Source organism: Thermobia domestica, chromosome 10 (genome assembly GCF_964235325.1).
Source record: "Thermobia domestica chromosome 10, izTheDome1.hap1.1, whole genome shotgun sequence".
In the NCBI taxonomy this organism is placed as follows: domain Eukaryota; kingdom Metazoa; phylum Arthropoda; class Insecta; order Zygentoma; family Lepismatidae; genus Thermobia; species Thermobia domestica.
The window spans coordinates 29320929-29465107 of record NC_137463.1 but is presented as its reverse complement, the minus strand read 5'-3'; the positions used below and the strand labels follow the sequence as shown (position 1 = coordinate 29465107).

Genomic DNA, 144179 nt, shown 5'->3' with positions numbered 1-144179 from the left:
GGCTTCATTGTGTCTGATGAAGCCAATATGTTCAGTCAGTTGGTGATTGGCTTCACAGTGTCTGATGAAGCCAATATATTCAGTTAGTTGGCGATTGGCTTCACAGTGTCTGATGAAGCGAATATGTTCAGTTAATTGGCGATTGGTTTCACAGTGTCTGATAAAGCCAATATGTTCAGCTAGTTGGCGATTGGCTTCACAGTGTCTGATGAAGCTAATATGTTCAGTTCTTCATAGTGTCTGCTGAAGCCAATATGTTCAGTCAGTTGGCGATTGGCTTCACAGTGTCTGATGAAGCCAATATGTTCAGTTAGTTAGCGATTGGTTTCATAGTGTCTGATGAAGCCAATATGCTCAGTTAGTTAGCGATTGGTTTCATAGTGTCTGATCAAGCCAATATGTTCAGTTAGTTAGCGATTGGTTTCATAGTGTCTGATGAAGCCAATATGTTCAGTTAGTTAGCGATTGGCTTCACAGTGTCTGATGAAGCCAATATGTTCAGTCAGTTGGCGATTGGCTTCACAGTGTCTGATGAAGCCAATATGTTCAGTCAGTTGGCGATTGGCTTCAGTGTCTGATGAAGCCAATATGTTCAGTTAGTTGGCGATTGGTTTCATAGTGTCTGATGAAGCCAATATGTTCAGTTAGTTGGCGATTGGTTTCATAGTGTCTGATGAAGCCAATATGTTCAGTCAATTAGCGATTAACTTCACAGTGTCTGATGAAGCCAATATGTTTAGTTAGTTGGCGATTGGCTTCATAGTGTCTGATGAAGCCAATATGTTCAGTCAGTTGGCGATTGGCTTCACAATGTCTGATGAAGCCAATATGTTCAGTTAGTTGGCGATTGGTTTCATAGTGTCTGATGAAGCCAATATGTTCAGTTAGTTAGCGAAACTGTTACAGTTATTATTTTAAAATAAAAACAAACGTTGCTTTGTTCAGAGATTTGTTTTTCTAGTTCATGTAACAGTATGTTTTATTACATGAGACATTATGTTTCAGAATCAAAAAAATAATATATATTCAGGTTTCTTAGGTAATAATAATAAAAACTGTTCTTTTCATTGCACGTATAGTAAGTGATGTGAAATTATTTTATATTCCGTGAGACAGTCTTTAATATACAGTCTAGGAGGCCAAGTACATTGAGCTTATTAACGATCATTAACAATAACAGTACTATTAGGAAATGAAGGTGTGTAAGTATTGTTTGATTAACTACCCATTAATGAACTTAAACTATACAATAGTACGCAAATTTTTACCCAATACGCTATGTAAACACTGGAGAAACAAAATTGAACTGCATCGTTCAGGCACTACATCAGAACATGGGTTGTAGGAAATGTGTTGCCAGTACGAATGAATATGAGTGAATTAAATATTCAGTGATTCAGGCATTAGTTACCTGAACTTGAATATATATATATATATATATATATATATATATATATATATATATATATATATATTGTTGCAGTATGCGCTTCACGACACTTCAAAATTATAGAAAAGGTAAAGATTTAAAAAATTTATTAATTTCATTAATTGGTTTAAAGAGAGAATTATGACAATGTTTTGTTTATTATTCTAAAATGCTGTAATCAAGTGGCAGACATGTTATATCATCAGTAGGCATTGCTGATGCCTGTTGTTTCATCAAGAAGAAAGACACTAGTCTGCAGTGTCACAATAATAACAAAACAAATATGAAATACATAAATGTCAAACGTTGTGAAAATTTTGTAAACACAGACACATAACTGAAATTAGGTAAAAGTGGAAATATCGCAAACATAGGCTGTCTACAGAATTTGGTCAATGAAAGAAAATGCAGAAATTGTGAATAAGCACAATTTCGGCTCAGAGATGGGAAACGTTAGAATAAGCAATCAACAACAAGAGAATTCGTCATCATGAGAATGACGATAAAAACCTAATGTTTGAGGGAATCAGGATCAGTTCTGAGAGACCTGTTGAGGATCAGTTCTGGGAGACCCGTAGAGGAGCAGTTGTTAGCAGTATCCATAGAACAGTCTCCAAGGAGTTTCATTCTTGGAATAGTCTCAATGAGCCATTATTGAGATCAACATCGAACCACGTTCCAGTGGACATCCATCCACTGGGCGACGAACCTCGAAGTCTGCAGTTCAAACCTCGTTCATCAAAGGTATGCTAGAATCACATCTCTGATATTCATTCTTTGACCAATTCATAGATAGTTCTATGCAATGCAAATTGACTATTTTACTTAATAACACAGACAAACATCCTACTACTCAATCTCTACTATAAAACAATAAGTGAATAAATGAGTTCTCTAAAGATTAACTTTATCATGTGTTAATTCAATCTCCTTTCGCATTATAATTAGTGATTAAGTCGAGATACGCTCCCGCAAGGAGGTTGAAATGGTGGAGGCGACCTTTGGTTCGATTTCCGGGAGGTCTACTGTTTAATAAGTTTAGTAACCCAATAGTGATAAAGTGAAGGTGACTCTAGGTTCGATCCCTGGATCAGTATATGTTGTCATGGTCGAGATGCTGTGAGGCGTATGCCGCGTAGCGGTCTCAGTACAGTATTAGATAGTTCTAATAATGCGATTTAATACTTGGACTTAATATTCTGACATAACAAACATCTAACTCTCTACTATTAACTTAATAAATGCCCATTTAAAATTTAAACGCTTGTACTCGAAGTAATCGAATCTCCTTACGTATAATTAATCAGTATTTTGTTGTCATGGTGCAGATGCTCAGGAGTTCGATTCCCAGTAATAGTAATTACCTGTCGCAAGCCAGGAGTAATCAGAAAAAAAAAATAACATGTGTGAGGTTGATTATGTTTAAAGAAGTTAAGGCTAAAATTCCGTTACAATGTTAAGGAACATAGTATAGTCACTAGGCTATAATCATGGCTTCAGGCCATAAGGGTAAATTAACCCGCACCACCCACCCTCACTGGGTGCTAACATTAGGCATAACATTTGTAGAAATGTCGTTATCAAGACAACAGTGCTGTCATCATTGTTATTCATCCAGCGACATGCTTGGATGCTATGATAAGTATTCATACTTAGATATGTAAATAGAGAACAATAGGCTAGTTAGTATGTAGATAGTATTAGTATTAATTATAGTTGTAAGGTTATAATATAGGAGTCGGGTATATATAGATATAAGTAGTTAATTAAATTTATAGTTAGTGTAAGTATAAGTAGTTTAAGAATAAGAATTACATTTAGTTTAGTCAGTAAGAATTATTATTATGATTATATAGATAATAAGGTTGAGGATTTGTATATTATTGTAGTTTTAGGAAAATTTAAATAAGTAATTTTGAGTAAGATTAAAATAAAATGAAGTTAAAATAAGGAAGTAAACATTAGAAGTTAAAATAAAAGTAAATAAACAGAAATGTCTTCAAGACATAGTAAATAATACATTACTAAGGTAATAAGAATTTTTTTTTTTAAAAAGAGTAATAAATAGGATTAAATAACTAGGTCATGAAGGATAATTTTAAGTAGCTATCTGAAAAAAAAATAGAAGAATAAGAACATATTATATTAGTAAATAAGTAAATAAAGGCAAGAAAGAATGAAAAAAAAATGGATTGATGAAATTTAAATGTATAGTGAGTAAGTTAAAAGTCATAGTAAATAGATTCAATGTAATTAGGACATTCTTTATAGGAAAACCTAGGTAGGTTAGAAATCACATTTTCGTGACGTTGAACTGGGAGTGCGCCAAACCTCTCACGAAAATTAGTAGGAACACATAAGTCTTCGGCGACATTAAGGCGGTACAGAAAGGAATTGGATACTCACTTGTCGTTCCGTAAAGCGGTGAATTTTTTTTTTAGTGAGTCTTACCTATTTAGTCGAGTACTAGGAAGATCAAAATTTTGGATTTTTGTTTAGTTTTTTGTAATTGGATTGTAGGATTAGACATAAGTTAGATGTTAAGAACATAAGTGTTAAGAAAATTAAGAATAGAAAATAGACTTGCTATCTAGCAATTGGGTTAGAATAGTTAAGTTCCTAGGATAAGGAAAGGTAAAAAAAAAAAAAAAAATTATACTGATCACATGCATTTAAATTAAGGAATGAGAAAATGAGATGGAAAGATCTGGAAAGAGGAAAAAGAGAAGGAAAATAATTAAAATAAAGAAATAGATAGCTAATTTAATAGTATATAGATTAATAAACAGAATATTATGGATTTGACAAGGCAAGATTTTAATTAATCTTGAAATATTTTATTATTATCAATGGATTTGACGATTATTATTATGATTATTGATTATTATGATTATTATGAGTATTAAGTATTATTATGATTATTATCTTTTAGTAATGTTAATGAAAAAAAAAAGCTAGCTAGATAAATATATGAGTAAGCATTAAAGATAAATACTAGTTAAGATATAGAGCTCTAGAGATAGCTATGATAAAGAAATAAGCTTACTAAATAAGATTTTAGGGGATAGAGGACTACGCTATATGCAGTCGATTTAGATACCCTTAAGAGATATAGCACACTATGAGACGAAGTATAGTATCATGTTTATAAACTGATCAAAGCGTTCGTTTCAACGTTTAGGCCATTTGGCAAGAAATGATTTAATTAATTATTATTATTTAGCGCTAGTTAACATTACTGTATTATTATATTATTATTGATTATTATTAAGATTATTATGATTAATTATTATCAAAATTATTATGATTGATTTATTATTATATTAATTATACCTGAATGTGACAATGGCTTAGATAGTTTTTGGGTTACAAGGCCAGTAACTAAAGACGTTTGAGTCAAGATCTAGAAATAGACAAGTATGAAGTACAATTAATGTACTATTTAGTATCAATATAATATCGAGATATCGATTGAAGTTGATTATTATACCGATTTTGACGAATTTTAATAGGTAAATAAATAAATAAGATTTTTGAGTATGGAGAAGAAGGGAGTTTTAAAGTAAATAATTTTTTTTTAAAATAAATAATAGTAGTAAAAGAAGTAAATAAATAGAGAAAGTAACTGTATATAAAACGGATTTATATGATGGCTTGCGAGAAAGGCCGCAAGGCAACAACAAAGGCCTAGATCCCAGATTCATGGAAATATGAGTCTGCTTCAGTATAATTTCCCCGAATCTGTAAATACGTTTTATGTGCAGTGAATTGTGATAAACAAGTAATTTACTAATAGGAATAAATAAAGATAATCGGTTACGGAACATAATTAATAATAGAAATTAAAATATTTGTAAAATGTAACATGTAGAGTATTATAAACAATGTTTAAATTTGATAAAGTAATTAATAAAATAGTAGAGTACTCACCATTAAAAGTAGAGATGATTTATAACACAATAAAGGATGTTGGAAAAAAAAATATATAATATATATAAATAACGCGTTCACACACGAAATTAAACATCACGTAATTTACACACTTCATTGAAAAAAAAAAAAGGGTAATATATTTAGATTTACACTTAATTTGCATTTGAACTATGAATTGGTTGAGCGTAGTATCAGGATGATATTTTATCATACAATAGAACTGTAATAGTGAGTGCACGTAGACAATTCTGTATCAGAAAGACGCTTTACACGTAGAGTGAATATGTAATTGAGTCAAGGTCGAGCGGAAATTGCAGAAGGAGGAGAGAGAGAGATGAAGTTTTGCTGAGTTCAACAGTTTTTGCATAAAAGCGTTGACTCGAGGTTGACATTGTGTTGCCAACCATGGTAATCAATTTGTGTCAAGGTTGCGGAAAACAGAATGATGTTTATGTTTGTGTTTTAGTGTTGTGATGAAGTTAAATGAAAATCCATAGTGAAAGTGTATAAACAAATACTATAGTGTGTGTATATATATAGTGTGAATATGAATAGAGCTGTTTCAATTTTCCTAAGAAAGGACTTAGGTTAGAAACATTCATTATTGTGTCGACAACGAACAAAGTTCAAATAGTGTTGTGTTTTGTCAATAGATGGCAGACACATGCTGTTATCAAGCAGATGAGTATGCTCTCATCAAACAGATGTGAATTTGTAAGTGAAAAAAAAAAAAAAAAAAACTAAATGAACTTTTGGAAAAGAAATCAGGAAAAAGAAAATTCATCAAAATTAATATCATTAATTCTTGTTGTTGTGTGTTAACAATAATTTGGCTTTCGATTTCAAAATAATTATTTTTAAAATTTTCATACTAACAATGTTGAAATTTCATATACAGGGAGTTCTCCGAAAGCCGATCTTTTACAAAGATCTAGTCGGCATCGGAGATGCCTTAGTTTAAAGTAGGGGCGTGTTGCAGTATGCGCTTCACGACACTTCAAAATTATAGAAAAGGTAAAGATTTAAAAAATTTATTAATTTCATTAATTGGTTTAAAGAGAGAATTATGACAATGTTTTGTTTATTATTCTAAAATGCTGTAATCAAGTGGCAGACATGTTATATCATCAGTAGGCATTGCTGATGCCTGTTGTTTCATCAAGAAGAAAGACACTAGTCTGCAGTGTCACAATAATAACAAAACAAATATGAAATACATAAATGTCAAACGTTGTGAAAATTTTGTAAACACAGACACATAACTGAAATTAGGTAAAAGTGGAAATATCGCAAACATAGGCTGTCTACAGAATTTGGTCAATGAAAGAAAATGCAGAAATTGTGAATAAGCACAATTTCGGCTCAGAGATGGGAAACGTTAGAATAAGCAATCAACAACAAGAGAATTCGTCATCATGAGAATGACGATAAAAACCTAATGTTTGAGGGAATCAGGATCAGTTCTGAGAGACCTGTTGAGGATCAGTTCTGGGAGACCCGTAGAGGAGCAGTTGTTAGCAGTATCCATAGAACAGTCTCCAAGGAGTTTCATTCTTGGAATAGTCTCAATGAGCCATTATTGAGATCAACATCGAACCACGTTCCAGTGGACATCCATCCACTGGGCGACGAACCTCGAAGTCTGCAGTTCAAACCTCGTTCATCAAAGGTATGCTAGAATCACATCTCTGATATTCATTCTTTGACCAATTCATAGATAGTTCTATGCAATGCAAATTGACTATTTTACTTAATAACACAGACAAACATCCTACTACTCAATCTCTACTATAAAACAATAAGTGAATAAATGAGTTCTCTAAAGATTAACTTTATCATGTTTTAATTATATCGCTTTGCATGTCATGTCAATATAAAATCCTAAGTTTCTTAGGTTGGTGGAGATAAAAGAAGTTTTTAGTTCCTACTTACTTTTTATAGTGAGTAGAAGCAACAACTACTGTGCACTTAGTTTACATCCCTGGCTTCATAGGCACAAGCACAGTGTTTTGTTGTCAATATATATATATACACTTTTAGCAGATCAGCCTAGGTAACCAATTTTCACTAAATAGTTACTGATGGACGAAAATTATAAATGATAATATTGCGTATGAAACTATTTATTATTGTGAAATAAATCAGTGAATAAAAGAAAACAAGTGTGTAATTCTCAAAATAGCAAATATGCATGTTGCAAACATAATTTAACAGTTTAGCTTCACTATTAATATCAACTGATAACCTCGAAAATAAAGCCAGGCTTCTTGCTGTCACATCCCTTGAAAACAGAGCATGGCTTCAAGCCTTGTCTTCACATTCTTAGAGCTTACATCTATGTAACGAAAATTTTCGAATAGTCACTGCTCTACGCTTAGGAATAGATACCTACGAGCCACACCGTTACTCCACTTGTAACGACCATGTCGATAGTAGAGAATTGCTTATCATGTAAAAAGGTTTTCACGACATACCAGTGTAAATGGTATCGTTCTGAGAGGTCTCATTTCAGCAGGCGTTCCATCAGTGAGAGAACCAAATGCATGCAGCCGCAATGACACAAAAAAGGCCTGACGGAATGACGTTAGTGCCATGGAAAAAAAGGGAAGGAGCTTGTTTAATATTTCACCTGTGCAAACACTTATGCTCCTTTAAATGTACCAGATACTTTGACTCGAGCAGGACTCGTAGCAGCTCGAAGAGAGGTCGAGAAAAGAAATAAATTTATCAATCTATTGGACAAATATTTATTTGTTACAATAGCAATTGAATCAAGTGGTTTATGGGGCCAAGAGGAGTTTAATTTTATCAATGAAGTTGGCTAACACGTTTCGCTAAAATCGGAAGATACCTGAGCTAGAACATTTCTCATATAACGCATTAGTGTAGCCATTCAACGAGGAAATGTATCAGCCATTTTGGGAACTTTGCCAACCGAAAAGAATTAAAAGAGGTCTTCAATTTGTAGGCAATTTGTAAACTATTCGGGATAAAATTTTCGCCAATTAACATTAATAATAATAATAATAATAATAATAATAATAATAATAATAATAATAATAATAATAATAATAATAATACGAAGAAGAATATTGTTAATAAATATAAATTTGAATCTTACAAATTTGAATGAAGCCGTAAGTTATAACAATATTTGATTGTTAAATTTGAAATGTAAAATAATTAGGCAAAATAAATAAATATATAAATAAATAAATAAAAATAATGATAACTAATAAGGATTTGGCACGCTATACTTGTACGTAACAGTTAATACTTTATAATGTTACAATAGTCATTATTGTTTTGTCATATATATATATCTATTTTTGTCAATATATTTATTTTCACTTATATCTATCTACCTTATAATAAAATAAATATTCTTATTTGTTTATGATACTGTCCTGAAAACTGGCCTTGAATCAATTCTGAACTGCTCCTTAAACGACACCTCTTGGACACAAGGATGTTTACCTGTTGGTTTGGGCGGTTTTGGTATTCGACGAGGTGTGGATATGGCGATTCCTACATTCTTAGCGTTATACCACGGATCTCTGCGTTTAATCGAAGCTCTCCTTCCACAGGGTTATTGTTTGCACCCAGATGGTTCAGTTCAAAAAGGATCTAATAAGTGGGCAAACTTGGCAGATACAAGCCTTCCGGAGATTAACAAAAAGTGTTATCAGTCATCTTGGTATACACCAATTGCATGTCAATTACATAATCATTTGTTACAATCTGTTGTTGTTCCGGAAGATAAAGCCAGGCTTCTTGCTGCCTCGTCTCCCGAAGCGGGTGCATGGTTGATGGCGATACCTTCTCCGCCTTTAGGCCTTCATTTGTCAAATGAAAGCTTTCGAATTGCTGCAGCCTTACGTTTAGGCTTAGCAGTTTGTGAGCCTCATCGCTGTCCAGCTTGTGGGGATGAGGTTAACCAACGTGGCCTGCATGGCCTTTCATGCATGAAGAGCGCTGGTAGATTCGCCCGACATTCCACTGTAAATGGTATAATACTACGAGCCCTCAACACAGCTGGATTTCCTTCAATACGGGAACCTTCTGGTTGCTGTCGTTCGGATGGAAAGCGACCGGATGGGATGACACTGGTTCCATGGATGAGAGGTAAATGTTTATTGTGGGACTTCACATGCGCTGATACATACGCTCATTCAAGTCTCCCTCTGTCAGTATTGAATGCTGGAGCTGTTGCTAATCGCAGAGAAGCTGAAAAGCAAAGAAAATACAACAACCTTCTCGAAAAGGTTGTTTTCACTCCAATCGCTATTGAAACAAGTGGTGCTTGGGGTGCAAGAAGTCTTGAATTCATTAGGGAGGTAGGAAGGCGCATTTCTTGTGTTTCCGGCGAAGTTCGCTCCACATCTTATTTAATACAGCGGATATCCGTTTCTATCCAACGTGGTAACGTCTCGTCGGTCCTGGGCACTTTACCACCTGGCAAGGAACTGGATGAAGTGTTTATACTCTGAGGGACTGTAGTTTTTCTTTTGACGTTATAATTACATAATTATTTCTGATTTAATATTTCTTGTTTCCGACCATGAATCGACAATACAATAATTATTACAAGGGTGAATCAAAAAGTAAGGTGAATTGTTGATTTACAGAAAAGCGTACAGATGAAGCTTTACTATGTTTGAAGTATGGTATCACACTATTATTCGAAGAAGGAACCGTAGTTGCCTAAACATTTATTCCAATGTGGCACCAAATCATCCATGCCCTGTGCAAAGAAATGTGGTTCCAGATTTCCTAACCAGGTACGTGTAGCCTGTTGTGCCTCTGTCAGTGTCTGGAAACAATGCCCACGGAGATATTGCTTCAGGGGGCCGAACAAATGGTAATCCGACGGGGCTAAATCAGGGCTATACGGAGGGTGATCGAGAATTTCCCACTTGAACCAGCGGAGGTGTGTACGGGTCCGTTCGGCTGTATGTGGACGTGCGTTATCATGCAATAACAACACGCCCTCTCGGAGTGCCCCCCACCGTTTTTGCCGTATGGCTGCTTTCAGCCTGTCCAGGGTTTGGCAGTAGGGGTCTGCATTAATGGTCGTACCCTTTTCCAGAAATTCAACATGAATAACACCGAGACGGTCCCAAAAGACAGTAACCATTTTTTTCTGGGCAGATGCTATTGTCTTGCATTTCTTGGCCTGTGGTGACGATGGATGTTTCCATGTCATGCTCTGACGTTTGGATTCAGGTGTCCATAGAGGTATCGGAGTTTCATCGCCCGTTATGATGCGATGAAGGAATGAATTTCCTTCGTCGGCATAACGTGTGAGGTGGCTCAGGGAAATGCCCATTCGCTGTTTTTTGTGTTCGTTACTCAGAAGCTTGGGTACCCAGCGCGCACACACTTTTGTGAAGCCCAGTTGGTCATGGACGATACTGTTTACGGAACCATAAGAGATATTCAATTCATTGGCAATGTCCTGCAACCGCACTCTTCTGTCTTCACGAATCATGGCATCGACGACAGCCACATTCGTGTCGGTGATGGACGTTGATGGTCTGCCACTTCTTCTATCATCTGTGACAGTACTCCTACCACTTGCAAATGCGTTACACCACACGTACACTTGTTTCAGCGACATAACACTATCTCCGTAGACCTGCACCCATTCTCGATGAATATCACATGGTTTTGTTCTCTTGGCCCAGAAAAAACGAATGACACCGCGCACTTCCTCCTTGGTGTAATGTTCCAGTCGTTGCGCCATCTTTGAGTTGCTCTCAGCACCAGACAGGTGGACATAGAATGTTGTACAAGCCGTCACATTTCTATTACCAGATTACCTGTAACATGGAAAAGAATTAATTAGCTACACACAATACTATGGGTTTGACGCAATTTCACCTTACTTTTTGATTTATCCTTGTATATTTATTCTCGATCACACAATAATTAGTTACGGACAATAATTAATATTCTGTTATTTTGATTTTGTCAGTAGATTTATATTTTAATATTCTTATGATGAAAAATAACCGTTTGCTTTTTTTTTTTTTTTTTAAATCAGCAACATATTGGTTGAAAGTTGGTTAGCTAAAGCAACATGGCAACAGTGCATACACCCAAACTTAAAATAAAAGTATAACAAGAAATTAGATCCATTAGCGTCTAGCAAGCAAAACTAAAACTAACTACACTCCTAGGCCGTCCTAGTATTGACTCTGAAGAAGAACATGTAGCAGTTGAAAATTTAACCCTTTCTCTCTATATTGGATATTTGTACTGATGTAAGAATATATTTTTATCGCAAATGCGTCCATTGTATTGTATTACGAAATTAATATATCATTATTCCTACTCTTCTACGTCTGTTAAATTTTCAAACGTCTTAATATATTCTATTGTTTTGAATTTTCAGGGAAAATGTTTAAATGTGTGGAATTACCATGGCTCATACAGTTTTTCCTAATGTTTTACAATGATAAACCAGTGGACTGGTTGCTCGAACATCTTATTTCTACAAAAATATGTAGCCTTGATAAGGACGCTGTAAGTATCGCTCTTACGTGAAATTGAGGACAAATTAATGATTTTTGAATTTCAGCTGATCTTGCTTGTTTTCAAGGATTTAAAAGCACTTCTAATGGAATTCATGTAGTACTTTTAATTACTTTTATTGATGATTAATTAAATTATACTTTTGGTATTTCATCAGTGTATTATTTATTTAAACTGATGTTTCAAAGCTAACTTACTGATTTTATCATCAGTTACAATATTCAAGTGTCATTCTAACTTCATTGATAAAGGCATTAGAAAATCGTCCTTGAAACTTCAGCTCAAATAAAAAAAACGCTCATAAATGGAACCAAAAGTTTAATTTAATTAATTATAAACATTTCCTTAAAAATTATGTGGAATATATACATAGATAATATCAAAATACCATTTTGACACAGAAATGGTACAGATAGTTATTTACCAATATGTAGTTATTTTTTCTAAATTCATTCTTTAAAAGGTCCAGCATGTAGTTTAAAGTGGCTTGATCAGTGTAGCATCCTATCGAAATTAATAGTTTTGATAAGCTGCGCTACAATGAAAGAACTGGAGATTTGAACCATTACTAAAGTATATATTTTTTCTTTCTCTCTTTTTTTAAAAAGCTTAACCATAACTAAAGGTGAAGTAGGTTTTCCATTTTATTATGAACCTTCTTTATCATCTACGAGAGCCTAAAGGAGGGTTTTGTAGAATGTAAGCGAGAGAGAAGTAAAACTACCAGTAAAACTTCATAAAATGAACAGAGCCACTGAAGAGATCGTGATGATCACTCTTCAAATTAACGTGTGAGAAATATTAAACATAGCACTCCTATCAATAAATAACATGCATTGAATTTCATGGAGAAAAAAAAAAAAAAAAAATGACAAAATTTTGTGTAGGTTGAATGATACGTTTGCTTGCAGATGGGTAAAAATAAATTCGAATGAGCAGTTTAAACACTTACAAGTACATAAACAATACTTTCCATGGTGCATCATAACTGTAAATGAAATATTATACTTCTAAAACGAGAGAACAATCGAAATAATGAAAGCAAATATATTTTTGACCAAGTATATGTGTTACTGTATAAAAGTCGCTAGTTCAGCTGAAAGGAAAATCTATTGAAAACTCAAAATACGTGAGAAATTCAGAAAGTAATGTCTTCAGGTTCACTACTCGGCCAATAGTATTGCAAACACTCTGAACCGTTTATCATTAATGCACTGATGTTTATTAGTTGTAGAATGTTTCTTGTTTCACCTTCCTATCTCTACTCGTTCCAGAATAATGGAGCAATCTATGACATCCAGTGGTGACGTCCAGTTGAAACAGCTGGCTGTCATTGAATTTCTTACTGCTGAAGGTTGTGCGCCCAGGAACATTCATCGCGGGCAGTGAGTTGTGGATACACCATTACGACCCGGAAACGAAGCGTCGGTCGATGGAGTACCGCTACATGTCCCTCCTCCACCAACAAAATCCAAAGTTGTTCCATCTGCTGGCAAAGTATTGTTGATATTCTGCCTCATTCTGCCTATAGTGCGGATCTTGCGCCCTGCAACTTTTGGCTCTTCCCCAAACTTAAGGTTCACCTTAATGGCCAGAGGTACAATTGTGATGCGGAGGTGAAAGCATCACTTCGGCAACGGTGTCGTCACTAGCCACCACAATTCTTCGCCGACGGCGTGGAAAGCCTTGTTTCACGTTGCACAAATGTCTTACCCGTAATGGACTACGTTGAAAAATGATGCTATCATTTGTAGCTGACGATGCAAGCTTTCCACTGATATCTGTATCGGTGCTATCTGTCGAACACAAATAAAGATATCACCTTGGAGGCATTACTTTCTGAATCACCCTCGTAATTTTAAACTAAAACTATTAAACTTTCTGTACCAGAACTGGAGTTTCTGGATCTACTGCACATGAAAACCATCATGGAAAGTATGATTTGTTTAATATGTTTAAATAACTAAGCTCATTTTTCGGTTTTATTTGTTTAATATATATATATAAATTCACATATCATATTTTTAAGAGTTCCAGTATATGATATCTGAAACTTGCTGTTGAGTTAATTTTTCCATTTCCAGAAACATTGCAAAAAAGCAAAAGCTCAACTGTGGGTTCACTATAAACCTTCTCTTTTCCAACATATTGGAACACATTCCTCGTTAAAGGGAAAAGTACAGAAGCTTAAGGTATGTATTTTCTTAATAATTACAATTTAAGCCAACACAACTTGTAATAAATTGTATACAATCAATAATTACGTATTGATTTCTTTCAAGCAGCTTTAATTTAGAAATATATAGTACAAGAACATGTTGAAGACTATTTTCGTTGCCTTAGTGTTAGCGTTTTTAATATACGTAATCGGTAAATGTAAATGTTACTGACAGTTTAAAATGTTCTTTATGCACTGAAATAATTACTTTTCCTATTCTGCACCTACACTTGTGTGCCACAGAAGGCAGTTTGTGCAAATCCGTCTTAAATCCGAAAATAACATGAATAGACCATTGGTTACTCATTCTTCAAGTTTAATTCAGTGGGGATCTAGTCTTTCACATTTCGTACCCATCTCTTAGCCTATTTAATCTGTCTATGGCACTGAATTATCGTTCAATATCAACCGAAATCTCACACACTGCAATAAGAAATTTGAAAACATCTCTTTTTGTTTTAACAGCACATTTACGTATTCGCTTTTTGCAGTGTTGCACGGAGCTGAGAATTGTCACTTGGGGAACTTGTGTATTATGAGTTCACAAGCAAATTTTAAAATATTTTGATCTAGTTTTTTCCTCATTATAAAAAATTATGGTCATGGCCTCTAAGACGTATTATAGATGTCGATGAGTTAGCGAATGTAATTTAACAGTAAAATTAATTTATTTTAAGTATTTGAATTTCTAAATTATCTGTCATAGAATAATCATGTAGTAGAATTTTTTAAAAGGGTAAAAAAAGAATATTTATGATTCGTAAATTCAACCAAATGTTACTGACCACTTATGTCAGAACTGTGCTTCATACAATTTTTCATTTGTGGTAATATTTTTTTTTTCTTTTTAATTGAAATAATTGAAATAATGCTCTAGCTGTCAGAAGTGTACATGGAGGACAGGGTATGGGAGATATTAAGAATAATATCTGTTGTATCTCCAACTGTCTTAAGTAAACCCTTATCTCAATATATTCCCTCTTTTGGAAGGGTTTCCTGAGCAATATTTCAAAAAAGTAATTCTGGTTTTCACTCATGGAATGGGAGAAATCTGTACATTTACATTTGCAATGATTTCAGTTAATTGAATTAAATTATACAATTCTATTGGCAGAACTATAACATTATAATAAACGACCAAATCAGTATAAAATACATAAGAAGTACATTCAAACACAAAGCCGGAAAATTGTTACAGGGTCACTTTTTCTTATAGTGCAGAGCTCCTGTATGAAAAATGAAAGAGTTCATGTATCTTGGAAAGATCTTATATGTTAAATAGATATACAGGTATATACAGCATGATGAAGCCGTAGTATACTATACTTATTAGTGTTAACAATGACGTGTCATTCAGTCTTCCTGTGTGTTCAGTGAGTGAGTTTCTGGATTTGCTTTGGAATATATGTATATATCTATATTAGATGACAAAGGATCATATGATAAATTTTGCTGGTCGATTAAACGAAATAGGTATCAATATAAAATTAAAAAATGTTGATTTTACTTTCTCATCCAAGTTTACTACATGAGCATCCTTATTAGTAATTAAAAAAAAAGGTATCTGTATGCCAGTTATTTCGTACTACCATTTTGCAGAAACATATAATTTACTTAAGTACGAGTAAATAAATTGGCTTGTGTATCTTGTGTGTAACTTTTTTTAATTCATGTCCGATAATTTCGATACCCTCATAATACCTGGCATCTTCTTCATGAGAATGTTGTTATTGAGCATCTAAATCGAATAGATTACTTTACATAATGCTTTTCATTATTGGACAAAATAATATCTCTCAGATGCTCTGTAGAAATTAAAACTCTCAAAGTAAAATACATTTGATAACTTTTACAAAAATAACCGTTTTCTTTACACTTGTTACCACAGTCACTAGCACTTAAATTCAGCGTTGCCACTTACTAGCAAACCTTTATCTTAGTGGCGCTTACTATGTAGGATTTTAAAAATCTCAAATTAAAATACAGTTGATGAATATTATAAAAGTGACAGATTTTCTTGCACATATCACCACAGAATCACTACTACTTAAATTCAGTGTTTCCAATCATTGTGTTGGAACTTTGTTATGTGAAAAATGAATTTTTTTTAATATTGTTACAAAAAATAAACACTGCAATAAATGCAAAAAACACTATCTGAATAGCTCAAAGATATTATATTGCGTATTATTATAGCTTGATGATATGATTCCACTCTTTATCCAAAATTCCCTGGTCAGTATTTAGTTCTGATTCCAAAGTCCTAACGTAGTATGACTCAAAAGTACAAGTAGTATTTTCAATTTGCGATGAGGTCTTATGAGGTAATTTAACCTCATTAATAATATTTTCTATTTTGTGACGCTTGGGACAACTTTCTAGATTTTGTCTCTACTGTTACAATAACTATTGTTTTTAGCATTTAACATTGTTTTCTGCAGCGAGTCTTCAATTGTGTATCATATAATTTTCCATTTGTATTGACATTTGTTTTTCTTTTTAATTGAATAATTAAAATAGTGTTTTAGATACTAGAAGTGTTGTCATTGTACTATGGAGGAGAATAGTGAGGATAATGTCTTTTGTGTCTCCAACTATCTAAGTAAATCTTTATCTCAATATATTCCTTCTTTCGGAAGGGTTTCGTGAGCAATGTTTTAAAAAAAGTAATTCTGATTTTTCACTCATGGAATATGGGAACTGAAAACATATGCTTAGATACGCTCTCGTCTTCGGCGCGAGCAGTCTCGGGTTCGATTCCAGGTAAGGGCACTCGGTTGAAAAAGTATTAAAAAAACGTTTTTCAGGCCGGCCATCGGTAAATATCGGGATAGTACCTAACTTATAGGTCCCAGGCCGCTTCCTTTCTCCCCAATCCTTTCTTCCTTCCCTTTTCCCGGATAGTGTGCTCGCCGAGGGACATCATGCCTCGTACGTGACGGGCTAAATGTCCGTAGATGCGAAAGCTCAGAAATCTAAATCCTAAATCTTAAATGCCTAGATAGTTCTGATATCGTCTGATCTGGATCCTTATCGTCTCTTACTGTTCTTTGATTCTCGTTGATATATTTCTCTGTGTTGTTCTAATAAACTTTTGATTGCATTGAAAAATTGCCGTGTACGTGACTGAGGACCTCAGGTTATGTAATAATTTTTGTATATCGCGAAGTTACTTTCTAAGGTGTTTTTAAAGCAACTTGATACCAAATTTGTTTTCGGCTTTTTGGAGTCTGTAAGAAAGTTTGTTCCGCAAAATGGATGAAAACCAATTAACTGCATTATGGAACTCTTTAAAAATACTTGTGTTGAGTTGTTGGTAAATTACAATTTTCGAGAGTAGGGAGCACGATAATGCAATGGATTTCACTTTTCTTGTAGCTCAAACTTTCTTACAAATTCCGAAAATTTACAATTAAATTTGATTTTAAGATTCACCAATCACCAATGAAATTAAAAAAGTAACTTCACTGGATACAAAAATTATTACGTATCTAAGGTCCTCAGCCACTTAAATGACGCTTGGTCAATATAAACAAAAGTATATTTGAATCACAGAGAGAAATGTATCAACGAGAATCAAAGAACAGTACGAGACGCTAAGAATCCAGATTAGGCGATATCAGAGCTATCCAAGCATTTGTTTTTAGAAAAGAACATTATTAATGAGGTTAAATTACTCCATAAGACTTCATCGCAAATTGAAAATGCTACTTTTATTTTTGAGTCATACTACTTAAGACTTCGGAACCAGAATTAAATACTGACCAGAGAATGTTGGATAAGGAGTGAAATCATATCATCAAACTATGTAATAATACATAAAATAACTAATTCTTAAGTAGACACACAAAATTTGTGTTCATACTTGCCATTTTTTTCAATATACCACAATATAGTATCTCTGAGCTATTCGGAAATCGTAGTTTTTGTATATACGTTTAGTTTTGTAATAGCGTTCAAGAAAAGTTCATTTTGTACATAGCAAAGGTCCAATATAGTGACTGGCAACACTGAATTTAAGTAGTAGTGGTTCTGTGGGTTACATTTAAAAGAAAAACTGTTGTTTTTGTAAAAGTCACCAGCTAAACTCCGCAGATGATGGCCCCGGATAAAACCCACATGAATCTTATGTTCAACGTTGTATTACAACTTACCTGTTCTTACTTTCATATAGCTTACCTACAATTACCCCTGTTTAATTTCTAGCTTTTACTATTCATTATTAATCACAAATGTTTCTTATTTTCATGCGTCTTTTGCTCTCCTACATCCGTATACATCAATATAATATTACTACGCAAAATTAGTATCTTGGACTGGTAAGTGTTGTAAACTGCACACTACCAATGAATGACTAAAACAATATGGCCAATTAAACGTCATATCTTCCCAAAGGGAGAAGTTAAATTTGCATTAAAGTTACACCACCCGAACGTGACATAATTGTAATCGTTATTTACGCCGTGGTTCGGAACAACTTTCATTTCTCATATATCCCCTTTTTGTAATTGTGATTCCCAGTTACACCATGACGTATACGATCACTTGCCCATGCCTGCAGTTCCACCTACGATGACTGGGACATGATAAGCGGAATTGCAAGCAACGTAAAATTTGTTGTTTAGCTACACGTACAAAGAAAATTAAGTACTAAGCATGTAACAAATAATAAAGTCACTTTTCGGTAAAAGAAATATAATGTTACTATAAGAACACAAATACTACATGCTTTTATATTTCCAATATGCTCATCATTAACAATTTAATACTATTGATACGATAGTGGCGTGGCTTTGATTATAGACGACAAGGTGGCATGAAATAATGAACTCACGTGTTTCTTCGGCTAGCCTGTTGATGCTGCGTCTTTGAGGTCCTGCACTACTCCTGAAGCTGAAGTTTTAGGATTGAGTCCCACTCGTGTCTTCTCCACTAATTATTCCGAATGACGCTGTGTGTTTGTTGTCAACTTTATGACCTCAATCAAGTCGTATTTTAAAGCTCCGCTTACGTTCACAATAATAAAGGATTTCACTTGACTAATAATATAACAAACGTTTAATTTTTAACACTGATGTATGAATTATTAAACTGATAGTTCAGGCTTCTTTGTCACAAACAAGCTACAACTCGAAACGAACGGGCTACATTCTAAGCAGCAGGGTACGCTGCTCTTGGGAGGAGGGCGCGCTACGACGCGAAAACCGAGAGTAAGAAGGCTCCCTCAAACTGTCCACTGCAGACTGAGTGCTTTGTCCAGTTCGCTATCATATACATGTTTTCGGGTGTGGAGCTCTACGATGATGACGCATAATAACAAGTTCACACTCTTTGGCTAAAAGAGTGCGGACATTTTAAATAAATCAGCGTTGAGCACCGTCAAGAAGTAAAGTGTCTTTGCGATTTTCCCGTTCCTTTCGGGACTGAGAGCGTTCACAAAGGAAACCACTGTCTCTGCAACGCATGTCCATATAAGGTTACGAAATCTAACGGAAGTCTACTAACACAGATGAAAAGACACACCAAAGTGATGACAAAGAGTTTCTAGAACATTTGGATCTATACGAGGGTTAGTCAATAAAGTTCATAATAAATCTATTTTCTTAATGTCTCTTTTAAATCGCAAAAGAATGAGCAGTAGGACGGTGACATCCTATTGGGGCCCGAGCAGTGTCCGAGCAAATTGCTTCAATTTGTGAAGAGAACCCTGGCCATTGAAGGGTTAATAGTCCATACTGGAATGTCACTTGAGGGTCACTGTATTTTGGAACATCCTGTATATGAATCAACTGTCACTGGAAATTCTCCATAAAAATTCAGTACATCGGGACTACACTGTATATAAGTCACTCCACTAGTGTACTAAAGTGTTATTAAAAGATCACTATATTATGGGACACACTGTATGTGAATCGAAGATCGTTAGGGACTCACTATGAAAATTCGACGGATTGGGACTGCACTGCATATAGCACTTCACTTATTAACTGAGAGGTTATTCACCCTGTATGACAATAAGCCACCTTTGTTAAAGCCACCTTTGATTCATATGAAGCCACCTGTAAGTCCGAATTAAGCCACTTTTAAGTTCTAATTAAGCCACCTTTTGTTTGAATAAAGCCACCTTTATGCCACCATTAATAAATTGTTCATTGTTAATTTATTTATATTTCCAGTTTATAGTCTCTTTTATTTATTTATCTATCTATTTATTTATTTTCAATAACTGGTTTCTCACCATAATTAAATGTACGTTAGTTTGCTTTTCAATTATCTTTCACTAAACACATGATATACTCGAACATGTTAAACCAAACAAACATACAAATGAACATTAATATTGAAAATACTTAACTACTAAATAATAGTAAAATGTGTATACCGATTTCGGAAGTGTAGCCTAACAACGGAGTTAACGATAGTGTTGAAATTCCTAATATGAATATTTAATGTAATGTAGTGTGTGTATATATGCACCTTTTTACAACAAACTTAATTAATACTTGACTTTTCTTCTTATTATTATTCAATTATCAAACATTAAAATCTAATATCACATCAAAATGATTATGCCAACTAATATATTCATACATGTAAAATATTAATAATCCAAAAGAAATTTCAAAACAGAAATTTGTAAAATAAGTATACCATAATTCACATACTAATTATTTAAAATACTGTATTTCAGCTTATTAAACATCAAAAGTAATAAAAGAATGCAAAATCAAATATATATTATCAAGTTTCAGTAATCGTATTGCTCAAACAACAAACAAGAGATTCATCGAATTGTTTCACATAAATTTTGATTCACATATCAACTCACTTTTTTTTTTTTTTTTTTTTTTAATTATCAGCATTACTCATAACGAACGTAAACTTTTATTTTACTTATTTATTTATTGCAATAAGTATGTGGGCATCAACATTAGTGCACGGAACTTATATAACATTGGCGAACATACGACCTTTGGCTGATACAATCATTTCCTAATCTAATTTTCAACAAGCATCTTATTGGCAAAGGCATACTACAACTCTATTTTACGGGCATTAAACGCAAACACATATCACAAGAGGGATATACGATCCACCTCTACACATTAAACACTTAGAACAAATTCTCTGTACTCTTCTAGCATTCCCAAGCTAGATATTCAAGGAATATTCATCTCCGAACGTGAGTCGCCCTTTAATGGCCTTTGACATCACGTCAAAATACGCGTACATAATAGCAATAAATTCATACAAGGATGCCGCTCTATACAGCCTTTGGCATCTCGACAATAGCCCTAACTCATTTATAATGCTCAATTGCCATTCGGTTGAACTCAAACGTATACAGCTCAAAATACGTTGCACACAATCATTTTGTTCGCTTGATGATCATTATTAATATCAACGTGACTAACAGATTTAAACTTGATTTCCTCAACATACTATAAGCAATGGAATCTATTAATTACTGTTAAATTGTACAATAAACCAATTTCTTTCTGTTATTTATTTATCTATTTATTTATTTATTTATTTATTTTTTTTTTTTTCAAATTCTCCATTCTCAAAATTCTCAAATTCAATCTAAAATTTGTTATAGTCATGTGAGTTTATTGACAAGTGCTGATTCGAAACGATATTCTCTCCTTTCGAACTTTTGAACATAAAAATAATCGGTTAACAACAAAATAATTCGTTAATTATAATCATGTTAATCAAATGAAGCATGTAGCGAAAGCTCCAACTAATACTTTTCTCATATTGAAATGAATGAAACTCTAATAAAGTGAATTAAATGAAATTTTTCACCTGTATGAATTATTTAAAACAAACGAAGCATAATTAGGTATTCTCTCCTTTGTGCGAGTCGTTGAGCAATAGATAAACTTCTAAAAAACTATGAAAGCAAACTTTTTTTTTTTTTTTTTTTTTTTGTTTTCCACATTAAAACTAGTTCTTCAATTTTAAATATCTGTTTTCCATAATAATGATTGGAATATACGAACGTAATATATATATATAAGTGATACAATATGTGAATGAAATTCAAATTCTGATTACAGTTTCTCACTAAATATGCAAAATTTATTCATAAACTAAGAAAGTTCAAAACTAAACAAAATTCACCTATATACTAACATTTTTACGGATTATATCATAATATGCAAAATAGTTAAAATATCAATCTATATACTTGCATTACATAACCTAACTAGTAAACTTTAAAACATTTTAATATATACACAAGTTAAACGGCAGTTAGGCCTTTCGAAGCGCCATCCTGCGTGCCATTGATTGACAAAGCAGGTCGTAAGTCGTGAATTAAACAAAAATATAGGTTAATGAGTTGATCCCGAAGATCAATGAGCGCTGACTTACTATTTTCTTACATAACTGGAGCGTGCGGGGTCGTCGAGCTCCCCGACGATTTGGATAAATCGCTCCTGCACAAAATCCTTTGTCCCTCCCAGCTAGATGCTTTACGCATCGTAGCTATGTCATAACCGGGTAAAATTTTCCAACCCCAATTGGACTGTCAGTATCTAGACCTAAAGAAGGTGTTTCAAGAAAATAAATATATGAAAAGGACAATAAGAATACCCTGGGGGGGGGGGGGGAGTTCGATACTACAGTCCCGCATCTCAATATCATCTACCATTCAATAACTATTAATTATTTTAGGCTCGCTCCTACCTACAAAATTAGTAGGTTTACAATTACATTCCTTTAAAGAGCGCTAGCCAAAAAAATGTGCCGGCCTTCTGGCAAAATGCACTTATCACTATCGGTATTACAGTCATATTTAGGAATAGTCACGTCCGGGAGTAACGTCGCAATCAAGTAAATCGTCCACCAATCTAACACCACAATTATCTACAACTCAGAATGACAATTTTCCAGCAGACTAATAGAATTATGCGTGCGTAAGGGAACGCTAATCGGCATCCAGCATAAACGTGTCATGCTTACCTTTCTTTTCTTCCTTTTAAATGAGTAATGAAAAATAAATAACAGAGTTGTACTGGCCTTAACGAAACAAGAGAATAAGGTCAATACTACAAGTCCTACCATGATAATCAGTGGGTTGAAAATTATACAATGTTCACTTAAGAACCAACAGACTCTTTTCATACAAGAAAGATTAAAAGAACTGAAATCAGAAAATTTTCACATCCTGAATTAATCGTTACTTTCAATAAGGATCATTTAAAAATTAGAATGTCATATCCATGGTTTACTTGATTCTACTTTAAACAATTATCATTCACGTTTTATTTCATTTCGTTTCCAAAAACAGATTCATTTTAAAATTTTGAACACCATTTATCGACTTTAATACAAAACTAAACCAATGATGTTAATTATCTAGTTTCCATAATGTTTTATAATTTGTTTGTTAAACATTAATACAATTTAGCATCTGCTGTTACGTAATAAAGTTGATGTATTCTCGTAACATAACTTTAATTCTGGAAAAACATTGCTCCTGATTCAAACTTACACAAATAACGAGAATACTTCAACATTGAATTCTTTACAATGCAAAATATTATTTTTTTTTTTTCCGAGAATAAATTTATTTTCAAAATTAAAACAACACTTATCAAATTTTGTTCAAAATTACCGACATTAATGAATTTCAAGGTTGATAATATTTTTGATTATTCAGTTTCCATAATATTTTATAACCAATTTATATTATGTATATTTTCCATTTTTATAAACCAATTTTACTATAGGTAATCGCTACCTAATTAAAACAAACACTTTACATATCGATACCAAATTGTGTCGATGATCATTGGTAGTTCAATTTTCTCGTAATGTTATTATAAATGTACGTAACATTGCGTGAAAATCGTACTACAGGAAAAAGAAGAGAAAAAGTTATTTACCAGAATCCCAAATGAACGCAATTTATGATCTCTTTTTCGTCAATTAAAATGAATATCTAATAAAATGTGAAATTTTAAGCGTCAAATTAAATATCTTATTATTAAATAAATAGATTTAGAATGTCATAAGCCGAAATAGAATTTAGAAGTGTGTGTGTCTAAAGGCCAAATTCACACACTAGCTGAGGCCCAACCGGATGCCAACCCGATTTCGTCACTGTAATTTTGAAAAAGAATAGTAGCGACGCCTCTAGGGGTTGAATCATATTTTTCAACCTTTTGCCTCTTCTTAACTTGTAAAACAGTTTTTATAATTAAATTCAATTAAGTTTCAAATTTCATTAATGTCGTAACAAATACCCACTGACTTTACATAACGAACATTATACGTGAATAAATTCGTAAACAAATTTCTTAAATTCAACATTATTTCCACTTACTTTCAAAATCATAGTAAATAATATTTAGTTTTCAATGTTTCGACGCCTAACTAATTTTATATTACAAAACTCATTATACTTTTGCACATGCTTCATGACAAAGTCAGATGAAAAGATTCATTAACTGAAAAACACACACTTTTTTTTTTTTTTTTTTTTTTTAAATCCAAGTTTTCATAATCAATTGTAACATTCATTAGTATTTCTCTAATTGAATTTTAAATATCTCTAATTGCCTAACATTTCTCTAAGTGCCTAATGGTATGGGGACAGCTAAATGTTTATATAATCATATAAGGTAAATGAATAAAAACTCAAAAGAAAATGGAATGGTAAAACTTTATTAATGACATTTGGTTCCCAAAACTGGAAGCACCTGAAAAGAAGTGAAACATACGAAACATAAACATCCTAACAAAATTCAATACAGAAGTTCTGTATCCAAAACGGGATAATCATAGTTTTCAAAAGTGGTGGGGCAATTTTAAAATTTCCAAAATCCGAAATCGCGATCTAAGTTGATTACCTATTTAAAATTTCCAATGTTGTCCTTCCTCTGCTTTTCCCATTCATCTTTCATCTCCAAAAGCTGTAAAGAAAGAATAAAACATGATATTTAAATGAACGTACCTGATTATGAATGGATACTGGTGGTTCCTCTGGCTGGGCGCGTCGGTGACCGTGTGCACACACTTGAGACTGAAAAACAAATTCCTAACTTTCGAAATTCGGTGGGGAATAATTGAAGTAAAAGAGTAATAATCTTTATTTTCATTCTCTATAAAAGCTTAAAAGTCATATTCGGTATTTAGTTTTTTGTCTCTTCCGGGATTTAGTCTAAATTCGGGCAAAGTTCACGCTTTGGTTACGCTACAACTTTCATTTTCCACCGATGTCGATTACACTTGTACGCCTGCAATTTCATACGCTTACGAGTACTTTTCCAATTACCTTTTATAATTCGCGGGACTTTTCTCCTTTTTGCCGCGCACCTACTGAACTTCCACATAGTAACGCGTTTTCGTTTACGGCGCTTAAATTTAGGATCATGCACAACTTTTCTTTTAAGTTTACACTTACTACTATTGTATTTACCATGTAACTTGCTGCACGAGACTCGTACGTATTTACACTTGCGCCTTTTAGCATTCTTCGGAGTCGACATACACCTTTTTCGCGTCTTGGCTTTCTCACGAGTTTGTTGATATTCCACTAACTTCGATTTACACTTAAATTTCTTTCTCCCACGATTACTTTGTGCCAACTTTCGTTTTTGAGAACGCTTTTGTTTTACTTTTGCTCTGCTGTTCGCTGCATACCTAATGCGGGATTGTGCGCGCTGTAAATACACTCTGCATTGAAGTTGACGAGCATGAACATAATCACGAACGATCAGCTGTTTTCGAGTAGATCTACATTTGAACCTTCGTTTTCTACGATTTCGCAATGATGACGTACTAGCTTGATAAGAGGTGACCATACTAGAATCTAATTTACGCCCTTTTACAGCATGTTTACTATCGGTACGCATTGGGACCGAATTCAGATAAACTACCGAATTAGCAAAATTCAACTGGTTATTGTGGACTATCTCACTGTTATTCTTGACCTCGGTATTACATTTTAACTTTTTCACTGATGGCCGTTTCCCTTGGTTTGCATGCACTTGGATAGGAATGTTATCTTTAGGCTCGATTACCGTGAACGTTTCTGACAAGTTATTCACAAATAAAGCGCTTAGCACGTAAAACACAATTCGCCGGATAAGCCTACACTTCAAATTATCAATCTGGAGTTGTCTCTTACTACCGTACTCGAAGTTAGTAAAGTCGGAATGGATCTGCAGTATAAAAATGCAATTCACGTTGGCCGTGTATGGTACCAAAGACAAATTTGAATCTGTTAGGTCGCGCAAGGCCACTTGCCCGCGACGTAAAAGCGACAACACTGTAACTACATCTTCACACAAAAACAACAATTCAACTCTCAAGTCTTCCCTGACTTCTTGGAGAGGATGGGTACGCGTATTCCCAACGCTACCATTCGTTGTGTGTGAGCCATCGGCATCCCTAGCCGGTAAATCAATAACGCTAAGTACACTAGAAACGTAGTTGTCTGTACGTACACATAACGATCCTTTGCTTACCGCTACCTCCACACTACATATTTCCCTTTCCTGACAATAACTAACTCTCTGACTTATTAGGCGTTTATCTTCCGCAATGGGAGCCTGCGCGAATTCAAGAGTATTTACGATTTCACTTTCGCCTTGCACTTCTTTGCATTCAAGTCGTGCCGTCTGCATGCATTCATGAAACTCAACGAGACTTTCCTTACATTTTGCTACACTACTTTTAAACTCAACAATTCCTACTTCAACTTGATTGGTCACATCAATTAGTCCAGAATGTACCTCGATAATGGAATTATTGGTAGTTGTAATACCGGTACTTAATTGGTCGAATTTGCAATCAAACTTATTTCCTAGTTCTAACTTATTCTTCGTGCACTCATTTGCCAATTCCTCTATTCGCTCGTTATTAGTATCAATTTTATGCTCTAAGCGTTTACTGTTATTTTCTAGTTTCTCTAAACTTTGCTCTAATTTCTCAGACTGTTTCTCTAATTGTTCTGTTAACATTGCCTGAAATTGTTCTAAAATATTCGCTTCCATATTTACTTAACTTAAAACAAACCAAATCACAATACAAAACATGCAGCAACAAACAGTTGAAGTAAATAACAATGTAAACAAACACCTTTCTCAAACTATTACACATTTCGGTTGCACAAAGTTTTTATTTTATTTCAAATTTTCATTTTGTAAAAATGTTCCGATAGACAATCAACATAAACAAACGAATTATTATTCATTTATCGTGATAAATAATAAAAAAGAAGGTGCATACATACGAATGTATAAACGTGTTTGTGTGTTCGGCTAGTATCAGCTGTTCGACATGTTCGCTCATATGTACTATGAAAAGTTAGCGGAAGAAAAATTCGCGAATGGACAAAACACTTTAATCTCGCATGAAACAAATGATGCTACTAATATTTCTGTGGTAATTGAATTTACTTTCTGTTTTCCTTTTTTCAAATCCTATTTATTATTTTCTTTCCTCTTGCTCTTTACTTTTCACATGTTAAAACAATCTACGCATGATTCTGCGCCCAGTTGGCTGCTTGCAACTACGTAATTCAAATGTTTACTATTTTCGTATTTTAATAAATGAACTCTGAAATAATTAGATGTAGTTCTATCCGAAGATTAAAGTACGTCTTGTCACGGTTGAGCCATTTCGGGTGTAATCGTTATTTACGCCGTGGTTCGGAACAACTTTCATTTCTCATATATCCCCTTTTTGTAATTGTGATTCCCAGTTACACCATGACGTATACGATCACTTGCCCATGCCTGCAGTTCCACCTACGATGACTGGGACATGATAAGCGGAATTGCAAGCAACGTAAAATTTGTTGTTTAGCTACACGTACAAAGAAAATTAAGTACTAAGCATGTAACAAATAATAAAGTCACTTTTCGGTAAAAGAAATATAATGTTACTATAAGAACACAAATACTACATGCTTTTATATTTCCAATATGCTCATCATTAACAATTTAATACTATTGATACGATAGTGGCGTGGCTTTGATTATAGACGACAAGGTGGCATGAAATAATGAACTCACGTGTTTCTTCGGCTAGCCTGTTGATGCTGCGTCTTTGAGGTCCTGCACTACTCCTGAAGCTGAAGTTTTAGGATTGAGTCCCACTCGTGTCTTCTCCACTAATTATTCCGAATGACGCTGTGTGTTTGTTGTCAACTTTATGACCTCAATCAAGTCGTATTTTAAAGCTCCGCTTACGTTCACAATAATAAAGGATTTCACTTGACTAATAATATAACAAACGTTTAATTTTTAACACTGATGTATGAATTATTAAACTGATAGTTCAGGCTTCTTTGTCACAAACAAGCTACAACTCGAAACGAACGGGCTACATTCTAAGCAGCAGGGTACGCTGCTCTTGGGAGGAGGGCGCGCTACGACGCGAAAACCGAGAGTAAGAAGGCTCCCTCAAACTGTCCACTGCAGACTGAGTGCTTTGTCCAGTTCGCTATCATATACATGTTTTCGGGTGTGGAGCTCTACGATGATGACGCATAATAACAAGTTCACACTCTTTGGCTAAAAGAGTGCGGACATTTTAAATAATCAAATCAGCGTTGAGCACCGTCAAGAAGTAAAGTGTCTTTGCGATTTTCCCGTTCCTTTCGGGACTGAGAGCGTTCACAAAGGAAACCACTGTCTCTGCAACGCATGTCCATATAAGGTTACGAAATCTAACGGAAGTCTACTAACACAGATGAAAAGACACACCAAAGTGATGACAAAGAGTTTCTAGAACATTTGGATCTATACGAGGGTTAGTCAATAAAGTTCATAATAAATCTATTTTCTTAATGTCTCTTTTAAATCGCAAAAGAATGAGCAGTAGGACGGTGACATAATGTCACGTGGTATTTAGTCCACTTTGCACATACAATTTTATTGATAAAAAAGTAAGTTAGTTACGTTATGAAACATAACTGAGCAAGCGTCAGCAAGCGAAGAGGGTCAGAAGCTCATTTTGTTCCACTTTGATCTCCATGATTATACAGCAGCATACATATCCTAAGTTAGTTAATAATACAGTGGGTTTGGAACACTGTCAGATTATGCTCTACTGCCATCTCACCTCATATCGCATCAATCCGCAAACACATACAGTCTACAATTTAACTTCCGTTTTCTCCCTCATTAATCACCGTACAGTAATGACTTTTCTGATATTTGTTACTCTCATTATCACATTTAGTCTAATTCTGTTCATTTCTCCGTAAATTTTGTATTTCGAGGACGCCGCAGTTAACCCAAGTCATCAAATGTATTTTACTTTGAGATTTTTAATTTCTGTAGAGTATTTGAGAAATGTTATTTTGTCCAACGGTGAAAAACATTGTATGAAGTAATGTTTGATTTAGACACTCAAGGACAACATTTAGATGAAGACGACGTCAAGTATTATGGGTGCATCGAAATTATCGGACATAAATTACAAAGTATATTACTAATTATATTATACTTCTTATGTAATTTGTTAACATTTACAAAGTTTACTATGTGATACAGGCAGTATTCTCGAGGTATAGTTAAACTGTTGGTATACTTAAACTGTTTGAGAACCTTACCTATTAATTGATTATGACACCAGACCGTTTAAAATTGTATGATCAGAGAGTAAATTATAAGACAGCATAGTACTTAAAATAATGTAGGAAACCAAGACAGTGAGAAAATTTTATAAGCATCCTTTATCTCACATACGTAGATATTGAGCGAGCATGGATGATTAGGTAGTGGTTGTGCTTCCCAATCAAGAAGTCGTGGATTCTAATACAGAAACGACCACACTGACTAGGATTTACCATGGTTTCCTTAATCATCCGAGCGAATATCTTAAACACACAATTTTTGGACGACTTCTAAATTCTCATTCTCCTTAAATTAGCCTAAAGAGCCGACTGCGGGCACTACTTTCATACATCAACAGCCAGTCCATCTACCATTGTATAAGGCCAATATTTGGAAAAATTTCTTTCGTAGGGCATTATTAATTTGTGATCGTCCAAATGATCTTAATGATGAAATACAGTTTTTATATCAAATAGAACAAAGAAACTGGTATATGTTGTGTACCTTACAAAAGTGGTTTAATCAGACACGCAGATCGGTGCAAACCCCTAAAACAGTTCTTTCTACAATTATCGATAAAAATCTAACGTATTCTTGCAAATCGTAACTTATCTGCTTCCACTATCTTCCCGAAAAGCTTAGAAAAACATCTTATCGCATTAAAAAATTATTTTGTTGATCCAATAAACAAATCAGGTATTTATCGTGCTCAATGCGAATGTGACTCCTCATATATAGGTCAAACGAAACGCCCGAACTAAATAACAAAATAGACAATCAAAAATGTCACAAGAAGAGGGCATTTCGCCATTGACACTTCACTTAAAACAATATACTCACAATATAAAGCAGGTTAATGTGATAGGTTCACCAAAAACAAAGAAATAACGGGAGATTAAGGAATCAGCTTTTTCATTCATAAATATAAACCGATAAATTTGGATATTGGCAACATTGATAGAATCTGGTTACCTGCCTTTGATGTTTTTTGGCTCTGGCAAGGGTGACGTAACATAAACATCGCACTTCCTTCAGCTCAGCTCATTCTTTCACACTGTGCTCTACTCGTGGTATTTTGATATCTATCCTTTATGTTGTATCTATTGGTGGTATGTATTCCTTTTCCTTCACCTTTCTTCTCTCATCTGTTTTTATCCTTGTTACCCTACCACTGAGGACGAAACTAGCTTGTTCCGAAACGTGTGGAGAGTGTCTACTTTCCCCACGGGAGGGTTTATTGGTAAGTAACCAATTTTTTGTTAATTTCATTCTCCTTGTTTATGTTGTTAATAGCCTTCCGATACTGAAACGATAATATTAAATTGTATTTACTGTACTGTATGTATATAATATGAAGTGTATGTTGTTTCTTCGCTTATTTTCAGGACAAACAGTTTGGCAAAGTTGCTTTGTTTTTCCCCCACAACAATCCTCCTGCAGCAGTAGAATCAGCTATTAAACCTTACAAACAATATACACTTAATAGAGCCTATCTAGGAGAAACCTTCTTTTGGGGACTTCTGCCTCAGCCAGGGGACTTCCTAGTATTTAAATTCAATACACCAATTATTATCAAACAGTAAGTATTGTGTAACATTGTTTATACTAATATTAATTAACAATTTATGTTATGTAATTTTCACTGTAGCGTACATAATGCTCTGCCTTCATGTTTTGTATTTTATTTCTTCTGTCTTTTTCATCTATTAACTAAGAGAAACTTGAAAGTTCATAGTTGCAAATACAAAAGACCACTATTGAATTTTGTTTCTCTTGCCAACAGGATTGTTAACTCCCTCCCTAAGGTCAAGCTACATTATCCTTCTCCTTACTTAACCTACTCAAGGTCATCTTTCCCAACGCTTCTTACCTAAAACTGTGAGCACCCCGCTCGTATTTCCCTTACAATCTCGTATTTCCCTTAAAATTTCTTATTTCTCTTACAAATTGTTACAAATTCTTATCTCCATTACAAGTTCTTATTTCTCTTACAATCTCATATTTCCCTTACACTCTCGTATTTCCCTTACAATCTCATATTTCCCTAACAAGTACTTATTTCTCTTACAAGCTGTTACAAGTTATTTTTCTTACAATCTTATATTTCCCTTACAATCTCGTATTTCCCTTAAAAGCTCTTATTTCCCTTACAATCTCGCATCTCCCTTATAATCTCATATTTCCCTTGCAAGTTATTGTTTCTCTTACGTACTTTTATTTCCCTTCATAAACGTTCCGATCTTTCCATCTATATAGTATTTGGCGACATGTAGATAGATACTGCTATTTTTAGTATTTAATGCTGTATATAAGTAAGGTTACGTGAATGTGATAACTCATAACGCCATCCACTAGTTCGAGTGTGCACTTCGTATCTTAGTCAAACAAATAAAAATTGATGACCCCCTAAGAAATTGACTGTGAATTTTAAATATCCACACTGATAAAGCTAACAAGGAAAGGTGCATTAATTATAATATAATGGTTCAGTGTCAATGAAAATGCGAAATTTTACCCAACTAAATCGAAAAATTGACAACTGAATTATCATGTCGTAATAGGGTTCAGTGCCTTAGTTCGTAACAGCTATAAAATTTATTAATGCAAACAAAACAGAACAACAACAAATCAATAATATAATAGTCTTCAACCTAATTTAAGTTGGGTACCTAAATTAGCTGTGGATTTATGGTATCTTTTTTTTTATTCGTGTGAAAAGCAAAACTACATTCGTGATATTCCTGTCATGACTTCCCGACATGCAAGCTAACATAACCGATAACTAACACAGACTACCAAATTTCTGTCTGTTCTTCTTCTTCTCTTTACTAATCAGTCAGCCTGTTTACAACTGTTATCAAACAACTTAAATACATCATAAATGCATGTTCTCAAGTACGATGAGCTTATACTTCAACAAATGGGAAATACCATAAAGATATCATAATCCCTGCAACATGTTTTTTCTATTTATATTCAAAGATTTTATTGATATTGTGCTTACGTCATACTGTTAAACTAGTTTACATTGCTTTGCCGTAGTTTTGTATATACGAGGGTGACTAAAAAATTATCCGCAATGTAGCTATAACTTTTCTTACATTGTTCATTTATTGTAATCGTTTATTTTATTGTTATGCTGTTGTGGTTATGCTGTGAAAGTTCGATCCTAATTCCATCGTTTGTCTTCCTTTTGTTGCAGATAGATCATGGCCGCTCTATTAGAAGTTTGCTCCAAAGAGGAACAACGAGCAGTGATTCAGGTTTTGTGATCGAAAGATGCATCAAGGGCAGCAATCCATTCAAGACTTTCGACATAGTACGGAAACAATGTCGTGCCGCAAAGTAGTGTCTATGAATGAATTGAAAAATTCAAAAATGGTCGCGGACCGGACGACCATCTACAGCCACAAATGATGACAACATTGAGCGTTCACGTGACATGGTTCTGTTAGACAGACGAGTGACTAATGATGAAGTGACACATTGTCTGGAAATTAGTCATGATTTTGCGTACCAAATTATCCACAACAGACTTGGGTTTCATAAAGTCTTTGTTCCTCTTTGGTGTAAACTTCTAATGGAGCTGCTATGATCTATCTGCAACAAAAGGAAGACAAATTGAGGAATTAGGATCGAGTTATGTCAACATTGCGGATAAATTTTGACTTACCCTCGTAATTTATGTATATCATTTATATGATAAAAATAAGTTAATAAATTAATATTTAAAGTGCTATACGGCTCGTAGTCAGCAGAAAACTTTAAGAGTAAAGTAAAGGTAAAACCCTATCTTTGGTTCAGCATTTCAACTATTACAGGCATTCTCATCTAGATTTGCCACAATTTACAAGATCAGAAAAGATAATAAAATGTGAAAAGGGATGTTTCTCTAACTACAAGCCAGAGTAACACTGTTCTGAGGAATTGTTTATTTTGTACGAGTTTCAACTTCATTTTCCATCTCTGTATAGTTGAACGTAAAAGCGTTTTGTTTGTTTCAGCTATTTATTCCGAAGTGGGAATGCAGAGCATCCCTCGGATCGTTTCTACAATACTTCCGTAGAAGCTTTGCCTGACGCTAGTCTCAGTATGTACAAATACAGCTTCAATACAACTAACGATGGATATGTAATAGTAGGTAAGGATACCTTATTATTTCCTTACGTGCGGAAGGTGACAGTGACGATAATTTAATTTTTATGTATGAAAGTTATGTTACAAGGGATGTTTCCAAAGTTATAGGTATTTTAGTTTATTAGATTTATTCTATATTAGATTATATTTGTCTCAATATAATGTCCATTTACAGTAATTTTATCCCTTTGTCCCAACGTGAAACTAGCTTCTTAAAGCTATCTTCAAAGTTTTTTTTTTTTTTTTTTTTTTGGGAGGGGGGTGTATTTTATCCACATGTTTACGTTTCCAGGATGATTTTTGACATGTTGTTGTCGAGTTTGAGCCAACAAAAGTTCGAAATATTACTCCGTGTTGTTTCTTCTCCGTATATTATCTGCTTAAAGTTTCCCCATCACAACTTCAAAGAGCAGTAATCATTATCTTGCCCACAGAAGTAGTTGCATAAACTCTCTTCTGGTCTGCACCATTCCTTAGATCCTGGTTTCTCAACCTGGAGGTCGGGAGCCCTACAGGGTTCGCGCGAGGAATACCTGAAGGTAGCGGAGGAAGGTGAATATAACTATGTTCTAGAAGCAGAAAAAATATTTTTAATGATTATTTTGAATGTGATATTTTTATTTCCTTATAAACTGTCAAACTGTTATTCCTGTTCCTTTAGAAAACTTACAAACCTATACAACTATAAGCGATACGCAGCAATAATCGGAAAACATGTTACAAACCTAAACTTGCTTATGAGGGTCGCTGGTAACAGTATGTGGTAAAAGGAATTTGTGATTTCAAATAAGTTGAGATACCCTGCTTTAGATCGACCTTTTGTATTTGAATTAAAGTATGAGATTCAGATATTGTCTGTTTTTGTTAACCTACGCCAAAATTAGTCACCATAAAGTTGCAAAGGTAGTGAAGTTGTCAAGTTTCCATTTCGTTCATCTTTTGTTCTGGCTTCAACAGTCGAGGTACCCAACGAGCTGAGACTTTGCTCACGCCCAAAGGTTGTACAGTTATCTCATAAACTTGACGTGTAGCAATGCCTATACTTGCACCTGTATCACGAATACAGTTTCTTTATCAACAGTATCAAATCAGCAGTAATGTAGATTCTGCAGATTAACAATTTCTGACTATTTTGTAGCAGTGTCATTGACTCAAAATGCCCAGAACTTCCGGAAAGATCTCACGTAGAATATATATTGGACTGGAAGGTCAAGGACATTAATTCTCATAAACAAGAAATACATGATGAGTTATTAGCAAAACAAAATATTAATTTTCCAAGAAAACAAAGTATAGATATGCTAGGAAAACAAATATTAATTTAAAAGAAACTGAGGTAAAAATATTAACGTTCTAACGAAATCAAATATGAATGTAGTTCGAAACAAAATATTAAATTTGTAATGAAACAAAGCGTGAATATATTAGGGAAATTAAATATTAATTTCCTAACGAAACAAAGTTTAATATACTGGAAAAAGAAATGTTAATTTTCGATTCCCCAAAAAAACGTGAATTTAATAGGAAAAACATAATATTACTAATTTTCTAACGAACCATATTGTGAATTTACTAAGGAGTCAAACTATTAACTTTTCAAGAAACCAAAATACGAATTTATTTGGGAAGAAAATATTATTTTTCAATAATAATAATAATAATAATAATAATAATAATAATAATAATAATAATAATAATAATAATAATAATAGTAATAATAGTAAGAGAACAAACTAATAAGTTTTTAAGAAGACAAAGTGTTAATTTTCTAACGAAGCGAAGTATAAATCTACTAAGAGAACAAAATATTAATTTTCCAAGAAAACAAAGAATGTATTAGAAAAATACAATATTAATTTTAAACTATGTATCCATTTAGTGGGAAGACAAAAATATTAACCTTTAAAGGAAAGTGAGAATTGATTGTGAAAACAAAATATTTTCAAAGGAGAGAAATTATGAATTTACTAGGAAAAGAAAATTTGAGTTTTCTAAGGAAACAAAATGTGAATTTACAACAAAACAAAATATCACATTACACTGGCTAACAAAATTTGAACTTTTTTTATGTTATAAGAGAAACAGTGTGTGTTCCTGACTTTTTTGGGTGCTGATTTCAAATATTTTTACAGAACTTTTCCATCACCCAGGGTTTTCGAGTAGTCACATGAAAAACATTTTTCGTGTCTATACACTGTAGTAGTATGATATTTTAGCTGAAACTACATTTACTGACCTAACATTATGTGAATTGGATTTTCGATTGCACTTCGCTTGAGGAACATCTCTCTTCAATGTCCAACAGTAATCTGTCAACATATTTGGACACCATTTACCTTGGTAGCGCCTTTCCATTTCCGCGATGTCCTGGTACAAACGCTCCCCATGTTCGTTGCTCGTAGCTCCTAGGTTTTCAGAAAAGAAATTGATGGGATGGGAGTGAAAAAAATGTATTCTTAAAGACATATTACATCCCATTATCTTGTAGTTCTCAACCATGTCACTGACAAGTTCTCTGTAGTTATCAGACCTGAAGTTTCCTAGGAAGTTTGTGACAACTTTTTTGAAAGATTGCCGTGCAGCTGCTTCTTGCATATTTAAGTGGTTATCAAATTGAGTATCTTTAATCAGTTCCCTTATTTGAGGACCAACAACTATTCCTTCTTTTAGTTTAGCTTCATTGATTCTTGGGACTTTATTTTTCGGGAAGAGAAATACACTACAATCACGATCCAATGCTTTCACAAAATTAACCAGGTTTAGTTTGATATGCAATGCAGGCAATAAGGTTTTTTTTTTTTTTTTTTTTTTTTTTTTTTTTTTTTTTTTTTTTTTTCAGAACGTACAAGTGGTTGGTGAAGAAAATTTTCTTGTCCTGGATTAAGTGACTAATCCAGTTCTTTTTAATGTAATGATCACAGTTATCTTTGCTATTCCACTTGTACAAGAAGCAGCAAAATTTAGTATAGCCAAGCTGTAACCCAAGCAAGATGGCTGTAACTTTCAAATTCTTACATATCTGCCAAGAAAAATTGTCATACTTGATAGCGGATAGTAAGAACTTCATATTCTCGTAATTTTCGTTCAAACCAACTGCATAGGCTAAAGGAATAGATGGCATTATGAAGTAACACTCCTTGCAAACTTGTTTTCGAGGAGTCTATGAACAAACGAAAATCCTCAGATTTATGTTCAATATCCAATGACTGGAACAAATTCTCAACATCATTGCAGAAAACTAAGTCCTTCTTTTTAGAAAACAAATGCTCAAATTCCTTTTCACGTTGGCGGAAAATAATAATAATAATAATTCTGCCTTGCTTTTACTGAAACCAAGATCCCGAACCAAATGATTTAAATCCTCCTGTATTGCTATAAATAAAGTGAGATTCATTTATAGCATAATCTTCCGCAAAATCTGAATCATTCTGTAATTCATCCTGAACATCAGAAAATTCTTCAGTCGTTGTTATGTCATTTGGTAGAGTTGGTATGGGAAGTCCTGACCCATGAAGCACCGGTCGAATTGCTGAATCTAAAGATGGATATTTAACAGTATGTCTGGACTTCGAACTTATTCCAGATATATTTGTCAAGCAGAAGTAGCAGTATGTCAAATGATCCTTAGATTCGCGCCATATCATAGAGACCGCAAGAGGCATATGACCGGGATCCTTTCAACCAGCAAGTTAATAGCGTTACTCATTTGGCACAACAGATTTCTGGAGCTCTAGTCTTGTTCTGGTCTATTTTGTTGTTAAAATAACAGTCATACTCTTCTTATTAGAGGAGTAAACTTTCGCCTGTGCGTTTTGAAAGTCAGCTTACCACACACGTAACAGAAGTTGCTTCTATTATTTACACACTTTCGAGACATGTTTCTTATACACTATACATTTTTAAACTACTCCTTAAAATGCACTACTATGGACAGTATTACACACTTCTGTCACAATTCAATTGACAACGGAAGAGAGCATAGAATTAGCTTCTTTCTTTTAAGAAAGCTTTTCTTTTAAGAAAGCTTTTATTCATCTGCGAACTTTATCTTACGCAGTTTTGTAGGGGAATATAATTGTTGTAACTCGTGAACTGAGGACAACAATCACCAAACGTTAGGCTAGTTTTAGACGGAAGCATTTATCGTAGCAGATGTGCTGCCAAATACCTCGTACAATTTTCTATGGCATCAAAAGTATATGGTGCTTTTACACGGTAGCATTTTGATAAGCATCTTGTCGTAACGTAGCAAACAAATCACTGGAGAAGAGCTCAATTATGGCTCCGAAAATAAAAACAGAGATTTCAGTCGCTATTTCTTCTAAAGTTCTTTGTCGCATATGCTTATTATGATACAAAGAACTTTTAATTTTGTACAAATAAGGATGCTCCTCATATTTTTCAATCAGCATAATAACAGCATCCTTACTCCAACTCATTTTTCTTTACTACAATTCAATTTCCTACACAAAACAAAGAGCATGGATATTTGGCACAAAATCTTTCGCTTCCTTTTAACACACCACGGCGCTGCAATCTGATCAGAAGTGCTGGGGAAAATGCTACGAAATAGAGCACGTTCTATCGACAAGAAATGCCATAGGATATGTCATGGCATGGGAAATGCTGTAGCATTTGCTACTTTACACTGTAGGATATCGATGATACGATTTTTGCTACGAGAAATGCTACGAGAAACTGTATACGATAAGTGCTTCCGTCTAAAACTAGCCTTAGAAGTCAATTATTGACATAAAGAAATGAAATATAAATGTAACATACTCCTAATCAACATGTTATATACCACAAATGCTAATAAATAGGGAAAAAAATATTTTCAAAATTACAATAAAAAAGATGGTGGGGGATGGAAAATTTCTGACTTTATTTTTGGAATCAGCAGATGAAAATACATAAGAAACATTCAAAATTGTTTGTGTAACGAATCATTGTTGACTAGTGTTACTAAGGAAATACAATATCTAGGTTACAATTCGTATGTGTAAGATTATAATAGCATTCGAATTTTCTGTTTAAACGATTTTGTGTGTGTGTGTGTGTGTGTGTGTTAATGCTAGTGCTTTACGCTAAATTAAATTTCAATATTTCAATTTCTATAATTATCCTTCGAGTATTTACTTTTATTCTTTCTAAAAACATTGAATTATTTCCTGATTTCTTAAGTACTTTACGAAACCATGTTTGGCTACAATTTTTCATCTAAAATTTGTACATATGATTAATAAACTTTCGTTAGTACTTTTTGTACAATATTCTTGTTATGAAAGCAAATTCCTTTTTTTTTTTTTTTTTTTTTTTTTTTTTAATATATCAACATCTTTGATGTTTTCTTGAGTTTGATTTTGGTGATGGTTCTCGTAACAATTTACCATAATTAATAAATGTTTCGAGATTTATTTTAATGGAACAAAAACTGTGACGTAGTGTTTTCCTAATAACATATTAAATGGTCTGAAAAATATTTTGGCTTATTCTTATCTTGTTTCAGAGACTGAGTTTAGAGGTGATATCAGTTTCATTATTAGAATGTATTTAATATAACGAATTCTCTCAGCATTTGAATTAAGACTGCGGCCAGCTACCTACATGTTGATCTTATATGATTATACATGTTGTCATATATAATCTTAACTAATATTTTTATGAAATGTGTTTCAGGTAAATTTGATAGCATGGGAATAGCAGAAGGGACAGTAGATCCCAAGTTGGGACCAATAAAGATCCTCCGCCTAAACGTTCGGAGTGAAAGTGAGAATTGGGCAATATTAAGTGAAGTAAGTACATACACTTGTAAAGTATAATTTCGTTACGAATCAGTAACTGTAAACGTAATGCTTTATTTACTTTTGTAATTGTATCTAAACACAGAATAGGGACTCCTGATTTGAACTTAATTTTGTAAGTATATTTCAAACAGAACCCTTTTAAATACAGAGAAGATGCTTATAACTTTCATTCTGTCAATAATGCATTGAAACCGATAATAAAAGTACATCATCAAACTAACTGATTACTGAGTGCAGTGCCATATAGGCTGCTGTCTATAAATATTAGAAAAAAAAGAAAGAAATTATTAATAATAAGTAACTAATTGTTTGCTTTTCCCTTTTAAACCAATGCGAAAATACAATTGACTTCCTACAAAATATTGCCTGATGTTGAACAACCATGTGATAGTAGTACAATTTATCGCTGTATTTTAAATATTTCACAGTAATCCAGCGTATATATCTGTAAGGGTTTTCTTTTCATTTGGCGTTACGCATCCAGGGAAGAACCAAGTGACATGATGAAACTGGAATAAGACACTTGTACATTTCCCGCACCGATATACACAACTATTCAGCCGTCATGAACTAGCGAGCGTGAAAACCTCGAGTGCAATCGAAGCACCCCCCAGGTGTGATCTACATGATGTAATTCGATTTCTCCAGGGGGCTGCTTAATTCACTGAAATTCCAAGATTAGGCAGTTCAGAATTGATTGCGATCGAAGCACCCGCCACGTGTGAAGTACATGATGTAATTCGATTTCTCCAGGTGGCTGCTGAGTTCCTTGGAATTCCAAGATCAGGCAGTTCAGAATTGATTGTAATCGAAGCGCCCGCCACGTGTGAAGTACGTGATGTAATTCGATTTCTCCAGGCGGCTGCTGAGTTTCTTGAAATTCCAAGATTAGGCAGTTCAGAATTGATTGCGATCGAAGCACCCGCCACGTGTAAAGTACGTGATGTAATTCGATTTCTCCAGGAGTCTGCTGAGTTTCTCGAAATTCCAAGATCAGGTAGTTTAGAATTGACTGCAATCGAAGCTCCCGCCAAGTGTGAACTACGTGCTGTAATTCGATTTCTCCAGGCATCTGTTGAATTTCTTGAAATTTCAAGATCAAGTAGTTCAGAATTGACTGCGATCGAAGCACCCGTCAGGTGTGAAGTACGTGATGTAATTCGACTTCTCCAGGCATCTGCTGAGTTTCTTGAAATTTCAACATCAGGTAGTTCAGAATTGGCTGTAATCGAAGCACCCGTGAGGTGTGAAGTACGTGATGTAATTCAATTTTTGCAGGCGGCTGTTGATTATAGTTGCCGAAACCCCAGAAATCTAATACCTAATCTAATCTAACCATTTATTAGTAAAAATTTTATAGACAGCACCTTATATATCGTTGTACTCAATAGCCAATTAGTGAGTTGATTCACTATTATTGTCGTTTTCAATATGTTATTGAGAGAATAAGAGTTATAAGCGTCTTTTCTATATTGAAAAGGGCCATTTCTCAGGTATGTACAAAATTTAGTTCAAATTAAGATTGCGTTTTCTGTGTCTAGGCATAATTACAATTATGGCATAATTACAAGTAGTCCTCGTATATATAATGAAAAGCAGAATTACGTGTTTGAAGACTGTTTATAAACAACATTTCCCTCATAAAATTCAGCTTCGATTTAATTACTCATCGTTTGTACGCATGTCTTTGTGTTCAAATGATGCTATATTTTCGACTTGATTATGTAACTCTTCCCTTGTTAATTTTCAAGAGAAAACTTTAAAAATGGGTTGTCTGCTTTTCATTACATTAGTACCTAGGTACAATCTGATTTTGTAATTGTGTACAACACCGTTTTTCAAACGTGCTTTTTTCAAGTGTGGACCTATTGTTTTTTATTGAAGTTGGGATTAATCAAGATGTTTTATGGACCACACTACTCTTGTATCCTTCGGAAGCAAGTTTATCATATTTGAGGAGTTCTGATTGGCAAAAGCTTTTATATAATTATTCTGTTCATATATCTGTCCGGAAGACACAAAATTTCAAGTACTACTTGTTGAATCACCATCAATTTTGACCAAGATGTAAGTCAAAAGTCAGGAATCGAGTTTGATGACGGAGGGGATCCATCCAGTTGATCCCAAGATATGGACAGTCTAAAATCGGTTCTCCGTGTTCTTCTATGGAAGTAATTATGGATATCATCCTTGCTTGACACTACCTGCAGTTCAGTTGAGATTAGCGGGTTAGTGTAGTGCTCAGGATACAAAAGGCTAATTTGCCCATGGAATACAACACTAAAATAAAACTAAACGACTTTCTACTTGACAACGTAAAAAAACTTAAATATTTTATATTTTCAAATATTCAATCATCCTGCTAAAGTTTTAGAATGGGAATAAAGTGGGCAGCTAAAGGTACAAAAACAACTTTCAATTTTCACACAGTGATAAACCAAACTCTTTTACGTGGTGTACACTGACATTGCTTATTGTTTTAAGAAATGTTCCGAACATTACTAATGTATTTATATATTTTTTTAAATAGTGTTAGTTCAAATCAGGGGCGTCATTTCAGACTTCGCTTGGGGGGGGGGGCAAGAGCACCACCGACATAAGACTTTCATGTTTTGTAGTAGTATATTAGTATACAACTGATTAAAATATATGTGTTCCTCAAACTCTTGGGGGGGGGGACAATTGCCCCCTCCTTCCTCCCCTAAATGACGCCCCTGGTTCAAATTATCTCAATTGTATATTGTTATTAATAGAATAAAAATACATATTTTTTAAAAGAAAATAATTGAATGCTGTCTGGAATATTTTATAATACTCTGCCCATATGAACTATTAAAATTTATATAATAGTCTCCTTATTAAGTCATATAACTTGTGTTGTCGTAGATTCTCTTCTATACGAGTGGTATGTAATGCGCAGTTCATTTGAAACTTCCATTTTTTCCATTTTCCTTGGACTATTTTAGTAAGTCTTTTCGAACTATCAACCAGACGACGTTTCGAATGCAGACATTACATTCATCGTCAGGTATTGTTATGAAGAGACCGGAGATGTGGGCATGTATATATGGTGACTATTTAGGGGCGGAGCTGTGAATGGGAGCTTGTGATTGGCTGAGGGAATTGCTGGCTTCTGATTGACTGAGAGATGCTTGCTCCTGATTGGCAGTTGTTGTGGCTGCGAGAAATTGCTTTTTTGAATGTTTGTTTTTTGTTCCTCAAAAGGGCTGAGTAGAAACCCATTTTTCTCTATTGAGACTGTTGCTTTCACGAGTGATATGTATGCCCACATCCCCGGACTCTTCATTACAATCTGTGAAGATGAATACAATGTCCGCATTCGAAATGTCGGATGTCAATACCTTCACCTAGCTGATAGCCCGGGAATACCTACTACAATCATATCACCAGGAGAAATTCAATTCTTTCGTTCTTGGACTCATGTTCAATCTAAGAGAACCCCAAGAACAAACTTCGAGAACCACTTGTGGTCCGCGGAAAACAGTTTGAGAAACGTTAGTGTACAGTAGGGGCCGCGGTGGATCAGTGGTAGAGCGTTCACCTTTGGTGCTTGGTGTCCCGGGTGCGATTCCAGCCCCCGCCAAGTGAACTTTATGGTGGACAAACACCGTGTGCACAGGTTTCCTCGGGGTTCTCCCGTTTCCTCCCACTTTCTTCATTCCACCATTTCATTTATTACTCATCATTACCGTCTCCTTTAGCCTAACTGGCATAACCGTGGGAAGTAAAACTCAAAAATTTCATTTCATTTCATTTTAGTGTACAGTAATAGTGAAAAATCATGCAAATTAAAATTACTCTAAATAAGATCATCATTTAAAAACTTGTAAGTTGTTACTCTAACCCATTTGCTAATTAGATTCTGTTAATTCATTTTACATATTTTTTTTATTGCAGATTCTCATTGAACCTCAGGATACTAGCTGACAAGAGGAATAAACCAAGCATCTCATTGAACGAGTATTAACATCAGGGGTCAATCAAGAATAGCGACCCTTCGTGCTACGTCTTGCTGTGATAAATTTCATAAACATTACGAATATCGTTTGTTTCGCCAGCTCCCTCCTTGTCCAGATAACATTCTAACAAAAATGCGCGTAAGCTTTTGGTCAGTGTGAGAGAAGAAAACCATTAGATGCCCTATTACAAAAGAAATATTTGGTGTTTAATTTCATATAAACGTTAAAGATAAGCAAAAGAAAAATTAGACCTATTTTTATTTCGTTGAATAACCGTTTAAGGTATGACAGGTAAAAAATTGTATGTATATATGACACATATCTTTCTGTTAAAATAATCATAGGAAAACGTTTACGAAAGACAGGATGAAGACATTGCATTTTCTGTTCAAAAAGTTGGGGAAAATCCTGCATTCAATTGTTAGAAAAATAATCAGTGGACTTTACGTTTTCTTATTTATGATTTTATGAAATAAAGTTAGGTCTCGGTACTTATCAGATGGTGGTTTTTAAGGGAAAAAATTTTACATTTCACTTCTTATTGCAAAATTTATACTTCTGATATATTAATATCTAGAGAGAATTCATGGTTATGTACAAGATTAAAAAAGGAAATGTTCATGAAATATCAGATACGGTAGATTTGTACAAGGGAAAATCAAAAAGTAAAGGGACTTGAGAAAAGGTGCATTTATTCTAACGATGGAAAACTGAAACATTCATTACTTTTCTACATAATCTCCCTGCTCTTCAACGCACTTTTCCCAACATTTCATAAGTTTTTTTGATTTCGTCGAAAAAAAAATGGTTCGGTTGCAGCTGTAACCAATTTTGCACCACGTCATGACTTCTGCATCGGTTGCAAATCTTCTTTTCCTGAGCTCTTCCTTTAATGGTCCAAACGTATGAAAATCGCTTGGGGCCAGATCTGGACTGTATAGCGGGTGTTCCAGCAATTCGAATCCCAACGCCTTTATTGTTTCGGCTGGCCGTTTGGTAGAATGAGGTCGAGCGTTATCTTGCTGCAGGATGACACCTTTTTGCAGTTTTCCACGATATTTAAATCTAATTTCAGGTTTCAGTTTAGTTCGCAACACATCCCAATAGTTCTCACTGTTCGCCTCTTGGGGTGAAATGAAAGGCTACCACACCTTTCATGCCCATAATAGTTTTATCATATTTTTGCCAACTGATAGTTGACATTTAAATTTCTTAACTTCTGGTGATAAGGGTATTTCCAAACCATGCTCGTATAGAACTGGCAGAATCTTAAAAACCTTAGTGGGTGGTAATCGGAACTGTCCGAACAGTCATATCGTCTTACTAGTGACATTGTCACTTCACTTATGTTCAACGACGTTGCCATAGCTTTGGCCCCCATTACACTGTGATTAATGACTTACACATGTGGGTTCTTTCTTTCTATATAGAGAAGGGGGAAATAAACAAACACTGACCAACTTGCCTGCATATATAGATCATTCCTTCTGAATATTCTGTTTAAAGCAGGTTGAAAGTGTCAAATAACAAAGCAACATCAAGCACTCGGAGTTTCCAGACTACTTTTTTCTTCGCCAAAACATTTGAGACATTCCATTCCTTATTCATGTGACGGAGATTTGTGAGATTTGCTCACCCCTATTTTCGCCGACAGCTGCTGTCCAGTTCAAATTTTGTTCCTCTCCAAAGAAAGAAGGAAGATTTTTCCACGCAAAGTGTCAAATAACAAAACAACACAAACCATTCGGAGTTTCCACGCTACTTTTTTTTTTTCTTTTTCGCCAAAACCTTTCTCAAGTGACGGAGAGGAATACGCACTCCTCTGGTCGAGAATTGTCAGCTAGCTAGAATTTCTTGGCAACACCGGATTTCGGAGAAAATATCTGTTTCACTACCATGTACTAGGAGGAGAAGGCTAATAGGTCAATTTTCCATACCTCCCCGCAAGGTTTTTAAGATGTTTCAAAAAGTCAAGCCTTACTTTCCAGTTCGTAATGATGTACCAAGTACCATACTGCGGTTTCAATCGACGAATAATTTTCGCAAGTTTAACACCTTCCGCAAACAAAAAGTGAATCACTGCCCTCATTTCTTCCTTGGTGCAGATCGACAGTGGAGCTGCCATGTTTAAAGGTCTGCCACATTCTAACGACTAACGCGAGAGTAAGAGTGACACGTTGCATAGATGTGTTGCAGACGACTCTAATTCAGCGCTGGATCCTAGCAGTTTTGCCAAGCCCTAATGCGAGAAATGGCAAAAGTCCCTTTTCTTTTAGACTTTCCCTTGTAATTTCTGAACTAGGAAAATCATATCTAAAATTAGATTTTTATTACTGGGGCTCCCAAAAATCACTAAAATATCGAAAATAAAAGTATAACCTGCTTAAAGTTCCATAAAATATTAACTACACCATTTTTAAAACTTAAAAAAAAAAAATCACTATAACTATAACATGTTTGACAATATTTTGTCAAAAGTCATTCATAAATATCTTTTATCTGTGTGAACTTTTTTTTTTTTTTGCTAAGAATAACATGAAAAAAAGACAGAAAAGAGAAAAAAGCCGTGAAGGTTGAGGTTTGTATTTATTTTATTTGTTCCAAATATCAATAGTTTAAAATATTGAGATATTTTAACATATTTCTTGTAGTTTAATTTATTACCCATGAATTGCAATGTACCATACATACTTTTCTGTAAATTTTCTAATATAATCTCTTGTCAGGCAGAATAGCTATCCACATAAAAAAAGCGTACTTCATTTCTTGAAAGAGCAAAAGGATATAGGATGCGATTTTTAAAAAAGAAAAGAAAAAAGAAGTGCTCTAGCACAGAAACAGTCAAATATTCATAAATATAGGGTAACAATTCACAGTTTTTAATAACGGAATTTTGTACATATTTAAGAAACCTCTTAAACAGTATATAATGAAAATCTAGCTGTAAATATTATTGTAATTTCCGATTGCCTAAATTATTTAGAATATGAACAGTAAATAATTAACAAAGCAAAGTACATACAGTGAGTAATCATACAATATCTGAATATAAGAATGTACGCTATCGATGAAAATGCACATATCAACCAAGTACACTGACAGAGCAAGCTACCTTATGTGCTGTAGGACTCCGTCGAGCGTGCCGAAGTGCATATCGCAACAAGTGGACGGAAGAGCTCTGGCTAGATGTTGATCTTCTTCATTTTGATAGTTGTATATAGTTCCCTGATATTCGTAGGTGGAAGATCTTTGACACAAACAGACCTTTCCGCGATTTTCCATTAACGCTATATACGGTTCATATCAAACGAAAGCGGTGAGATCCACGTGTTTGAAAGTCTTCAGACTCCACCGCAAACTAATTCTGGACAACATGTGCCTGAAGAGTAGATTCATTATCCTGCTGGAATAACTCATCGTATTGGGAGTGCCCAAGGTTCATGTAGAGATGCAAATAGTCACCAAGCAGGTGAACACAGTGGTCATAACTTATTGACCAATTTAGGAAAATCAGTTGATAAATCTATGTTACAAAAGCACATTCTGCACGTATCCAGAACTACATGATGCTTCGTTGATAAAGAAAATCTGTGGTCTCATGAGGCCTGTATCATATCCGAAGCCAACCTCAACTTACGAGCACTTCCATATCTTTCCAGTCCTCTAGTGTAAGTAGCAAGGTTGATGGGTCTTCAGTTTTCATACTCCATAGATGCACCCTGTTGACACACATTCCTATTCCCAAAGTTGCTAGTCTTGTAATATGTTTTCTTCAACCTAGAAAGTATCATGAAGCAGAAACACTAGAATAATAGTAGAAGTCATTTCTATATACTAATGATGATTCCTCCCATTTGTCATGATTTTGTAGTATAAGCAGTTGTAAAATGCGTGATTTCTAGAATTACAAGACTAGTAGCTCTGGAGGCCCCCCGGTACCATTGATATTAGTTGAGATTCATTGATTGGTCCATTGATTGCTTCTTACAGTTCTGGTACAAACTTGCAAGTCATGATCATAAAGCAACTGTCGGCGGTAATACTTTCCATGTGATATGTTTGATCAGCACATAACATGACACTGTGGATCGTGGAAAGTTCAGAACATCTATAAGGCAGACTAGTCTGTGATCACCTTCACTATATGCAATCCAATAGTTGAGAGTTATTAAAGTACATTGGAATCAGAACGTCTATATTATTATACAGGGTGTTTCAAAACAACACCGACAACGTTTGGGAAGTGACTCCTGAAACCAAGATTTAAAAAAAAAAAACTATAGACCAATCTGGGTGCAGAAATCCGTCATTTCGGAGTTATAGGCTGCAGAAAACATGAAAAAATAACTTTAAAGGTCCATAGCTTCAATACTATGGGACCTATTATAGGGGGGTCAAGACTTTATTTAGGAACTAGTATGTGCACTATCCAAATATCCATATTTCAGAATCCTGCGGTACTTCCGCAACAATTTTTATAGAGGTAGTTGGTGAGTACTTCAAGTTTTATACCCGTAGCCAAACTGCCTTTATAAAAAATTGTTGCGTGAGTACCTTAGGATTCTGAAACATATATTTCCGAATTGCGCACATATTAGTTCCTAAGTGAAGTCTTGACCCGACTGCGGTAGGTTTTGGAGCTATGAACCTCTAAAGTTCATTTTTTTCGTGTTTACGGCAACCTATAACTCCGTAAGGAAGCATTTGTACATCCAGGTTGGTCTGCACTTTTCGTCTTATCTTGGTATCAGGAATCCCCTCCCAAACGTTGTCGGTGTTGTTTGGAAACACCCTGTTTATGAAAGAATGAAATGTGAAATTTATTTCCTTTAAAAATAAAACTCTCCTGAAAGTATGAGAAATCGAAAATGAGGAATTGAGATGTGTTTATAGAAAAAGCTTACAATTACTTAACAGATAGGAATACCATTACTACAAAGAAAATGTAAGTGTGCTTTTTGTTTGTTAAGTATTAGAGCTTGCCTAGTCTTAATTAATGTGTTCCATAACTTTGCTGCGTATTATACTTATCTACCTCAAAATTGCTCATATTGCTTGGTCGCTGTCTAATATGGTTGTGCAAGTATTGCTGTTACTAGTCCGGACTTGCAGTTCATAGAGTGTAAACTCGTATTGTATTGAGTATTCAGCTATTGTGAGCAGTATTATTATTTCTTTTGCGAAGGATAATGTACACTCATGACCAAAATTATTGTTGCATATCTATAAATATGTTGTTGTAGGAATATAATTTGATAACGTATTCGTCCGGTATTTCTTATAATGTTAGTATGTGTATACTCGGGAAAGACATGTATGTGGCAAATTTCATGTCAAAAGAGCAGTAAATAAGAACAATAAAACGAAAATAAAACTTTCTTGTCCATTTAGCAACATTTTGTTTTACTCATTCTAATTTTCGTATTTGGAATTCTTTTCCTCTGAAATTTACTACAAATATACATTTCCCGATTATACATGTAGTATCAGTATCAGTATCAAAAGTACCCTGCAAAATCATTATCAAATTATATTCTTACAAGAAGACAGTTATAGATATGCGACAATCATTTTGGACATGAGTGTACATACTTTATGGTAGTTATTACGTATTGTAATATTTACAATTTTTTTCTGCTTTTATGTACTGCGTAATTGTCAAAACCTTATACAAAGTGCTGGTTTAACTTCTGTACATTTTAAGTTATATGTGCAATATACTGTAGATATTCAGATGTTTATTTACAATAATTTTCATAGTCTTTAACAAATTTAATTAACATAAATAAATTATCTATTAGCATTGGTACTTTAAAGTTATTGTTTTTGGTTTTGTGAGAGTAATGGTATAACTAACATGGATACGAATTTTTAATTTTGAAACTTTTCTTCTTCGTCTTGAAATGTGTTGCTCAGTGAAATTACGAGATGTTAACTGTTCCGAGGGGATTTTTCGAATAAGTAAATACATAAATAAATAAATAACATATACACAAAAAGGGAATTTTTTATAGCTAGAAGAGGACAATAATATGACTTCTGAACTTTTCTAAAGTAACTGTTTGGTTTTTAAGAAATCTATGGGAAATCATTCTCTTCTTCATGATTTTGAAGATGGTGACACATTAAAGGAAGGTATTAAAATTTGGTTTTGATCTCTCGTGTTGGTTTTGATTTTTCCTACATTGGCGAAACGAAAAAGGCTCATTTTTAGCTTTGGAAAGAATCAAACATCCGATTGATACTGAACTGTTTTTAAGGCAATCAAAGTCTCTGAAGCAGATTTTGCCCAATTTGCACATGAACTTTTACCGTTGTTGTTGGTCAATCTGTGACATTGTGGTAACTAATCATCACACACCTCTCCGTTCAGCCAAGCTGCTCTTACACTGCCTGTTATGAAGCTGTTCACACTTGTCGATTTCATAATTAGGCAACCCAAGGACTGTATTGTACACGATTCATTGAGATTGAATCACAAATTCCAAAACTACAATAACATTCCGGGAAGTTTTTGACTGTCCCTCGTATATATAGCATTATTGGGTTGGCACACTGTTAACCTGGAGGTATCACATAGATTGTCAAACAATTTCTCCCTGCCGATATTTGTATGGTATAAAATTTCATTTTGTTTCGTATTAGTTTAAAAGTTACAAGGACGTATCATAATAAATAGTTCATCCTGTAAATATATATAAAAAGAGGGGAAACACACATACAATTTGTTCAAAAGTCAAAAATTTCCTGGAGGGGGGACCTGTTTATATAGTCATAGATAAAATAATTTTCTTTACAAGAAAATTTTAGTTTTTTCCCATAAAATTCACTATATTCCTGTAAATTATACATTTAAGACAACATACAGTAAATAAAAGAAGTTCCGCAAAACTTAAAGCCGTTATAATATAAAATTTTGGGATTAGATACGACCTCATACTCTCTTAAAGATTTTTGATGTAGGGGAACACTCATGTATATGAGCAACATACCAATTACAGAACCGCATAATTTCTGTATGTATTTTCTATGTACTTTGCACATACATAAGAACATCATATAAATAATATTCATTACCAAGTGCGAAATGACATTTAAAAATTTTCTAGTAATGAAAAGTTATTGGAAAATTATGATTTGCTGTTATTTAATATTCCTATCCATCTATTCAATCTATTTTATAGCTTTATGTAGCATTAATGTTTGTTCGTAGATATTTGTTTAAAACGAAACATTTTGCGGACAAATATAGTGGAGAATTTTTCATCTTACGTCAATAACTGCGAATCCCATTTATTAACCCCATGGAATACGATAGTCCATACAGATGTCAAAATATGAAAATATTAATAATAATAAAAAAAAAACTTCATTTAATGAAACAGTTACATAAGCTTCTAGCAAAGCAAATGTCTTATGTGTAAACAGTGGCGAAGCGTAATCCCACAAGTAGGGTAGGCCCGACAAACTAATAATCCCATTCAGATATACTACAAATATTTGAAGTACAGTTCATATTTTCTTCTGTCTGGGATTTGCATGGGGGTTGAGGGGAGTTTCCTTCTCAGTTGCTGTTTTCATTTCCTGCATATTTGAAAATGGAGGGAGAGGAAAAGAAAGTACATTCTTACAGTTAGCTGTCAAATTTCTTGGATAAGCGTTTGTTACTTGCATCTCTCACTTTAAGTACAATACTGCATTTAATGAATGCATCACGTGATAATGACTTCACTAGAAATATTAATGCTCAGAAGGACCTTCATTTGAATTAACGCAAGAAGTACTCACCGAAATTTTATTACATTTTCTTATTGCTTTATCTATATTCCAGAATTTTTACATTTCCAGGAATAAAGTTAGCAAAGCTCCTCCCGAAACAAGCAAAGCACCTCGAAATAAAATCGTAAATACCCCACTGATTCTGTGAAATTGAAAACTCAATTAAAATTACACACAAATATTATTGAATCCTGCACGGTAACGTTTGGTAAATTTATACATATGTTTAATGTATCAGACATGTTTTACAAGCTATTATGGACCAGGTCCCATGTATGGAAAAAACAGCTACTCTGAATACCTCCTGAGAGTATATACCTAAATTAAACAAGTTATCACTAATAGAAATACATAATTCTACACAGAAACTTCTTACTCTGTGTTAAGGAAATAATTTTATAACATATTAGCGATAAAAGATGCTTTTAACGCTAAACTAAACTCCCAGAGGCGAGCCTTCGCACCTTCCCAACTATGCGAACAATCCCCGGCGATAATAGCTTAGCTCCTTGAGCAGCATAGCCCGTAAGCTTGTCTAGGGAGCTGATGAGGCTCAGCCAGGAGAGACTCCAAGTGTTTCCAACCTACCATTTTTTTATATCAAAAAACCGAAATGTTGATATATTGACTATTTTATAAGAAATTAAAGATAAATAAAATATACTGTAGAAAACATGGTAGGCCCGGCCTCAGAGCCTCATATTACGCTTCGCCACTGTGTGTGAACATGTTTTTTAATAGCAAACGAAAGCAAATGGTATTAAAAGTAATATACAGATAAATATTGTTATATTTAAGAAAAGAATTAAAAAACACATAAATATTGTTATAGGTAAATATATATAAAAAAAACAGATTAATATTGTTATATTTAAAACTTCAAGATATATGTGTGTTATTGTACTCTTTTTTTCGTTATATTTCATTTTCGTTTATTGTATTCTGTATACATGTATTTAATTGTGTCTGTAAATGTTAACCCTACAACAATAAGGTGAAATCTCATTACTTCTTTTAACTTCGTCACTGGTTTTTCATCTTTAAGAGTAGTGTACTGTCAAGGCGAAATTGACTTGCTTTTGGTGTGACTTAAGTTTGTTACTAGCTAACCAGATTTGTTTTACTTTAGTAATTTGGGGTCAGTATGATTTTGTCTTGTTATCTGTATTATATATTACTATACTATTGATAAAATCAGGGGAGAAGTACCTCCCTCAAAATAACCAGATGTAGATTTATTTATAGTGTATTAAAATTCAATTAGTATGATCATAATTACTTATTCAGCATACGGAACACATTTACAACAATAACAATATAATGGCTAACCTCTAATATGCACTGAAGGAACATTACACGGATATCATTGTATTGTGAATAATAGAGTCATATTTATAACCAATTTGAATATAAATAAACTTGCAGAATGTTTGGATCGAAAGATCCAATATATTTCATTCAAAAATTTTCTGTAGGCCTTATTTCTGGAGAACTACAAACAGAATAGCCAAACCCAAACCCAAACTATCAGTTAACTCAGTATGATGTACTTATTTCATAGAAAATGCGAAAACTCTATTTAGGAGCCGTTCAAAAATTTTGAGACCTCTGATCCAATTGGCCTAAAAGATCCAATATGTTTCAACAAAAATTTTCTTGTTCCTTATATCTGGAGCTTGTAGAATAATTTAAAATATACCATAAAGTCTTTTTAGATGTTTTTTCTTTCAAATTGTCAAAGAAAAATCTATGTTGCTGAAATTTTTATTTACATATTCTAAATGTGTGAAGTTTTTTTAAAAATATTTTTTTTAAAGAAAATTGCGAGTATATTTAATATTAATAGAAGCAAAAATTAGATGTATTTGCAACAAATACAAAAGTGATTCACTATATTTGTGTAAATTATAAATTTAAGACAATATACAGGTAAGTAAAAGAAGTTCCGCAAAACTTAAACCTGTTATAATATAAAATTGGGATTGGATATGATCCCATACGCTCTAAAAAATTTTCTTTATTGGTGTAGGGTTAACAACTATATATATGAATAACGTACCAATTACAAAACCGCATGAATGTTTCCTAATATAAGTGTATTTACAATTGTACGTATACTTTATATAGCTGGTAGTATTGTGATATCTGTGCAATACATATATATCGTGAATGGAACGTTTTGAAAGTTATGATATAAAGACAAATGGAAGATTTTGTATCCGATTTTTGTCCAACCCGAAGAAGACATTGTTAATAGGTCTAATTTTTTTCTTTGCTTATCTATGATATTTTAAAAAAATAGTTTCGGAAATATATTAATCATCGTTACGATCATTAATATATATATACGTAAACTAGAAATTTTTGTATCATGTATGAATTACCTGTATTCCCCTGTATTATTTTCCTGTTCCCCAGGTACCTCCGGAGCTCATAGTGTATATAATAGAACATTTTGGTGTACATGTATTTGAAAACACGAATATTCATTGTCTATAAGTGTATACATCAAGACAAATTATTATTATTATTATTTTGAAAAACAGAAAACTGATTACGAGTTTGGTGCGGTAACTGTGTTTTGTGAATTGTGACTGTTTTACATGGTTGTGTTTCGTTGTGATGTGTCAAATGATGTTAGTGACAATCAGAGTGTTTTTTTTTCTTCTTTTTTTTTCACGATGAACTTGGTTCCTGTGTGATGTCGTGGTGGGATTACCGAAGTATTTCTTTTTCAGGATATTTTTTCTTTGTTAAGGAAATAGACTTGTGAAAGAAGAAATGTGATGCGTCTTGAATTCCCGATCAAGTTACGAAACCAAGAAAGCTAGAGAAGATATATATATATAATATGTGAAATTGTTGTTATGTGAATTTCTTTTATCACTGAAAAAAATGTAAATATATTCATACGTTGCTATAATTCTTATAAAGAAAAAAATACTTAATTAACAGAATGTGTCTTTCATTACTCTTTATACAAATACCATTAGTTTTTTACGCATAATTTCTTAGCCGGCCGCGGTGGCTTAGTAGCAGAGCGTTAACCTCTGGTGTATGGGGTCCTTTGTTCGATCCCAGCTTGCGCCAAGTGAGCTTTGTGATGGACAAACACCGTGTGCGTGGGTTTTCTCATGGTTCTCCCGTTTCCTCCCACTTCCTTCATTCCATCATTTCATTCATTGATTTCTTATCATGACCGTCTCCTTTAGCCTAGCCGGCATAACCATGGGATGTAAAACTTAAAGATTTCAGTTTCCCTGTAATGAGGAGCGTGTCTTTTGACGCGATAGAAAATGACGTTAATTCATGAATAGCATCTACAGACACGCTCAATTAAAAAAAAAAAAAAATTCTTGAAAAGAATTTGGAACTATGCCCGACATGGTTTTTTATCTAGTGTAGTTATATTATACGTATTATATTATATTATTGTTTAAGGCAGCAGATACATGTTTCGTTAAAGGGGTTAAAAAACATCCCTTCCGTTAAATGGGAACCCTTTTATAACGAAATTAAATTTTGACTAAAAATAGTTATTAGAGCATTATGTAACGTTAATTCTGTCATGAACTATGTTACATATGCCCTGATTCTAAATGTTTGGCAATACACGAGATTTACTGGAATAATTCAACACATTAATGCACTTCATATATATATAATTATTAAAGCAACCCACATTATGCTTTATTTTTTGTTTGGTTATGCTTTATTTTTTCCAAAGTATGCTTTATTGTTAATTTCAATCATTGTTTTACATTAATCCTGTACAACGTATAATATTTACTATACATTAAATATGCTAAATATCTTGATCTATTTATTAATATTTTAAGCAACCAGTATCTTTCATATTTAGTGAGCTTTCTACTTAATGCACTGTAAAGATACATGTTTTACTCGAGTCAGTTTTTTTAATCACTTGTGTGCGCCTTAGCGGTGCATATATACAGAAAGGGAAAGTAAAATATGCCACCAAAAAGTACAGAAAGTGCCCTAGTTTAAGAGGTACACATAACAATATAGTGTATAGTTCTGTACTATTCATTGTTGGCGGAAAGTTTTCTTCTTTTCCTTTTTTCTTTTCTGCACATCAAAGGATTACACCGAAAAGTTTACAGAAATAAAAATAAGTTTTCATTGTTACATTGTTATTTTCTTAATGATTTTACAATGTAAATGTTGGTTTTTAAAAATATTAATACAGTATGTTACACTTACAGTTAAACAGAATTTTCCAATAATTGTGCTATATATTTTAAATTATGCTTTATGCTTTATTTTCTAAAATTATATTTTATTATGCTTTTAAAATTAGTTTTTTTCTAGACCTTTAAACAACCACAATCGTGTTCAAGGCACCAACCGTATTTGTAAATTGCTGTTATGTTTTTTTTTTTTTTTTTATGCTTTTGGGTTGCTCTAATTATTATTATTCAACGTACATCTTGTTCGACACCTTAAAATATTGTACATACAGATTATACAAGATGGTTCCTCGTTACCTCTATATCTTTTAGTTACTATAGCAATGACATTAAAAAAAAAAAAAAAAACAAATCGTCATAGCAACGATAACAAAATCTCAATATAATCCAAAATATTTAAATTATTTCTTTATATAATTTCTTCTTCTTCTTCTTCTTGATAGCTTGTGCCTTTTTAAATAGCTCACTTTGCCCGTAAATACAAATAATACTTAAAAGTACATAAGAATTATACATTATCGTTGTATAATGGCTCCCGAATTACTGGGACTTCTTTACATCGTTTACAATTAAAGAAAGAATCCTGGACCGTTAGACATTTCGTATAAAATAGTTACCTTAGTTTTTGAATAACCTTTGTATATATATATAAAAATTACAATTCATAAAATATCATTTTCATTTTATCTCAATATCATTTTTATATTTATTACATAATTTTATTTTAAGTCTATAAAAATTACCGACGATAAGGAGATATTCAAAATGTGATACGTTTGTTGGTTAATTTTAGGTCCTACATAAATTCTGTAATTCAATGCCATTTATACATATTAACAATAAAGTTGATGTACGATAAAATACAACTTAACCTATTTCATTTATTCGGGCAAGTTGATGTACGATAAAATACAACTTAACCTATTTCATTTATTCGGGCATTATTAGCATAAATTTGATAGACAATATTTGTATCGTTGCATAGATGTAATTCATAGAATATATGCGAAATAGAATTACAATGAAATCAGAACAAGATTCAAAGTGAAATAAAACAAAAACCAATTAATATCACAAAAGAATAATCGCACAATAAATAATTGGTTACACTAATGATTAATCTGAAACTTCGATAAGATTTCCGAAGGAACTAGCTTTTCAACTAATTGCATCCATTTATTTTTGGTATGCTTTGACGGACACCATAACCTTTAGCTTAAGTTACATTACCAAAAGATTCGATTAGGTTGCATTGAATAGCACAATCTTGAGTACAATCCTGCGTGTTGTTAACTTCACTAATTCTTTGGTTTCTATTTCGAAAATATTTGCCACCTAGGGATTCGCCATCTGGGATTTCGTGAGAAATTAGCTCGATTATTTACATTATTTACATTATTTCTAGAAACGGTACTATTATTATTTCTGCTCCTTCTGAAGGTAGGTTCTGTCGTATTGTCGTTACGAGTAAATCTAACATTATCTCTTGTACTAGGATTACAATTCTCTCTAACATGTATATTTCGAACAGGAATATAATTAGCTTGATTTCTATTACTATTACTTTGCAATCTAACCTGACTCAATTTTAAACAATCATAACTAAATGATTGAAATTTATACATTGTGACGAGATTAATACTTGCTGAATCTTAAACGGTAGTAATATTAGTACTGTGGCGATAATATGCGACTCCTGTTGGTAAGGATTGATTTGTTTCAAATCATTATACACTGTGATCACAAAAACAGTAAGGCTTTTATCGACTTTTGGATCAAAACTTCGATTCCTGATCTGAGCATCCCTGTCTGTTAACATGAAGTCATTTTCGAGATTAGCTAGCAAGGCATTTTTAAGATCAAAATAGTTACGCAAACTACTGCTAATTGCTTTAAACCATACAGAACAGGGTAGTAACAAAATATGCGGTATTATCTTAAGAAAATTGGCTTTACCTATGCCAATTAACTCGCACTCTTACTCAAATGTTTCTAGAAACAAATTTGCAGGGATGTCTTCTGATCTGCCACTGAATTTGGTTAGTAACCTTATTTCACTGAATTTCACCTTCAGACGTCGTTTTCGGTGCGTATAATTCCTCCTTTCTTCATTCTCCGTATTTGAAATGGTGTCCTCCCTGTCAGAACAGAATTTGGGTAAATTGTTTGGTTCAGGCACAACATTGAGGGCAGGATCAGGAGTACAGTTGACCGCACTGATCTTCTCTTTAATATGGATTTCTTCCTGCAATCTTAGAATTTGATTGGTATGTTCGTTGACTTGGGTTTCAACTACGTCAACATTACTTTTCACTAATGCAAAGTTATGAACAATCTGTTCCATCCTATTGTCTCATTACGTCCAATTTGGTATTTATCTGTTCCAATTTGGAATCCAATTCATGCCCTGTTTGTCGTGTCACTTGTTCCAACCTGGTGTCTAATTTGGAATCCATTTGTTCCAATCTGGTGCTCAATTTGGAATCAATGTTTTGTGACCCTTGTTCCAACCTAATGTCTAAGTTAGAATCTATTTGTTCCAATCTGGTATCCATCTGTTGTGACATGGAATTCATTTGTTGTCCTAGTTGTTGTAAAAGTTTAACTACATCTGATGAAGTTTCACTTCCAGGAACATCAACTTCTTCAATTCCGGTATTCACATTCATTATGGGCCTTATGTAAATTTTTCTTTTATTACGAAACAATAAATAATCCGTGATGATAAGAGACAGTTTACTTTTATTTCTGACTGATCTTCAAAGTCCACAGTTTCGGCACCATATAATATGTAATCAGTGTGCGAATTGAAAAATTTTCCCAGGGGGGATGAATTTCACCCATATGCGCACCCAGTTCTCCCCCCATATATATATATATACACTAACAAGTACAAAACAGTTGAGATGTGAGATCTTTCATAAATTTTCACTCAAGTAATATTTAGGTTAGCTACGCAAAATATACCTACTTATCTTTATGTCCACTTAAAAATACTCCAGAGGGGGAAAAAGTTACCCCTGCCAGGGATAAAATTTTCCTTCTCCAGGGTGGGAAAGTTTTTTGTCAGGGGGGAAATCCCTGGCATCCTCCCCGCCAATTCGTACCCTGTATGTAATGCTAATTCTATCGGGAAGTTGTGAACTGTTACGGATGCCCTGATTCTAAATGTTTAGGCAATACATGAGATTATCTGGAATAAATCAACACAATAATGCATTTCATATATATATATATATATATATATATATATATATATATATATATATATATATATATATATATATATATATATATTATTCAACTTACATCTTGTTCGACACCTTAAAATATCGTACATACAGATTATACTAGATGGTTCCTCGTTACCTCTATATCTTTTAGTTACTATAACAACGACATTAAAACAAGTAAACAAATCGTCATAGCAACGATAACAAAATCTCAATATAATACATTATATTTAAATTATTTCTTTATATAATTTCTTCTTCTTCTTCTTCTTGATAGCTTGTGCCTTTTTAAATAGCTCATTTTGCCCCTAAATACAAATAATAGTTAAAAGTACATAAAAATTATACATTATCGTTGTAATTAATGGTGATACTATATCATTTAACAGCTGTAGCGCACGAAAAATTCGTCAGATGGGGGGCGGGCTTCGAGTTCTGAAGTTCTATTTTGCATTGTACAAGCTTTGCTTTCTGTAGACTTAAATTTGATTTAAATTACTCGCTGAGCAAAACAATCATTAACCTGTAACAGTTACGGTGTGATGAAGCCAAGTGGATAGTTAGCGAAACTGTTACATGTTAATAATTATTACAATAAACGTATTATTTTGCACAGCGAGTAGTTTAAATCAGATGAGAACAGGAACTATCGTAAAGTACCGAACTCACCCGCTCAAAACATTGCAGTTTATCTACTAACACTATCCGAAACTTCATTTGAGAAAGAGGTTCTATCAAACATACAAGTATAGACTCATCATGATCGTCACACTAAGCAACCTTCTATTACAGCTTCTGTTCCCACTAATGAACAACTCCATTAACCACTGAAGATTCTCTTGCAGCAAGTACGGTAGTAGTAGTAAACCACATACAAAGCTTGGATTACACTGTTCAACAACGAAAATGTAAATTGAACAAAATCAGCTAATTCTTATTGATTTTGTGGTGCTGATCACGAATTTGAAAGTTATTTTCGAATATTAGCTCTACTTTTCGTTTTACAGACATGTCTAATAATAACGCTTTAAAAATAAATATATTCGCTTCGTTTGGGGTAAAATGTTACACTGATCCCGCAACACTGGAGAAACTATATGAACGCTTGGTTTCATTGTGTTCCTTATCTCAGTAGTGTTCTGCTATTGTTAGAAAAGACAGGTTTAGTGCAGTTATCAGCGTTTTGGGTGTGACGTTTGTGTAGTGCAGGACATAAAAATACAACTACAAGTACGCAAAAATACTGGTATTTCGAATGTATATTTTTAAATAGTTGTCTGAACTATTTCAAGTGACATTTTGAGGATTTCAATAAACAAAAATGCCGCGAAATTGTGTAAACAGTGCAGATAGCTTCTGCTACGTGTGTGGGGAAGTGACATTTTCCTCACAAAAGCAGACTATAACACCACTAATAAGAAAAGCCTATCAATATTACTTTGGTTGTAAAATTGGAGACCAAGATAAATCTTGGGCACCCCACATTGTGTGTAACACTTGTGCCAGCAATCTAAGAAATTGGATTAATGGGAAGGGGCGTTCAATGCCTTTTGCAGTGCCCATGATTTGGAGGGAGCCAAGCGACCACATCAGAGACTGTTATTTTTGTATGGTTCCTTCCGTCAAGAAGGGAATTTCCACGAAGAAGAAGCGGGCCTTGATCTATCCTAACATCTATAATTATTAGCTACGTGTTATTTGAGCACTAATAAGGCTAATAAAGATGAACTGTTTGGGCTATATTCTATAAACAAACGCGGAATTATTTCCTGGATGATTGGTAGCTGGAATGTGTACTTGATCATGATGATATCATTATAGGAGGTGACGATAGCTTCAAACGGTTTAAAGATATTCAGGGGTTGTGGGAGTTGGTAACACAGAAACAGCCACATGATTATACAATTACGATACTTACGCAGACATATTTAAGATATCTCATGCATTGTATCAGAATAACGACCCGAGTCAAAATAAGAGTTAAATCCTCATCCACTGAGAAATATCGAAACATCATCAAACCGATCTCGCTTGAACTAAAGGAAAGCACGTATGAAGCAAGTGGAAAATGTATTGGGAATTTAACCAGCAAGAGGGAGCAGGAATTAAGAAGTATACGCGACTGCGTAAGGAATTTATCTGGATGGATGATATAAGAAAGCTTGTGGATCGACTCGTAGTAATTGCAGGTGAAGAAATGGCCGTGAACCGATCATCCCATAACGAAAAGGTGAGCATCATGGATATGATTGGTTCACGCTTATATCTAACTTCATAGTGTTTGATCCTAAAGGAATGGGTTACTTAATTACTTACTGCCGCCGAGGTTTTGGAAAATGTATAAAGTTAGTGGTTTGGTCAATTATATCATTAATAAACTCCCCTTCGAGACACATATTGCTGGGTATCAATTTTATGGTTCAGACACTCGTTTCGATGAAAGATTAAGCAGAGATGATCGATGGATTAATAGACTCGATCAAGTTTGTAAAGAGCATGATATTGCATATAAAAACTGGAAGTACCTGAATGCTAGGCATAGAGGTGATAACAAACTGGAAGATAAAGCATTTAGTCATTAGCAATAATGCTAGTACCGGTGAAGAACTAGTAGCATTAGGAGTTACTCTAGCTATGGATATTAAAACCAAAATGGGATCGGGTGTTATAAAAAATGCCAGTACACCAGAAAATGAAGGTGAGAGTTGTTAAAATTGAAGAAAACTCAACGAGTTAAACCGATACTTACCCAGCATCGACTCTCAAATTGCGTACGAAAATTAGGATACGTTACGACGAGTGGCATTGAAGTTACATTGAGTCTACCTCCGCTACCCTCAGCTAAAGAAACTTAAGGAGCGAAAAATTGGTGAATTTACTTTTACCATCCCAGCTTTATTAACTGCGTTTGGTACGTTAGAGAGTGCACCAGGAGGATCAGTGGCCATTACCAAGACAGTAATAGATGCTATGAAAAAGAAAGCGGAACTAACTGAGCAAAAACTTCATAATCAAATGATTGAAACAGCAGTGCTCTCTCTACATGCAATTGATTCAGGTTTAAGGCGTTACAGGCATAAGAAAAAGCGCTCTTGGATATCGATACTAAACGTCTAGCAAGGAAGTTACAAATAGAGAACTTTAATGGAGTGTCTATGGCAGATGAATTATCTTCTTCACCACCACAGATCAATGAGTGTGCTGTAGTAAATTTAGATGTGTCAAGCAATACTGGCAATCATTGGATATGTTACGGGAAACAAGTTCTTCGTGTAGATATTCAAGTTTCATATGGTGGTGTACCACCCGAGACACTAATTAGGTATTTACAGCATGCAACGTCTACAGTCGATATAGAATATTGTAATGTCCCACGTGATGTAGTGAATAAACAATTATACACGCCAGTGTTTACAAACACCACCACATGGTTTGGCAAGGGGATTCCACACCAGATGGATCCTGCAGATGACGGGCTTCTGGCCCCTCTCACGAAGCAGACGATGTCAACGGAGCAGCAGCGCCACCGCCACCCAAGGAACCCTATAAATTGGCTGGACGACGGCAATTCTGTACCAGTTTTCTGGTGACCCTCCTATTGTTTGCCACGGAATATTAGGAGTAACCTAACCCCAGGCCTCTAGTTTACTACCGGACTACGCCTATCCTATCTCCTTGTTTAGCCTGCTACGGGGCTCTGTTGGCCGCTTAACCCTCCTCTGCTTGCTATGGAGTATTGGGTCCCTATCTCCCCTCTGCTTAGCCAGCTATGGGGCTCTGTAGAGATCCTGTCTGCGACCTTACGGTCAGAAACTATCTTTAACTAACCCTGTATACTAGAGATTATTTGTACAGTATTTTGTAAAAATAATTTCACAGTGAGACTTTTATAATAAAAACCGGTAGTGAGAGTCGATTCCGGACACTCTTTTTGTTAACGCTCTACCTTTAACCTATATGGGACAAAGTTTTACATGGTCGAGGCTTTGACCGGCTGTTTTGATCTGAATACTCCCCTACCGGACAATAATTTTATTAACCGGAAGTGAACTCTTTTTCTCATAGGTATGTGATTTTCTTATTTGTGAAATTAATGACTCGGATTTCACTATTTTAGTGCATGCCTCATACTAGATCAGGAAAGAACACTTTTCCGGAGGACGGTGCAAATATGGATCAGAATTCACGCCCTTCTTTCAATATACCACACCTCATTAAATATTCGGGACACGTTACGGAGGACCCCGATAGGTTTTTATGCTGTTTGATCATATTGCGTTATTGCATTCTTGGAATGCAGAGAAAAAGAAAGAACTATTAGCTATGTATTTACAGGATATGGCCCTCGATCTAGTGTTACAGTTAAAAGCCCAGAACCAGTTGGGATTCACTTAATTACGAACAATTAAAAGCTAAATTAGTTGTAGGGATGGTATAAAGACGAGACGAGACGAGACTTTGTACAGTCTCGGTCTCGTCTCGGTTTAAAAATAGCTGTCTCGGTCTCGTCTCGAGTCAAAAATCGCCGTCTCGGTCTCGTCTCGGTCAACAAATGCTTGTCTCGATCTCGGTCTCGGTCTCGAAGGCCAAATCTCGGTCTCGTCTTGGTCTCGTCTCGAAAGTCTCGAAATAAATAGGTGAAATTAAAGTTATAAAAATATTATTATTGTAAAGTCTATCGTTTCTGCTTCTTGTTTTTGGCCTTATTCTAGACTTAGAATTATAGTATGGTGTACTTCTTCAGAGCTAATTTGCTAGCGCTGATGCCTTCCATGCGTGTGTTCCAGTTTCAATCATCAGTGGGTATATCATATCTAGGATAAAATTCTAATAGTAACCCATATTTCACTTTCAGCAAAAGACTATGGCCTCAGTACTGCCTATACAATTAAACTCTATTAAATTAACTTCAGTACTATACAGTAGTTTATTTCCTTCCTTAGAATAAGAATTGTTCAATACATTCTAACAGATAACGCAACACATAGCAGCATGAATGTATTTAATCGTACCGAAATTGAAATTTTACAATTTCTCTGTTATTATCCAATACGTTCTGTTTTGACTGTCATTTTAAAAACATAATATAACGTTCATTATATGAACAAATAGGGTAAATTATTACTACAATATATTTTGTTTAAAATTGATCAAATGTTTTATTACCGTTTCACATCTACGTGTTTAATTTACAGCTTATAACACGAAATTCGTGAACTTTGTGGTGGGAGCTACGACACTCATCTTTGCTATGTGTGGCCTCGGGTTGCATCACGAAACAAGTTAGATTCAAAGTCAGGTGTTTCGCATAGTTCGCGTCTAAATTTAAGTACATTCTGTTTCTTATACAAGTTCCTAAAGTTGTAATGCAATACATACGCATACGTATACCCACTGCCGTAACATAAATTAAGCTTATTCCTGAGCTCTTAGCGGCGCATGTGATCTTTATTCGAGAAAACCAATCGTGCGTTCATTACGTTGAAATTTTATATTGATTGAAAATTACTTGCAAAACATGAACATACATTAAATAGTCAAAAATATATTTTTTTTCGCTATATGACTTTCGTTAAATTTTGGATCCAATTTCATCCTACCTTACCTAGTAAATTTATACAGTATATATATATATCTGAACATAGTAGTAGACTATGTCACTTTTTGGTCAAATTGAGTTAGAATACTTTTTTAAATAGACTATGTAGTGGTGTAATAATGTGAGTCTAATGCCATCTTATTACTTTGTAACTACTTAGTATAGTTTGAAAAACAATATTATAGATCTTAGTTAAGGAACCGGTTTTTCGCTTCTCCTGTAAAATTACGAAATTATGACTTGGTTTAGTTTACCTCTTGAGGTCTCGATATAAAATCATCACCATCATCATAATCAAGCATTATCAATCCACTGCTGGATGAAGTCTTCCCAAGTTTTCTCTACAACTATCTATCTTGGGTAATTCTTTTCCAGGTTACTCCCCAGTGGTTCCTGATTTTGTCACAATTTCTTGTATGCGGACATTTCCTAGGCTGTTTTTGTCACGTGGTATCCAATCTAAAATTGTTTTCGGCTATCGATCATAATTTCGTCTTGCAATATGTCCATCACATTTTCCGGTCTATTTTAAACATTATTTCATTAGTACCAGTTATTAGTTACCAAATAATTCATTTCTATATATTTGGGCTACAAATAGTTCATATCCTCTACTTTTGGAGTACAGACACGCTACTTTTTGATCTCTGGCAACACTGACTCAATTATTTAAATCAACACAATGTAAGACCCCCATTTGCTGTAATGGCTAGTACGCTTGATTTTGGTTCGCATGGTCCCGAGTTCGATTCCTGGTTGCGGTAATGTTCAACGACCAAAGTTTTTCGGATTCCACTATGATCAGTAACTCCACGTCTCCTTTAGCCGCCCTAGCATAAACGCGAGACGTTAAACTAAAACAAAACAAACCAAAAATCAACACAATGTGTATTACTAACTGTAAGTCTGAATAATTGCATATAGGTATATGGTATGGATCGAGTTTGAGGTGGTCGGTGGTCAAACTATAACAAATGAAATGCAGTTAGGGTGTAATTAAAATTTTAATAAAGCAGCATCTAAAAAATACACCAGGCCTAAGGCTTAGGGAGAACAACTAGTGCTACTGAAAAGTTGCCAGTTACGTTTAATTTCAGTTACAATTTGCTTTTACATGTATTGCTGGAACGAAAACTTTGGCATTAACATTATAAGTAGCCCAAAGACTATGAAAAACATCGTGTTTTGAAAACATTCTTGCACCATAAAACAAATTACGAGTAATTTTAAAATATTTTGCACTTTAGCTACGTTATTTGCACTATATTTATAATAATATTTAGCAATTTATTTAAGTTCCCAACACTGATTAAAATAATGTAACTGCGACTTGTTGTAATTAAAACTACTGAACACTAATGTTATAATATTCCTGCCATTTGAGTTATTAGAGATCTCCAAAATGTTGATGTTAGTTATATGTATTGCCCTTTGTTACACTGAATAATATATGTGCTTTTTTGGTTTAATTTAATATCTAAATTAGAAATATGTAGAGCTCTTTCGTGGCTAAGCATTTAGCCTATGGCGTGAGAGACCCGGGTTAGATTCCCGGCAGGAGCTCATGTGGTTTAGATTCAACGTTAATCAGTAGGTTCAGTCTCATATAACCTCGCTGCAGAAAGAGGCGTTAAACTCGATTAGAAAATGAAATGAAATTTTTGAGTTTTACGTCCCACGTTTATGCCGGTTAAGCTAAAGGAGACTGTGATGATGAGAGATGAATGAAATGGTGGAATGAAGAAAGTGGGAGGAAACGGGACAACCCCGAGAAAACCCATGCACTAAACTAAATTAACTGAACAGAAATATGTAATATCAAACGTAGTGCAATTTGAGAAATTAGAACTTTATGTTGCGTTGGCAACATTGTTTGTTTATCTAGTGGTATTGCAGAGCATCTAGAAGAATTTCCCCTTCCATATTTCACACAGCATGTTAAAAAAATTCAGAATTTTTAATATATATGACTATTACATATAACTAGATGAAATACCCATTTTTCGCATGGAAGTCAAGGCCTGTGGGAGTATCACTATCTCAGCAACCGCGAAAACTATGTATTTGACACTAATATCGGTCATTTTGTATTATTTTTACATGTCTCGGTACTCCCTCCCCAGCAGGTGAACCCCGGCCCGCATGCACTGGTAGCTGAATTTGAAAGTCATCGCTAATGGAAGTGACACCATTGATCTCAACGACCGCAAAAACTATACATTTGACACTAATATCGGTCCTTTTCTACTACTTTTACAAGTCCCGGTAAACGCCCCTCCTGATTCAAAATTTTAAAAAAAAACGCTTCTTCTTGGTCTGAGGCCTGGGACATTACCCAAATTTCGTAACTCTTGGACACTCGTCTGGTCCCCAGGCCGCACACAGGCAATCAGAAAGACAGGCACGCAGACACACAGACAAACAAACTCTTCCATTTACTTATATTAGATATGATATACAGGCGAGGATCCAAGGGGAGTGTTAAAGGGGTAAAACCTCCCCTTGACGCTCAGCTATACACTGTATAAAATGGGCTTCAATCCTACTTCTTTCTTTGCACTGGATAAAATGTCAAACTATGGTTTAGCCCCTCCCTCGATCATATCCTAGATCCGCTGGTACATACATATATATATATATATGTTGAGAGAGGGAGACAGAGATGACTATACACATCAGCAGTGGATTTTGTTTCGGGAGAGGCTTGAGAACAAGTAAGAAATATTTGTGTTGTACGTGCAATGCGAAAAAATGATCATAAATCTATTTCGGGAGGGGCTTCAGTCCGATAGTCATCCCCTAAATACGCCACTGAACATTAGTCAACTGTTTCCATATTACCTAATACAGCAATAAAAGAAATTTTGAGTAAAGGTCAATCTTAATAGTTGTCTATATCAATATTCGAGACGAGACCGAGACTTTCGAGACTGACCTAAGTCTCGTCTCGGTCTCGTCTCGATTTATAGAGCTCCGTCTCCGTCTCGGTCTCGTCTCGGTAGATAAAAGGCCGTCTCGGTCTCGGTCTCGTCTCGGTATATAAAAGGCCGTCTCGGTCTCGTCTCGATATTCGAGATGAGACCGAGACGAGACCGAGACTAGTCTCGGTCTCGGTACCATCCCTAATTAGTTGACTTGAGTAGACCAAAATTACTTGCCTATAGGACTGAGTTTGAAATTTTTCAGGTCCAACAGGGCAAAAATGTGCCAATTGATGCATATTTTCTAAGGAAGTTCAGAGTTATACGACAAGTTCTGCCTCAGGCCACTGAGAGGACATTATAAATCGTTTAAGATCAAAATTGATTTGCAAAATAATACATTGTCAGTATATAAAAAGCCACGCCACCGCCGTACCCAATTGAAGTTAACGCTCGAGAAAAAATATCTGCAAGCGCAATTCATACAATATAGCAGCATAAATCATCTGATGTATTTACTACTCGAAAGGTTACCATACCAGCCAGATCGCATTTCTTTTTACCCTTTGTCAAGAATCGGAAAATGGATATTGAGTATTTTATTATCTCTCCATTAGAGAATTTATTAGACAAATACGGTTACAGACTGCCTACTAAGGTACCCAAGAATAATTTCACACTATTAATATCAAATCCACCTAATAGACCAATAACACTAGTAAAAAACACACCGATTGCATATGTTGAAGAGAATGTTCAAGAAGTAGATGTACAGGGTGATTACCAAACAGACGAACCAAATGATTACACATTCTATAGAAGTGAACAGGAAATTCAGGATAGGCTGGACAAGACCAAATCACTTTTTCATATTAAATTCGACATAAGCCCGGATTTAACGAATGAACAGAAAAAGGCTGTACATGATCTACTTTTTAAATAAGGGATGTCTTTTCATATACACCAACAGACATAGGCTAATTTCGTGGTTATGTACACAAGATAAGGATAGATGAAGGAGCCTCTTTCCATCAGAGGTCACCTCCCATTCCTTTGGCAGTAAGACCGCAAATTGATTTGCAAATTAAACGGCTTTTAGAAGCTAATATTATTAAAGAGACTAGTAACAGTTCCTTCTCGTCGCCACTTCTCATAGTTAGGAAACGAAGTACTTCAGAATTCCTTCTAGTTTTGAATCTACAAGCGTGCAACAAGTTTACAAAATATTTGAGCATTCCATTCTAGTCCACAGAAGACATTTTGTATGTACTAAGAGACAAATCTTGCATCTCGACTATCGATATAAAATCTAGCTATTTTCAGCTATTCTTGCATCTTAAAAGTCAAAAATACATTACTTTTGACCTTAATCATACTAGGAAGGCGTATAAATTCCAACACTGCGTCATGGGGCATACCACGCTAGCAGCCACGCTAACTATAGCGGTACGCATGCTTTTGGATGATTTACCGCCTCGTATAACTACTTTTGCTGACGACCTCGTCATAGAAAGCAAAAATTGAAACCGGCAACCATCGTACTTGGAATTGCTCTTCAAAAGACTAAGAAAACACGATTTTAGAGCAAGCCCGAACAAGACTTACCTATTATACTCAGAATTGGATGTCTTAAGATTCACAGTTAGTGGTAAGGAGATCAAAGTTTCACACAAAAATTGCCAATAAAATACGAAATATTAAGAAACCTACCTCTAAACGGACCTTGAAGAATTTTCTAGGACTCTGCTGTGATTTGAGGATGCATATCAAAAATTTTACGGGGAAAGTTGAACCATTTCAAATTCTTTTGGACAAGAATTCAAAATTTAAATGGAACATTCAGCATGACGAGATATTTGATAAACTTAAATGGATATTATTCAGGCCCCATCTTTGTTTCATTTCGATCCTTCATTGGAAATTCGAGCGTATTCCGACGGATCCTCAACCTCAGCAGGGGGAATTTTAGCATGTTACAACCCTAAAACTAATCAAGAACGTGTTGTTTCCTACTGTAGTCGTCGTTTTACCAAAAGCGAACGTAAGGCCTCAACATGGCAGAAAGAACTATATGCATTGATATATGTACTTCGAAAATTTCGATATTTCTTACTGAATAGAAAATTTAAGTTATTATAAACGCTAAATGCTTGCCTTCACTCAACACCCAGCCTGAGAAAGTTGGAAAATTTACTCGCTACAAGATATTCTTAGCGGATTATAATTTTGAAATTCACCACATTAAAATTCAACAGCATCCCGCGGATATTTTTAGTCGCTTAGAAGACAAGCAAGACATACAGCTGGACGAAAATCAAGAAGTTGATAACTTCTCGGACATAGAGGACGCTAAAGTCTTTGCTTCTCACTCATTGGAGCACACTTTTCAAATTGACCAGTCCATGACGTTGCCCAATTTATCGGAGGAACAAAGTAAGGACCGTTCATTTTCAGACATCACTGTTTTGGAAAATAAAGAACCTAATAAATTGTCTACACTCCGTGCGGCGAATATTTTTCTCTTAAAAACGGACTGTTATATAGAACTCAGAAACATTCTCAATGAGGATTGCTATATTTACTTTGTATACCAAACTTTTTGCTAAGCTATGCATAACAACCTATTGGCACCCAATTTTGGATATACTAAGACGTGCCAGTCGGCACTCAGAAAATATTATTTTCCTAACATGAAAGCTTACATGGCAAACAGAATAAGGACATGCAATCTTTGCCAAAAACTCAAGAAGTTACCAGCCAAGCCGGCGGACCAATTGCTTCATCATCTACCTACGCCTATTGCTACTGCGTGGCAGTACGATTCAATTGGACGGGTGCTGGTCGGAGAAGGAAAATTCAAGCACATACTGGTAGCTATTGAAATGACCACACGATTTTGCGTGACCAAAATTGTAGACAACATCACAGCCGAAGAAATTGGACAATTTCTTATATATGAAATTATTCTTAAATACGGAGCTTTTTCATACCTGTACTTGGATAGACACCCTGCACATAATGCTGAGAGACTGTACCTACAACTCTGAATTTAAATTTTGTCCAGCATATGTTCACAAAACTCTAGGTGTGGTGGAAACATTCCACAAAATCATACAGAACGCTCTAAAAATTTTCGTACAGGAAAATCAAAATCAATGGCCAAAACTAATTTCGTACATAACTTTTGCGATTAATACATTCGTACAGGCTGGAACTAAATATTCAAGTGTTTCCTTATGCACGGATACGAACCTAAGACCATCTCTGATATTGCTCTTGCATCCACTCTGACGTTATGCGTCGATAAAGCACACTTGAATAAGATACGTGAATTTGTTCAGAACAATCTAACTGCAAGTTATAACATACAGAAGAAATATTATGACCTTAAACATAAACAGGCTAATTTTGATAAGGTCCAGAAAGTACTAGTATCTTTTCCCAATCGTCAGATTGGAATACCAGAAAGTTTCTCGGCTAGATACGTCGCACCTCTAGAAATTATCGAAAGAGTAAATCCAAACATTTATAGGGTCAGATTTCCTGACTCATATCGTCAACCCATACAGGAGATTTCTACAGACAGAATTAAACCATATTATGAAGATATAGACGATACTCAGCACGAGGATAAATAACTATTTTGTTCTACACGAGCGAAGATATTTAATTGAGAAAAATGTATATAATAGCAAAGGCAAAACACAAGATACATGATATGCTCTGGAATATTTCATCTTTTAAATATTTATCTTCTTTCAATTAGCAGTACGAAAAGAAAAGAACAAGATAATGAAATAAACGCATCTAAATTATTTCACTCAATTGAGAGAGAACATTGAATATCATAAAAACATTTAATCATGCTCGCTTCTTTATTTGAAAAAAAAAATAAGTACTCACCATTAGGAAGAGGAAACATTAAGACAAGCATTCAGACAGATAAAAACACTTTTCATTGAGATACAAACATTTCTTCTCTGTTTTAGAAAAAGCTGATTCATTTATTCTGCAACTGAATGAAAGAATGCTGAATTTTCACTTCCGCATTTAAAAGGCAACTGATCTTTACAAGGACAACTAACCTATAATTCTACGATTCCTCGATATTTTTTTCTCCACTATGAACTACATATTGTCATCGATATTATGCAAGATAAATATTATACAGGATGTTCAAAAAATCATTATCATTGTTACATTATACAGGAGGTCCAGGAATTCAGGACCATCATTATCATTGGCATTTAAAATTGAATTATTTTATTTAAATACATGTCTTTAGCGCAAATATTTTTAGAAATTTTACACCGTATACAGGATGACCAAGAAATCACGCTGTTCTCATCACGAACTTTCTAATATAAATTATTTTTATATCCCTGTGATAATCACTTTTTTAGTATTTGCAACTCTTATTATTTTATATATACTATATCTCCGCCTTCGCTCGGTATCAAAAACATCCAAAAGACATCGTTTAGATTTATTTCCTCCAATTCCAATGGACATATTTATTACCATTCATACGACTAAAGAGCAACCGATCCATAGACTTTAACATCCCTCACTAGAAGTGAAATAATATAAGTATATTAACGCCAAAGCTAAAAAATAGCCCTACCTCGAGGGAAATGAAGTGACATATAAAATACACCGATCCTGCCTGTGATTAGGGAATAACTGTTAGAGCTTTCTTCCACTACCTTAATAATGCTTCGAAAAGTAATTTTTCAGTGTTACCAGTATTATTAGTGCATCAAAAAGTGAAATTTTTCAGTGTTGCCAGTGTTATTAGTGTTTTTAGTGATTGTTTGTGTGTGATCCCTCAGTGCTACAAACTCTCACAAATAGAAAAATAAACCTTCGGCTTATTTTTTAAACAAACCAGGGGGTGTAATGTCTGTCCCACGTGATGTAGTGAATAAGCAATTATACACGCCAGTGTTTACAAACACCACCGCGTGGTTTGGCAAGTAGATTCCACACCAGATGGATCTACGATCACCTGCATACTCTCCCACGGAGCAGACGATGTCAACGGAGCAGCAGCGCTATGGCACCCAAGGAACCCTATAAATTGTCTGGACGACGGCAATTCTGTACCAGTTTTCTGGTGATCCTCCTATTGTTTGCCACGGAACATTAGGAGTAACCTAACCCCAGGCCTCTAGTCTGCTACGCGACTAATCTAATGTTCCAACTAATGTTCCTTCTTCTCATCTAATGTTCCAACTATTTTTTCTTTCTCTTCTCAATCATATCTAAAATTGTTTTCTCCCTCACCATTTTTAACAAACACCCTCTCATTTGTTTTCCGCTTGACTCAGTTAATTCTTTCATTTTTTCTTCACGCCCACATTTCGAAAGCTTTGAGTCATTTTTCATCTTTTTTGTGTAATGTTCGTGTTTCTACCACATACAGCACACTACTCTACATGATGCACTTTGAGTCTTTTTCTCAATTTGTTATTAAAGGTCCCACTAAACAGACTTTTCTTGCTCCTAAAGGCTTATTTTACAGTTACTATTCTTGCTTTTATTTCACGTTCGCACTTCACATAATCAATAAAAATACTACTCAATTATCAATAGTAATACTACTCAAGTACCGATTCGCTCCGATCATTATGACTTCTATCTTTGTAACATTTGTTTTCATCCCATATTCTTCATAGCCTTTCCTTAAGTTTTCTAACATCATTTTTACAGATTCCACAACAAGCTCCATATCTCTCCAAACCGTATACACCTAATCATTCTACCTCCTACCAAAATGTCGTGTTCACTATGCAGATCATTTTTTCACTGTGTCTTCTACGTGCATACTAAATAATGTAGGCGAGAGACAGCATCCCTTCTAACTTCCCTTCCAAGTAGAATCTCCTCTTTCATTTCCTTCCCTATTCTAACACTTGCTTGTTAGCTCATGTATAAGTTTCTTATGAGTTGCAGATTTTTCCATTGCAACTAGGGATGCGCACGAGTCGAGTCGAATCGAGATTTAAGCCTGTCTCGACTCGTCTCGAGAAAATGTTGTCAGGACTCGAAAATATGTTGCTGTCTCGACTCGACAGTCTCTGTCTCGACTCGCTCCTGTATTCCTCGAACCACTCCATCACACTCCTGGCCTTGTGACATGGTGCATTATCGTGTCGAAAAATGCCACTACCGATGGGAAACATGGCCGTCATGAAGGTGTGTACGTAGTCTCAAGCAGCGTGCGAAGCCTCGGTCGTCATGGTGCCTTGCTCGAGCTCCATTAGACACATGGATGCTCACCTGAATGTTCCCCAGATAATAATTAAGCCGCACCCAGTTTGTCTCCGTCCCGCAGTACAGATGTCAAGGAGCTGTTCCCTTGGAACACGACGGATTCGCACCCTCACATCGTTATGATGAAGAAGGTATCGGGATTCATCAGACAATACAACGCTCTGAAATTGTGCCAAGGTCTAGTGGCGATGGTCACGTGTTCATTTCAGTTGTAGTTGCCGATCTCGTGGTGTTAACATTCGCCATCGTTAGGAGTGTTCGGTGCACTGTGTGTTCGGACTAGTGTTGTGAAGGCCTGTGAAAAAACGGAAATTTTGGGTTAAAAAGTTTTTTTATGGTTTTTCCCGAGCTGGGGAAAAACGGAAAATTTGGGTATTATCAGAATCATCATTTTTGTTAATCACAGAATCATTTTAGTTAATATGTTAAATCAAACATATTTTTCATAGAGATATCTTCATTGTTCTATGTAAAATTCCGGAAATTTTGAAATCATTAGAAAAAATAATTTGTTCGGATATATTGGCAAAAACAGGAAAATGTAGTTTATAAACTATTTGTTGGCCTGATGCTAGTAATCTTACTTGCTGTAACATGTCTGCAACATATACAGTGGGAAGTCGAACTAATTGGGACCACAGATAGTACGGATTTTCAAATTGTTCGGACTTTCGAAAATGACCAAGAAAATGCCATTTAGGCTTACATACTGTACGGTATGTTCTTCTATCGATACAGTGGTTATTCAGTACATACAGTAATTACAATACCGTACGTAAGGTTACTTACATTTAATGTTTCTGAAGAACCTACTTGTACTCTAAATAACACTGTTCTTGTAAGTCACACTTAAAACTTATAGGCCTAAGAAACAATAAAAATAAAAATACATGATAAACAATTACATCCCAGATAGCACAGAAAATTTTTTAAAAATGTTTAAAAATTTGCAAAGGCAAACTAAAAAGTTTGCAAAAAACTTGCCTTTTTAAATGAGAAAATTTGCCGAAAGTTCAATGCAAATAACGAAGTTGACGCTGGCTGAGTTTGCAGCAAAGTTGCCTCAGAAAATGAAAACATCTGCCAATACAAACGAAATGTTTGCGACTGCACAACAAGAAAGTTTGCCAGGACTTTGCTGCAAATATTTTGTGCAAATTTTCTTTGGCAAAATTTCCGAAAATGAGCTGATAAATTTGGTGAAAATATTAAAAGGTTTGCAGCAACATTGCAGAAAGTGTTTTCACGATCGCAAGATCATGTTTGCTGCAAATGTATCAGGTAATGTTTGCCGCAAAATTATAAATTGAAACCTAACTTTATGAAACATCAAAATTTTTATAATGTGGATCCGTCTTTTCTTAGTGGCAAGCATTAAATATCTTTAGCTACTTGCCAAAGATAAGAAACTTACGAACGATAAACGCACATACAAAGGATATCGCAATTTATCTACTTACTCAACGATCATATCGCTGTACTTACTCTCACACACATTCACAAAATAACGTCAGGCTGCCTGGGTCAATAAAAACATCTGATAAGAGGCCAGTGAGTTTATTCTGGAGTCCTCTGGTGCATTGGTTTTTCTCGATTCTCACTTCCCGCTTGTTTTGCCACAGTTGATGTAGCGCAGTGAATTCTGGGTACGATGCGCGCACACTCGGTAATATCATCACATATTTGCTTTCAGCAAGTTTTTCGAAACAAGTTTTTTACAGAGTAGCAAACTGTTTGCGACGGCAAACCTTCAACGCTATATTTTCAAAAAAGATGCAAGTTAATTGCAGTGGTGAATTTATTTTTACAAATCAGCGAAAATTTGCAGATCATATTGAAAGCTTTTAATAAATATTAAGAAATTTTGCCTTCGCAAACTTTCAGATTGTTTGCTCTACTCAATGAAGCAAAAATTTGCCGCAAGTATTCGTGCTATCTGGGATATAAATGAACTTTTGTAAAAACACTGACTTCACATAACGTCGATGGACACACTATTGTTTGTTTATCGCTAGCGTTAAGACAAAATGAAAAAGCTTCTAGGGACCGCGTTCGGATTTTTGACGTTAGGATTATCGACGTCCTACTATATATACAATGTATTTCGCTAACGGAAAAGTACTTAAAGCAACAGGTTTTAATTCTACTTTACACACATATACCACACAAGTGAGTAAATTTGAGCAGCGAGAAATATATTAAATGAAACTTCCGTTAGTTATTATTACAGACTAGCAGAATATCCGTTCTTCGCACGGGGAGAATACTTTCATTTTGGACACAAAGGGCACCAAAACTGTCACCAATGAACTTGTGGAGCCCAAAAACTATGAATTTGACATTAATATCGATAATTTTCAATTATCTTTACATGTCACCATCCCCCTTACAGTACTGATGGGGGTGAATTTGTGGATTTAAACGGCATCTTCTGTTCATCTCAGCGAGTATGGATTCGAGGCCATTTTCGATCATGTATATATATACAGAGGCGGATCCAAGGGGGCTATAAGCCCCCCCCCCTTCACACAAGTATACACTGCATAAAATGGGCTTCAATCCTGCTTTACACTGGATAAAACTGCAAACTATGGTTTAGCCCCTCCCTTGATCATGTCCTGGATCCGCCAAAGGTTTTCATAAAGTATGGACGGATTTAATTCGCTTATAATTTACATAAAAATGCTCATATTGAAATCAAATAAAGTGCAAACGGTAGCGGAAGAATTAAATTTTTACCTGTAATCTGCACCAGCTCAGTTCATTCACCGCCACACCTTCAACTGGGTGCCATTTACGTCCACACATTCGCGTAGGCGGCGCTGGATGTAAATGCCCTGCTCACTGTTGCAGGCGATGTTGGCGGCCTCCCACTTCGAGGACGGTCCAGGACGCTTCCTGTCTCCAAGAACTTAGCATGCCACTTTCGGATTGCACTCTCAGTCAGTGCCGGCTCTTTGGTGAACTTTCGACACACCAGAATTGGTGATTTTAGTTCTGCGTACCACAGAACACATTGCGCTTTCTCTTTCACCGACGCCATCTTTGATACGGTAAAAAAAATAGTATTCTCAGAGGAGTTTTTCATTTATTTATTTCTTTAAAAGACACACACACCAATACAGCTTACAACTTACTTTTAACAGTCAACATTGAAACAACAATGAAAACAACAATGGATGGAATTTGGTAAGAAATTGACCCTTGCCCTCCCTCTCCCTCTCTCAACGTGTTCAGAGTTGCCGCTTATCTAACAGTGTTGCCAACTAAAAATCTAATCCTTCCGCTACCGTTTGCACTTTATTTGATTTCATTATGAGCATTTTTATGAAAATTATAAGCAAATTAAATCCGTCCAGACTTTATGAAAACCCTGTGTATATATATATTCGATTCAATCAGATTATCAATGAGTTCTTGGGGGATGTTGTGCCACTCATCCAGAAGAGCGACTTCCAGCTGTGGAATGGTTGTTGGATTTACTGGCCTAGCGGCAATTCGTCTGCCAAGCATATCCCAGACATGCTCAATTGGAATGTGATCCGGAGAGCATGCTGGCCACTTCATCCGAGCGATACCCTCAGCATCCAGCATCTCATCCACTAACCGAGCTCTGTGAGGACTAGTATTGTCATCCATGAAAAGGAACGAATAACCAATGGCACCAGCATAAGGAAGAACAAGAGTTTTCATGATCTCATCCCTATATCTGAGAGCCGTCAAAGAGCCATTTCGGATGATGTGGAGCTCAGTACGCCCTCCAATGCTGATTCCTCCCCACACCATCAGTCCACCACCATGATACTGGGATCTTTCTCGCACAAACATGGCATTGTGTTCCACACTCTCTCCAGATGAAAACACGTCGATTATCAGGCTCCACACTGAATCGAGACTCGTCAGAGAAAAAAACATTGCCCCATTCATTGTGCCCCCACCCACGATGTTCCTCCGCCTACGCTCTTCGATCAACACGGTGTCGTGCAGCTAATGGGACACACACCATAGGCATACGTGCGTAGAGACCACCTTCTCGAAGGCGATTGCGGATCGTTTGAGTGGATATTGTGCGTCCTGTTGTTGTTCGGAAGGCTCGCGGAAGCAGAGTTGTATTCTGACGCCGGTTTCGACGGGCTGTTAACAAGAGGTAACGATCGTCTCTGGCTTTGGTTGCTAGTGGACGGCCCTGTCCTTGTCTTCTTTGAACCCTTCCAGTTGTTTGAAATAGATTCCACAATAGCGAAATCACACTTTGTGCCACTCCTAAGGCATGTGCCACCTCCCGCTGTGACTGACCAGCTTCCAACCTGCCGATAGCTCGCCATGCCAACGATTCTGGCAAATCACGTTGTTGCGCAATTTTACTACGTAGATTTGTGACGCACTAAACACAATGAAAACAAAGGTATCATAGAGGTGGAATGTGTTGGCAGCGCCACACTACAAAATGATATCTGGTAGTGCCACGTCACTGATCACGTGCACAGATGTTCCAAACGGTTCGTTTGCACGTTGGGCCTTCATGATTTTAATCTGAACTGGACAAGATACAGTGTTCTCACATTATTCGTAAGAAGTTTTACATGTGTTTTCATCTGATTCCCTAATTTTTTGATCAGTATATATATATATATTAGCTAAATATACCCATTCTTCGCATGGAAATCAAGGCCTGTGGAAGTATTACCCTCATTTCCGCGACCGCAAAAGCTATGGATCTGAGACTAAATCGATCTTTTTGGATTACTTCTACATGTCTCGGTATCCCCCTTCCCCCGCTGACTCCCGGCCCGCATACAATGGTAGCTGAATTTGCAAATGATTGCTAATAAAAGTGTCACCATTCATCTCAGCGACCGCGAAAATTATGGATTTGACACTAATATCGGTAATTTTGGATTACTTTTACATGTTTCGGTATCCCCAAGCTGATTCCCGGCCCGCATACAATGGTAGTTGAATTTGCAAGTGATCACTAATGAAAGTGTTACCATTGATCTCAGCGACCGCGAAAACTATGGATTTGACACTAATATCGGTCATTTTCGATTACTTTTACTTGTCTCGGTATCCCCCCCCCCCCCCGCTGACTCCCGGCCCACATGCAAATCACCGCTAATGGAAGTGTCACTATTGATCTCAACTACCGCGAAAACTGTGAATTCAACACTAATATCGGTTATTTTCTACTACTTTTACATGTCCCGGTAAACGACCCCTGAGACCCCCTGGTTCGAAATTTGACAAAATCATTTAACTCTGGTCTGGAGCCTGGACCAAGGTATTCGTGACTAAAATTTGGTAACTCTCGGTCAATTTGTCTGGTTCTCAAGCCGGTTCCGGTAAACGACCCCCCTGAGACTCCCCTGGTTCGAAATTTGAAAAAAAACTTTTCGTCTTGATCTTGGGCCTGGGCCAAGGTACTCCTGACCAAAATTTGGTAACTCTCGGTCCACTCGTCTGGTCCCCAGGTTGCACACAGACAGAAAAACACAAACAAACTCTTTTATTTTATTTATCTTAGACAGCTGAATATACTCATTCTTCGCATGGGGGCAGTATTTGGAAGACAACACCTGTTGAAGTATTACCATTCATTTCTGCGACCGCAAAAACTATGAATCTGACACTAATATCGATCATTTTGGATTACTTTTACATGTCTTGGAATCCAACCAGGGGGGCTCAGGGGGCGTTTACATGGACATGTAAAAGTGGTAGAAAATGGCCGATATTACTGTCGAATTCATAGTTTTCACGGTCGCTGAAATCAATGGTGAAACTCTGATCGCATTAACTTCCAAATTCACCCTATTCGGGCCGGGGGTCACCGGGGGGAGACCCCCTGGTTCGAATTTTGAAGAAAAAAAGATTCGTCTTGATCTGGGGCCTGGGCCAAGGTATCCCTGACCATAATTTGGTAACTCTCGGTCCACTCGTCTGGTCACCAGGCCGCATACAGACAGACAAACACACAAACAAACTATTTATTTTACTTATATTAGACTAGGTAGATTCTTGCAAATTATGCCAGATTTTCATATTATATTTCCGAACTAATTTTAAAGACCGGCTCCTACTTATCTTTATATATATACAGTATATCTACATTTATATCTATCTATCTATATCTATATATGTATATAACAAACGCAGGAATTACCCCCTAAATAACGCTCCTGGAGGACCCCTTTCTCAAAAAATTTGCTGGGGAAACACTTGTATGAAACTTCAGTTTTCGTGCCGGACGATTACCGACACCTGGTGAAAAAAACTCCTTTAGCGATCGAATTAAAAAAATAGTTCTCCTCAGGTTAGTATTCACTGAGAATATTTTTATAAAATTTAAATTTGATTGGTAAATCAGTGGACTTTGAACACATCCAGATTGTATCCACTGAGTTGCAAAATTGTGTACCTCCAGACATGGGCGGCCGAAGAAAATTTTCTAGGGGGCATCTTCAATGTTTGCTATATTAGTCTGGCATTTAATGTGCATGGTTTGTTATATTACGTATACATTTTCGTGAGCCAGTGAGGTTCATTCTTATCAAACACGGAGATTATGAAGGAGCAGATCTACTGTACAAAATATAATAAAAACATCTCTTTCGGATTTCTATCATCCCGCAGTCCAACCCCGGGACGGAAACATAAGAGCTAGGCTTTTTCTTTTTAAACAAGATAACGTGCCCAGCGAATGTTTTACATTGTGAAGATTATATTAGTGAAAATTAAACGAATATAATTTTACAACTTATAGTGGCTCGTTATTTTTTTACATTGAACATTTAATCAAAGGACCCCGCACTTTTCTTATGGAAAGTGGCTTTCGGCTAATGTTGTTGAAACTTCGCTGGTTGATAGTTCTTAACATGTGGATCAAAAGTCTCAATGGGCACAAAGACCCAAATCCACTCCTTCCACCCCAAAAAATGGATCAAAAGTCTCAATGGGCACAAAGACCCACATCCACTCCTTCCACCCCAAAAAAACCGCCTCCAAGTAGCTGGGCGGCATTGAACTGATTTCAGCATGTAAAACAATTTGTTGTTTTAATCAACTCAACAAGGACCCCAAACAACCACATGTTAGACTATCAAACTACCCCACTTGACACCGCCCTTTGCCCCCCACATTCCTCCCCCCTTCCCCCGCGAATTACCTTACGGATGCTCCATATTACTGTAGTTTATAGTTGCGCGTATGTGTTGAAATACCTAGTTTTGGTCTCACCGACGATATAATGGGTTTCACGTATCGCTGATTACGAATCTGAGGTGAGAGTTCTAGAATTCAAGATGGATGATCAATATGGCGGATTAAAAACACGAAACTCGTGAATGTAGCCACAAGTAGCTGTTTACTAGGGTATTTTGGGTCGTTGGTTACGAATCTGAGGTCAAAATTCTTGAATTCAAGATTTCAGATCCAATATGGTGGATAAAAACGTCGAAGCCACAAATCGTAGTAGACTAGAGTGTTTTTAGATCGCTGTTTAAGTACGCAACATTCCTTGATACTTCACCCACCATGTAGAATTATTCTGCACCCTTGCCCTTTACCAAAACCCACCACAGATATCTTAATGCTGAACGGTGTTAAAATAATTCATCAATTATCTGTTCATTATTTTCATCATTTCGGTTTGCAGCATCTAATGTGGTACTTAGCAATGACTTGAGTTGATTTTGCGTTTAGCGTCCCGTTCAGCAGCTAGGCTATATGAGACGTGGACCTACTGATTAACGTGGAATCCGAACCACATGAGCTCCCGCCGGGAATCGAACCCGGGTCTCCCGCGCCAAAGGCGCATACGCTAACCGCTTAGCCACGGAGGAGCTCGTACTTAGCAATGAGTCATCGGGATATCTAATATTCTGTAAATGTCGTGCATGGCCTAAATACCACAAGACACTTATGGTATTTATGTACCATTATGTACCACTACCATTGCGCTGTCATGTACCTGAGGAGATAAGATTCCGAGAAAGTTAATTTTTGAAAATTCGAATTTCCCGCTTTTCTTTATACATTTTGGGTGGGGTTTTCTCCCATCAGGTACATGATAGGGACATGCAAGTGATAGGATTTAAAACACTGGTTCATTACAAACAAAAAAGTACAAACCATAATCCTACAATAAATAGTCTTGGTGCTAGAGCTGATTTACTAAATTTCCCTTCCCATTTTTGAGTAATAGTTACTAATGTATTGTTATTCAATAAGCTGTAGCGTCAAGAGTGTTCATTGTAGGATTATGGTTCGTACGTCATTTTGTTTGTAATGAAGTAACGTTTCGAACTGTACCACTGCCGTGGCGCTAGCATGTATCTGGGGGAAGAAATTCTCAAAAAGGTTATTTTTTCCTGACAAAAATATCTTTTTCCCCATTTGAGCGGGATTTTTTCACTTCTGGTACATAATGGGGAAATTTGAATGATACAGTTTGAAACATTCCTTCATTACAAATATAAAGAGTTATGAACTATGATCCTACGATAAAGAGTCTTGACACTAGATTTTGTTGAGTAACAATAGTAGATATTAGGAATATTTTTTAGCACCAAGACTATTTACCCCAGTATCATGGTTCATATCTCGTTTTCTTTGGAATGAAGGAATGTTTCCATGAAGGAAGGAAGGAATGGAACGTTTCTTTCTGTTTTTTTTTTTTTTTTTTTTTTTGTAACATTTGCATGCCCATGTTGTGTACCGGAAGGAAGAAATTCGCAGGAAATGGGGACTTTTTTTTTTTAAAAAAAGTCCTTTTTTCCCAATTTGGACAGGAATTTTATAGCCTTAGGTACAAATTAAGGAAATTTACAAATTAGGGAAACACTGTTTCATTCCGAATAAAACGGGATATGAACCATGATTCTACGATAAATAGTCTCGACGCAATAGCTGCTTGACTGAAAGTCTAAAATTTACCTTAAAAAGTGGAAATTTCAAAACGGTTAATGTATAGGGTTTTCTAGTTCAAACGAATTGTTTGTACAGTTTTTAGAATAATGTTTACGACAAAAAAAAAAAAAAAAAAAAAAAAGTTCTAGTGAAAAGTTAGTGGTGGGAATAATAACTGTTCTGAATAGTGGTTTAATAAGGTCTCGATTTTTTTTTTTTTTTTTTTTTTTTTTGAAACAAACATCTTTTCCATGCTTCTTTGGCTTGGGATTTTTGTTTCTTTTAATATTTCATATTTAGCGAAGAAACAACAGTGTGTTCCAGCTTTCTTTTCACATTAAGGTCTAACATTTTTTTAAAAAAAAATATTGTATTTTGAAGAAAATAAAAGGTAAGAGCCACCGCACTAAGCTTTGTTGCTCCAGTTCCTTAAACTAAATCATATTATGCTGCTGCTATTAATGAAACATTTTCTTCTGAAATATGAATAAAATTATGAAGCGGTTCTAATATTAGGTGTTGAAGAGTATCTGAAACTATAGTGTTTCTGGAACGGCAGTGATATGTTTTTCTTGTCTGCCAGTTTGACTTTAAGCAACACAAACAACACATTTCAAGATGTATAAATTTCAAGAACTTGATATGGTTAGGCAACTAACGTGGGACTTCTGAGATCCTAGTTGTGTCAAAAGAATGAAAATTACCGTTTTCTTTCCTAAAGCCGTTTTTTTTAAATGAAAATAAAGCACGTCTCAAAGATCTGGCTATTTTACATCTTTGAGTTTTTTTTTACATCCTACATTTGTGCCGGTTAGGCTAAAGGAGACGGTGAAGATGAAAAATGGATGAAATGGCGGAATGAAGAAAGTAGGAGGAAACGGGAGAATCCCGAGAAAACCCACAAAGTTCACTTAGCGGGGGCTGGGATCGAACCCGGGACCCCAAGCACCAGAGGTGAACGCTTTACCACTGAGCCACCGCGGCCCCCTTATTTTGCATCTCTAGTCCGGTATATAAATACAAAGTGCAGTTCAATCTATGTACTGAAACATTTGAAGATTAATGTTGTGTGAAAGTAAAATTGAAAAGTGTGAGTGTAGGTGTATTGTGAGAGTTTGTTGATCACTTTAGAAAAAAATTTTGTCGTTGTGATATGTCTTCAGCCTCTGAGTTCTGTAGAGTGAGAATGTGGCTTTAGTGCCGAACGTATACGGAGCAATCATGTCGTACTATTTAGTGATTAATTAATAGTAAACTGTACTTCATACGAATCTCGTCGCAAATCAAATGAGCTCTACTAGTTTTACTAATGTACTACTCTTGTGTTGAATGAATAGATTGGGTGGGTGAAGAAGCTGTCTTTACTTCAAGTAACTCTAATATTTTAATTTTTCAAATGTATAACTGTTTTCATAAAATTACAATTATTTTCCCACATACACGAAACAAAATACATAACAGTAATACTGTAAAGATTAGTGGAAATTACGCGCTGTGATGGGGGGTGCTGTTGAGAGAGGGGCGCATCAAAAAGACTTGCCCCCTCCTATATTCGAAATGTTATTACGCGGCTGCCCATAAGATATGACAGCGCTTTATTGCGTTGTGTTGACACAAACGGTTGCGGAAAAGAGCTGCCGATGTATATTTGTTTGGAGCGGTATGTAATATTTTGGAAGTGACCTGGCAATTATGTGTATCAGCTGGTACCACTGAACTGATGATGTAACGAGCGCGAAGAATCGTTACGCGAGTGTCATGCTAGTGAGTTGTTTATAAGTGTTTAGGATTTGTGAATTTTCATATTTAGGAGCAACATGAGTTCTTCAGATCTTGACATTTTAACTGAACAATTAGCAAAAGCATCAGTGGACCAATCGGGAGTTAGTTTTGAGAAAAAGCAGCTTAAACTGGACACAGAAGATGACGGTAAGGAACTTTAAAATTACCATGTGTTATCGTCGTAAAATTTCGGGGTCTGGGTCATTAGTTGTCTAAAACTGTAGTTTACACCATATGCTACGAATAAAATTTGTCGAAAGTTCTGCTTATTTTTTGTTAACACTGCGGAAATTTCAGTGTAAGCAGAAATTCGGATTCAGTTTTAAAATAGTTACCGGTACCCATTGGGAATCCATTGAATAGATGAAAGCCGAACCTAAACGTATGTACACGGCTCATGATTCTAGATGACTTAGGGCGCTAAAATATGTGGTTATAATCTGTTACATCAATCAAAAGTGTAGGAACGGCATAAACTCCATTGCATTTGCCTGATGGTAAGAGTGTACTTTGCGCAGAACATTCATAGGAACCTATACCATAGGCATTATTCCGAAGTTGGTCGTCCGTCTAGCTTTTGGCAAAAAGTGTAATTATTGCTTCCTTCCTGTACCAAAGTTTACTATTTAATTCATATAGTATTGCCAAGCTAGTATTAGCAAGTGAAGGCAGGTTAGAGCCCCGCAGGGCACGTTGTTTTCTGTCTTTATTACACTAAATGGGAAGAGGGATCTGTGTTCTGAAACCTTGCCGAAAACGGCCTATGTTTATCAGAAGAGGTCCAGCTCTTTTCTCTAAAAAATGTTACAATTTTGTTAATTTCTGTTCACATTCGGTTAGTTTAGAGTAGGTTAGGTTAGTTTATGTTAAATTAGTGTAGGGTTCCGCATAATTTTCCAAAAAAATGATAGAATTTCGCTTATTTCTATAATATTAGGTAAGTTTACGTTAGTTCAGGTTAATTTGTTAGGTTAGGTTAGATTTGGTTACGTTATGTTACGTCTAGGTACTCGCATCATTCATTTCTCCTGTAAATTTTGTGTTTTTTACGTGCTTCTGGACCCCTTGTACTAAACATACTCCCCGAAAACTGATAAGGGCTGATATTTAATATCTCCCCCAATCTTGTACATGTAAGATTTACAGTGCTTTACTTTACAAAATATAGCTTAGCTAGGGGCAGCTAGCGAAGGGGTTGGGGGAGATACTAAATGCCATTCCTGATAAGAGTTAGATTATTTGCGTCTGAACCAAATGTGGTGAAATGAGGCAACATTTTGAATACTATCTCATTTTATGGAAGCATAAACTTGCAAAATACACGCAAGAAATATGTTGTTTGATTTCACAATAACATTGAGGAAGTAATCAAGATGTCGAAATCTTTCATCTTACATGTATGATCAAGAAGAAATACGAAATGGATAGTGTGCTCTTTACCACGTAGTACTTAGTGAGAAAGATATGAAGTGAAGGGCTATCTAAAGCCAGTATACAAAGTGAACGTAGTATTGTGGCAAAGCTGTACTACACACAGGACATGTGTTCTATGCCATATAAATTGATTTTCCATTGTTCTCATTTATGCTTATACTGACCGTCGCTACGCGTCTGCTCCCTACGAACGCACCCTTTCGCTTCTGCTCTGTTCCCCTTGCTGCACTTCTGCCCTGTCTGTTAGAAAACATAGATAGTTATCCACCTAGCACAAGGTGATATGCGTCTTTAATTCGTGTTTTATGCACTTCAGGTTTTATTTCACATATGCATACAAGTAGTATACTATAATCGATTTGTTGTCTCTGTTCGGGCGGCATTTTCTATAATCACCTGGTATCGGGTCGCTATTCGGATACCATTTATTTATATAACTGTTTTCCGGGGTCTGTCCTGTGTGGTCCTGTCAGTGAGTATGTCTCAGATACCTGGATTTACCTGGACAAGGCGTTGAAGGACTTACAAAATTATCTTTAAATTGCCTGCTGGTCTCAATAATGAGATGGGTATTAGGCACTGAGAGGTTCGGATGTCTCGTCTCGAAAACCTCACGGACGATCAGACGGTCACTCAGACCACAACGCACACAAACACTATTCATACATACAACAAAAACACACTGGATTAAACGACACTATGCTTATTTATTAAAATACTATTTAAATAAAAAAAATAACGGATTAGAAAAATAAGCACAACACTCAACACTGCATATGTATAATTATTTCCTTTAATAAAATCACACTTTACTTTCTCATTATACTTTAGCCCTTTGTCACTTCATATATTAGGATTGAAGATTAAGATAATGATTCCACTAGATATACTTTTCTCACACCACTAATGCACTTGGGGGATTAGCACTGGGGAAAAGTCGCCGGGATAATCCCACAAAGTAATATAGTTGCTGCTCCAAACAATCCTCAAATGTCGACATTTATCCTCGGTAAAGTAGGTACTCCAAATTGGAATGATAATATTGGATGGTGCGTTTATAACTTATACGCACAAGGATGTGAACCTGATACTTACTGATTGGGGCTAGCCACGATTAAGTCATTGACTGGTGGCTAATAACGTATACCCCTTAGCACAACATTATACTTGATGCTCGACGCGACGTGCGTGGTTGCTTCCTCAAAACATGGAGTAACACTCCTCGAACTCAGGGGTTCGAGATACGAGCTGCATTGATCGAAGAATCAATGGTGGCAGTCAGGGTTGGCTGGTTTAAACCAAGGTTTAAACCAGCTGGTTTTTTCAAAAAAACCAACTGGTTTAAACCAAAAAACAAAAAAATGTTCGTAAGAGTGTAAGTGTTTGTAAAATCTTGATGAACACACATTTGTGGGTTATCACGTTTCACTCCCGTATATTATTCGTATTATATTCAGACCTAAATTCCCCATTCATTACTCAAAAAGATTATACTACAAAAGCAACTTTTTTATATAAGTTTATAAATGTTTATTTTGTGATTTTTTGTAGTTGTTATTATTGTTATGTAATTGCAATCGAAGAAAAATTCTAAATATTGTTTCGTTTCAATGTTTACTATTGATGAAATACATCGAAAATGCCGTACTTTTTGTGTGTGTGTGTGTGGGGGGGTCATACAGACCCCACGAGAGGCATTTAGTGAAATAAGTATCTTTGGTATCTATTTATGTATAAATGAGTCTGAGCCAAAGTGGACCAGGGTTTGAAAAAATCCGGGTTTTTTTGAAAAAGCCCAACCCACCTGGGCCCATGTGGGTTTTTTCGGGTATTTTCGGGTTTAATCGGGTTTTTTCGGGTTTAATTGGGTTTTTTCGAAATATTTCAATATCTTTGGGGTAAAAGTGGTAAAATGTGATTTATACTTCAAGATTATCATTGTCACAACTTGCAACAATTTTCTATTCACTGCTGTTTTGAAAAATTGGCCGCCATTTTGAAATTTTACGTTAGATCGCCGCCAAAATATATAGAGCTAATTTAGAGTGTCTCGTGCTTATATTCTAAAAATTTCAACTTAAAAGAGCGAAAATTGCACTTTGTAGCGTGGATACCTGCTATATTTTTTTAAAGCCATTTTGAAATTGTAGGTTGGTATGCCGCCAAAATCTGTACAGGAAATTTAGTGTGTCTCGTGCTTGTACCCTGAAAATTTAAACTTAAAACATCGACGGTGGTACCTTGTAGTATGTGTGGTACAGGCAGACGATCGAACAAATGAAGATCGAATCATCCCAGAAGCCTCACTGACGTTTGCCAAATATGAACACCAAATATATTAATTTAACAGCGTAAAATAAATGGTTTTATTTGAAGGTCACTTTCGATATTTTGTGCGTTCAATTAGGTGAAATTCCCGAGCATTTGTTGCAAGACGTTTCTTTCCAGAAAATTAATTTAAAACAATTCACAAAGATATAATTTATATTTTATCTTCCAGCGTAAAATAAAATAGTTTTATTGTTGAAGTATTCAGTTCCGATGCTTTGTGCGTTCAATTGCGGGAATTTCCCGAGCATTTCTTTCGCGACTTTTTTTCCCCCTCGAAAATGCAGCTTGCTTTACTGTATATCGAAACTTCCACTAGTACGGAAGTTTGAATTCAGCACTTGAAGTAGTAAGTGTTACGTAGCTTTCGGAACTCTGAGCATTAAGCTTCTTAAATTTGACAAGAATTTTTACGCTATTGTTGGTGTTGATTCTAAAGAACGCTTATTTGAAGAGTACCAACAAATAACTGAACTAAACTGTTATTGTTGGAAAACTAAATTTTACTGAAGAATACTTGTGCTACCATCAAAGGTAAGAAATAATACTAATAGTTTTACTAATGCACTACATATTTACTGGTAGTACCGGCACATATGGATTTAAACTCGTCAAACGTAGGGGAGACCGGGGCACATTGTCACAAGGGGCATGTTGCCACAGTAGCAATTCTGAAAAAAGCGAAAAAATTAGCGCGCCGGTGCTGCTTTCTTGTTTACTTACTAGATGTCACTACTAACTACTCGATTGGAGATACGCGGCAACAACGGTGCTGCGTCAGTTGAACTTCGGTTTCAGTGCCGGAATGTAAATTTTACGAGTCCTGAAATTGCTGTTTTGTGTGTTCGTGAAAGCGGTAGAAACAAATATTTTTGTGTGTGTTATGTAGGTTACAAATAGAGCTTCATAATGTGCTACTTTGAATGCACCTAATCTTGTCGTTTGGTATAGATATTTTGTAAAAAGAGTAATGGTGACGCGTGGGGCATGTTGTCACTGTGACAATGTGCCCCACTGTGTGTTCTGTATAATACAAACGATAGGGTTATCTCTGTTTCGCAGACAGTGAGAATATACAAAAGAAAGACAGAGAGGAAAGCACCACCAATGGAAGATCTACTGGTTGTAGCAAGAGCTATGAAAAGAAATAACCCCATATCAATACGTAGGCCTAAAGCTGCTAAAGAATTTCATATCCACTACAGAACATTGGCAAGATTTTGTGCACGTTGTTACAGATGGCGAACTACAATTCGGCCAATGCTCATTTATATTAGGTTACTCTTCGTAATACTAGGAAGAATTACTAGTATCATACCAAAACAAGCTTCACACATATAATTTGAACTCACTACAAAAGAGGTTCGCGATTTGGCTTACAACTATGCAAAAGCGCTAGGATTGAAATGCCCAGAGTCCTGGAATGAAAAGGCCATTGCTGGCCCAGACTGGTATCCGGTATTTCTGAAAAGACATGGTGATCTTGCTATAAGAATTCCCCAAGCAAATAGTTTTGCACCTATAAACAATGTCAACGTAGGTCCAAAGAAGATTACGATTTTTCCTCAGAGGACGACGATATATTTGTTTAGTTTATGGCGATCCATACAGTGCGAGTACATGTAGCGATAAGTGGATTCAGTGCATTCGATGTACGGAATCGGCCTACGAAAACAGAGGGAAGCAGAACTTGTTTTACGTGTGTATTAACTGTGACTCTGACGGTGACCTCCAGGTATGGTACTTTGTAGAAGCAAAAGGATAAACATTTTCAAATTAGTTTGCTGTGCGTACTAATAAAACGCAACTAAACTTCGTAATAATATTTACTCCTCTTCGAGCTATACAGTAGTCCTATCAGAGAAATTCTTTGCAGTTCATAAACTACAATCAGAAACAACTTAAATGCAATTGGCTAATTTTGTGTTGGCCTATTGGAGATGTATGCTATGATATGATAATTTCGTCATTTTGTTATGACCTTTCAGTTTATAGTTTTGATTCCTTAGCTATGAGTTAGTTCTGTTTGCATGGCGGTTTTGGTTTTTCTACAAAGCTTGATGTAACAATAAATCTTTTAGGTTGAGAAAATATAAGCTACAGGTCCTCCTACTTTCTTTCCTATTTAACTAATATAGTTTCCCCTTTCATTTAATTATGTTTTGATTCTCTTTCAGACGCTAAGTATTTAATGCTGGTAACATTTACAGTCTTTTTGCATTAGTAATAGTTGCATTAATAATATCTACCAATTTCTGGAAAGTGCCACAAGAATAACATGTGACAATTTGCCCCATATATTGTGACAACTTACCCCGCATATGGGGTACATTGTCACAACTGTATTGATCATAAAACATAGTTCATAAGTCCAGTTCAGAGCGTGTTACATTGGACAGAGAAATATATGCTATGCACAAGATAACAAAGTATGTGTATACTAAAAATTATAATTTTCGGCCTTACACGAACATCACAAGAAAATAAAACGTGAAAATTGTGACAATGTTCCCCGGTCTCCCCTATGAGGAATAACGTCCCTCGGCATAGCCGAGTCTGTGAGCACACAATTTACGGAAAGTGTTTTCTAAAATATAAAATTGCATTGTTTTCAAATAGGCTATAAGCATAATCAATACATTAATTTGTTATATAATTATCTGAAGCTAAGGTAAGTTTTTTCATTTATTCAGTGCATTCAGAACTTTATAAAGGTCTTATGTAGAATGTTGTTGTATACCTTAACGTGAAAGCATTTAATTCGCCCGAGGTAAGTCCAAAATTTGATAAAAATCACTTTCAATGTGATCAAGTTAGTTATAGCAATAATATATTAACAAAAAGCTCAAAAACCCAGGTGGGTTTTAAGGTGGGTTTTTTCAGGTGGGTCCAACCCGAAAAAACCCGGCGGGTTTTTTCGGGCTGGGCCCACTTGGGCAAACCCTGAAGTGGACTCAAATAATTCGTATCTTTATTCATTTTTCTATTGATATGCAGATTAAGTCGGTGTGTTTCTTTAATTTGGACCAATAAAAGTCGTTGTTAACTAACTTGAACTAAATTAGTTCTTCTGTACTCCGTAGTACTTTGAAATTGTTCATATGTAATTCTGTGTAATGGTTTTACTTGTGCAACTGTATCTTTTTGTCCTTCTGAAATGACTCTTGACAGTTATATTAAGAAGCATGTAAAGATCAGTACATCGTATTTTTTTTTTTTTTTTTTATCAGGATTCCTTCGTGAGTGAGTCGGCAGACGTATCGCATTTGTAGCCAATTAGTCCTGGTTCCGAGTTCAAATGGAGTACAATTTCTCTCGGACGTAACTCGAGAAGCGAGCTGTTTTTATTCCGCCTTAAGCTTATGTGACCCCTTCCAGCATAACCCGGTTGTTGCATAATAACATCAAGGCGAAACAAACTTATTTCTGTCCATATATGATACGAATATATAGAGCAAATTATTTAAACCATAAAAACCTGGTTTAAACCAAAAAAACCGGTTTATTTGGTTTTTTTAATAAAAACCATGGTTTTTGCCAACCCTGGTGGCAGTTCATTCTCAAAAGCACTCAGCTTAAATCACCTGTATGGAAATGTAAATAGAATATAAAAAAGAGTTAACGTTAATGTTAGTCCATTTGCCACGACGCACAAGACATTGCGATAACTTGACTGTGGGAACATTTAGATAACGAGCTGCCAAAGCGATGTGGCTCGTTCCATTCAGTCGTTTCTGCACCTGATGTGCTCTAGATCGCAGTATTTCCATAAATGATTGGAGAATTCACTTAACTCAGTTCCAAATGACCATAGGACATAGTTTTTGTATACTAATAAGCAGGGTTGGCAGGTTTAAACCAGCTGGTTTTTTGAAAAAAAAAAAAAAAAAAAACTGGTTTAAACCAAAAATCGAAAAATGTTCGTAAAAGTGTAAGTGTGTAAAATCTTGATGAACACACATTAGTGGGTTATCACGATTCACTTCCGTATATTATTCGTATTATATTCAGGCCTAAATTCTCCTTTCAGTACTCAGAGATTATTCTACAAAAGCAACTTTTGTTCTTCTTATTAGTTTATGAATGTTTCTTTTGTGTTTTTTTTTTTTTTTATAGTTATTGTTATGCAATTGCAATCAAAGAAAAATTCTAAATATTGTTTCGTTTTAATAATGTTTACTATTGATAAACTACATCGAAGTGCCGCACTTTTTTTGGGGGGGTGGGGGGGGGGGAGATCATACAAACCCAACGAGAGGGATATATTGAAGTACCTTTGGTATCTATTTATATATAAATGGGTCAGAACCAAAGTGGACTGAAATAATTCATATCTTTATTCACTTTTCTTACTGATATGCAAATTAAGTCGTCGTATTTCTTTAACTTGGACTGTAAAAATCGTAGTGAACTAATTTGGACTACATTAGTTCTTCTGTACTCTGCAGTATTTTGAAATTGTTCATATGTAATTCTGTATAATGGTTTCATTTGTGCAACTGTTTATTTTTTTGTCCTTCTGAAATGACTCTTCACAATTATATTAACAAATATATAAAGATCAGTACAACGTATATTTATCAGGAGTCTTCGTGAGTGAGTCGGCAAATGTATCGCATTTGTGGCTAATTAGTTCTGGTTTCGATTTCAAATGGAAGACAATTTCTCTCGGATGTAAGCCGAGAAGTAGTTTGAATTCCGTTTTAAGCTTATGTGACCTCTTCCAGCACAACCCGGTTGATATATAATAACACCAATGCGAAACAAACTTATTTCTGTCCATATTTGATATAAATATATCGAGCAAATTATTTAAACCAAAAAAGTCGGATTTTTTTGTTTTATTTTCAATAAAAAACATGGTTTTTGCCAACCCTGTTAATAAGTTAGGGAGAAACACTGAGAAGCTTCGTTGCTCTGAAATGTTCTCATCACAAAGCAACGTTTTAAATATATATATATATAAATATATATATATGAATAGATGATAAAGACTTCTTTGTTCAATTGCGTGGGAAAGAAGCAGTTCCCGCCGAGTTAAGAAGTTATTGGCGTCTCAGAATATAGTATAAATGAAAAAAATAATTACTGTCTTTACGAAATATAAATAGCGTCCACAAAAGATACTTCTATAACCTGGTGGCGGTTATAATACTCATCTCTCCTAAAGTCTATCTGCACCATTAATGCAACTAGTTCCTTAAGAAACACTTTCTAAGGCAGTAAGAGTGCATTTCCTTTTAAGACAAGTTCATATTTCATAAGTATAATTATCCTCATGTGTTGCAGCCTAGTACAGGAAAGAAGTATTCTCGTGTGCGTTTTGTAATTGTTGATGTCCCAGGCACATGTATTTGATATGGGGCTCCGGCCCCAGTCGCGCCTCTAAAAGTTTATTTACATAATGTTGTAGTAGGATGGTGTTTATAGTACAGATTGGAAACATGAAAAAGTAAGGATTCATTGGTTTTTCGTTATTTCTAAAGAGAAGTAGTTCGCAAGATTTGGAGGGTGCTAATTTTGCGCATTAATAGAATACGTACACATGTGTATCTAGTGAAGAGCACAGAACAGTTAAGGGTTTACGGTGGAAATGGAAAAAGTTATTCTAGATAAGCATGGCTTGAAAAATCCACTCGCCAGTAGCGAGTACTTTTTTTTTCTTCTTCTGAACATTTGGCGAGTAAAGTCCAATCAAAAACGTGAATTGAAGAATAAATAGCACATGTCACTTTTTTAATTTGTAAGAGGCGTGCCAATAATGAAAATAAAAAATGTATTGATATGTTTACTGTGCCGCAAAATGAGTTTTGTACATTTGTATAAAGACTGTGACTGCAAAACTGTCTGGGTAGTAGGTTTTTGGGCTGGCGAGTACTTGCAAGCGAGATTTTTCAAGCCCTGTAGGTAAGCTATTTAAAATAATAACAAATAATAATAACGTTGAAAACAATTTCATGTGTGTCTAATCCGGAGCCGCCATCAGCAGAAGATTAACCCGTTGAGCTACCTTATAAATTGGAAGAAATGTGTTTGAGGCATATTACAATAAAGCGAAGAACCTTGGTCTTAATACATAGAGAGGGAATCTGTATAAAAGGTGGGAGGTTGAGGGTATCTATATAAAAGCTTGAGAAAAATAATTACGTAATTTTGTATGTAGATCATGGTGCAAAATTTGTCAGACGCATTCGCCATGTGATCACCAGTATCTTTCACATACAAATTATGAGAGGTTCCCCCCCACCCCACCACCACGGCCTTTAGTTTGACTTCACATTCCGTGTTTTCTTTCACTCAGTGACAATTATTTTCGTGCGAAACAGAAACTGCGCAGCCCTGTGCGTTTAGGCACAAACCATTCCTCCTGAACACTGGTTGCCAGCTCTAAATTTATAGTCGCCATCGCAAATTTTGCGCCCTGACATAGATAATAAATTTGTAGAGAGAATTTTTATTATGAATCTGTGTAGAAGAAGTTTTATATTTAGGACAATAAAATCTTACACAGTGTTTCTGCATTAAAAGACTTTTTTTTTAAAGAAAAAAATACCAAATATTAAAATTAAAATTATACCAATAGAAAAGTTTGTGTACTGCTAATATGCTTCGATTATATTGGTAATTACAACTAGTTTGTGCGTGTGTGTCACAGTTAGGAAGAGGTAACCAACAATAAATACAATAAGTCAGTTAGCAAGGCGACTTGTTACATATATAGTAGGTACGTAAATAACAATTTCTTTCAGCAAAATGAAAGCTGTCAATTATTGGCAACGAAAACTACATGCTTTTTAGAGCCACAGAAGTTCGTTTTTCGAATTTGCCGAAAACTGCGCATGAGAGTTTATCTTCAAGCATATTGTTTTGTTCAGCTTGACGTATATCGGCTGATATTTGTCTTGTGTTTGTTTAGACAATATTTAAGTTAAATAGAAAGTAAAATTTAAGAATTAATCGTAATTTTAGGCGATATCTCATTAACTGTCCTGTGTATTGTCATCGTGCTAATCTCACAACGAAGAGCTTAATGGATTCAGTAACATTTGCATGTTAGTAAGTGGCTGTTCTTGTGCAGCATCTGTTTTTAGGTTGAGAAAGAAATTAATTTTTCTCTATTTTCTCGAAACTTAAACTCATGAGCTCTTACACTTAGGCATACCAATTTACGAGGAATGATCAGGAAGTAAGGTTACAAAGCCTGCAGTGAAACGTGAATATATTCTATACAACCAAGAGATAGTACATACATTAGGTTATTTTTCGACATAGTCTTCATATCGATTGAGGATCTTGTCGCATCGTGGGATGAGTTTGAAGATTCATTCCTGGTAAAAATCCTGTCCTTGCAGGTTCAGCCACGTTGTCACGAAGTGTTTCATCTCCTTATCTGAAGAGAAGCGAGGTCCCGGCTGTAGAGAGAGTAATCGGTGATGTTCCAGCTGTGTTCAAATCTGTTGATGGATCGGCTACTGCGCTCCTCGTTGATGACATTCTCTACCAGCAGCAAACTTTCGACATCATTCTGCGACAGGCTGACGAGACATTACAGTCACTCCGTAAACTTGTACCAGCTAATGTGAATTTGTGCCGCAGTCACATGTTTCGCCCACAGAAATCGAATAACTGAGCGAACTTCTTCGCGAGATCAGTTTTTCAAACGAGTCGCCATTTGTGTTTACTTACAACTAGCACTGTAAGTTGTTGATGGCTGAAACTGCACAGCTGCCAACTTCATGTATTAAAATTACTGCACACTCCTCATTTTTCTCTAACTGACGAAACTTCAGAAATATCGGCTTTGGAACTTTAGTTTCTGATCGTCCCTCTTATGTAGCTCAACAAGTTCTATCGATTGGTATGTGTGTGTCACCTTTCGGCATTTTTTTTTTTTTTTTTTTTTTCATTAAATCTAACAATATTGCAGAATTAAATGTCTAAATTGTAGAAATTATAGTCTCGCATATAATTATATATCAATTAACTTATATAGATATAGCTAACGGATGTTTAAGATGTCTTTACCTTATTAACATATTAGCGTTACCCCAGCTACGATCAGTTTGTACAAACGTTTAATTAATTGATGAATTTAAGTGTACAAAATGGAAATATGTTTATGTAAGTTGCTTCATTATTCTAAATACTTCTATTTCTTATAGCTCAAGAAGTGGTAGAGGCAATCAATTCTTGTCAGGACCTCCATTTCTTGAATATGGAGGGTAACACATTGGGAGTTGATGCCTCCAAAGCCATTGCTAAGGCGTTAGAATCCCATCCGGAACTCAAGAGGGCGCTGTGGAAGGATATGTTTACCGGGAGAATGAAATCTGAAATTCCGAAGGCTTTGGTAAGTCAATAGTGTGTATTGTTGTTACGAAACTTGCTCTTGTGTGTGGATGTGGCGTTTATGGGAATGTATTTTTACCTTATTGACTTTGCGTTTCAAAAATTTATGCTTACAGGAATTCGACTTTTTCTTTCATGGTGTACTTAACGGTACGAATGTTGTAAGTTAGCATCCCCTTTCAGCACCGAAGCCGTACAGGACGTGGATCCACAGTGTAACGTGGAGTCAAATTACCGTAATGCTCTCAAATTTTAATACTGTTGTACCAAAAAGAGGAATTAGTATAATATAAAATTGCTTATTTCCTTCATTTATAAGTGTGTGTTCTAAGTTGACTACTTTATTCTTGCAAGTATATTCTTGTAGGCATAGCTCAGATCAATTCAGGCAGGAAAAGACAATATTTTACCTTTAGCCTCAGATGTTATTGAATTTTATCAGATGTTGAAATTCAGGACCAAGTTTGAAAGATAGTAATTTACTGGTTCAAATCCTATCCTATTCGTTTTTAACCCTTTCGAGACAGGGTTGTTTTTGGCGTTTTCGTGGACTTTCAGTTAATGAGTTATAACTCAGACTTTTTACTCGATTGGTATGGTTAAGACCCTGTTTTTTCGGGAGGAAGATATAGCTGTTTTATGTCATAAGTTTGATTGCAGTGTTGCCAACGGGAGGGAATTTATGAACGAAAATGTAGAGGTGAAAATTCACCAAAAATTTCCTAACCGAATTTTAAGATTTTTTTGAACTGGCATCAGTGTTGCCACATGGGTTCAAGTCACCTCAGAAAATTCTTTGGTGTGTCGACAACGCACAGTGGAAACGAAAGTCGTTGGCTCCCATAAAAAGACAGGAAGAAAAATTCTCTCATCGTACACACGAAATTTCTATACTTTTTTCGCCTCAGAAGCAAAAATCAACATTATGCAGGTGCTGCAGCTTCCCTAATTGTTCTATTGAAACTTTCTATGGTGCGTTGTGTTGGCCAAACGCGAGGCTTTCACAGTAGCGTACCCAGGAATTTATTTCGGGGGGGGGGGGTTCAAACTAAATATGAAGCTATTATATATTAAAATTGCTAAAATTGCCCCTAAAATTAGGCTAAATTTTTAAAAAGTCGAAATTTCGGGGGGGGGGGGGTCCGGACCCCCGTGTCCCCCCCTTCCGTACGTCCCTGGGCTTTCAGATACTGGTACGTTTGTTCCAGTGTGGACAACAAGAGGGAAAAGTGGGATATTTTCCAAATCTTTCACCTAAAATCATGAATCAAAATTTTCTGTGGCTGGAAACATGATCAGACAATCTTAAACTTTGGTACTCCACTAATATATCCTAAAAGTGTCATGACTATATCTAATAAATTAAGCATGTCATTTAAAAAAATATTTCATTCTACCTAAAAAAAGCACAATTATCTTTCCACTTACAGAACAAGGTCTACTATAATCCTCAACTATATTTTCCCTAATTATCCTATTGAAACTTTTTATGGTGCGTTGTGTAGGACAAAGGCGAGGCTTTCAGATACTGGTACGTTTGACCCAATGTAGCTTACAAGAGGGAACAAGGGAATTTTCCCCTAAAATAGGGAATTAAAATTTTCTGTGGCTGGAAACACTGCTATTAGACAGACGCAAACTATCTTAAAATAAACTTTGGTACACCACTAATATATCCTAGAGGTATCATGTCGATTTCTAAGAAACAGAGCTTATAATTTTAAAAAAATAGATTATGGTAAACAGAAAAGTAAAAAGAATCAAGAATTAGAACCTAAAATCGAATTTTTCTTGCGCCCCCTATTACCTACTTGTAACGATCTGTACTTGCTTTTGTTCAGTAAGGACTGATGTTCGACTGTCATAAGTTGACTTGTGTTCGTACGTATAGGTACAGATTTATAAACAAATTTCGAAAATTTAGATTTTTTTTGACCGAAGAATAGAAAAATCTTAATTTCCCTAGTTGACAACACTGATTGTGAGTTGTTCAAATTTGTCTAAAAAAAATAGGTATCCATATGGGGTATATACCTGACAAGTTCTAAGTATATCTCTTTAAAATGAAGGACGTTGTACTGGAAAAAAAAAAGGAAATTCAAAAAATTCTCTAAGTTTTGACTGGGTTCAAATTAGAGAGAGAAATTCGGCACTCAGGGAAAAAAAATCCACCGTGATAAACTATGGTCTAACCGTATTTGGCATAGAAAAAATCATCTCGGTATCTTAATTAGTGTTCACACAGGAGAGGATTAAGAAAGTGGTCGCACCTTTTTTGGTGCAACTTTGGGCCAGTCTCGAAAGGGTTAAATATGTGGCCAAGTTCTTATGCTGTAGCATTCTGATTTTTTAAAATCGATTTGTCTTTCTTCATAAATGCTTCTATTTACTGTTGATTAGTACCAATAGAGTACTACATTTTGTTAAAAGGAGAACTTCCGCTTTTGAGTACAACAGGATTTATAAAGAATTTCGAGAATTTTGCATACATCAATCCAGTGTTCATTACCATATTCTCATTTATTGCTCTCATGGAATCAAAATCTAATCTTAATCTGATATGGCCATCTTGACGTGGCATTTTAATTATATCTAAAGATAAATAACACACTGCTTTCAAACATAATAAATTTTTAAAATATATATGCAGGTTCGGAAACATGATAGGTTCTAAAGCATACTACTTCTGTGCTCTATACTTAGAATTGGATTAGCAATACTTAGAATTGGATTAGCAATACCTAGAATTGGATTAGCAATTTAATGTACTAAACACTAAATATCTGCATCAGTATCTTTCTCTGATATTGAGTGGTGTCTTCTTATAGAACCACGTACAATCTTTAAACACCGCGAATTGGAAGTGAGCACTGGTGATACTGTCTTACAGGGGGAAATCTATACAAACATCCCTCTTTGTAGGTTATGAACCTCAATATTCTCGGACGTTTCTGAGGTATTGGTTTAACAAATGAAATTTCTTTTTTCTTGCTCTTTAAAGTACGGGCAATGTAAGTTTGCCTATTACTAAGAGTGCAGACATGTGACTTCTGAATTGCTTTCACAGGTGTAGTTTGGTTGAACCATTCTTCTATTTTTTACTGGCAGAGTTCAACTTCCTTTTTGAGCAACAGGATGAGGTCTGCTGATGTGTATTACTTCTACTATTGTAAAAATCCTCGGCGTTGATTATTGCAGTTATGCTTGGGCTGGAAAGATTTGTTTGCAACATGATTGCAAGGTTCTTCATATAACGGTAGCAGTGTAACTCACTGCATTGACATAAGTGACTTCGTCAATTCAAACAGTTGGTAACAATTTTTGAAGTGCCTGCTGTCACCATCACAAATCATGCGGATCTTTTCTGCCTGTGATTGCAGCTGTTGAAGAGTTTTGCGTATTGCCAGTGCTGAATAATGTCGGTTATCATCACTTACAACTGCAACATTTGGGATCTTGTTTTGAAGGTGTGTGATTCCTGTAAAAATTGAAACCTCGTCATTACTTTAGTGATACACTTGTAGTTCTTGTGGCAATCACAGACCAGTTCTTAGCAAAATCACAGTGAAGCGCTAAACCGTTGTTCAGCGTTTACACGTCCTTTCACTTCTGCAATGTGTTATTGCAGTTTCTTCAGATATTGATGTGTGATTGTTTTTACTATTCATTTCACAATAGTCAATGAAGTTACCAATTTCAAGAATTTCCTTAATGAGTTTAACCTCAGAAGAATCATCTGCATGCTTTCCAGACCATATATCCGTAAGGCGAGACCTCCCTTTCCAGAACAGTCACCACATTCATGAAACAGCACTCTTGCTGTACATCCTAGACTACTAACGACTTCACGCGTTCCACCAATGTGTCATGCTCATGCCTTCAAGTAAGTTCTTCAAAGTTGTCATTCAGATTTGAAAATTCGCACTACATATATATATATATATATATATATATATATATATATATATATATATATATATATATATATATATATATACACAGAGACATCTGTTGGTAGGTTGAGGTAGACAGGTCCACTTAGGTCGTATTACATAAAATCATAGTCTTCAATATAGAATATAAATGTTCCTTCTTATGTGGTGAAAGTTTCTTTAATACTGAGAGTCTTGTATCTTTTCATTTTCACCACTTTTCTCCAGCAACTGTTATAGTAATAGTGCCTTTTTTTTTGTTGGTACTCTGGCGAGGACGGTCCCATTTATCTTCCGGGTAAAATAAGCATGCAGTTTGAACATATGCTTCATTCTCAAAATGACCGTAATAGGGATACGGTTTTTCAGACACTCGTATACAGACCCCACATTTCTTGTTTTGTCCATCATATATTTTGTTGTATATGGAAGTGGTGCAAAATTTTTATCTTTGAAAGGGGCACTGGATAATTGTTAGAATTTCCGCCTTTTCATTTTAAGATTCAGACGATTCAATAGTTGAATTGATGGTTAATATAAATTCTTGGCAAGTTGCAGAAGCTTTTTTTGTTAATTTTCTTCTGAAGATGAAACTTCTACTTTGAAGAGTTGGGTCAGTTTATATTTGGTGTACTCACCCATAGCTGCAGTAATTTAACTGTGCTTTCTTGATGCATACAACTTACGACTTGACTTTGCTGGCTATGGTTTCTTAACAGGGTTTTCATCAACCACTATAGCTGACGGATTCAGCGAATGTAATTTTTCTCTTGCAAATACAAAATCATCCACACTCCATGGGATACTTCTTTTGGAATCGAGGGGTTGGGGTGGCTCAGTGGTAGGGCGTTCACCTCTGGTGCATGGGTCGATCCCAGCTCGCGTCAAGTGAGCTTTGTGATAAACACCATGTGCGTGGGTTTTCTTGGGATTCTCCCGTTTCCTCTCACTCTTCATTCCACCATTTCATTCATTTCTCATTATCATCGTCGTCTTCTTAGGCTAGCCGGACCGTGGAGCGTAAAACATTTCATTTTTTTTTCTTTCTTTTGGGATCGACTTAGATATTGTACCAAAGCATTTACAACACAGAAGGTCATGACTGGAAATATAGTCTTTGAAACAGAATCTTGAAATGAATACTCTTATCCCCAATTTGAAGAAAGTTTTTTTTTCAAGCCTTACATATCACTCTTTTATTGATATGCAAATAGTCAACACATTTTACTCTCTTGTAGTCCGAGTCATATGACACTTCAAACTCAAACTTTTTCACAGAATACCTTAAAACTCAATCGGCAGGATCCTCAAAATAGCTTACAGGTACTACTGTTAGACCACAAATTTGACGTACTGTTCTTTATTTGTCTGCTGACGACTGAATAGTGAATTCAAGTTTCCTCCCTTTTATATGCTAAGCCAGACACAAATTTTAAGTGCTAGATGTGGAGAAAGGCATGCTTAGCGTGTGTTGTTGGCGTAATGTATACTTGAAACTGGTATTTTCAAACTTAATGTTCCAATTTCAAGAAGAGATAAATTTGAACATTGTAAATAATATATTATACTCATTTATGTGGATTTTATTTGCTGGTTATTATACATTATGTAATGTTTATGTGTCAAAGAATTACATAAGTATATGGGTTTAAAAATATATACAGTAAAACCTGTCAACTTGGCCACCTGCTTATCTTGGCCTGGTTCGTCTTGAACCTGTATTTTCCCATACGCCATTCGTTACTTATTACTCTGTAAGTTGGTCACCTATCTATCTTGGGAGTTCGCCGCACTGAAGCAATGTTTTACCCTATGATGATAATGATAAATTTACCTGCGTATCTTGGCCACGCAAAATACGTTTTGTACTGGAGACGAAGAAACATGGACTCCCACGATTTGTTCTTGGAGGTCAATGGCCAGAACACTACCCTGATAAAGAGGTGGTGAAGAAAGATGTGAATAAGAAAAAGGACGTACAGGAATTTAGGAAATGGTTGTACGTATTTGTTCACCCTGTCTGTTTTGGTAAAACCATTAGCTATATCAGCTCCTTTCATCAGTAGGGAGTTCTACCTAAGTAGTAATTCCGGAAAATTCTCAGAGTTAAAGCTAACCAACTCATTTGTCAACTATTGACACCTGACAGCTTGTGGAAGCTAGCTGAGATTTTAGAGATATGAATTCCCTTAACTCTTTCAGACGATACCCTCACAATTGTGAGTGCTACTTTTAATGTGGCAAAAAATGCCAATCAAAGGATTTTAGTACATAAATTAGCTACAAGCACATTTGTGAGTGTCTGAATGACAAGTTTTCAGGTACTGAATTGCTATCTGTTGAAATATTGGAAATCACACCGTTTATGAGTACTGTGTCCTGCGGAGTTGAAGAAAGCCCTCGAGAACCATTTTAAAAGTCTATTACTCATTGTCTGAAGTGTGAATTACGATCTATTTCTTCATTAGGCATTTGTTATGTCTGCAAAGTAATTACTAAATTGGTGGGAACGTCCTAAATTTTGGCCATCACAATTGTGAGGGTAGCCAATAAGGGGCAAACTTTTTTTTTTTTTTTAATTTCAGAAACCTAAAAATTTCTTTTTTCTTTATGAGAAAGCAAATTTTTGTGTCTTTTGAAAACTACAGAATCAATATCGTTTTATTCTTTGGAGGATTTTTCTTTAAATTATGCTACTAGTACAAATTCAGTAATTTCGTGTAAAGTCTTGTTTTGGACAGTCAGATAAAAGATTACGGTGTCTTAGCACTGTGTATTGAAATGTATTGTTATTTCTTCTCTGTAGTAGTAATATTCGAGGTCTTCTCATCTAGTTGCTTTTGATTGGTACATAGTAAATATTTCGTCATTCACACGACTATTGCAAGTTGAAACTGTAACCACCGAAATAATAACAGTTACAATAGCATGCTTCTGAATCTGGAGTGATCTGAAGTATTTATCACATATAACTCCAGATACAACTTTTCAATGTGTGAGCAGATTCTAGTTATCTATAAATAGTTTTCCACTCAAGAGCCATGCTAAGAGAAGAAATTGGTACTCTTCAAAATATGTGCACATTCTGCATTGCAATCACATATGTTAAATATCTTTGAGGCAGGGATAAAAGTGAATCTGAGAAGGTGGGGGCGCTTGACACGCCGTCCTCCGTGCCTATCTTTGCCCATTGTATTTTTTTTTTTTACAAAGTGAGGGGACGCCTTAGATTATTTTGGAAGTGGTGGAACGATATCCGTGCGCGTTCCTCCTCACTTTTACCCCTGCTTTGAGGTAGAAAATAGCTTAAACATCGATATTATGAAACTTGAATAAAGTGTACTAATGTAAGCACAACTACAAAAATAAATAAATTTATTTACAAATACACAACTCAAAAGAGTCTAAGTATCAGCAATATATATATATATATATATATATAATATTTTAGAAATAATAGACGTTTCTTACGGAAAATGTAAAGTTTTCAGCATATTTTTTTCTCCATTATGTTAATATAACTAACAAACAATCCAGAAACAACATTAAATATTATTTTTGGGCCCGAAAACAGATTTAGCAGTGAATGGTTAAGATTTCCTGAAATCATCTTTTGCTCTGAGGGAAACACTTGTGGCTTTGTAGCAAGAGGCAGTTAACTACAAAATTAGTCTGCATATATGCCAAAAAGAATAAAAGTTGTCGTGCCATTACTTATAACAGTTTTTCAATCAAGTAATAGTAGAAATCCTATTCTAAAAGTACATCAATCACATTTATTTTCTGCAAGTTGGCCACTTTTCAGTGGAACTGATGGTGGCGAACATGGACAGATTTCACTGTATATATATTTTGTTGACAATGATTTGTTTATTTGATCTAAATAATTTGTTTTATATTTTTGCAGCAATTTCTAGGTGGTGGCCTTGTACTAGCTGGTGTAAGACTGGTTGAACTAGATCTTAGTGATAACGCATTCGGTCCAATTGGTGTTGAGGGTCTAGCGTTTTTGTTGAGAAGTTCAGTTTGCTATGCACTTAAGGAATTGAGATTAAACAATAACGGACTCGGAACAGCAGGAGGAAAGGTAAGTTTATTAAATGAAATGAAAGTACATTATTTTAATGTGTCATGGATTTTTGGGTTAAACACGACGGGGATACGCTAACGAATAATGGGGTAATTAAGTAATTAGTAGATAATTGATAACTTGGAAATGAACCTAATACTACCTTTGTTTTATAGGAATAATAATAATAATAATAAAAAATAGGATTCCAGCAGGCAAATATACAACACATAAGGGAGCACTTTTCCTTAAGTCATGTTTTTGTAACGAAATTAGTAAAAATACCATTAACAATTCGAACCAAACTGACACATGAATACAAATATTTACTTGCACTACTCGTGGAATACATCTGTCATTTAGTGTATCCGAAATTTTCAATGGTAACAACCATCTTCCCATTATGAGTAACTGATACATTCAATGGATTTTCTTACTACACAAGTAGAGTACTAGCACTATTTTTAATCTTAAACCGTATAATACATTTGCACCACTCATGAAATCTTTGAGTAATATCAAGAAAAGTTTCATAGTAGTTTTGTGAAAATTCAGAGGAGCATTATTTCCCGATAATATCGACGTGTTGTTAGATATTTTTATTATTAGAAGAACTTTGTTGTTTTGATATTTTAAATACAGTTTTTACGTGAATCTAAGACTCTCTCAAATATAAGATGTACCCCAATTTTTGAAGGAAAAATTGAAGAAAGAAAAAAACTACACTGCATTGGTTTTAAAGAATGGAAAAGAAAGAAAAGAAAAGATTAATAAACATCACTTTTCGCTTGAAAGATGCAGAATAATGCACTCGCTTGTCACTCATCACGCAGCCCGTATACTGTTGGTATCACTCTGGAAATCTCTCAACAGTTCTCTATAAGATGGCTCAGAATCAAATGGTAACCATATTATCACGAACGAACAGGTCTTTTCGAACGGATCACAATGCCGGAAGTCGTCAACTTGAAAACTGCACCTGCAAATCTTTGGGGAAGCAGATTGTCATTCCCAAACAATGATTCACTCACCCGTGTCATCCCCCTCCCTTCCAAATCTGTTTGTGCCTCCAAATTTCTGATTTGCAGCGTTTTTAAACTCCTTTTTTTGTTATCAATTGTCATGCTTCAAGATGTGTGACTCAATTGTTTGTGTTCTTTAAACGGAGGAAAGAACCAGCCATGATATGTGCGGGAGGGGGGAACAATCTCCGCTGTCGTAAATTCACAAGAATGATTCATTTATTTCATTTACCAATGGTTTGCGGGCTAATTTTAAAGGGTTTTAATTTCGCCTAATATGCACGATTCTAATTCTGCATTCTGTTCGTACACACAAAATACACATTCTTTAGAGAATCGTGATTAACGGGATTAGCAAGTTTTTGACAAAACTCCCCTAATCTGGTCTAAATTTGCATAACTCAGATCTAAGACGCGCCTTGATTTTAGAGGCAAATCGACAAAAATGTGCGTCTTACAATCGCATAAATATGGTAACAACAATAAATGTCATGCGATGTGATAAGTTTGCTGTAGATGCTTTAAGAAAACGCTGCAAAGGAGAGCGGGAGTTCCCCTCGAAAATTACAGCAATTACTAAATGACAGACATGCTTAGATCAGTCCAAGTGAATGTATGGAATAGCATTAGTTCTTCAATGCAATGTTTGCACATTCAGTATACATTAGTTGTGATTGATACAGCATTCTCTTATTTTATAGGCATTAAGCCTTGTAGAATTGTGAGAAAAAAAAGAAAAAAAAAGTAGTATGTTTACGAGATAACTAATCAAAGTGGCAAAATAAAATTTCTGAAACCTAATTACTGGAAGCTTTTCCACAAAGGAGCCACAAAATCTAGTGCTGCCGTACTTGTGAATAAAATTATTGTTTCCGAATTTTCCCTAGTCTTATAAGAAAAAAATGTTGAATAAAGTTAATTTTAAAAAGAAAAATTTCGTTACTGTTGTATACATGGTGTGTTTATGACGATTTCAGATGTTGGCTAGTGCTCTGCTGGATTGTTACGAGAAGAGTAAAGAGGAAGGTCAACCTTTGGCGTTGCGAGTGTTTATTGCTGGCAGAAACAGACTAGAAAATGAAGCTACCCGCGAACTAGCTCGTGTTTTTAAGGTAAGTGGAATACAGGAGGAGTAGGGTGTAATGGCCTCCAATATTATGATCATGATCACAAATGTTGACCTGTTGTATCAATGGAAGAATGAGGTATTTGACGATTTCTTCGTAGTCGAAAGATCACCCCGGTTAAGTGATTAGCATATTACTTTTAGTGTGTATGGAGCAAGGTCATTACCTGACGATAGTATATTTTATTGTTATTGTGCATAGTCTTGGGTCGTGTTACTGAATCCTTTGTTTCGTTATTTTTCTGTTTTGTCTTTAGTATGTGTCGCCCAGAAAGAATAGTTTCCTGTAATTCATTTTCGGATCTTGGTTTTATTGTTAGGGAACATCGTAGACTAGTGGCTAGAGCGTTGGACTCGTCCGCGTGGTCCTAGGTTCAATTCTTGACCGGTGCTTCCAATTTTCGACGTCCACCCAGAGACGTGAGGCAAACAGGGGAGTTACGTGAAAACAAGGCGTAACGGCCACTATGTCAAGAAAGGCCGATAAGTTCAGGAATATACGTTATCTTCCAAAAATGGCGTTCCGAAATCAAAACCTAACAATACATCATGAACCATTCAATTTCATGGAATTTTTTTTTTTTTTTTTTTTTTTTTTAAAGCAGTTCTTATTTATCAGTAACCCTTTCGCTAAACGCTTTGACAAATAGGGAGGAAATGAGATCAAAGTTAGAGACCAGTGTCCATATGGGTGTCATATTGGAATGTAGGATGATGTTAATTCGTGCAGGCCAGAGAGTGGAGGAATACAATACTAATGGTGTGGATAGGTCGGTAAGAGTTCAGGAAGGAGAGAGAGGGAGAAAAAAAATATATATATATAAACTTAGGAAAAGTTGTGGGAAAGTTCAGAGAAAAGTAATATTTTGTTACATAAAATTGGACATACACGTAATTGTTTAGGTGTACAACCAAATAACTACACAAAATTTCGTAGATATCAAGTGGGAATCTTCCAAAACTTTTAGAACAAAGAAACACGATTTTTTGAAAGCTAAAATTAAGGAACTTGAAGATAATAGTAAAAATAAAAACATTCGGGACATGTATAAGGGGATCAACGAATTTAAGAAAGACTGTCAACCTCGTGCTTATATATTAAAGAAAGCTGACAGAACAGTTCTCACGGATACAGATAGCATCTTAAATAGATGGAAAGATTTCTTTGACGATTTGCTTAACACGCAGCCAAAAACTAATATGCGTGGAGAAAGGGAGATACAGACCGCAGAACCGTATATTCCAGAACCCAACTAAATAGAAGTAGAAAACGCTATAAAATAAATAAATAAAAATAAAGAAACACAAATCTCCGGGTGTAGACGAAATTCCGGCTGAGTTAATTTTAGCTGGAGGCGAAAAATTGTGGAATAAGATACACAAACTCATTCTCCTTATCTGGAACAAGGAAGAATTGCCACAGGAGTGGAAAGAATCAATCATTGTTCCAATTCACAAAAAAGGCGACAAAACTGATAATAATGATCGAGGCATTTCTCTTCTATCATCCTATAAAATTCTTTCAAACATTCTATTAGCAAGATTGACTCCATACGCAGATGAAATTATTGGAGATTATCAGTGCGGATTTAGGCGAAATCGATCAACTATCGACCAAATATTTACCATTCGCCAAATACTCGAAAAGAGATGGGAATACAATACCCCGGTACACCAACTATTTATTGATTTTAGAAAGGCTTATAACTCGGTTAGGAGAGAATCCTTATACAACGTCCTTACAAAATTTGGAATACCGAAAAAGCTAATTTGATTAATTAAGATATGTTTAAATGAATCCGAAAGTAAAGTCCGGATAGGAAATTTTTTGTCCACGAGCTTTCACGTCGAGAATGGCCTGAAACAAGGAGATGCGTTGTCGCCATTATTATTTAACTTTGTTCTGGAATACGCTATAAGGAAAATCAAAGATAGCAACTAGGGCCTAGAATTGAATGATATTCACCAGGTTATGGCGTATGCTGATGACGTAAATTTAATATATAAGAGAACAATAGAAAGAAATGCAGAGGTCTTATTAAACGCTTGCAGTAATTTGGGTTTAGAAGTAAATGCAGAGAAAAGTAATTACATGGAAATGCATCGGGACCGCAATACGGCAAATTAGGGATGCGTTAAAATATTAAATAATACTTTTGATAAAATGGACACTTTCAAATATCTGGGATCAATATTAACAGACGGAAATCATAATCTAGAAGAAATTAAATGTCGACTAAAAGCAGGGAATTCGTGTTATTATTTAGTTCAAAATCTCTTGTTGTTGCGAATTCTGACGGGGAATTTGAAGCTTAAAATAGATAAAGCGATAATCATGCCTGTTCTGTATGGTTGCGAAATATGGTCGCTTACTCTAAGAACATATACTGAAAGTATTTCAGAACAAGATCCTGAGGCGAATATTCGGACCCAAGAAGAACGGAAATGGGGAATGGCGGAAACTTTATAACGAGGAACTACATAATTTATACGGTTTACCAAACATTGTTAGGGCCATCAAATCTAGGAGGCTTAGGTGGGCAGGTCATGTAGCTAGAATGGAAGAAAGTAGAAACACTTTTAAAGTCTTGGCTGGAAGAGCAATCGGAAAACGACCGTTAAGAAGACCTAGGCGCAGATGGGAGGACAATATTAAAATAGATCTCGCAGAAATAGGAATACAAAGTAGAAACTCGACCCAGTTGGCTAAGGATAGAAGTCAGTAGAGAGCTTTTGTGAACGCGGCATTGAACCTCCGGGTTCCATAGGCCATGGAGTTGGTTAGTTAGAATACTGTACACCTTTAATCTTTTAGTTTTACATCCCATGTTTTTGGCATGGGGAATAGAGGGTGTTACGTGATTGCCCATATTGATGATGCAATAATTGATGAAATGAGAAGCTGAAAGGGAGCAAGAGAACACCGAGAAAACTCTCAAACACAATGTCACACCATCTATCTATCTTCAGCATTAGGGGGAACGGGTAAAACAATACCATAATCTTTTTATTCATTTATTTTATTTTAGTTTTTGTAAGCTAAGTTAATAATTATGAAGTTGAAAAACTGTGCTGTGGAGGATCAAAGTTTTTTCAACATTGGGAAGCGGTAAGATTTGAGACATATTCTGGAGAGGGGGGGGGGGGGAATGAGACTCATATCACGGTAGGTTAATCCGATTTCTAAGGTGAATCTGTTGTACATTATACATATAGTAAGGGACATCAATTTCATCTCACTTTCCTTTGTGGCAGTCAGACACAAATCATTACATTTCTCCCCAAAAACACGTTTCAAATCGGATTATTGGGAGGACAGTTCCCCCAGTTTCAAGATGAAGACATGCCATGGGATCGAACCTTTTTGCTGCTGGCCTGTTAGGAGGTCTATGAATTTTTAAAATGTTGAAAGTAAACAACGAGGGTATATATAACAATATTCACGCACAGACATACTCACACAGACACATTTAACGTTGTAGAGACGAAAATTACCTACACTACGTGTACTACTGGATCTTTTTTCCCCACCCAGATTTTACATTTCTAGAACAGTTTTTGAAAGATAACACTGTACACCTTAATGGAAATTTAATATTCTGAAAGAAATTCAGCTTCGTAGAGCGATCGACGAGTTTTCGTATAGCAAACAAATTTCAGAAGTATGCCCGTAAATATTTAAAAGGCAAACTAATGCAATTTTCAGCTTGGCTCTTAAAAGAGCCTATTAAAAATTTCAGAGTGAAGTTCTTACATCAATGGTTCCACACGTGATAAGTTATGCGTGTCGTCGTCACTGCTAGTCTCAATTTCATAATCATCATCGTTGGAAAGACTTTTCATGATCATCGTCGCTGTCAACCCCACAATTAATGACAAGTCTTTCGACTTCATCTGATGTTTCATCCTGCTGCCGATACATATTCTCTAAGTGTTCAACATGATCACAACATCTCACCCATTCCTCAAGTGAAACTGAACGAAATGCTTCTTCTGGCAACTTAAATGTATCTTGCAGAGACAAATCAACATTTTGTGCCACAACTCTCTGCTTCACAATTCCCCATATCTTTTCAATGGGTGAAAAATTACGATTATATGGCGGCAATTGTATGAGAATGTGGCCGTTTCTTCTAAAATGCAGTGGAAATAGTATATTGGATTTGGTTTACTTTTCCTGAGAACTTCAATGAGTTCTATTTTCATCATATTCTCATCGAAGGGAATATTATTTAAACAAAGCTAATTTTGAATATCTAATTTCTTCGCGCTGGTCGATGGGGGTTTATCTGAAGAACATGATAGGATGCGTTGTCCAATACAGTTACACTCTCATTTGGCAGCCCTGGTATTATCTTTTCCTGCAACCACTTTTCAAAATTTGTATCATTCATATCATCATGGTAATCACCTGTTTTAGATTGTGATTTGAATATAAGTAATTTGAATATTACGCATTTTGAACAAATCGTAATCTACCCTCAGCATGACCAATAATGAGTCGTGATCCAGAACTGCTATTTACAAGAACACCATATTCGTCTACACCTTGCGAACATTTTTTAACTTTGCAACTTGAATGAATATATGTTTCATGTACATACACAATATTTTTCTCTTGTTCCCTCTATTTTTAAATATTTCTGAGCATGCTCACCATGCTACATCATCAACCTTTTCCATAAGTTTGTACCGCTTATCTTTACACCTCTTATATTTAAATCCCATTTCGAGGAGAATCTTCCATAACATTTCAACACAACTCTTAAGCCCTATTTGCTTTTTGGCATATAAAAGTATTTTGCGGAGTGTAGAAACCTCTTTGTTCACGTAAAATTTATGTAAAATTCTTCAAAGTATACATTTATCTGTATCATCAACTTCGATAAGCTTTCATTGTTTTTCTTATCTGGTGTTGATAATTTCTTTCCCTCTTTGAGTGCTCGTGCCTCTCTTCTTATCTTCTTAATAAATCGTTCAGATTTATTAAGCATTTCGGTGCTCTTTTCGTACCATTGTCCCGAGGTAGTATCCAGGAATTGGCTCCCTTTTCCCTGTCACAGAAATCGATGACATTCCGAATTACTTCACGGCCTTCGCTATGCACTGTTCTGTTATCCATTCTAAATAGCTTAGGATCTTCACTGGCAAAGACCAAACGACTGAATGACAAATTGGCAACACAGCCGAGGTCATTCACTTCCTCCCCCAAAGCAAAGGGAAGATCTCCTCTGCAAGAAGGTAGTGGGGGTGGGGCTGAAGTATATTTCATTTTCCGAGGGCTTAGGTGAATTAAACAGACTTTAGCAAGTTGCGTTTAATACATTGTTGTGATGGATTCGGTGCCCTGGGACAGGTAAGTAGAGAATTTGTGCGCTGCAGGAGTATCGGTGATAGTTAATGCAAATTAAAAGAGGGTATCCATATTCTTTAATATAAAGGGCTGAATAATAGGTGCATTTAAAGACGTAAATGAGTTCGGAGGAATTACAATCACCGGAATGATGATAAGTATGTATTATCTTGTGTTGAAATGTTACACTGGCACATCTTGGTTTCTGTCATTTCTTCGGCGAATGCGCAGGTGTTTTTAGGAGCTAGTTCCCATAATGAGGGTGAGAAGGTTTGTCTTCAATATAGAACGGTTCCGAAAAGCCTCTTCGGCTTCAGGTGAGGTGGTGAGTGTGAGGTAAGGAAATTCATAGTTTTCTGTAAGTAATAGAGGCTGGGATGATGTTGAATAGCTAAGTTATATACGGTATATATTTAATTGAATAATAGTTGTTATATATAATTATTCAATTTACATGTGGAAAAACGAATTCCACCGGAAGGAAAAATACTGTAACATACTATATTTTATATATAAATTATTAGATATACAGCGTGAGGTCTAAAGTATCACCTGAAATACTGAAGAAACAAGAAAAGCTATCGATTTTCGCTTTGCGGTAAACAGCAGTATCAAATGGAACTCTGAAATGAAGTGGATTTTTTATAATTGAACTATATACAAAATCTTATATATAAAAGAGAACGCACAAATCCTTTGTTACCTCATCACGCTAATACGGCTGAACCAATTTCTTTTATTTTTGGGGGGTTATTAGGATTTGGACCCTAGATGGTTTTTATCATATCACTTTAATTTTTAATTACCAGTGTCTTGAGATAATTGACCATTCAAGTGTCCATAACGTACAAATCCTTTGTTAGTTCATCATAGGTAAAAATAAACGTATTTATATGCAACCCGCATGACCGTGTCACTCGGCGGGTTAACATAAATGACAGGCGATATAATGTTAACATTTACTGCAATCTACTATGGTTTTTATCATATCACTTGAAAGCGAAAACTTCCGGGGTGACCGCAGCGAAGCGGGTCGGGTTAACATAAATGACAGGCGATATAATGTTAACATTTACTGCAATCTTCTATGGTTTTTATCATATCACTTGAAAGCGAAAAAGTAAAAATTATCTAAGTAACAAAGTTTATTGCGTTCCGGGGTGACCGCAGCGAAGCGGGGTGAACGCTGCTAGTAAATAAATAAAAATAAAAAAGGGCACATGTGGGGAAATGCAAATGCTTCTGCTACACATAGTAACGGAGCTATGACCATGGGAAAGGTTATAAACAGAAAGACAAGTGACCTACTTGACCTCCAATACTGTTATACGTGTGAGCTATGAGAAATCATGGAAAAAAGACTAAGAAACGCGAACATATGGCGTTCGAGAAGGAAGGAAAAACACACGATACATCGTCAGCACCATTTGACAGTGTACAGAACGTAGTGACAGTATGTCGAAGAACCATATAAAAACTGACATGCACAATGAGCGTAAACCTAGTCCTTAAAGTGTACGTTGAAAATGGTTGGCTATGATACAGGCGTCGAGGGATACGCAAAGATCATTCCACAGAATGTAGCATTGCATATGGAATAGCCCATGGTCACATATTCGTTACTATGTGCAGTAGAATCATGAGATAAATGGCGTTGTATTTATCCGCCTGTACTCTATCATGTTCATGATTTTTGTCTAATCGTTTTCTTTTACAAAAATTTTACTTTGTTTCTGATGCCCTATTTGTTGATATTTTTCCTACCACATCATATCTCATTTGCCGAGTCCCATTTGACCCCATTGCCATTTACCGCAAACCGTATAATGCTAATGTTTCTCGTTTCTTTGGTATTTCAGGTGATACTTCTAGATGCTTCACGCTGTATATGTAATAACTAAGTTATATACAAAATACAGTATGTTAGAATATTATTTGCTTCCGTTGGAATTCGTTTTTACACAGATTGTTTGCTGACAAGCTTCAGGAAGATAAAAGTCTATAATACTATAGGATATTTTGTTTTCCAGATCTTAGGATCATTAGAAGAACTCGCAATGCCACAGAATGGAATCTACCACATCGGGATTTCAGCGATTGCAGATGCTTTAACAGAAAATCGCAACTTACAGATTTTAAATCTGAACGACAATACAATCGGTGAGAAGGGTGCTGCAGCAATGGCAAATGCTCTGCCCCACCTCCAGTATCTAAGAGAGATCAATTTTGGCGATTGTCTACTGAAAACTAAAGGGGCTATTCTTATTGCAGAAGCTTTGGCTGAGGGACATCCCCATCTAGAAGTAAGTAAAGCATTGTTTGATTATTGTGATAAGCTGTGTAGTAGTAGCTTCATTCCGTAAAATTCCAATCGATGGTGAAATATTTTACAGGTAACGGGAGTGTTTATAACCAAACTCATTAATATTGTCTTCTTTTGTTTCCCTAGCGTGTGCTGATGCATGGCTAACATCTGAACACATATCGCTGCTTATCCCATTAATAATATGATTTTGTAAGGTAATTCAAAAATTATATAGCGTACAGATCTCATTTTTACGCAATTTGTAATGTTTTGAAATAAAACTTTGTTACCTCAATTATGTTCAATGGACTCAATATATTTGTTGGGGCAGAAAGTCCTACAAAATGATACACATGCTTTTAGTTTTAACAAGATATATATTCTGTGAGACAAGAGAATTAAGATAAATTGAGTTGAAACATGGGTAAGTAGGTACTAAAATTATAAGAATTAGTTTAAAGATATATGCAAATAGGTAGAAAAAGTAATAAAGAAGTAAACTTTAAAAAGTGAACATCGATAATTTTAAAATAAAAGCTTTGATAGTTTTGGGACAACTTCACAGTCGTTCTAGAAGTTAAGAATATTTCAATCACCTTATTGTCCTGCAGGCTGTTTTCAGGGTTTTAATCTTCCTACAGGTAATGGCGATTATCCTACATTCGTATTCCCAAGTAAAATGATAAAGAATACAAGTTACATGCACAATCTAAAACTGCAATTATTATAATATTTTCAGTATTACAAACTTAATAGATGCTGTAGGATATTCACACTTTCTATAAGATGAAAAACCCTGAAGAGGCCACAGAACTTAAGATCAATGAAGTATGTTGAATCCATTGACATTGAATGCAATTACGGAATTCAAGTGTGTTAGAAATTGATTTTAATGATTATGGTTGAGTGGAGATGAAGATATTGGCAATTTCTCACGCTTATTGACTAACTTCGTATTTCGAAAGAGAACTGAAAGAGAGATGTGCGTCAGTTAATGTAATAGAGATTTCATCCCGGAACTAACTACTGACTACAACATGTACTGATTGAAGGACTGGAGTTAACTCCGAGTTTAGCTAGAGAATCTATTACCCACTTCTCTACTTCAAAGGGAAACAAGTATGTAATTATATTCTGAAACTCACCCACTACGGTTGGAAATTGGTAACTTAACAGCATAATTTTCTGTCAGTGGGTGCTTCCTGTCTTCATTTCAGAAATATGTTTGTGATGTTTCCGCACTCTAACGTTGTTCCTGCCGAAAAGAAAATGTTATGTCCAGAAACTGTTAATTCATAAATTAGAAAGTTTGTAGGCCCTACAGTTAAAATTGCCCTTACTTGAGGGTTAAACTTGCAGTTTGTAAATATAAATTTATTTCTATTATGGTTTTGTATGTACCATGATATAATGTTGAGCCAGTGTTTATTAAGATTTCTTTAACCCAAAGTTAATTTTGGCTCTTTCTTGAATATAGTAAGCTTCGAAAATAATCCTGCCTTTTCTTGATTTTCAGTTTAACACTGTAACTTGACACTGTAACACTTCAATTTAACTTGATTTTCAGTTTCTCGATTTTGTGTTCACTTTCCAGCAAGTGTTTAGATAAACCAGAATTAGCTGCAATTTGTAAACGTACACCCACTTACTACGTTTAATATTTAGTGTGTTATTTCAGTGTTCCCTGGCACTTTCCTCAGCAGATCCAAGCAACTCACGTGTAACCGATTTTACGTAGAATTTCATTTTGTTGTATTTCATTAATATAATACGTAATGTAACTTGCTTGCATTAGAATCCACTTTTGAAAGTGCTATTGCTGAGTAAGTTATGCAGATTTTTATGGAGACATGTATTAATATAATGTTTCTCACAGTAGTAACATTTTCGAATGAAAAGAATTTTAGCGCAAAGAATTCATATCATATTAACGAAATAGCGCAAAGTGAAATTGTGAGATGGCTTTCACGTGAGTGATCACTCCTTTCCCTTCTGTTGGCTGCGACTGGGCTCGGGAACATCTTAGTCCCCAACAATCATATTTAAGGGATTCTGTTGGTCTTCGGACCACCATTAAAATTGTACATCACACCCCAATTGTACAAGAAAACGATGACGCCCCAAGAGTAGTAGATTTGTGTGCTGCACTATTCAGTGCAGTTTACATTTTGCTGTAAGTTCAACAAAGAGTCATTTCAATAAAACTTTGAATTTTCTCTATCTATTGTCATACCGCCTTGTATCATAGGAAAGGTTTGTAATAAAACGGTTGTGTGTGGAGGGGGCGGGGGGAGTTCGAAATCCCATGTACATTATTTGCTCTAACGATTTTACATCGTGGAGCGCTGTCATGTGTAGAGAACATTGTAATATACCCTTGGCTTTTCAAATATAAACAATACATTGCAAGCTGGTTGGAAACCTAGGTTCGACCAAAATAGTTTCCAGTTGGGCCCTGCATCTCCAAAGACTCTGTTTGAGATTAACAAAACTGGTTTCGACCTATTTGTCAACTTCCAATGATGTCAAGGACTTGGCAGCTAAGGTACAATATCAACAAATGTTCCAATATTTTAGTGTCTTCTTATAGTTTAATTTTGAATCCTGCTTACTTAGCTTTGGAACTACATGTAATTTAAAATCTATCCAACACAAACACTTAATTATTACTAATCTGTGTAACAGTTTCGGCACTATATCGATGCCTTTATTAAACGCATTGTCTGTAAATGTGTCTGTGTCTGATAATGTTAAAGGCAATAAGGGGGTGCGATGGGTCAGTGATAGAGCGCTTACCTCTGGTGTATTGGGTCCCTGGTTCGATCTCCGGCCAAGTAAGTTTGCAGTGGACATAACAATGTATCTGAGTTTTCTGGAGATACTCCCGTTTCCTCCCATATTCTTATTCTACCAGTTTTTTCATCATTCAGTTGCTTTAATCATCCGTCTCCCTTAGCCTAATGGGCATTATCGTTCAACGTTAAGCTGAAAGATTTCATTTTAATTTCTGATAAAGACAATGGTATATTGCCGAAACTATTACTCAGATTATTAATAATGAGTACTTTGGTCAGATTTTATTTTTAATTTTTTTATTACATTAATTGTGAGACTTTCTGATGATATACAGAAATCCGACAGGAGATTGCCATATCTTGTACGTGTGAAAATGTGTATGTTCATATTCATGTATGCCCATTTATTTCAGGATATTCATCTAGGGTTCAATGAAATCAGTGTTAAAGGTGGATTGATGATAGTACAAGCAATGAGGAATAAATCAAAGTTAAAGAGTTTGAATATAGATGGCAACCAGTTTGGTGAAAACGGGAAGGAGCTAATCACAGATGAACTAGCGCACGCTGGGAGGTTAGACGCGCTAGGAAGCATGGAGTAAGTTTTTCTCCTCTCTATCTGTTTATCTATCTATAACTTAATTATATACTGTGTTGATTTACTTTGATTTTAAATAACATTCGAATCCTTCCCAATCAAATATTAAATCTTACTTTTGACAAGTAGACTCCTAAATCATCGTATAAGTGACAACTCGTAAGTTGTGTAGCATTTCACCATATTAAATTAGGCGTGAATATTAGGGTAATTTGGCGTTGCGATACACACCCCCGCTAAATGTATTCTATGTGATCATAAATACGAATTAGTGAAATACCAACTCCCTACGAGAACGTTAAACCGTGCCAACTTGACAAACATGAAATGACATTTCCACATTATAATATAATTTAGAATGTCCAACCGTGATAACGGAGAAGCTTAAAGAGACAGAAAAACAAAACTTTGCACGAATCAAGTAGAGAAAGAAGAACATCTACCCGTGTATTGACAAACATCACCGGATTAACAGTGTTGCCAACCCAGGAGAAAGTTTTGTTTTTGTAAATCGAATGACTAAATTGGATATAATCATTGGAAGCAACAATGAAAATAACGACGAAAGAGATGTTAAATGTAGATCAGTGTTGTAAACGTTTCGAGAAACAACGTGGAACATGTGTTAAATGCAAATGCCGTGGCACTTGCAAGGAGTGAGGTACTAATGTTTTGTAGATCTTAAATCAAATATTTACAAGAACTATTTACGCTGACTCCAAGTCTAGAAGGGTCCGTTGAACAGTATTGTCATAACTCTCGTACTGACCGAGACATTCGTTATCTTGTTAAAGCTGAGAAGTAAGGTTTGTAAAAGATGGCAACGCTGCACAGTGGGTTGGAATCCTAACAGCCTGTTCAAAATACGAAAACATCGGCAATTTGCATGGGTTTATGTACTCGTGGGTTTCCGAGGTCGCTGATAGCGATGGTGACGTTAAAAGCGACTTATCAATCTCACATAACCACGGTACTGCTCCTCATGCTCTACCGCCTTGCATTATAGGTTTTATACCATGCTGCACTAATGACCTTTTCCGAGTTATTGTACCTTTTCCAAGCTCAACTTTTCTATTCTGTTGATGGCAATACTGTTCAACGGACAGTCAGCGTAAACAGTTCTTTAAATATTTAATTTAAGGTCCACGAAGACTAGCTAAGGAATCTTCCGCGGTGTGCGGAGAACAAGAATGTCCTCTACAAAAAAAGGAAAAAAAATCGCTTCTACAATCCTGGCGAGAAGTGTTTCCACCCTAACGAAAAGTTGTTTAGCATACATAAAATACAAGTCATTTACAAATTCAATTCACAAGTTAACTAAATGCACTAATATTATATTTGCTATTTGCATATTGTTAAGTAACCAACAAGGTGTGCCTTGCAGCTGTGACTACACGCTCCATAATTCCACTTGATTTGAAAAATACAGGAACGTGTTCTTTACTGACCGGGATTTTCTGACAGCTTCAGGTGTATCGTCATTATCAAAGACTCAAACTTTGTTCTGAGTGTTGGTCTGCACATCATAATAGTACAACCAAGTCTCCTCACCTGTCACGATGTTCACATATCGAGATTGTTCCTTATCAAACATTTGTAGCATCTCCCGGCACCATGTAACACGTCGTGTCATCTGCTCTTCAATCAGACTATGCGACACCCAGAGATGACAATTTTTTCATGTACAAATGGTCATTCAGAATCGAACAAATTGCTGGTGTGTTTAGGCCTAAGAGATCCTCAATCTGCTGGTAGGTCACTCGCCTGTCTTCAAGCATTTTTCTAACAGCAGTAATGTTCTCTAGAGTGAAATTTTCCCTTTCGAATTCTCTGTACCACCTGAATATAGTTGTACGATGTGGAGATGCATCATCCAATGCAAAAGTTAGTTCTTCTGAGCACTGAACCACGTTTAAATCACGCGCGAAATCGTACCGTAAAACTGCTCTCACTTCCTGACCAAAATGCCATAGCAAGCACTTCATAGACTGTCACTGCTAATAAATGACAGCCCATCGACTTGATGCAGCGGTTACTGTGCAAATATGAACATGTCTCAGCATAAAAAAAAAATTGGGCCATATGGTTGCGTCGTATTGTAAAACTTTCCTAATGCCCTTTATATTATATATCGTGTTATTTTTTTAAAAAGGAACAGATTTATAATATTTATTTCGAATAAACTATAATCGATAGAGAGACATACAAAGAGTTTTAAATCCCCACGTACTAGTTCTGTTCAATCCCTACAGTGACGCTGTGATTTGCTTACAAGAAAACGATGACGCCCCAGAGTAGTAGATTTGTGTGCTGCACTATTCAGAGTGAATCCATTGTTGCAGTGCAGTTTACATTTCGCTGTAAGTTCAACAAAGAGTCATTTCAATAAAACATTGAACTTTCTCTATCTATTGTCATTTATTAGAAATAAATATTTTAAATTTGCTCCTTCCTTTCTAATAACCTTGTGTATATGTGTGTATAACCGGAGACGGGTTCGTATGCCATGTCATTTTTTTTTTTCACTCAGTAAATCCCTAATTTTGGAAGCTTGCTAGATAATATTTTTTTATTTGATTCACAAATGGCTTCCATGTGCTTAGTGGTTATAAGTGATTCAAGTAAATACGAATTATTGCTTTAAGAAACTTGTCATAACTGTACCATGATTTCGTGTTTGGAACAGTGACGATGAAGGCGAAGAAGAGGAAGGGGAAGAGGAGGAGGAAGAAGATGAAGAGGAGGAGGATGACGAGGAAGAAATTGAGGATGAGGAGGAGAATGAGGGTGAAACTGAGGAAGAATCTGAAATTCAAGTAACAACCAATGGCGAAGGTGATCGACCAATAGATTTAACCAAAGAGAATGGAACTCAAGAAAACAATATCGAATGTGTTAAGGTAAGAAGTTACCTGATAAGTAGAAAATAATTTGTAGGAGGGTGGCAGAGCTTGAGAACAGCTTTTCTGTTTTGATTTCTTGTCTTATCTGAGTGTTCTGCCTGAAGACAAGTTCTAGCCCGTTTATCCTAACGTAGCTAGTTCGGGCCACTAGCTAGAGTAGGGGTAGGATGGCCATTTGCTTGCAGCTCAAAAAGGAAAATGGTGAACTGGTAATTACACACTGGAGAATTTTGAAAATTAAGATTAGAGATTCTAGGTGTGCAGTTACACAGATAGGTAGGCGCTTGAACATGTCAATTTATAATGCACTCTTAATGCACTCTTCACTTCCTCCAATGTCAGAATCTTCACAGGAGATTATCTTATTGTTGGAGTCACGCTAAATCGCTATTCCAAGAAAAGCGATGAGTTTTAAAAAATTATTTATAATTTATGTGTAGAAACATCTCTGTTGCTTCCTTAAGAATATTTTCGGTGAGTTCTCGTGTACGCCTTCCCTTTGATCTCTTGGTCTTGTGTGCGATTCATGATGGGAACACTTTTCTTAGTATTGATCCGATGTCTGGAGGCTTCAAATTAAGTAGTTACTTGTTGGTTAGGAAAGCGAGAAATAATAGCGCTGGCCGACGACGTGCCACGTATTATTCAGTTGAATATATGCCATCTGGCAGACCATAGCCCCAGCATAAGCTACAGCACTATGAAAATTGACGTTTTCGTTGTGTACCCTTTTTCGTGTTGTTCCAGCGAAACCAATATTTGCTTGCACAAAATAGACAAACCACATACCCATAAACTTTTAAACGTACAGAATAGAAAAAAGAAATAACACATAATAAACGCATCTTTATTAAGTGATTATTAGATCTAAGTTTATTTTTCACTCTTAAATATATTTCCTCAAATGTTAATGTATATATGCGTTTTGACCGAAGAGGGAAATTACAGTGTTCTATTTTTAATATACCGTGCTTCACCTTTTGCTTTGTTTGGTTGCATGGAATCAATAACTTAAAAATGCCAGTGGAGATTCCGTGGTGAAGATTTGTGAAGAGGGTTGAGGTTTTCTTTATATACCTAACAAAACTGAACAGAGCCATTGACTCAATGAAGCAGGAATATGGTTACTTGTTGTTGACTGCTTTAGTTAGAAAATCTTCGTAGAAAACATGAAATTAGAGAGCTTGAGCGGAGGGATTAATGAGATTAGGATTAGGAATACTGTACTATACAAAAACTGAGAAGTACTGATGGTTACCCCACCCAGATATTCACTTGCACACTTCCTTTAATATTTCTTCGATGGAAGACTTTGATATCTTTAATATCAAAAAGTTAGATTGTTAGTAGAAAGATTTGAGAAAATCCGTTGCAAATAGGATGCATTGACTCTGAACAGTCCCGGAGTTATTTGAGCCAGAACACACAGAGAACTTTTGTAAATTCATGTTTCGTTTGTTCCGTAACTTCCTATCTTCTGTTCTTACCGTCGTTCAACTTACTGTTTAAATGTCCATTATAGGCAGATTGGTGCGGATGAAATGTCCACTTCGATGTTTGGTTATACCTCAACAACACAACACAGGAATGGACTAAGGTCACGTGTTCAGCGTCAAAATTTCAATATAGATCGTGATCAACGTCCGGGAAGGTTCCCTAAACCATGTCTTTATCTACAGGTGTTGCTGGTATTGTGGTCTGTGGTGGAAGCGATCCATTATGTCTTATTCAGACGAAGTGAAGCAATCAATTCGTCTGCTCAATTGGTGCAGATATCTTCAGAATTGTATATAAAAAATAGATATTTACATCCTTATTCCTACCTTCTTTTCCTGCTCAGTGTATTACTTGTAGTAACACCAGTGACAGTAGCTTCCATTTGTCTTTCATGCTAGCATCCAGTGTTCCCATACCTAGAATTTGCATTTGTGTGAGTATGAGCGAGTGAGTGTGTGTGTGTGAGAGAATGCGTCTGAATTCAATTTTGGGGTCCTGATAAAATATGATGCGCATATCAGTGTGTCCACTGAAGATAATTCTTACGTCATATATTAAAATCTTAAATGGATTGCATAGATTCATTATGTATTTTAATAATTTTGAAACTACTTGATTTATATCTTTGACGTCCTTGATGTGTTCTTTAATCGTAGTGTCAATATTTCTTTTCGTGATCCTTGTACGTGGTTGATTACAATCACATATGACCTGTATACGCTCGAAACTATACATTAAGGTAAATAAGAATTCTGCTACTCGTTTCCTTCAAGAGGGCATAATTGCATTTAGTTTCATAATATTCCTTGATTTTTTTTAAAGTATAATATAATACGTCAATTGATATGTGACAACACTAAAATTGTATTTTTCATTTTCTTTTTCTAGTGTACTGTCGCGGATTTCCTTCTGTTACCAACTCCTGAACGATTTTTAGGTATTGGAAGTGATAGGGATCAACTCGTTTTAGAAGAAGTAAAGAATTTCCCTAAAGAAGCATACGTAGAGAAAGTGATGCAGGTCTTGATGAAGGTATCTGCGATTACAGCATGTAATTTAGCAGCAGCGAAAGCAGCCGCTCTTCAAATGTCTGATGTTTTGTACGAAGAATTGTTTAGGTGGGCGAAACAAGAGGATGAATTATCCATAGTCAACAATTATTTAATGGTGTACCTGGGACTTATTAAGGCAAGTATCTAATTTATTTTGTGTTTGATAGGTTATTGTTTTTCCAGTCTCGAGTTTCGTTGATAAGCTATGTGGAGTAGCTATTTGGGTGTGCATGTAGAAACTCGGCTCTTTGGGGTCAAATTGCACTATAGTGAAAAGATACTTATTACAAAGATTAATAATCGAAATACTCACCATTACTATCTATGGTTTTTGCCAGTGATATGGTAACTGATAAATGCCGTCGCGATAGAAGCTTGGTGGTTTCGAAGCAGAATAGTTATTGAGCCATTTTCGCACATCTTAAACTTGTGTGAATCGCTGGTCTTTCAAAGATGATGACATCGATCCGAATAAGTAGAAATCAGACGGCACTAAGACTGGAGAATATGCCGCACACTCGAGAACTTTCCAGCCTAAGGCGAAGATGAATTCCCGTGATTCTTTTGTTGTATGTAAATGAGCGTGCGTTGTCGATCAATAGCACTTTCCGACTTCCGTGGCCGGTAAATGGTCGTTTTTCCTCCAGCACTTCACTTAATTTGATCAATTGGGCCTGATAACGTTCAGCTGTCACAGTTTGACGAGGTTCCTAAAGCTCGTAGTAAATCACATCTTTGAAATCCCACCAGACACACAGTAACACTTCCTTGGCATGAATATTCGTTTTTGCAGCTGATGTTGACGGCTGGCTTCGATCAACCCACACATTTCTGCGTTTAGGATTGTCTACAAACTCCAATTTTCATCGCTCGTGATGATTTTTCTGCAAAAAGGTCTTGTTTTTGTACAGCGAAAGCAAATTCATGCACATACCAACTCATCTCGATTTTTTTTCTTGCGTCAGTTCACGAGGAACCCATTTGCCTTCCTTTTGTATCTTTCCCATTGCATGCAATCCAAGTGATATTACTTGGCGAGTAACTCCTAACTGTTCAGCAAACTCTTCTTGCGTTTGATATGAATTTTCATCTAGTAACACTTGAAGTTCTTCGTCCTCAATTTTTTTCACTGCACCTGGACGTGTATCGTCCTCCAGACTAAACGTTCCGCCACGAAATCTTGCAAACTAATTTTTTATTGTTGAATGACTTACAGAATGTTCACCCAAAGTGGAATTAATCAGTTCTGTTGCTTGCGCAGTTTTTTTATTATTTATTTATTTATTCATTTCGTTTCATTTGAAAACAGAAGAGATGCAATGGCGTAAATGTTACTTATCGACCTCCACCTCGACTATATTTACATGCAGCATGAGAGCTTGTGCCACACTGAACCTTGTGTTATAAAACCAGCAATGCCTAAGCTACATATATTCACCCTACCGGCTGATTTGGATGCGTTCAAGAGTGTTATTGAATGCTCCCAAGTTCAGATCGAGTTTCTACTTGCACACCCAATATTTAAGGATGAGAAGTAGCGTATGTTTATAATTTGTAAACTTAATTTTTTATTTACTGCGTCCATTAATTAATGTAGTATTAACTATTCTATTTGTTTTTTCACACTTCCGTATTAGATCTGAATAACTCATATGTAATATCACTGCCGAAAGGTCTTATGACTTCAAACTTTGAAACACGTTTGAATTAATTAAATAAATAACTTAAATGCAACAGAAAATAAAGTTAAGTTCGTTGATTGTAAATAAGCAGGCTAAATACATGTTTATTTGTTTATAAGTGTATTCAGAGTGCGAAGACTCTGAGTATTTACTACCCCAGTTAGAATTGCATGTTTCAGGTAAACGCACTCGCCCTAGAAATATTACTTTTCATTTACCTACTGCTAGAACAAATACGCTATACATGTCACCTATTAGGAGAATGTGTTATATTTTTTAACTCCTATGCTGAAAGTAATCCTGAACTTGACATATTTACTATAAATGACCGTTCTCTAAGAACTATTGTGCAATCTTATTGAAGATTCATTAATTAAAATGGCCATATCTATAAATATATATTTGTAATTATGTAAGTGAATTCATGCATGCTCTAAATATATACAAAATGACTAGGTCACTATCATTGGGTAATATACCTGTTGTGATTTATATGTAACCATAAATAAATAAATAAATAAGATATTAAAGTTATCGTTACTGTATAATTATTGTTGCGGTATTAGTGTTGTGTTGTACTCTAAATACAGGATGGGGTGCGGGGGTCCTTGGTTCGATTCCAGTTCGCGCCAAGAGAGCTTTGTGGTGAACAAACACCGTGTGCGTGGGTTTTCTCGGGGTTCTTCACGTTTCCTCCCATTTTCTTCACTTCACCATTTAATTCATTTCTCATCAGTCTCCTTTAGCCGAGCCGGCATAACCGTGGGACGTAAACTTAATTTCCTTTTTTCAAATGTAGGTGGTTTGACTTTAAATAAATATTAATAAAAAGAAAATCTGGGATTGAGAAGTAAAGTAGCATAAGTCATAAAGTATTAATTTTACAGAAGAAGCGAAAAAGTGTTTTCAAGGCAATATTTTGTTGAATTGCGTCGATTGATAATTGACGGAAAAATTTTTCATTTCCCGCTTTCCAGTTGTCCACATCTCAAAACTTTCCTAGTGTCCCTTGTACTAATGTGAGAAAGAAAAAAAAAATAATAACTCAATTTCGGCCAAAAAAATGACTTGGCATAGTTTCTCTCTCAGCTCCGGAAATAAGCTTGTACTATATTTAAAGAAATAAAATGGAAAGTGTCGAATGACTGTGTGATGGTGAAGATCAATTAAATTATTATTATTATTATTATTATTATTATTATTATTATTATTATTATTATTATTATTATTATTATTATTATTATTATTATTATTATTATAATGATAGTGTTTGTGGCGTCGCGTGTCAGGGATAAGTGTGACCCTGGTCTAAGTCAGACCTGTATAGAAAATACGTAACGGCAATGCGTCATGTTATGATTCGGTTTGATTGATACTTAAAAGTTGCTGTTAATGCACTTCCACGAAATATTCAACTCGACCTATGTATCCCATTAAAGTACGGAATATGGAGTGATAACCACCACCAAAAAAAGGTGACATAAAGATTGAGATACAAATCTTAAAAGGAACTTTACATTGATAAGTTTTGCATTAAAGTCGTCTGAAAAATCAGGGATATTTGAGAAAACGAAATGAAATCTTTACGTCCCACGGTTATGCCGGGTAGGCCAAAGGAGACGGTGATGATGAGAAATGAATGAAATGATGGAATGAAGAAAATGGAAGGAAATGGGAAAACTCCGAGAAAACTCACGCTCACGGTGTTTAGGGATATTTGAAGGTATACTATGCTTACACCGATATGGAAATACTAGAGTTAATAGTACATCAATTATTTAACGTAGTTGATAAAAAGGAAAAGTAACAAATTATTATCTTTTTTTAAGTAAAATTACTGAATTTGATTTTATTCTTTCCGAATATACTGACAAAATAAAATGTGTGTGTGTTATGATAGATGTGAACTTTTGCATGTTGACTACACATATGAAACTACTTTTTCATTCATTGATCATTGTGCTAGTGTGTGGTTGTAATAATTCCTGGGAAACTAGTGAACACTTTCCGTGATTTTATTTTTGCTGTTACTTGCAGGGAGAGGACAAGAAGTTGGTTCTGAATTGGAATTTGGAAGGTTGCATGGTTGCACTAACGCATGTGATCCCCAAACAATACTTCCCTCAGGATACAAGAAATGTGTTACAGGTATTTCTTGGAAGGTTAGTATCATTCTTACTGTAGAAACCAAAGAAAAATGTATTTGTTGCATATTATGAGAGTGACTCGATTCAGTTTCTGGCATGGTTGGCTGGTTTAAACCAGCTGGTTTTTTCAAAAAAAACCAATTGGTTTAAACCAAAAAACGAAAAATGTTCGTAAAAGTGTTTAAGTGTTCGTAAAATCTTGATGAACACACATTTATGGGATATCACGTTTCACTCCCGTATATTATTCGTATTATATTCAGACCTAAATTCCTCATTCAGTACTCAAAGAGATTATGCTACAAAAGCAACTTTTGTTCTTTTTATAACTTTATGAATGTTTCTTTTGTGATTTTTTATAGTTTATTATTGTTATGCGATTGCAATCAAAGAAAAATTCTAAACGTTGTTTCGTTTTAATAATGTTTACTGTTGGTAAAATACAACGAAGTGTCGTACTTTTTTTTTTGGGGGGGGGGGTCATACAAAATCCCACCAGAGGCATTTATTGAAATCAGAAGTATTTTTGGTATCTGTATAAATGGATCAGAACCAAAGTGAATTCAAATAATTCGTATCTTTATTCACTTTCCTTACTGATATTCAAATTAAGTCGTCGTATTTCTTTAACTTGGACTAATAAAAGTCGTAGTAAACTAACTTGGACTAAATTAGTTCTTCTGTACTCTGCAGTATTTTGAAATTGTCCATATGTAATTCTGTATAATGGTTTCACTTGTGCAACTGTTTATTTTTTTGTCCTTCTGAAATGGCTCTTGACAATTATATTAACAAGTATGTTAAGATCAGTACGATGTATTTTTATCAGGAGTCCTTCGTGGGTGAGTCGGCAGACGTATCGCCAGTTAATCCTGGTTTCGAGTTCAAATAGAGGAGAATTTCTCTCGGATGTAAGCCCAGAAGCGGTTTGGATTTCGCTTTAAGCTTATGTAACCCCTTCCAGCGTAACCCGATTGTTGTATAAAAAGGGGCCGTGGTGGCTCAGTGGTAGAGCATTCACCTCTGGTGCTTGGGGTCCCGGGTTCGATCCCAGCCCCCGCCAAGTGGACTTTGTGGTGGACAAACACCGTGTGCGTGGGTTTTTCGGGGTTCTCCCGTTTCCTCCCACCTTCATTCCACCATTTCATTCATCACTCATCACCACTGTCTCCTTTAGCCTAACCGGCATAACCGTGGGAAGTAAAACTCAAAGATTTCATTTTCATGTCCGATTGTTGTATAATAACACCAAGGCGAAACAAACTTATTTCTGTCCATATGTGATGTAAATACATGGAGCAAATTATTTAAACCAAAAAAAAAAAAAAAAAATTTTTTTTTTTCAATAAAAACCATGGGTTTTGCCAACCCTGGTTGCTGGTGGCTTGTCATAGTATCAGATTATTAACAGATTAATTTGAATATTTTTATGGATAGGATTTGGATTTATATGTACTTAAAAACCTTAAAATATGCACTGTAATAAAATAATAAGCCCTTAAGAAACAGCTTGTTCATTTCATATTCAGTTGTTCATCATGTTTGTTGTGTGCAGAATGAACTTCCACAGTACAATAATAGTTTTTCAACGTTTTCTGTTGTTGGGTTTTAAAATAAGCTAATATCCCGAAAAGGATATTTTAGCATCATCAACTGACGTGATTGAACAATATTTCTACAATGGCACAGGAAGTTTGGAACATTCATCTGGCAAAAGTTGACTGATCGCATACGTGTACTGATTGATCAACTTGATCTTTGATTTGGCGTTCACCTCCGGTGTTTTGGGTCCCTGGTTCGATCCTAACTCGCGCCGTGTGGATTTTGTGTTGGACAAACACCGTGCTCGTGGGTTTTCTCGGGGTTCTTCCATTTTCTTCATTCCACCATTTCACTCATTTCTCATTATCATCGTCTCCTTTAGCCTAACCGGCATAACTGTGGGACGTTAAACTTAAAGATTTCATTTAATTTTTTGTCGATCTTCGATTTGAGCTGAGCACCTTAGACAAAACATCTCTGTAACCTTTTCTCCATTTTCATCGGACAGTTTTTGTTTCCTTAACAAGTTCGAGTATCTAGAGAGATGCACTTCGTGTTTCCAGATGCTTTACTGTTTCAGTATTTGTCGAAAAATGTTCATGAAACTTAGTAGGAAAGTAGAGAAAGTATTTTTTTAATGGATATCCAATACACAGGAAACTACCGGTTCAGGACGTTAAGAACATTAAAATTATTCATAATTTCAATTATGTACAGATAGATATATACCTTTAGAATATCCACTAACCCTAAAAAAAAATTACATTACCTTATGCGCATGTTCATTTTGTAAAAGCTCGGGGCCTAACCACGAGATTACGATAAGTCTGTTGCCATTGTTCATCAAATAAAGGCATGAAAATGACAACCAGATAAAAGACCAACGTTGTAAAAATAGGATTACAACCAATTCGAAATCTGCGCTCTTGGATCTGTTGTTGAGTGTGACAAGTTATATACTTACGCATTTCCCCACCAGAGGGCTTTAAAACTTACCTGGTTTGTTGTCGATAATAAGAACCAGACAGGGACCGGATATATCTGGTTTTCGTTCTCAGTTTCATAATAAAAATGTACTCCAATAAGTTGCAAGATTCGCAAATTGCAAGTTGCGCAAATTCTATGCTAAATATATTTCAGTTATTTCTAAAGAATGGTATGCCAATTTTCACTGTGTGGAAACTGGAAATAATAATTATTCGAGTGATACAGATTCAAGCATGAATAAATAACACAGTTTTATTGAGAGTGAAAAATAGATATAGGCTATATCCATTTACAATTTTTTTTTCTATTTCTGTAATATTCTGTAATAATAAGAAATAAAGTATTTTTCAATATTAACTATAAGTACCTTGTGCAGGTACGAGTTTCCCTTAATTCTAACCGGGTTGTGGCACTTATATTGGATATACATATATATATTGTTTGGTCTTTACCCTGTTATCACTCTCACTGAGTTAATATTTTTATCTGGTTTTATTTTTTTGCGTCTCCTGTAAAATTTGCATTTTGGTCTTTATCTGGTTGTCGTTTTCTGCCTTCAAATTTTGTCAAGAGTGGACATGGGAATAAAGTTGGTCTCCGAGCCTTTATCTAGAATTAGTAGATATACGAAACTTTCTATCAGAAGTATCGAAACACATATGCTGTTTTATTACAGTCCATATATATCCGAAGCCTCTTCGGTGCGTTCGAAAACTTATATTATTCTTCCCATTCAATAATTTTTTTTTTTTTTCTACGAGACTAGACTGACTTCGTTGGAATCAGATTTACAAAAGAGATTACAAATAGTGTGCGCGTAAATGAGGTTGTTTATCGCCATTAAGGAAAGACAACAGTAAATACAGTCTGCTGGTGTAATTTGTTACATATACAGGGCATAAAGAACAATTTATTCCGACAAAATAAAAACTGTGAAATTACGAGAAGTCAAAAAGTAAATGGAGTTCTGAAAAAAGGTACATTTATTCTAATGATAGAAAACTGAAACATACTTTATTTTTCTAAATAATCTCCCTGTACTTCAACGCACTTTTCCCAATGTTTCACAAGTTTCTTTATTTCGTCGGAAAAAAAAAATTCTTTGTTGCACCTGTAACCAATTTTGCACCGCATCAATGACTTCTGCTTCGGTTGAAAATCATCTTCCCCTGAGCGCTTCCTTCAATGTAAGATGCAATAGGCTGAACCATGACTGATATGTAAAGTATCGGCGATTTCGTCCACCGTGATTCGTCTGTTTTCCTTCACCATACCCTCAACGACTTTCAAATTGTCCTCAATCGTTGACGTCGATGCCCTACCGATCTTTCCTCGTAACATAAAGTAGTTCTTCTCTGTTTGAAACACTCTTTTCATACATAGATCTTACTTCACGATAAACAGCTGTCACGATACTGCGCTTGCATTCGACGAATAATTTCCACAGGTTTAACACCTTCCGCAAACAAGAAGCCGAGTCACTGCCCTCATTTCTTCCTTGGAGCAGATCGACAATCGAGCTGCCATGTTTAACGGTCTGCTACACTCCAATGACTAACGCGGGAATAAGAGGGATACGTTGCAGATAACACCAATTAAGCGCTGGATACTAGCAGTATTACCGAACCCTAGTGCGAGAAATTGCGTGACTTCCCCTCGTATTAGAAAGAAGAGTAAGCAGAAGACTACTACTCACCGCAAAAAGACAATGTATTATTCTTGGAAGTGCTTTCGGAAAACTGTTTTCGGGCCTAGACACAATTCAAAAAGGATTTAAAGAATGGGGGAAGAAATGTGGATAGGTAAAGCTGGTCAAAAGGGTTTTAAAATATGCGAGGCACAAATCTTGTCGGAAATGAACAAATATTAATGGCCACTCACTTATCACTGTTCACTGTTTTTCCATTACCTTCCAGATAACGGAAATTTGGGGGGAAAAAAAAAGAAGACTGCTCCAAATTGCATTCATGTCTCCTTTATCTAAATTGAGTGTAGTTTTCTCTTTATGAATGTAATAGATTTCTTTAATTTTTCGTTCACTTGTTTCTGCTTTCTCTATCAAACATGAATGAGCAATGTTGTGTTTATTGTCTTTAAGATGTGCTGCCAATCCGGATAACTGTTGTGAGCTACGAGATTTCGATGTGCGAATGTGTTCAGCTATTCTAGTACAAATATTGTAACCAGCTGGAGTTCGTGGTCCATGTTCGGGCAGCTATTTATTTGTAACCGCCTGTAGTTCTGTTCGCTGTCCTCGGCTCGTGGTATTACCAATAAGTATACTCCTGATACTTTAACTTACCTGGACAGGACGACGAAGACCTCTCCAAGAAAGGTTACAAACTGTTTCCCAAAAAGCTCGTCGGTCTCAATAATGAGATGAGCATTAGGCGCCGAGAGGTTCGGGCGTCTCGTCTCGAAAACCTCACGGACGATCAGACGGTCATCCAGACCATAACGCACACAAACATCACTCATGCAAACAACGAAAACACACTGAATTAAATGACACTATACTTATTTATTAGAACACTATTTTGAAAAAAAAAAAATAACGAAGAGAACTGAACACAACACTGGACACTAATAAATTTTGCCGCTGAAATTACGTTTTGCCCTTTTCGGGAAATAGAGCCCTTTCTATATATATGATTATAATTCGGGTATCACTATAAATACTTTGCTCACACCATTAACACACTTGGGGGATTCGCACTGGGGAAAAGTTGTCTGGATCGTCCCACGATGAATCCAGTTGTTACGCTGAACAGTCCTGCAGCGTAAAGGTGAATCTTCAGCAAACACACAAAAGAAGATCTCCACAATGGAATACAGATATTGGAGGGCGCGTACGTAACATTTTAAACGCACAAGGTCTGAGGACCTGGGATTTCACTGATTGGGGCTAGCCGTAAGAAATCGTCCTTCACCGGCTAAATAGCTTGTGCCCCTTAACACAACTTATGTTTGAAGTTCAACGCGAGATGCGTGGTTGCATCTTCCAGACCTGGAGTCAAACTCTTCGAGCATCCAAGCTCAAGCTACGGGTTGCAATGGTCAACGGAAAAGTGTTGGCAGCTCATTTCAAAAATCACTCGGTTAACTCACCTGTATGCACATACAAACAGAATATAGAAAACAATTTATGTTAATTTTAGTCAACTGCCTATAATGCACTAGACACGGCGATAACACTGGCGTGAGAAAGTACAGATAACGAACTACGAAAATTGTGAGGCTGGTGCCACTTTGGCTACTGAAACATCTGGTCAGCCCGTATTTCTTTAATCTATTGTAATGTTTCCATAAGCGATTAAAGAAAGCACTTAATTCAGTTCCAAATAACTGCAGAATATATACTGTGCATATAATGAGTCAGGGAGAAACACTGAAATGGTTAGTCACTAACTGAAATGTTCTCACTAAAAGCAACGTTTTAAATATATATATGAAAAAACGATGAAAGACTTCTTTGTCCAATTGTGTGGGAAAGAAGCAATTCCCACCAAGAAAGAACTTATGTGCGTTGCAGAATAAAGTATAAATCGAAAATAATAATCACTGTCTTTACGAAATATACAGAGTGTCCACAAAAATTCCTTCTATAACCTGGTAGCGGTTATATTTCTTTTTGTTTGACATATATATTCTGTCGCATTGACATTTAACCTGATAAACGCCACTTGTTGAGAATCAGTTAAAAAATGCTTTAAAATTTGTAATATACTTTTCTACGGATTTTAGAGCTTCTCAAACCTTGTTCTTAATTTTTGCCGAAATACGAATGTCAAATTATTATTAACAATGATTTTTTTTTTTTTTTTAAAGCGCTTTAGAAGTTCGTTTTTTCTTTTCGATTTTCTAGAATACTACATATGTGTCTTTACCCACAGGCATATTGTTCACTTTGATGTGATCTATCGAAGTATCGTAGGACAATATTTGAGTTAAACAAATTCAAGTGTAAGAGTTAAATATACGAGGGCTGTTCGGAAAGTAACCTCCGATTGGTTAAAGAACAAACACCAAAGTAAATAAGAGTAATTTATTATGTACATCTTTGTTCTATTTTTCAACATATTTTCCATAAACATTCAAGCACTTATTATATCTGTGCACTAGCTTAGAAATTCCGTCAGCATAAAAGTCTCCCGCCTATGCGTTAAGCCAGCCTGTAACCTAATCTTTCAGCTCCTCATCATTACCAAAGCACTGAGATCGAAGCTACTTCTTCATATGCTCCGAGATTGTGAAACATCGATTTTCACGAACTTCTCCGTCAATTTTCTGAACGAGTTCATAAGTGACCACTGATGGCCTGCCACTCCTGTCTTTGTCATGAATGTTTGTTCGTTCATTTTTAAATGAATGAGCACATTCACGAACAACTCTTTCACTTATCACACGTGGTCCATACATGACACCAAGTTCCCGATGAATAGCTGCTGCCGAATATTGTTTTGCCGTAAGAAAAATAAAACTTACAACACCTCGCACTTGGCGGGGTTTTCTATTGTAGCACACATTTTGAGACGCTACAAAACTGAAGCTAGTGATCAGACAACATTCACTCTACCAGGGTTGGATAGAAACTGAATACCGTGCACATCTGAGCAAAGATGGTAGCGCTGCTCCCACTACTTTACGCACAGTGACTAATTGGAGGTTACTTTCCGAACGCGCCTCGTACTTTCAGGCTATCTCATTAACCGTATCATGTCAGAATGACCTAGTGCTGTCGAATTTTTGTGACATTTGCGGTTTTCAAAACCGACATTTCGATTTTATGAAATTTCACTTTTTTTCAAAAACCGGTTTTGTTTTTTTCAAAAACCGATTTCGACAGCACTAGAATGAACAGCTTAAATGAGAGTATATTTCAGTATCAGTCTAATCTCAAAGGTGACATGATTCTCAGGCAGCATCAATTCTTAGATTTACAAAGAAATCGTTGAATTCTCCGTTTTCTCGACAACTACGCATGAGGTTTTTATACCTACGCATATCATTTTGTTCAGCTCAAAACTTTTGTTCATTGGTATATATCTAATCTTTGGATTTTTTTTTTTTTTTTTTTTTTTTGTTAAACTCTAATAATTGTAGAATTCAGGAGAGATGGCTAGAATAGCTATCCAGTTGCTTTATTAAAATGATCAAGTAAATAAATCATCATCATAGGTAGATATTATTGGAGGACACTTGCTGCAACTGAGAATCTTCCATGCTCTACAGCCTTCTGCTAACCTCGTCGTCTTCACGTACAATTTTTCTGTTTTGATATCGTGCATTAATTGTAGTCTCTTTCTGCCTCTCCCTCTCTTCCCTGCCACTATACCCTCTAGCACGTTCCTCATGATACAGTTCCTTCTTACCCAATGTCCTAACTAGTTAATATCTAAAATTATTCTTTTCTCTCCCACCATTTCTAATACCCTGTCATTATTTTCCACTCGACCCCACTAATTCTCTCCATTCTTCTCCACACCCACATTCCGGAAGCTTCCAGTCGTTTTTCATCTTTTTTGCGTAATGTCCATGTTTCTCACCCATATAGCACAATACTCCACACGAAGCATTTTATGAATCTTTTTCTCAACTCTTTTATTCAAGGTCTCACAAAATAGTATTTTCTTTCTCCGAAAGGCTTCTTTCACCATTCCTATCCTTGCTTTTATTTCACGTACACACTTCATATCGTCACTAATAATACTACCCAGGTATATAAAACTAATCACTCGTTCAATTTTCTCCCACTAGTATTCTTATATTTGACACCGAACCCCTTCGTTCCAATCACCATGACTTTTTTCTTTGTAACATTTATTTTCCTCCCATATTCTTCACACCCCTTCCTCACGTTTTCTAACATCTTATTGATTTTCTCATCAGATTCTGCAACAAGCACCATATCATCTGCAAACCGTATACACCTAATCACTCTACCTCCTACTGAAATAAATAAATAAATAAAATAAAATGATACCGGCCACCATACCAAAGTTTCTTGCTTTCTTTCGTACCCATGATACTGTTATTACTGAAATACGTGTGAAATGTGAACAAAAATTGATGCATGGGGTCGTTGGTTAGATTCCAGCTCGCATCAAGCGGGCTTTGTGGTGGGCAAACGTCGTGTGTGAGGGGAGGGAGAGGAGTGTCTGAAATCTCCGCTTTTATCATTCTTCCCACCATTTCGTGTATTGTCAGTCTCCCTTAGCCTTGGTCCATAAATATGGGACATTTCGGAGAATCTCGTCCGTAGAAAACTCAACCCGTTGTGGATTTCTTAGGACAAATAATGTATGCCATATTGTAATACTAGTAACTTCTGACGTTTTTGAAAAATCTAGAAGCAAACTACTAGTAGATTTTAATTCTTAAAAAATTATTATCCCTTGTTAAATTTTTTTCAAAATTGAAAAATGAGAAAAAATGAAATCTTTCAGTTTAACGTCCCACGTTAATGCTTTTTGGGCAAAGGGAGACGACGATTAAAGCTAGGAATGATGGTGAAAGAATTGGTGGAGTAAGAAAGTGGAAGGAAACGGGAGTATCCCGAGAAAATCCACGGGCACGATGTTGTTCACCACAAACTAACTTGGCCGGGGATCGAACCAGGAACCCCAGGCACAAGAGGTAAGCGCTCTATCACTGAGCCACCGTGCCCCCTCTTTTCAGAATTGTTTTAACATAGTATAATGTTAATGAGATATTTATGAAATGTTAGTAAAATCGCGTCCACTGTACTTTAAAAAAAATATTCCGAAAAAAAAGAAAAAATGATGAGTAAACTTCCCCTTTGGATTTTCTTGTGTGGTGTCGTTTTTTGTAGCCTTGATATTAATATTGCTCTTATTAATGACAAAGGTTCCGGACAAGAGACGAAAACGTATAAAAACTTAGATTAAGTGATATAATATTTTTTCTAAGTATAAACTTATACCTGTTGAAGTGGCTTTAACAATTTTTGTTTTTCATTCCAGGCCTAATTTGAAAGTAGATGAATTTCCAAGCACAAAACACAAGCTGATGCAAGTCTTGTTTCAGTACTAAGAAGCTAACGAAGGTTTTCTTAATTGCGTGAAATTGTGATAGAAGTGTTGTGCAACGTAAAACGACGGACAGACGTTCGAGACAACGCAAGAACTTGTGATAATCCCTTGTACAGACTCAGAATGTTTTGTATTACTTCCTTTATAGAAGTAATTTTGTACCTTTTCGAAGAACACTTACAGTTGGCTCTTAAAATCATTTTGTCGTCCTTTTTGAGGTTGTTAGTTATTCAAATACAGAAATATCTATTGTTTCTGAGTACTTTTTTTCCTTTTTCAAAGTTCATAAAATATCAGCAGCATCGTATTTTTTTTTTATACTGGTACTATAAAGATAATGTGCTTGAGTGTTTTATTTATTATTATTTTACATATATTAATATATGCTCTTAGTACTACACTATTTGTATATATATATTTTTAAGACAATCATGATCGAAAAGTAATAATGTTTAAATTCTGTTTAATATAAAGGATGCTGAAAACAGGTACAATTTCCGAGTAATGATTAGATTTTCCTCAAATTTCAGTTTCGGATTTTGGTGACTCGCTGATTACACATATTACTAATCATTTTGATGTAAAATATTACGCATTTCTTGTTCCTCATTTAAAATTAAGAAAGTTGATATATTATGGCAGTTGAGAAAACAAGTGATGTGATAATAAATTTTGTTTGGAGGCTTTTTCAGTAATTTTAAGAACCCATTATTATTCTTATTGATTTAATTGATATAATGTGCACAATTGACCTAATTAATCATTGAGTTATATTGAGTGGCATCAAAACGTTGAAATAACGTTGAAACTAACATGGCTTCCATAATAAGAAAACTGGAAGACACTAACATTAAGTAGTGTTCTTGAGGAAGAGTAAGCAAAATACGAGGGTTACCTCAAAAGTCATGACTTGTTTTTTAAGCAAAAATGGAAACTAGGCAAGAAATTCTGAATTGTGCAAATGGAAGGTTAGTTCATATGTAAAGTTACATGTAGGGAGTTGGAGGAACATACATATCTCCATGAAGCAGTGGCATATTTAGGATTTTGTTTCGGCGGGGGGGGGGGGGGGGGGAGAGGCTATGCACAACACGTGAATAAACACTTATATTTTTCGTTTTCACCCTTTAAAATCCAAACACACAGGGGGTCATTGGGGAAGCGAAGGGAGGGACAGTTGCCCATCTGAGTTTGAGAATTTAAACGATTGTGTGTTAATATACTAGGAAAAAACGTGAAACTCGTATGTCGGTGGAGGATCTTACCCACCCACCCCCCTCCGTCCCACTCAAATCTGCGATGTTCATGCAAACACACGTTGAATATTTTAATCTCATTTGAACTTAGCTGATTTCATTTAAGAAAAAAAATGAAATATTCAGTTTTAGCTAGGTGCATTTATACCTGAAAGAAAATGTTGAAACAAGTTGAAGTTTAAATATACTGATTGCAGTTTTAATTGCAAGAATTGCAGACTGGTGAATCTTGTGTGTTATGATACATACAAAACTAGTAGTGAATCTAACCTTTTATTCTATTCATACAAGAAAAATTCATAATTGTCCACAAATACGAACAAAATCGATTATGAGTGATTAGATTCCTCCCTGAAGGTTTAATAACAAGGCACATTAGGCTGCGAGCTTAATGGCTGATGCCACACGCTAATTCGGGTGACGCGGACTATACCCTTCAGTTTACGTATTTCAAAGTTTCTTACTTCGTTTCCTGTTTTCGTAAAAAAAAAAAAAAAAAAAAAAAAAAAAAAAAAAAAAAAAAAATGCTATGACTTTCGCGATAACCCTCGTACTAATAATTACGTATCCCGATGGTTACTACCGCTGCTTTTAATGTAGATTGTCCTTTGTTTTATTTCGTATGGATTCATAATTTTGGATGACCTAGTATCACAAGGTAATAGTGGAATCACTTCAATTAAGAAGTTACAGATTCGGAGCCAAAATAGTCAGATAGAATGACACTTGCGAACCGATGAACTAAATGTATTTTCCAGTTGAATGTACACTTTTGATCTACAGAACATGCCATGCACTGTGAGTGCTACGGTTTTAAATTATGAAAAACAGGATTATTCTTTGCCACTATAAGAAAAATTAATAAGTGTGTTCCTCCCACATTGAAGCATTTTGCATTATTAAACTGCGATTAGATTAAGTTAATGATATAGCTTATCCGCAGCTCAAAATGGGTAACATTCCCTTTGGTTTACGATACCAAAGATTGATATCTGATCGAGTACATGTGGTTCGTAATTCCAAGACGTGTCCCACATCGCCTCGATGGTGAAAGGAACGCTAAACTCAAAATGAATCAAATTATCTTAAATGTAACCTCTTCACAACTTTCATAATCACTTTCAAAACTAGTACTGTTCGATGCACTGTTGTAATACGTATTTTAAAAAGATGTGAAACACGTACGTCGTTGAGAACTTTCTCGTGGCTACATGGTTACTGTACACGTCTTCAGCAAGAGAGACCCGGGTTCGATTCTTGGCGTTAACTCATGTGGTTCAGATTCCACATTAAGCTATATGTCCACGTCTCATTCAGCCTCGATGCTGAAAGGGACGCTAAACTTTAATCCAGCCCAATTCAAATCACTTGGTTGATTGCGTTTGTAAGAGTTGTCTTGTACAGTTTTGACTAGTTGTTCTGTATCCTTGTTCATTAGGATAAGTCACATGAAAATCAATTCATTTTATAAATACATTTTGAACAAAGGTTTAAAGTTAAGTTAGATTAACAAAATAAAAAGCAGCTCCTAAAATAGATTCACATTGTTAATGCTTCAGATTATTAGCATATCCGGAAGAGTTAATTAAATCTTTTATAGAAGAGATTATCTGTAATAAATTTTAGGTCCCTTGCACAAAATGTAAAATTTGTTCACAAAGTGATTCCATTTTCATTGTGAGTGATATAATATGGTGAACAAGACCATAGAATAAGTGGTCGAAATTGTATAGGGATATTCTTAATGACGAAGTATGTGGGTGACTTATCGTTTCAATAGTTTAGTTTAAAATGTGTCAATTTCTGTCTCCATAAACGTACATGGAGAAATTTATACAATAAATAAGATTTCGAGTAACAGATTGTTCAATTCTCAGAATTTATTACTTTTTATCGTACGAGTCCCTTCTAATTTCTTGCTTCGTTTTGAATGAAGTTCTCTTGAATAAATTTCTGCATTAGTAATTCACAGTAGTAGTACTGGAGTGAACTGTTATTGTAGTTTATCTTTCGAGTTAGAAAACTAGAAATAAACCAGTGAGAATACTATACTTTATTCCTTGGACAGAGGAATCCCCGTGCTTTTATTTGAAAAACAGAATTAACTTGGTTAATATTTTGTATGTACAGTTTCAGAAGTTAGAATTTATTATTTTATTAATTTTTTGCCATACACAGCTGTCTTGATAATAAATAATTAAGGTCAAATGTAGGAAATGTTTTGAATCTTGATTTTTTTTTAATGCGATTTCTCTATCCATTTCTTTATTTTTGTGTATATGATAAGAAGTTTTCAATTCAAATCGATTTGAAGACTGGAATAATATATTACGTGCATTTTAAAAGGTAAAACGATCAATAGGTGACAGCATATTTACGTAATTAAATTCTGACGCTTGCATTTGCAGCCAGTCAGAATGCGTAGAATATCATGAAGAGTGCTAGCACTATTAAAAAAAAAAAAAAAAAAAAGCACTGGTTATGATTAAGTAGGCCCCATGTATATATCGTTCATGGTGATGTGTGAATCAAACCGAATGTATGAATGTTTTTATAAACCAAAAAAATTGTTTACAACTATTTCTGTAAATATCGCGATGTATCTATCTCAGACGTTTCCAATCTTGTTTACCTGGCGCCTTCCTTCATAAACTTTGCATACTTCAGCCCCCAGCCCCTCCCTTTTTCCGGTTGTTGTCTTTCTTCTGCAATTTCAGAAGCAGCATTAATTTCTCTACTCTTCAGTAATAATAATTTGTCCGTGTAAACTGAAATAGCTCTTGCACTCATTTTTGATAATTTTGTAAAGTATTTTCATGTTCACAATTATTTAGGTTTCAGCAACGTAGAAACCTTGAATAGGAAAAGGAAAGACAAAATGTCAAACGTATAGTGTCTATGAAGTTTGGTAAAGTAAATTGTAAATTGTCATTACCAGTGACGCTTTATTCACAATTTCATAGTTTATTTCTGTCAGTACCTTGCATCCCTTTTGCTTGCGCTTTACGCCCCGCAGGTTGGGAACCACTCGTCTAGCTGAGCATGGTTTATACAACTGTGTGTTTTCATATCGTAGGTAATGTGTGTGTGTCTTGGAACTTCGGTAAACAAGTCCAGCCTCTAAAAGGTCTGGTTTCTAGTGTCATACTTAATTTTCTACCAGCTTCTTGTATCTCTTTCATTTCTTCTAACAAGAAGTTCTTCCTAGCTGTTAAATAGGTTTTTAAAAATTTGAAAAGGAGATTACATCATGGATTGTAGTGCTTTGACATAGTATCATTGGTAAAAGATAAGTTTGTGCCGAGTTTACAACACTGCATTGTTTGTAATGTTTTGTGGTTAGTATATAGGTCTAAACACACAAATGATTGCTTAGATGCGTTTCGTGGAAAGATATATATCTGGAATCGATCACGATCTGCGAATCTGCTGTGGCCATCAGCAGCGTAAAAAGCCACAAAATGAATTAAATGAAATTTCTAGATTAGTTACACGAATATGCCCTGTAGGCTAAGTGAGGTGGATGATTACTAAAAATAAACGTTTCTGAAAAGAATTGATGTAATATGAAAGGAACAGGGAGAATTCGAGAAACACCGCAAAAATTATTGCCTACCACAAATTCGTATGTCCTGGGATCGAACCAGGGACCCTTCGCACCGGAGATGAGGGCTCTGCCACTGTGCAAAACGCTACATTTTTTCCAAGAAATATACTAAAGTCACTTTTCAGATTTTCTGAACCACTTGTTACAGTTAGGAAGCATACCTGGTAAGGTATACGCTGAATGAGTAGGGAAAGGTTTACATTAGACTACGTTTTCTGTTTATTTTCTGAGGACAGTCACCTAATCATTTTCGTATATAATGCACTGTTTCATTGATTCTCAGTAGCTTTTTTGTGATCAGCGAGATGATAGATTAGACATTGTATACAGTATTAAAAAACAATGTGGATTAAATTTAGATAAGTAATTTTTTTCAAGTTTTTCTTTTCTTTTGCATAGAGACGTGATTTAGCTAACAGTTATGATCTTCAATCGTACTGGAAGTTTTCTCCATTCTCAGTTCAAAGGTTCTTGATGAAATAGATCTCCAGAACGATCTTAAGTTGTATGAAACATTAGTTGAATAATGAACCATCTAAAGCGTGCTTCACTTGCCTAATGCCATATGACGTTCCTCCATGTTCCTTAGAATTCTGTTGAACATATAAGAATCGAGAATACGTATTGTAGAATACGTATTCTTTCTGGGATATGATCCCTTGATTTTTACATCATATTGTTTGCGTTTCATAATTTCATGGGAGGTGAGGCCTTCTCTTAATCCAGTGTGTGACAAATCTCATTCAACTTGTAACGTATGAATCTGCATAATATTGATTCTAGATTTACAAGTTATAAATGTTTGAAGAAAAGTTTTGATATATATATTGGGTGATACGAAAATAAATCGTATTATTGCAGAGTACTGTGCAGGTTTTGTTTTTAAAGAAAACCGGTGTTTCCTTTTTTTATCTTGCTTAATTTATTTGATTAGTTTAGTGGTGTCATACTGTGTGCAATCAGGCTGGATCTCAAACTACAAATATATATACTTGTAAATATAGTGTTTACCATTTATGAATTTTGTCTATTTTATACATTGAAGTAAATAAATAAAAATCAGTGATTTTGAACCATTAAAGTGAAACTGTCTCTAGATAGTTTTGTAATTTTTCTTTCCAAGTCGTGAAGAAAAGGTTTGTAATAATTAAGATTATGTTTGGTTTTCTTTAAAATTGTACTTTGAAAATAGTAGAGCAGTGTATCTATTTTTCTTTTTCTTTTCTTTTTTAAATTAATGTAATGATTATCTGTGATTGTAACGTGTGTACAAAGCCATACATTGCTCAGGAAATAAAACTTAAATCCGAAATTACTCTGTGTACGCATTTGGTAGTTCACCCTCAATATTTCGAATATTATTTTGTTACATCCAATTTCCTGAAATAAGAAAGGAAAAAAAAAAAAAGTTCGAGGATATACTTTCTAAGTTCACAATACAGTACATTATATATGTATATACTTCCCGAGTTTTGATTTGCGTAGTGCGCTCAACAATTTACATAATTTTTTGTAAATATGCTTATTTAAAAAAAAAATCCTGTATGCAATACGTAAGATGTATGAGGTAGTAGCACTGTAGTATGTCAGGCGGGGTAGAAGAGGCATGTGTTGAAGTGGGCAGATGGTGGTAACGCAAAATGCAACCTCTGAGTTCTAAATAGGCCAAATAGTTGGCGCGAGTATAGCTAAGGTGGCCAGTACTTGATGATGTGTCACGAGGGATGGAATTCATAGCAAACCAGCGTTGGCGAAGAGTTAATGGATGAAGAGGATAGTCACGGAGAACCGTAGAGCTAGTGCAGTGGCGTACGGAAGGGGGGCCCAGAGGGGCCGCCCCCCCCCCAAAGAGGTCCGACAATTTACTTTGGTACTTTGACGTTTGTAATTTTTTATATATTTTTATGTTTATATATTTCTTTGTTTGTAATGTTTCTATATGTACCTATAACAGCACCTGCCCCCCCCCCCAACACATCCTGGCTACGCTACTGAGCGAGTGTAACAAAAGAGTTACTTCTGAACACAATCAGCACTTGAAATAGCCTATTCTAACAACCACATCCAACACGAGTTGCATTCATCTTATTTCCAACAACAGACCATATTTAGTATGACGAATACCCGAACAAACTTATAGTCCGAACTGTCTTCTCCCTACTTTAAAATATTGCTGTGGCTGCTATGTGTGGGTCATAATTTCCTGCTATTCCATGGATCTTATGTTTACTCTCATGCATCTTCCGACTTCGCATATCTTTGAAGTTGAGTAATACATTTTCCGTTGAAAGCCTGACGTTTTCCCGTTAGTGGCTTGAGGTTTTCAATGACAACCCTGTCTTCGAGGATTCACAAATCATTTTACTGGAGACTGGTCGTAAAATGACGACAAAGAGACCATATTTAATTTTATCTTCTTTATTGCATCTTAGAATAAAGCACCTCAATGGACTTCAGAGATGTAAGACCCCAGGTCACTTTTCGGAAACTAGTAAAAACACGCAGTACCCTCCTTTCTGCCCTTTAGTATTTTTATAGTCGTTTCAAGTTTTTAAGTGACATGAAGAGTCGTTTAATAGCATTTTTCCAGAAACATTAATTTCTCTACGCTCTTCTTGTGTTTTCTTTCTCATGTCATTGAAAGTGGATATATGTGTGAAGTTAAATCATTGTATTTGTCATGAAAAAATTAATTCATTTTATAGGCTGTGTAATTCCAACTCCCCGTTTCTAAAAAGAAATACAATTAGGAAACACAAACAGTAGATGAAATCTGTTAGTTAACAGTGTAATTTGCTAAACATGTAGCACAT

The 144179-nt window shown here is 35.4% G+C and overlaps 2 protein-coding genes and 1 long non-coding RNA gene across 4 annotated transcripts in view; 2 read left to right on the top strand and 1 right to left on the bottom strand.

Moving 5' to 3' along the window:
• The window catches only part of LOC145662392 (uncharacterized), a 93220-nt gene extending 86403 nt beyond the window's left edge, over nucleotides 1–6817 (bottom strand). Inside the window, exon 1 of the long non-coding RNA XR_014127030.1 lies at nucleotides 5360–6817. This is a non-coding gene — a long non-coding RNA (uncharacterized LOC145662392). The remainder of the gene's footprint in view (nucleotides 1–5359) is intronic.
• Mgat4a (alpha-1,3-mannosyl-glycoprotein 4-beta-N-acetylglucosaminyltransferase a) overlaps nucleotides 1–54358 on the top strand; it is a 726029-nt gene extending 671671 nt beyond the window's left edge. For both annotated transcript variants that reach the window (XM_081727920.1, XM_081727921.1), the window contains exons 8-13: nucleotides 11760–11890; nucleotides 13984–14091; nucleotides 31084–31277; nucleotides 33703–33839; nucleotides 39515–39630; nucleotides 43561–54358. In XM_081727920.1, coding sequence (XP_081584046.1) covers nucleotides 11760–11890; nucleotides 13984–14091; nucleotides 31084–31277; nucleotides 33703–33839; nucleotides 39515–39630; nucleotides 43561–43590 — 716 coding nt within the window. In that variant the 3' untranslated portion in view covers nucleotides 43591–54358. The remainder of the gene's footprint in view (nucleotides 1–11759; nucleotides 11891–13983; nucleotides 14092–31083; nucleotides 31278–33702; nucleotides 33840–39514; nucleotides 39631–43560) is intronic.
• Nucleotides 54359–84261: 29903 nt separating this feature from the next.
• RanGAP (Ran GTPase activating protein) lies at nucleotides 84262–142681 on the top strand. The gene is made up of 10 exons (XM_081727919.1): nucleotides 84262–84477; nucleotides 96255–96442; nucleotides 104281–104460; nucleotides 106442–106576; nucleotides 113974–114246; nucleotides 117457–117641; nucleotides 120328–120541; nucleotides 122930–123229; nucleotides 126813–126937; nucleotides 136435–142681. The coding sequence occupies exons 1-10, from the start codon at nucleotides 84366–84368 to the stop codon at nucleotides 136502–136504; spliced, it is 1782 nt and encodes a 593-aa protein (XP_081584045.1). The 5' UTR covers nucleotides 84262–84365; the 3' UTR covers nucleotides 136505–142681.
• The last annotated feature ends 1498 nt before the right edge of the window (nucleotides 142682–144179 follow it).

What these genes read in the sequence shown, in the direction of transcription:
- RanGAP (XM_081727919.1), top strand. Translation starts at nt 84,366, where the DNA reads ATGAGTTCTTCAGATCTTGACATTTTAACTGAACAATTAGCAAAAGCA. An exon ending in TCGGAACAGCAGGAGGAAAG is followed by an intron (nt 104,461 to 106,441) that starts GTAAGTTTATTA and finishes TGACGATTTCAG; the next exon opens with ATGTTGGCTAGTGCTCTGCT. An exon ending in TGTACCTGGGACTTATTAAG is followed by an intron (nt 123,230 to 126,812) that starts GCAAGTATCTAA and finishes TGTTACTTGCAG; the next exon opens with GGAGAGGACAAGAAGTTGGT.